This window comes from Gobius niger, assembly GCF_951799975.1.
Source record: "Gobius niger genome assembly, chromosome: 11".
NCBI classification, from domain to species: domain Eukaryota; kingdom Metazoa; phylum Chordata; class Actinopteri; order Gobiiformes; family Gobiidae; genus Gobius; species Gobius niger.
The window spans coordinates 26655817-26799995 of record NC_136862.1 but is presented as its reverse complement, the minus strand read 5'-3'; the positions used below and the strand labels follow the sequence as shown (position 1 = coordinate 26799995).

Here is a 144179-nt window from a genome sequence, read left to right as displayed (position 1 = left end):
GTTTGTTTTATCCATTGGTAAGATCAAAGCTCAATAGGGAAGCATAGTTTTGCTTTAAAAAGCCCTGTCCGCACACTTTAAGCCCCTTTTGCCACCTTAGCCTGATGATACGATGGCTCATAATAGGCACAAAATCCAACCTCTTACAAAGTTGTGGGTTCCTGTCAGCCGAACACAAGCAATTGTTTTTTACACACTCTTTGCTGCACTACCACAAATCGACCCTTGAGCGGACAGGAGCGTCCAGATAGTACATCCACGGTATAGATGAACAAATAACCAAAGGAAACAGTGGCACACAGATTGTTGGGTTGGTGAGAAGCCTCCTTAAAGGAACAGGCCACCGTTTTTCCATACAGAGATACGTATGTTCTTACCTGAGCTTAGACGAGTTGATGCATAACTGTCTGGTCTTTGGTTGTTTTGTGTGACTGAGGGCACACACAAAGGTGTTGTAAGCATTTGGCCTCTCCCAGCATATTCCTATAGCTCCAAACGGGGGTGAAGTTGGAAGCTACCACAGTCTTCCACGAGCACAAAGACCAGACAGGTACATATCAAGTCGTCTAAGCTCAGGCAAGAACATATCACAGTATGGAAAAAAGGTGGTCTGTTCCTTTAAAGGAATAGGCCACAGTTTTTACATACCGAGATATGCTCTTACCTCACTTTAGCCGAGTTAATATATCCCCGTCTGGTCTTTGTCCGTGCGCTCTGTCACGCAAACGGAGCACAAACGCAGCCTCTCCCACATGTCACATAGCTCCAAAAAAGCTCACGATAGAAGCTACCAAGCTCTTCCACGTGTTCCCTATTTAAATAAAGTTACGTGAAGTGTTTTCATGCGAAGTATATTTACACAGAAATGTAACGTGTCGATTTTATAAGCAAATAAAAAGGGGGACTATATTGTGAGGCGTAATGATACGAGGAGCACAGCGTCCGCGCAGTAACTCCTAAAGGTTATTGACGGAAGTGAGCGGGGGAAGTCTTTAGGAGTTACCGCGCGGACGTTTTACTCCTCGTATCATTACGCCTCACAATATAGTCCCCCTTTTTATCTGCTTATAAAATCGACATGTTACATTTCTGTGTAAATATACTTCGCATGAAAACACTTCACGTAACTTTATTTAAATAGGGAACACGTGGAAGAGCTTGGTAGCTTCTATCATGAGCTTTTTTGGAGCTATATGACATGTGGGAGAGGCTGCGTATGTGCTCCGTTTGCGTGACAGAGCGCACGGACAAAGACCAGACGGGGATATATTAACTCGGCTAAAGTGAGGTAAGAACATATCTCGGTATGTAAAAACGGTGGCCTATTCCTTTAACACTGGTTTAATCATGAACGCACTCAAATATGGAACTAGAACAACATGCATTTTGTGATTGTGTACCTCAAGTGGCCTTTCCCCCCGCCTAATCTTGACATATTTGTAGTCCTTCTAACAACTGAGCAAATCTAAATTAAGATTGTGATTTGAAAGTCCTCTGAGGAGCGCTGACATCGCCCTCTGCGGTGTACAGTGGATGCTCCGGTCGATAGCGTTGGCCTTGTCTTTGCCGGGTTTGAAAGGCGGAGGAGAATGCCAGCGGCGGTCCCATTAAAAGCCTTGAGCCTCCATCTCCTCACAGCGGACGGAGGACACCTTGTTTGGTCTCCGCGCCGCGCATTGGTTTATCGATCCTGTCCTCTTCCACACAGCGGCGGCGCTCATTAACCCTCCCACGGAATGAACAAAGTCCAATACATCCTCCGCTCGCATCGGCGGACGTCTCCAGACAAAATGGGAGATCAAAAGGGACGTGAAAAAAAAAAAAGGGCCAAGGAAACATGCAGATTGTGGAAATGGGTGAAAGGTGTGGCAAAAATATAAGCTTGTTCTGTCTTGTTCTTCTCTTCTGCGGCTTCTGGGTGCACACGATTACACCCTGGCCACCCAATCGCCCCGATGACAGTGTGACCTTTTTCAGTATCTATCATCTCAAGTAAAAGAAAGTGCCCCACTGAGAGTTGTCTGTTGATCTGAAACCTGTGTCCTGTTCCTTCTTTTTTTGTGACCTTTCGAGCCGGGATTGCAACAGCCATTGACCTGGACTATCAGACTCATTCTGTGCAGTCCAGTGCTTGTATTGTCTTCACTCTAACATAAATCTGTCGGTGTCATGTTATCGCCAGATTGGTCGTTGGTGGTTATTGTGGTTTTTAATTTTCAACCAAAACAGTGTCAGAGTCCAAAAACGGCATCCACACCTGACCGCATACACATACATTGTCAAGTACATTAATTGTTCAAATCTCGTCTGCACAGCACATATTTGGTTGCTGTATAAACACGGCTCCCAACTGTATACCAACATATACCTTGACAAACAAAATGCATTTTGCTATCTTTTTTATTCTTCCGTCAGATAAAGAGTACAGAGTGTGAGCAACTTTCTTGATCAGACTGACTGGTGATCACATGACAGTAGACTATCCTTGCATGGGAGGACCGTGACATTCCTCTGCGATCTTGGCCCGTCTGCTGAGGGATCCTTCGGCCCTGGGTCTCTATAGCCTGTCCGTCCATGGGAGTGGATCTCTCCTTCTGTGGTTCTCCCCAAGGTTTCTCTTTTCTCCTGCCGGGTTTTTGAGTTTTTCCTTGCCGTGCTGGAGAGTCTAAGGACGGGGGACACCCGCGCTGCTCGTCACTACCTCCTATTGGACATTATATTTGCCTGGATTCACCTGAACTTTTAATTGTCATATTTATTGCTCTGTTTTATTGCCTTAATGTTTGGTGCAGCCCTGTGAGGCGACTTCTGTTGTGATATTGGGCTATACAAAACCATTAAACTTGAAACTTGAAACTCTTGCCATTTCCTCCGGGAGGACGACTTCATCTCAAAGTTCTCCCAGTAGGGACAGAAACCTCCAGTTTGATGTGGATGACAGGCCAAATCGTAGGAAAATATCTTCGTTATGAAGCTTAGGCGTTAATTCAACCTGGGAGACTAATTTCAGCATCACCTACCTCCAGCCAATGACCACTTCCGAGAGGGCCACACCTCCACCTCAGCCATCAGCGTAAGAGCCGCACCTCCGTAGCAGCCAATCATCGCCCTCGGTCCCGCTTTTAAGCCCCAGTAATCATGGTTCGTTCGCTTCCCAGCTGTGCTGCGACCCACCTCCGCCCCATCTCCGCCTCTTCTGTCCACAGCTTCTACCTGCTGCATCTTCACGGGTCTTCCATACCACCACCAGTGTCCAGGCTCCGGGGGAAGACGTTCCTAGCTCCAACCTGTTCATCCATACAGACTTTCATACATCGATGTTACCGCCGGGGTCTGATCGCCAAAACTAATATACATTTCAATAAATCTTCTCAATCGCTGCTTTTGTCTGTTTGAGTCGATCCCGGTTAAATTGTGAGACACCTTTCTATATGTGGACAAGGCCTCATTTTTAGAACAGAAACAATTTTTTCACTTTTATTTGATATTTTGAAGCATTTATTTTCCGTAGATGTGTTCCTTGCTGCACCCTCTTAGGTTTGCCATCCCTGACAGAAATCCCTTTGAAAACACTAACGTGAAGTGTTTGGCCTCCCTCTAAACAGCGTGTAAACAGTCGCGGTGGTATCAGCCCTGTCCTCACGGCTGCAGTAATAACCGTGCGTTTGAAGCTAAACGCTCTCCTCCCAATAAGGAGCGCCGGGCTGACGGGAGCCGCGGGGAGAAGCCGCCGTGTGTGAACGCCGCATTATTACCTGCCTTCTGCTTTTGTAGTTAACAGCATCACCAACCAACACAGCTCCAGGAAAACAACACGTAAGAGAGAGGAGAGCGGGGGGATAAAGTGTAGAAGAATTCAGACGGTGCAGAGAGACTCACCTTATCTGAAGCCCATGCTGAACGGTGAGATTTTTAGCAACAGGAGGCACCCAGCTTTAACTGAAATATCAAAACGCAGCAAAAATATGTTTAATGCGATACTGAGGACGATATTGATTTTGTTGTATTTTCTGTTTGTAAAGCATTTTACCTGAAAACCGCTACATAAATACAGCTTTACTTATTGATTACCTCCCGTGTCTTGTTTTTGTGGTGAAAATGAATAGAAGAAGTTTGCCAAAGTGTATCAAAAACAAAAAGATTAAAGAATACATCAGCTTAGGAATCAGACAATAACTCGCGGAGTGGGTTTAGGTAGTCATCCTCTCCCTCCATTGACAGTGTTGAAATTACACTTATTATTTTTCTGAATCAGAGCAACGTTATTGATTTTTGTTAACAGACCAAAATCTCAACCAAGAAAGAAGAAAATGTGACTAACACAGCTTGGGAAATGAACTGGAATGTATAGGTTCTGAACTACTTACGCTACTGTGACTTTATTGTACTTTTAGATTTCCATTTCTAATGTAATGTATAGGCAGTGACTCAAAATGTCGTCTCGCCCTCTTGGGGGTCCTCAGAGGCTCTGCAGAGGAACTTTCAAAGGTTATACACATCAAACACTTGCATTGATTTTGAAATAAAGTCTGTATATTATGTGTTAATATACTTCTTTGAGTTAATATTACAGTGATACCGGTCTACCCCATCCTGGAGCCGCCACCTTAACGTGGGGGAGGAGTTTGAGCACCCGAATGATCCTGGGAGCTCTGTTGTCGGGGGCTTGGTGCTCCCGGAAGGGTCTCCCATGGCAAACAGGTCCTAGGTGACGGGTCAGACAAAGAGAAGCTCAGTTCAGAAGCCCCTTGGATGGATGGATGGATGGATGGATGGATGGATGGATGGATGGATGGATGGATGGATGGATGGATGGATGGATGGATGGATGGATGGATGGATAATAAATAAATATATATAATTGGTGGATATATTTAGGGCCCTAGATATGAAAGCGATAACTTGGGACATGAGCTTGGAAAGGGAATATTGTAGGGTAATTAGTGAAATATTATAAATAGAAAAGAAATGTATCCCATTTAGTATCCGATTGCTACATAATGGAATAAAAACATGGAATTTAACCTCTTAACCCCCATCTGAACCAAGCACACAGATCTAAAAGCTTCTAGGGGGGAAAAAAAGCATCAAAATAGCAACAAAAGCCAGTATGAAAACGCAACAAAGAAAGCAGCAAAGGAGTGACAGAAACGTGCCAGAAAAGCAACAATAACGCCAAAAAAAAGCGCCAAAAACACGAGAAAGGAGTGATGAAAAAGCAACATAAAAGAGATGAACACAAAAAGTGACGAAAACACGACAAAAAAGCAACATGACAAAAATGTGATCAAAAGACGCTACGATCAGTTTTGTAGGCCTTGGCTTTCAAATGAGGCTTCACACTGGCCAAGCTCTCCGGTCGAGAAGCTTTTAGATGTGGGCAAAGCCGAACCGGAGAAAACGCGCTCTTTTAAAGAGGCCTGAAAACTCTCTGAAGCCGCCTGTAAACGTTAGCGGCAAAGCTAGCGGAACTCTTTCCTGATGAGGCTGATTGACGGGAATAAAGCACCTTGAAACAGCTCGTCTCTTCAGCAGCGACTTGTGAGAGCGCGGTGTTGAATAAATGAGGTCTCGGGACGAAGCGCGGATTCCAAAGGTGCTAATTGGCTTCGCCGCTGCCGGTTTTATCCGGGATTCGCGCAACTGGTGTTGGACATCAAGGGGCCGGTTACAGCACAGACAGAATAGAATAGAAACGAGGAGTGAGGAGGCCGTTCGGGCTGTTGCGCGACGATGAAAGGACTCATATACAATTCAGATTCGGTGAATGTCCAAGCTCAACCCTTGACTTAACAAAATTAGCATGTCTCCTAGCTTTTTGACAACCCTTTAGCTGTTACTTTCAACTTTTAAAGCGATAATCCTTAGGCAGCGGGCGATGTGTGTATGCAAGTACAAGCTTGAGCTGCCGTCCAAACTCATTACGGCTGATTGCGCACGTGGAAAGTGGAAACACCCAGTCAGCAGCAGAGTGACAAGATGCAAATGGAAAATCAGGTCAAACGCTCTGCAAGCGGCCTACATTTAGGTTTTTACAAATGATATTCACTGCATTAGTTTAAAAGCAAATTCAACCTGGATAGACTCAGACAAAAGCAGTGATTAGGAAGATTTATTGACATGTATATTAGTTTTGGTGATCAGACCCCGGCGGTAACATCGATGTATGAAAGTCAGTATGGATGAACAGCTTGGAGTTAGGGATGCCTTCCCCCGGAGCCTGGACACTGGTGGTGGTATGGAAGACCCGTGAAGATGCAGCAGGAAGAGGCCGTGGACGGAAGAGGCGGAGATGGGGTGGAGGTGGGTCGCAGCACAGCTGGGAAGCAAACGAACCATGATTGCTGGGGCTTAAAAGCGGGACCGAGGGCGATGATTGGCTGCTACGAAGGTGCGGCTCTTACGCTGATGGCTGAGGTGGAGGTGTGGCCCTCATTGGCTGGAGGTATGTGATGCTGAAATTAGTCTCCCAGGTTGAATTAACAAAAAAAGGCCTTGGTTTCATGAGCTTCACATGACTATATAGACGGATAATGGATGCGACAAAAAGAACAGCTTTTGCTCTTTTCAATAACAAGCCCCAGCCAAGACAACACAAAAGCACTCACAAGCCAAAAAAAATCACCTTCAAGTACAGTAGATCCTGAGTATCTGGAAAAGCAGTCACTGTGTGTATGCTTGTTCTGTAGAAACATGGCAGCCTTCATGTATTGTATAACACCAGCCTTAAGAAAAAAACACAATGGCAAGGTAGGCTATGTCTTTTCATTTACCACCAGATGTCGCTTAAATCTCCACACTTTAACACAATGAATACTCTTCTTTTTATAACGCATAAGCCGTGACCCATTTCCCATAAATATCGGTCTATCCTGGTCTAACTGAAGCCGGATTATATAGCCACATGGGGGAACCAAAGCCGCATTTATTTATTTTTTACTTTTTTGTGGCGAGTTTGTCAGCATCAAAAGTCCAATGTGTGCTTTTTTGTTAGACCGCACTGCTACTTGCCATCAGAGTGACTAAACCAGCAAGGACTTCAGAAGAACAGTATATTCAACGAATATTCCGTTCTATCGGTGAAGTGCTTTATGCCAAAGCAAAAAAGCACAGAATCTGGAAAAAACGGGTCCTCACATGACATTGTGTATTCAATGTGCAGTGTCTTCAAGTTGAACTGAGATTGGGGCAGAAAAAAAAAGAAGACAATTCTCCAAAACAACAAGTCCAAATGAGTACTTTTGGAAAAGAATTTCCAAATAAAAATAAAACATATGTCGTCTTAAAGGTGTTCAAACAGTAAAGTGGGTTATGGGCTATATGCACAGTGACCCCACGTGAGTTCCACCTGGACAACAACACCGGCGACAGAAACATCGGTGCTGGTCTTTCTGGGGCCCTAAGCAAAAATCCACTCGGGGACCCTACAGTTCGCATTCCAAGGCTATTTGACAAAGAGCGAACCCATTTACAGCCACAAACAGTCAACAGGGCAGAAGTGGAACATAATGACCTCAATTTGGGCCCCTCCCCATTGTGTGAGCACCACTAAGAAGTCCTAAGAACACTTTAGGACACTAGTCTATTTCCCCCACTTTTTAAAATGGTAAATGGTCACATTGACCCACAGTTTAGGTCCGGCACCTCCCGTTTTTTTTTCTGTCTTACAACTGAGAATAAGCCTGACAGTAATTTGTTTTAGACTGTGCACATTCAGAGAACTAGAGTTACTGAAAGTAACTGCGCTTAAAAAAAAACATCTCTACCCTATCTTTTACATTCACTGGACTGGCGCCGTGACTGGACCAGGTTAAAAACATTAGCGAGTTTATAACCGTGGGGTTTTTTTGTCTTGAGGCTAACACAAAATAAAAGTTACAACTAGCGCAAAGTTTTGAACGAGCCTGCATGAAAAAAAAAGGCCTGTATTGAGTTGTTACATGTTATATTGTCATTATTTGAGAAGATAGAAGCAACGCACACCAGAAGTAGTCTCAGAGGTGCAGGTGTTGAGGAAAATCTCAGTGTATGTGTGTATTGATCTATGTCTTCATTTGTTTGGGACCCTAACTGTGAATGTAAAAAGATTGGAGAGAGGAAGGACAGCACTGATCTCATTGTCCAGCCAGAAATCACGTGGGCGTACTGTGCACGGAGCCCACTGTGTCTCTCAAGAAACTACAACTGTTTCCGGAGTTCACAAAACACTTTCTCACTCTCATCAAATCCCGGTCCAATTTGAGTTTATCTGTAAGGCACTACCCGCCCGTCTGAAATGTTCCAGATAATGTGTTTTTAAAAGTTCTTTGTGCACATTATAACTTTGATAATGCACCCAAACTACTTTACGGCAGCTCACTACCACCCCGACTGCTTTCTCTCCGCCGAGCAACCGTCTCCCCATTAAAGCCCCATTATGTGTCCCCTCCAGCTGACTTACCGCTGTTTAAGTCTCTCTTTACAAAACGCTACCGTCTCCACTGGTGGCACTTTCACAGCTGCCCTGCTCCTACTGACATTACGGTAACTTATTGCCTGTAATTCATCATCATCGCAGGCAGCCCATTGTTTTTGGCTGTGAAGCGCTGATGTAAGCAGCTTCGCTAAATAATGTATAACGACTTGTCATAGTTCTTTATTGAGTTGTGTGCGACGCACCGTTCGGGATCATTACTCATTGAGATGTAATGAAAACTTGCAGGAAAAACTGACAGAATTTACGCGAGGAAATGCCACGGCGCCGGATGAAACGGAGAGGTTTTTTGCAAGTTGTTTACACGCTGTGATCACCCACTCACAGTATGCTACAGCGCTGTCTCGCCCTGTTATGCAGAGCCGTAATGTGCTAGGGAGAAATATATAACGTGCTTATTTAAGTCTGAGGTACCCAAGTGGTACAATTTGGAAAGTTAGAAAGCACTTTCCTTTGGTCCTCACGGTGGGGTGCCGACATCGCTGTGATACCACCTCCTTGTGGCCAGGGGGCGACACCAGAAGGAACTGAGTTGAAGCAGAACTAAGTAACTCATGCCCCTAGAGAGTAAATACTAGGCTGAAAGAAAAGACAAAGGGAGAGAGGGATGTTGTACTTTGTGCCACAACCCAACAACACAGTGGAGTTTTTTTTTTTCCTGCTCAAACTACTGAAGTGGCACTAGCCCACAGCTAGCTTTGCTCGTTAGCCTGTTAGCTTCCTCTGATCGTGATGAACCAAACAACGTTTTGCAAAATGTTCATCAACAAACTGAAAGCTGTAGACAGAATACAGTCAGGACTTACCATGTCTGCCATGTCATAAACCTCAGAAATGCTAGCTTAAAGTGATTTTGTAGACGACTGAGAACAGCGAGGGAGATGTTTTCCATTAGTATGTATTGGTGCTGCCGGGTCGGTGCAGGGAAGGTTGCAATTGTGGTTTTCTGACCAGAGACACCAGGGGGAGATGAAAGGCCCCCCCAATCAACCCATTAACACTTGTATTACCCCCAGAGGAACTATGAAAAGGATTTATTAAGGTAAAAAAAAAGTTTCTTAGCTCTGCTTTAAGACTACTGTTCATGATGGGCTCAGTCACATGACCACGTTCACTTCAGTATCCATATCACAGTCAATTTTAAAGGGGGGGTATTATGCAAAATCGACTTTTTCAAGCTTTACATCATGTTATTATGTCATTCCCTCATTAAAAACATGCCTGAAGTGTTGCCTTGGCACATTCACGTATTTTTGAGTAATCTGTAAAAACTCTGATGGCGGCCATTTTAGGGACAGGTTTGCCTGAGTCCTCCTAGGAACGCCCCCACCTCCTGGAGACGCCTCCGAGCTTTCGTCACCAGCCGAGTAACCAACCACTGCTCCTCAGCAGAACCCCCTCCCCACTGATGCCACAGACAGCGTGTGGAGGGGGCGTGTCTGAAAGGGTCAGAGGTTCTTAAAGAGACAGAGGCCTATTTCAAGACATTCACTACAGCCATTTTGAGAGAGACATTTTATACAAGGCAGTTATTCTAATTTACTGCATTTACAGACCAACAGAAGGTTTCGTCATCATTGTAGTGTGATATAGACTGGTGCTATGTGATTGAAAAAAGCATAATACCCCCTCTTTAAAACATCCAGGTCTACAACAGAAAAAAGAGGTTAATCCTGGCTGTGCAGTACTGATCCTGCCAAGAAGGGGAGGTGCTTAGCACTGACAGGACCCTGAGAATGGGAAATCTACATTAGTAAATGCTAAAAACACAATAGTGTCGTTGCATAAGGGCTAGTGAGCCTGATCACCTGCATTAATTTACAACTGGTCAACACGCTTACCAGCGATACAGTGGTGTGTATAGTTACTGGCTTGATGCCTCCTAAACGACAATAAGAACTCACAACTTCACCAACTTTCTACAGCAGCAGCGTGTGACGTCAGAGGGACGAGAGTTGATGCAAGGTGCATAACCCATAACGTATGTATACTAGAGCGCACATGTGATCTGATTGGTTCAGTGTAAGGGAGATATAGGCTACCCCACCACATATATCGCTGATAACTAACCTCAATGATATCAATACAATAAAAGTCTCATCCTTTTCTCGTGCATTATTTTTAAAGCCATTTATTTTGATTCACTCATTTCATATGTGTGCTTGTTTGTGCTAAGAACAAACAGAAAAGGAACACAATATACAGTCTCCATTGAACGATTTTAACAGAGAAAACCAATGTTCTGTCGCCCATTCAGCCGTCAGCGGGAAAGAGAAGAATGGGATATGTTGTTCAAAAATAATTTCATGGATTAAAATGCCACAGTGATTTCCATCAGGCTTCTGGAATAAAAGACCTGTACATATAGCTCTTTCAAAGCAAGTGGCTAAAGTGTATTGCTCAAGGACATAATGCAAACCCTGGCCTGAGTGGGAATCACCCTGCCAGTGCTTTACCTTCTGCAGACACTATTTGAGCTTCCTCTCAGCGCATTGTATCTGTACGTCACTTCTTTGGCGAGTTGATAATGTTGTGCGAAGTAAAGCAGCGCAGCGTGAATGAAGCCCGTGCGGCGCCGCGTCTGGAGACCGAACTTCTGCTGAATGAATGAATAATAAGCTCCGCTCTGAAATGAACCATGAATTATGAATGAGCCAAAGAACAGTCTTAACAACAACACGCAACAGCGGCAGAGCAAAACACGGCTGCGTTTAAGTTTGGGAGAGAAACACAAACTGAAGAGAGTCGGTCTTATCTGAATACACAATTAGCAGAGGAAGTGAGCAGAGGCTTAGTTATCCTGCCCCTATAGTAGATTGCATTTCAGTACATTACATCAAAAGGTTGCGTACATGGAAAAAGGGTTAATTTTCAGTACCTTCCTTTAGAATTACTATTTTCCTAACACGGTCTGCTTGTAACAGCATCCATGTCGTAAAGCAAAATGCCGCACGGTCAGTAGCACACTCACAGATTAGCGCTTTTATCTGAACTGATGTGGACTCTTACATTTTCACTTTTTTGTCGGTTGAAATTACTATCCATTTTCTATTATTACCACTTCATCATTACAGTTCGTCCTTCCACTTCAGTCAGTTTTCTGAATCCATTATGTCACATCCAGGTTTGATTTGCTTTCACACTGATCTTAAAAGCCTATAATTTGTGTTCATTCATCTTTCTAAAGCTCTTTTGTTCTAAGCACCTTTCCACCGGTGTCCTGGAGAGAAGCGATAAGCATCCGGCTCTGTGACGGGCTTCCAGTGGTTGTGGAGATTCGATTCAAATAAATCAAAACAAGCCATTTGAATAGTCGAGTCATCAATAATCATTGTATTGTTTACGGGACTAAAACCTGGACCACAAAAAGCCTGGAAAGACATGGACGTGCATCACTATTAGCTGTCGTAAGCCTAGTAGGATATGGGGGCAGTTCGTTGCATTTTTAACACCTCTGCATGTTTGACTCACTATTTTTATTTTTGCTTTATTCTAAATAGGAAGTGGCTCCAAAAACCCAGCCAAATTGCTAGCATAAATGAGTGTCCGTTAGTCCGTGCTAAACCTTACCAGGGAAACCACCCTCACTTAGTCCAGCGCTATTCTACAGTCTATGTTTTCACCATATGTTTGCCACATTCAGGTGGCGTTTTGAGTGGAGGGGTGAACCATTTTTTCATTTTTTTCTTCATGGCGTTCCTTTGGAGAGGGGTCAGTGCAATCATGCTAAGATTTGTCTGTTTTTTGTGCCGTCTTTAGAAATCCCTTCAATCCAAATGACAAATTTCCCTTCTTGGACAATAAAGTAGACCTTAACCATATACATTTTCATCTGGGTTTGTTTACAGAGATAAAGGTTGATGCAGGGTCTGGTCCCTGGTCTCACAGCTGCTAAAAAGATGATAGCATGTCGATGGAAACTTGCCTGAGTGTGGAGCAATGGCTCTCATCATTTAAAGACATTGTCCAGTTGGAGCTCTCAGCAGCTCAGATCCACGGCGCCAAAAGCAAAAATATCTCATGTTGGTCAAACCTGTTACACAAAATGCAGCTACTGTATGAAACTTGATTGCAAATGCTTTGATTGTATGTAATAACTATGAATGTACAGTACATAATTATATGTATTCCAAATACAGTATAAATGTTACATAACTATATGTATCCAAAGCTATTTCTGTAGATGTCACTGACGGAGGAAATTAGCAAATATGTTTGTTCTGTCTATCACTCTTGTCTACCAGTGTTGTTTGATCAATTCTTTTTTTTTTTTTCTTTTTTTTCTTTTTTTTACCATGCCTGGACAGTAGGGGTGGGACATGGGGGGTGTGAGTGAATGTGTGAGCGTGTAGTATGTGTGGTGTTGTCTTACTGTATCTTTATTTCCTTAAATTATACATGAACATGTATTGTGCATAACTGCCCATACTAAAAGACCCATTATCACAAAGGGTGAGGGGGGGGGGGAATATAAAAAATCTGTGCTGCATATGGAATTGTTATGTAAACCTGATAACCCGCACAACTCAATAAAAACTTGATCACAAAAAAAAAAGGTTGATGCAGGGAACTTGTCATCCAACAGCTATCCCAATAAAAAGGCTCTGACTCGGGGTCCAGGAAACAAAAAACGTACTACCCATATCTGTTCCCCCTCTTCTTCTATAATAGAACAACCAGTCACCAAATGGAGGAAAGTCTTGTTATAAAGTTGCTTCTTCATTGCCGTTTTCATTTTTTGATATAACACGCTCGTTCTTATATATATAACACAGTACAGTCTGCGTTGTTTGTTGAGCTTAACTTCTCTCCCACTCGGAGAGGTTGGCTGTCAGCTCGGCTCTCGTCAGTTTCTCCAGGTCACTGTGTTGGCGTAGTTAAATTAGCGCCGTAGCAGCTGCTTGTCTGCGAACAGGGACTAAATTAAAAACAGTTTTGGCTCCGCGTCACGTCGAGTTAAATCAACACGACAGTCCTGTGTACGTCCCATTAAAACTACATCCACACATCTGCTTACCCTCACCTCACTTTCACAAGGACAGCTTTCACGTGACTTCAGATTGACCCAATCACGAACTTGTGTTACTTTTATTAGTATTTAGAAGAGTTTAGAAATGAATCCTCCTTGAGTTGCCCCATTTGACAGTGGAATGGATTAAATGCAATGAACAACTTTTCCTTCCAAATCCGTCCCCCCAGGAGGCTCTTAGTCACAAGGTTTGGTCCCTGCCATTGATGAACGTGCTTGGAACGGTTTTACATCCTTACAAGTGTTTAATCTAAACAGATTATATCTATGAAAATGAAGCTTAAGGGTAGGCAAAAAATAGATCTGTAAAATAATAATCTACTGTGTTATTTTTTCATTTCGTGAAAGCTGATGAGAAAAATGTGGACCTTTGGGCATGTACTTGGTGACCCCTGCTGAACAGGATCAGTGAAGCCGATGGGCTGTGCACACGGGCGACACGTGACTTCCAAGTGAACTCTCTGGAGGCCACTGGTCTTCCTCTTCCAATATGTATATATGAGGGATTAGCAAATGGATAAAAGCTCAAGAGTACATGGCAGCCAGTGAGCTATGGATGGAGAGTCAATAACAACATGTGAAGATGTCAGGTTGGATGTAAAGACTTCACTGGAGGATAGTTCAGTGTTTGTGATGGTGTTTTTGTCTTAAAGGAACAGGCCACCGTTTTTCCATACTGTGATATGTTCTTACCTGAGCTTAGACGAGTTGATACATACCTGTCTGGTCTTTGTGCCCGTGGAAGAGCGTGGTCGCTTCTAACCTCACCCCTGTTTGGAGCTATAGGAATATGTTGGGAGAGGCCAAATGCTAACAACATCTTTGTGTCTTTTAGCGTGACTGAGGGCACACAGTTCTTTCATACTGAGATATGTTCTTACCTGAGCTTAGACGAGTCGCTACATACCTGTCTGGTCTTTGTGTGTGCCCATGGAAGAGCGTGGTAGCTTCCAACTTCACCCCCATTTGGAGCTATAGGAATATGTTGGGAGAGGCTAAATGCTAACAACATCTTTGGTCGTTTTGCCTGACTGAGGGCACGCACAACAACCAGACAGGTACGTATCAACTTGTCTAAGCTCAGGTAAGAACATATCACAGTATGGAAAAACGGTGGCCTGTTTCTTTAAAGCTAACGGCTAAAACAAGCCCAACAAGCCATAGAAAGTAAAACATTCTTCCTGTATATAAAAGCCATTTGCTCCGGGATAAACACTCCTCCCTTGTTAAACACAGATGTTTCCAATAGTGAAGTCTTTACATCCAACATGATATTCCTAGCATGTATCAGTAACTCACTGTCCGTCATGTAATCTGAACTGACACAGTACAAATGCACTCGGAAACTGCTATTTTACAAAAACATATAATCCCTCCATAGTGACATAATTCTTACCGATCCAATTACTTATGTTTTCTCTCTTGTATTCAGATCCATAACCCTCGCCTTATCACCAGGAGACATCTGCTCGCTTTCCCGTTAGATTTCCAGCCTCTTCTATTGTGAGTCTGAGCCCAGCACGACTGCGCGCTAATTACAGCCTTCTACCAACTCCGATATTTCTGAAGCCACAACTACAAAGCAGTAAATCAAATGTATAAATAATGAAACTGGGCATTCAGCGTGATTAAAGTGGAAAATCAGACGAGTGCCGCTGCTAATAATGACTCTTGTTTCTCTTCCTGAAGCAGAGAAGAGCTCAGTTATCTCGGCTTTCATGTTCGCGTCAGGTTTTTGGAGATAGCACAATCTGCTGAATTGCTGCCATGTTGGAACCTCAAAGTCTCCGACGTTAGGATGCCACGCAAAGTCTTTACGAATGCCCCGGACTGTCCTCTGCTGCACATCGATCCCTGATTGGTCCCTGCCAGGTGAAGATAAGTACGTTAGCGACATCTGCTGAGCCGCGCTTATTAGTTTAAACTTGATGAAGACATTAAGGAGCCGCCTGCAGCAGGAGTCACACTGCGCCTGGTTTGACTCTGAACAGATTCGATTTAGTGCAAATAAACTCCGGATCATCAGCGGTGAACACAGTGGGCTATGAAGGACCCTCCTACTGGGGCAATATATAGGCCTGCGTGGACGCACTTCAGCAACAACTACATCTACCCTCGATCTGTGTCTATTCAATTAAAAACTTTTTTCTAGTTAAAGGAACAGGCCACCGTTTTTTCCATACTGAGATATGTTCTTACCTGAGCTTAGACAAGTTGATACGTACCTGTCTGGTCTTTGTGCGTGCGCTCAGTCACGCAAAAAGACGTTGTTAGCATTGTTAGCATTTAGCCTCCTCTCCTCTATGGGGCCAAACAGGGGTGAAGTTAGAATCGACCAAGCTCTTCCATGCTTTTCCCTATTTAAATACAATTATGTCAATACTCTACGACATCTGTGCAGTAATATCTTCACTTCACTGCGCGGACGTGGAAGAGCTTGGTCGCTTCTAGCTTCACCCCCATTTGGCCCCATAGAAGAGAGGAGGAGAGGCTAAATGCTAACAATGCTAACGGTCTTTTTGCGTGACTGAGCGCACGCACAAAGACCAGACAGGTACGCATCCACACGGGAAGCTCAGGTAGGAACATATCTCAGGATAGAAAAACCTATTCATTTAAGATTTAGTTATGTGTTGGCTTTGTGCACGGAATGATTTCATGCAAACTTCCTGTGGGCCAGTGTAGAGTAAAGACTACTTCCTGTCCACATTTTAACATGAATCAAAAGTAAAATAAAATTTAAACAAACGTTAAATATACGTCGAGTGTGTTTCATACAGGCAAGTTCAGATGGTGGTGCTATTTTGCCACTTGTTAGCGTCAAATTAACGTTAGCCTTTAGCTTCAAGGCGAAAACACTTACAGTCATGAACTGCAGGAGTCATGAAGCATTTTCATCCTGAGAATAGTTTCCAACAGTGGTCAGAGAGTAAATAACTTTTGTGTTTGCGAGTTACTTCCCAAATACGAGCAATGCTAAATAGCTTGAATCTAGCTTGAATCTAGCTCTCAATGAAATGTCCTGACAGAGGGAGCAGCAGAACTTTGATAAGGGAGACCGAGGCTATTTATTCCTTTTCCCAAACTTTAATGTTTGGGTTATTTCTTAAATGAGAGCTTTCCTTTAGTTAGCGCCATTAACAAAAGACACTGATCTGAAAGACACAGATGTTAGCTTCGATTTGAGCCGTTTTAGAGCTAGCATGCTAAAGCTGTTTGCTAGCTAGCTTACACTGTTGTTAAAGTGGACACTCGGGGGTTATTTGTCACAAAAACTGAGGGGTCATTTGTCACATGGGGCATTACATGGTGGGACTTTTTTCTTTTGTGTCTAATATGTTTTTCTGACTAGCTTTTTTTATTAGCTTTTTTTCGGATTATCTTTTTCTGATTAGCCCGTATGTTTGGGTCATTTTAGTGAATTTGTATATTTTACACCTCAGAGCATTTTGCATTTTGCGGTTGATAACTATTTATTGCAATATGATAGAAAAAAGAGAGCGAGGTCTCCTGCAAGTCTGACTCTTGTGGGATTTTGTGTTGATAAGCAGCAAACTCTTGGAAAAAAAAGTGTGACAAATACCCCCGGTCTCCCCTAATGCAAAAATGGCGACAACTTCCAGTTTTGCGCCTGTCTGTGTGTTCTCCAGTCTTTACGCTTTGACTACAAGAGCGAGAAGAAGAATATGAAGAATGAAGAGAAACATCCTCAACTCAACCAACCCGACCCAGTACTTGCAATCACTACGATGATGGATGATAGCTGGACGACTGAAAGCCCGCACAAACATAAGGTGGGGGATGTACATAACAACATAACATGACTAAGAGCTCAAAAAAGTCCACTTTACACATCGGACCTTCAGCTCGCATTGTTTTACACAACATACTGAAAATCCAGCCACACGTTCACACTCTCCGGCCTCTCCTCTGCTCCGCTCACTTTGCATTAGCCTCACACAGTGGTCAGCTGTGGTCTGCATGTCTCTGTAGTGACCTAATTAGTCCTGAAGTGACAGCGCTGCTATATAGATGTGTGCGTGTGCTAGACAGGAGACAGCGTGTTCACTATGCAGGGGCATAAGCACCGCTCGACTGGAGTGAAATACACGGCAAAATACGCCTACAGCTCAGGCAGCCAGGTTTTGACTGTGCGTTATATTCAAGCATGAAAACAGCTTGGAAGATGCTCTGACCTTTTCAACTTTCTTTTCAATCATTTTGTTGATTTTACTTTATTGCTTCATGTGCAAAAACATCCTGAAAAACTGTCTGATGATATGTTTCCTGTATTACTGTCGAGTCTGTCAGCAACTCTGATGTAGAGCTGGTGTGTCTAAGCCTGAGAGTCTATCCTGTAAATTTGGGAATATATTGATTTTAATCACTGCAAACGTGACTCTGCCTTGACAGAATTTAATGCCAGAATATGTGCCTGGCAGTATCAGAGAGAAGAATGTACTGGATTAATGTTATGGGAATTTAAAAAAAAATGCATACACAGCTAGAATTAAACCTCCTCTGATGATCCATCAGATCACAACGCTGTGGAAGTAAATCTCACCTACAAGTCCTTATTGAAAAGTAGCAGACCCAGGTTATAAAGGTTTTTATCTGGGACAGTGAGGGTATTGAAACCTTGAGAGGATGTTTCTCCTGCACTGAATGGAGTCTCTTGCATGACCTGTAGAGGAGGCCACTAACACAACAACAGAACATATTGAATTCTGTAAAGGCAATGTGCTAACTCAAAGAGCTATTACTGTGTATCCACATAACAAGTTGCACATTTCCAAGGACATAAAGAGGTGCATTGTACAGAAAAGGCAGACGTAAAAAAAAATGGGGACCTATGAAAAGCGAAGGTTTTTCAGAAATCACTCAAAAGGGAACTTAGTGCAGCTAGACTGAAAACAAAAGAAAGGTCTATTTGCTTAGCAATGGGTACTAGGGAACTATGGGACTCTATCAAAACAATGACAAACATGGCTCCAACTTAAAGGGGAATTAACGTGATAAATGAAAATCTGCTGATATGAGACCAGAGACTTTTCATAGGAGCAACTCGAAGTTTTGGATTGCTTGCCTGCACTAGGCCCCGGGAATACTATATACTGGACTGGATGGGATTTCCGGTCGTTTGTTGAAAGCTTGTAGTGGTGAAATTGCAGAGCCTTGGAATCCTGCCTTTCAAAAATCGCTGGATACTCGTGGACTTGAGCACTGGTAACCCTCGGGGGAACGAGCGCTAAGCCAGAAGCAGGGGATGCAGGAAGATGGTCGTTTGGCAAACTCTGATCATTAGGCCAACGGTAACAGAGCCGAGATGAGAATCGGCACGCATAGCTATGTTTTGGGACATGCTCTTTTCAAAAGTGACAAAAGCCTCCCTGATTGGGCTGAGTGAGTAGTTAGTCCATGGACCAGACAAGTACAGAAAAGAGCTGTGGAACAACTGTGTTCACCAAGTTGCTCCTCAGTCCTGACACTACTGTGCATCTAACACATAGTATTCATATGCTTTTATATGGACAATGCCACCAGTATTTTACATTATCTCCATTTGTTTTAGTACAGTGGAATGCATCAGGAATCCTAACAATTTTGTAGTTCTGACTCTTATCAATCAAAAATAGCATTACAGTCGATCAAGGTGAGACTGCAGACTTCCATAAAACGTCAAAACATACTAGGTTATTAGCAGGGATAGCTGGTATCAATGGTCCCTTCATCTTGGTTGTGCATGGCCCCAGCCCCAACATAGTATACACACACTGGATGCATGCAAAGCACGCTGAAGTGAGTCAGAGGCTCCTCATTGGTCACGTTCACTCGCAAGCGGCTTCTCAAATCACTGGAGAAACTAGCAAAAACTGGTGGATTATACAGATATTCATTGTTTTGTTTTTATGATGACTCTTTGCAACTGGACAGTTTACTGTGGAGTTCGTGAAGTTTCTTTTATATATTTATTTTTGGTTAAATACTTATTTTTGACAAGCAGCAGTATATGTGTGAAGTATCTGATTGTAACACATGAATACCTAACATTAGCCCCACCTAGACTTTACATCACCAGCCGCCACTGGTAACACAAAGGACGAGTGGATTAACTATTTCGATTCATTGTGAAATTAATTGACAAATCAAATTTAATTTAATGTTGAGTTTTATGCTATCCAATGTCAGGCAGTGTGCAGGAATCCTCTTATTTTTGACACAACGTCTGTTAACTGATTGCATAAAAGATGAGCAATAACTCCCTTGTCACAACTTGAGTCCTACTGTCTAAAGATGGTCACTATGACCAGTCTAGATTTCTATTCGCTCTGTAAACGTCTGATGACCTGATTCGTGACTTTTCCTCCCACGAATGCGTGATATGACCTGACAGTGAATCTGAGAGAATTGAGGAGATGTGGGCTATTATTCATAGTTTTCTGTGACACTTCATTTGAAGGGAAGTAACCAAGGCCCGAAACAAGTCCTGAAACCGCAAAGAGCACCATGGTTGGTGACCGCTGATATAAATGCTTCTTTTCGCCCTTGTAACTTCCTGCCTTTCAGCTATAGATGCCACAGCTTCCCTTTTGACCCACATCTCCACCTCAGCAGCAGAATTATCAGCCTCTGCATGTCCTCCTCATCGAAACTTCTATCATTTTGTTGGAGTTTAAACTTTAGATTTTATTTTCTCAATAAAGTATTACTACTGATTTGTGGTGTGCTGAGAATGAGGACTGAATCTTTTACTGCAAAATATAGTTAAGGTAAACATTCCTCTGAAAATCATATTGAAATACTGCTCAGTTTCATCTTTTTAAATCCAGAAAAAATCCAAATACCTTCTGCTTAATGCCAGCACATCCCCAGGAGTCCCCGAACCCCTGGTTGGGAATAACAGATATAGATTACATCAAGGGTTTTTGATGATGACGCTTATTTAGATGGAGATTATTTTCTTTCAATCCTCACTTTTTATATTAAAGCTTATATTTTTGCCATTAAACATAAAACTTTTCTTACCCTTCGTACCAGATTTACCTATTGCTCATTTCAATCTGCGCTCCCATTGACATGCTGCACCAGGATCATGTATATGTTACATCATTTCCTGGACCCCATACTGGTCTTGTGACTTTGCTTCAAGTGGAAGTTTAAAATAGGGCCTCCAAACTCTTAAGAACAACTTTACCAAAATAAAAAATACTTCTACTTCTGTCATCACTACTACTTCTACTACCACAGAAAATATTTGAGTATCTTACAAACCTAAACAAATTTCACCTACACAGTTTCCAGGCAAGATCACATTTCAACGAAAGGAGATTTCCTCTTAGTGCCGTGCTATGTATATTTGCAGATTGTGCAAGATCATAACTCACACATTAAGTAGAAACATGGAAGGAGTCTGACATGGCATATTTGAGTTGCATTTCCAGTACAGCAATTGACTCACCCAAGCTGATGCAGGAACTCTTTGTAAAACTACAGGAAAGGGGAGTAGAGCTGCCAGTAGCTGCCTCGCTCCAGGTTGGAGACCATACTTTTGAAATCTAATGCATGGGCTCTATATAGCGTGAAGAGGACCTCGCGTTTTTTGTCTCTTACAAGAGCCTAAGGACAGGTTTCTGATTGAGTTGGATTTTATTTGGGAGAGTTCAACAACCCCGTAAGGTCTGTATAATCTTATGATCACATTTTCCTCTTTTTTACTTGAATAATTTGTTATAGAATTATGGAATCTGTTGCAAAGACAGTACTTTGAAATAGTAATAACTGAGGGAAAAAAGGAAGGAAATCGGCGCTCATCATAGTCAGAGAATGAACAGAAATGTGAGGATGTGAGCTGAAACAAGCATTGCATTTGTTTTATTGGCTTTATGATTTGCGCATCACTTTGGAAACGATTTTGTTGTTGAAACTCGCTAAACGAAGTGGCTTGGACTGGATGATGGATGACCCCTCATTTGTTAACGTGGTCTCAGATGCTCTGTGTTCGTGCGCTTTTATCTTTGGAAAGCGTGGCTTTTTACACCACCAAAAGACCCGCTCTCTTCACAAGCTGTTGCTTCCCATGCACACATTCATAATGAAGCACGGCCGCTGACATTTTTGACTGAAGTTGCTGCACGAACAGTGAGAGCTGGTTTCACTTCTCTGTTCTTTATATAGAGTGTGCATTAAAAAAAGAAAAAGAAGGAGCGTTTGATCCTATAGTTAGCAAGCCGGCTGGTCCTTTTCAGTGTCCATTAGCCTGCTCAGTGTATTGTTCCTATAGCTGTTAGAATTAGCCATCAATCATCGCATGTTATGACTGATCCAGATGTTTTAAAGTGTTGGCAACCCATCAAGCACATTTAGGTGAGGTCAGAGCCTAGTTAGAAATGTTTAGTGAATGTATGAATTATCGTATAAAAGTGAGTCTGAGCGAAATACTGAGCCATGTTCAGTAATGCAAAAGACGGAAATTATATATAAATGCCATGAAACTGACATGTCATACCTGGCCACCTCGCCTGGCTTCACCGTTCATCTGAATGGGGATAAATAGAAAGCTGTTGGCTAATAAAATGTACGCATTTGTAGGAACAGGCTCAGACAGCTAAAGGCATTTCTATGATTTCTATGAGCATTGTGCCTTTGCTTTCCATCACAGACGCCTCTATCACGCTCCTGGATCAATTGCTTTCTGGGGTTTAGTAGGTTTTTTTCTGCTGATGAAACCATCGTACGGGTAACCATGGAGACGGACCCATCACCAGAGAATACCTTTGTTAAGTGGCGACGCCCTAGCTCTACTTTCGGGTTCGCAAAGAGAAACTACAAAAAAAGCTCCTCAATACCACAATCAATATTTCTGAAACTCAACAGAGAGTTACTGGACATACTTATTTATCAGGCTCATCAGCCAAAAATGCTGTACCTACTGCTATAAAAGTAATATTTACCAAAAACGCTACGGTTTAGCGGGGGAAAATGCTAAAGTCCGAGTCGGCGCAGCAGCTATGCTAACCCCGGAAGTAGTAACTTTAGTAAGTAATACTTTTTTAGCATTTTTGGCTAATGAGTCTGAGAAATAAGTAGGTTCAGTAACTCTTTGTTGAGTTTCAGAAATATTGATGGTTGTTTTTTATGTTTTTTTCTCACATATTAGCCGGACCCAGAAGCGGAAGTCGTGACGTCACACTTAAACAAACATATAGATACAGACGGCATCTCTGGAATCGCCCATATATGGTCATGTTTGAAGTAGTTCAGGGGGAAAACAAAAAAAGGAGAAAAATCTAAACTTTCTATAATTATAATTACTTTCTATAATTATTATAAAAAACTACTTGTAATTCTACAAATGCAGAATTATGAATTTAGTTTTTTACCCAATTAAGATATAAAGATATGGAGAGGAGCAATAAGGTTCAACAGCCCTTTATTACGAAAATAATGTGTCAACATGTAATCATGCTGCATGTTGACACTAGCTATGACAGCTTTTTTTTTTTTTCACTTCTACTGAACAATCTGCTGTGAAAAAACATCCAAATAGACCCGATCTAGACTTGACTTTATTGGTGTGTGGTAAGTAAGTTTATGTTCTGCCAGAAAACAATGAAAAACTGTGTTTCCCAAAAAATACTTCCTTCCCCCTCGGCAAGGCCACGCCCCCTTGTGTGACGCATTGCTCCAAGCCTATACTAAAAGGTCAAATATCAAGAGTTTCTTTTCCTCGTACAAAGTTCCATAATGCACTTTTCAGTATTTCACACAAGGAAAACAAACTATAGATAGTGACTTTTAATTAGAATGACAGAACCTGAAGCCTCTTATGTTTTTGTAGATGGAGCGCAGAGCTCGGCTGAAGTCCACAGATGATGAGCGTCCCCTTATCACTGATGAAGAGACTCCGCAGCTCACAGAGGAGCCGCTCACTGAGATAGAGATCATAGACAGTGATCAGCTCGTACAGGAGCAGACTCCACAACACACAGAGCCTCCGCTGCTCATTGAGGGAGAGCTGTACCACGTGTTCCTGAGCTACAGCAGCACAGACTCTGAGTGGACAGAGTCTCTGATGGAGGAGCTGGAGTCCCGGGGGCTGAAGGTGTGCTGCCATCTCAGGGACTTCACCGCAGGTCGGTCTATCCTGGAAAACATGTCCGAGTGCATCACTCAGAGCCAGAAGGTGCTGATGGTGCTGAGTCCAGACTTCGTGAACAGCCGCTGGTGTCTGATGGAGGCCAACATGTCCCTGTTCAGAGACTGCCTGCAGATGAAAACCATAGTGCCTGTGCTGCTGCGGCCTGTGTCTATCCCTCCGTACCTGGCCCACATCACTTACCTGGAGCCCCAGCACCCAGACTTCACCCCGCAGCTGCTCCGAGTGCTGTGCAAGCCCAACAAACAGCAACAGGACTCCTCTGGGGTGCCCTACCAGCCGCAATCCCTCTACAACGGCAAGAGCCTGCAGCCGCTCATTGCCGTCAACGAAGAGACGCTGAACATGTACAACTGCGGGCTGTGGAGCGCAGAAGTACCTGACCAGCTGCGCCAGATCATCCAAGAGCCACAGCGCTACCTACAGGCCATAGGCTGCATCAACAAGGTCAAGGACAAGGCTTGGTTCAGCTCTCTCTGGGTGCGCAATCTGTTTGTCGTCATTGCTTCATTTGTTGGTCTTATGATCGTAATATTTTATCTTTATGCCTCTGGAGTTCTTCTCAGTAATTGGAATATTCCCAAGGCAGTGGGGGGTATCCTGTTCGTAGTATTAACTTGTCTTACATCTTGGCTCCTCTGGAAGCTCTGCATCTTCAAGAAAACCGAGGCGGCGCGTATCGTTCGCGAGCTGCAGAGCGCTGTGGGCCGGGCCAACAGCCTCCTGTGGGAGGAGAACATCCTGATGGGCTGTGTGACCAACTCCAAACTCTACCTGGTTTATGTGTGTCTGGACGACTGCAGGAGTGAACTGTCTCCGTCTCTTCCATTTCACAAGGCTCTGCTGAGATACTCCTGCGCTTACACCTGCTGCCTCGCCAGGCGGCACTTCCCCTTCGACCCGCCCCCCAAGTCTGCTCACCTGGCGGGAGGCATCTGCTTCTGTCAGTATGTCTTATATATTCTCAATCAGAAAAAGGACTGCGGCTTCACGCGCCTCTGGGAAATATGTAGTGAATAACTTAAGCAGTGACCCAGACGAGACACAGCGTAGACCTCGAGAGCAGTGGTTCCCAAAGACAGGTCGGGAAAGCACTGAGCTTAAAGGAACAGGCCACCGTTGTTCCTTACAAAGACATGTTCTTACCTTAGACGAGTTTATACGTACCTGTCTGGTCTTTGTACGTGCCTGCGGAAGAGCTTGGTCGCTTCCAACTTTGGAGCTATAGGAATATGTTGGGAGAGGCTAAATGCTAACAACATCTTTGGTCGTTTTGTGTGGCTGAGCGCTCGCACAAAGACCAGACAGGTACGCATCAACTCGTCTAAGCTCAGGTAAGAACATATCTCAGCATGTAAAAACCGTGGCCTGTTCCTTTAAGATGATTTAAATATACAAAAACATAGGCTAGAACAGGGGTCTCCAACCTTTTCCCCCTGTCAGTTACTTTTACTTGAATAAAAATAGTTGTATGGCCCATTGGACAACAGCGGACGACGGCAAGATAATTTCACACACCCACACAAAACAGAGGTATTGCGCAAAACGGACTTTCCCGGAGCTATTAGGAAGTAAGGCTATGGGGATTTTTTTAATAAGTCATTAACACAGAAACATAGAGAGATTTTTACTAATATCAGCAAACAGCTTAATACCTCCTCTTTAAGATTCCCCTAAACACACACTTACCCAAATGTTGTGTTCAATCAACAGACGATGAGCTAAATGCTGTTAATCAGGCGACAGAAGTTTGCCCGGAATAACACATGGACTTTTGAAGCGTCTCGTGAGTTGCGCTGCAGAAAGCGTCCCGTGATTGGTTTGACATCAAAGCCGCGGTAGAAGTGATTTCCGAGAGCAGCCTCCGAATGGAACAATAACACACGTGCTGGTAGTTTTGTTCATTCTATTTCTTTGTGTTTGTGCACATTGTTGCAAGATAACATTGACGTCATTTCTGTTACTGCATATTCTACAAATCAAGTATCACCTCAGACAGCGGCTGCTTTCATGTTTGTGTTGGGTTTGAGTGCTTAAATGACACACTACTGGTACCTGGAAGATTCGTTATCTCGAAGATAGAACAATCAAAAGATTATGCTCATGAATTATTTAAAAGCCTATTTCTTTGAACAAAACCATTCCCCCCACCAATTCGTTTGAGCTGGGAGAGCCAAAATGTGAAAAAAGCACAAAGATTATTTTTGGAACCAGTAGAATCCTAATAAACCTGTTTACCATATTCATAGTTTTTAACTTCTCAATTCCCACCAAAACCAAGCACATTTTCTCAAGTTTGACTTTAAAGCAGTACTAAGTAACTTGTTTACCTTAATCAATCCTTTTCGTAGTCCCTCTGGGGGTAATACAAGTGTTAATGGGATGATTTGGGGGTCTTCCATCTCCCCCGGTGTCTCTGGTCAGAAAACCACAATTGTAACTTCGCCTCCTCTGGGTCGGAGCCACACTAATGGAATCATGACGAAGAAGCTAACAGGCTAACGGGCAAGGCCAACTGCGGGCTAGCACCACTTAAACAGTATTTACAGCCAAGTTTGAGTGAAAATGATGTTCTCCATTGTGTAATTGGATGTACAATCTCCCTCTCTCCCTTTGTCTTTTTCTGTCAGTGTAGTATTTACTCTCACGGACAATGAATAAAAAAAACGCAACATGCTACGACACCTACAGTGGCGCTTATGGCCTCTAGGGGCATGAGTTACTTAGTACTGCTTTAAGCTTCTTGAAAAAAAGTGTAAACGATGATGAAAACGCATCGTACAAAAACGCGACAACAACACAACAAAACAGGCGACGGAAAAAGCGCCAAAAACACAACAAAAACGTGACCAAAATAAGCCGAAAAAGTGACGTCAACGCGGCAAAAAATCCGAGATCAGGCCTTAGCTTAAAACTGCTAAGGCCTCAGTTTTGTCGGCGTGAGGCGTTACGCTGGCCTATAGGCTGCAAGCTCCCGTCGAGAAGCTTTTAGATTTGGGTAAAGCTGAACTGAAGGAAATGTGCTTGGTTAACAGGTTAACAAAACCCGGCTCTATTCCTCACACAAACATGTTCCTTCCTCCGAATTCGGGACTGGCAGACTCAAACTGCTCTACATTTTGGTCTTCTAATGCTTGTAGCACACAGTATTCAGCACACCCAACCATCTATTCTCCATAAACAAGTTGTTATTGTTAAAAAAGATATTCAAACCAAAAAAAAGAAACACATTTTCCGTATTTATCTCTTTAATGTCTTCTTAGATTGTGGGCCTTTAAACTTCAACTCATTCCTGACTGTATCAACTTCACCTGACCTTCATCTCAATTCTAAACAATGAGGCCCGTTACAACATGCTGCCCGTCATGACTAACGATGCCTTTTATTCAAATCGATGAAGTGCCTCGGAGTAGCTTGTAATAATTCGGGGGTAATGATGAATGCTGTTGTCATTTTGCTGAGACTATAAGAGGGATCGATTTGAATGATCTCCAAACTGTCCCGCTCCCTTTCTGCCGCTCCACGTTCATCAATCACAGAATGAGGAAAACGGAGGGGGTTGAAAAAGAAAAGAAAAAAAAAAAAAAAAAAATCCATCCACATCGGCATCTGCTCGGCTAAGGGGCTAAAAATAAACGGCGCGACCTTTGTTTAATCAATGCGGCGACATGAAGTTCGCTCTGTTTTCACCTTGGAGTGGCTCGCCGCTTGGATAATCAGAGGAGGCCCTTTTTTTACGGAGCGGACTGCAGCTCCAGGCGGAAGAATGGGCCAAATATATGATGAGAACTGTGCAGTCACCTCTTGACTCAACTGTTAGCTTAATTTTGTTTTTAAGTGGAAGCACAAGTCTCTTTTTCTCTCATTGATCTCCTTAACCTATGTGCTTTCACCTCTTGATGGTCGTGTTTCATTATATTTCATATTTATTGTGGGAGAATTTACATGAAGTGGTTTTCAAATAAAGCTTCACTGCCATGTTTAAGCTTCAGAGTCGCTTTCTGTGGCATTAAAAGGTGCAGATGGCGCTAAGTTGTGGCGTTAGGACCCACAATGTCTTTAAGGCTTTAAAGCTGCATTATGCAACTTTTTATGTGGAAAAAAAAAGGTTGATATTTGTGCGTATTTGATAAGAGGCTGTGACTGGTCAGCATGTCGCCTTTACTTTCCATCACAGTGGACTCTCTATTGAAAGCTGCAGGATCAATAGTTTGGATGGTTTTCAACACGGATGGAGGCTCTACCCAGAAAAGCTACGAAACAGCTGATCCTGGAGTATTATAGAGACCTCTGTGATGGACAGTAAAGGTGCCATGCTGACCCCTCATACAGTGCCTCTCGAAAGTATTCATACACCTTGAACTTTTGCACATTTTGTCATGTTTACAACCCTAAACATTAAGATTTTATTTTGATTTTTTTACTGAACATTCACACACAAGTAACAGACAACTGTGAAGTGAAAGCAAAATGATACATGATTCTGTTATTTAAAAAAAAATAGAAAAGTGAAAAGTGGGGCTTGCATAAGTATTCATACAGCATGAATGAATACTTTGTGAACCCCCTTTTGCTGCAATAACAGCACAAGTCTTTTGGGGTTTGACTCTACAAGATTTGCACATGTAGAGACTGACATTTTAGCCCATTCCTCTTTACAAAACAACTCAAGCTCTGTCAGATTAGAAGGAGAGCGTTTGTGAACAGCAGTTTTTTCCACAGATTTTCAATAGGATTTAGGTCAGGACTTTGACTGGGCCATTCTAACACATTAATACGTTTGTTTTAAACCATTCCATTGAAGATTTATTTTTGTGTTTAGGGTCATTGTCCTGCTGGAAGGTGAATCTCTGCCCCAGCCTCAGTTCTCTTTCTGACTCCAGCAGGTTTTCCTCCAAAATGTCCCCGTATTTGGCTCCATCCATCTTCACAACTATTCTTACAATCTCCCCAGTCCCCGCTGAGGAAAAGCAGCCCCACATCATGATGCTCCCCCCCGTATATTTGACACTGGGGATGGTGCACACAGGACGATGAGCAGAGTTAGGTTTGTTCCATACTTAACGTTTTGCATTTGGGCCAAAAAGTTACATTTGCAATTTAATGCACTCAGAAAATGCTGTATGAATACTTATGCACGCCCCACTTTTCACTTTTCCATTTTTTGAAAAATAACAGAATCATGTATCAATTTGCTTTCACTTCACAGTTGTCGGTTACTTGTGTGTGAACGTTCAGTAAAAAAATCTAAATAAAATTGTTATGTTTAGGGTTGTAAACATGACAAAATGTGCAAAAGTTCAAGGTGTATGAATACTTTCGAGAGGCACTGTACAGCCGTCGGGTCACTACAAGGTCAAATCTGCTCAAATATCAACTTTTTTTATGCTTTGAAAGTTGCATAATGCAGCTTTAAGGTTATTTTCAATAGAGATTTACATTCAAATCAGGATTCTGACAAATGTGTATAAATTAAAAGTGAGTAGGCACTATTTAAAGAGCGCCCCTCAGCATTAAAACAAACGCCACGATTGTCAGTCATTTATCAAATACAGTACATGCCGTACATACAGTACATACAGTACATATAGTCAGGGACCCAAACTCTCAAAACTGGGTTGAACCTGACACCGTCTGATATATGCTTTATTTGTGTTTTTTCTGTTAACTTTGACCCTAAGGACCAATAATTGGAGGGTCTGCTCTGCTGGAAATATTGCGAACAAAAATTGTGGCCATTTTAGTGCATGCACCCTGTATTTTTATCAGAAAAATGTGAAAAACGACTTTTTTCCCTCAAATCCTCAGTGGGTTGAGTAGGCTGTCAATAAATGCATTCCAGATACACAGAACACATGTGCTGAGAACATCCACTGAAAAAATCGCTCTTAAAACACATTTCTACACATTTTTGCATCAATTTAATGCAAAAAAATGTGGCGTTTTCTCACTTTTTTCCAATATTTGTATCTTTACTTCATTGGCAATCAACTATTCCACCCAGTTATGGCATCAGTCAATATGCCATTATCTTAAACAGACTGTAGACACATTCCACAGAAAAAATGATCAAAATCCAACCAACATTATTGGATCTGTGATGATTTAAAGACCAATAAGTGACCGACAGGCTCAGAACCTCGGAACTGTCAAAAGTCACTTTTGACACTGGTCCATATTTTGGTTGAGGCCATTTCCAGCCCATTAGATAATGATTTACACCAATGTATTTGGCATCATTGGAAAGAAGACATTGTCATGTTTCATTTGAGCCCAAAGGTACTACTCTGTAACAATTACCGTGGTAACCATAGCTCCTCAAACTCAAATGTGAGAACATTTTTTCACAATTTTCACAAAAAAATGTTTTACTACGTTTAACGCTGTTTCTTCCAAGAACATCACAGAGACAAATGTTTGATACTGGGCAACTCTCTAGACTCTGAGGGTTCAGGAAATGTATAACATGTCAGAACTTTCTCAGCTTAAGGCCTCACTGTGAGCCATGAAGTAAAAGAATGTCCACCTCATATGAGCCTCTCCCATAGAAATAAGCCTATGTCTGCCAGGTTGGAACAGCTGGTGGGACTTTCTGTTCAGGACAGGCCCAACGTAACTTGAAATTACATTTATGGAGAACAACAATTCTGTATTTTTACATAAAGTTGTTCATGTATTTTTTATATTATGTAACTCTTTATCTATCCTTTACTATGCCATATACACAATATACATCTGTTGATTTCACTCCAATATACATCCCTTTAAATCTGTAAAAAAAAATCCTCAAGAATCCAAGATAATTCCAACAGTGTGTCTTTGTAGACACCACATGGTTATGCCTAAAATACTACATATTTGTTGTACATTAGATAGTAATGTGGTTGGTAATGTATTTGCTGAGGAAAACTGCTCTGAAGCTGGATTTTCCATAAACCACATGTTTACGATGAACAACAGCCTTTTTACTGTTTAGTAAATTAATAAAGTAAATCATTTGATGTAGTCCGTTCACTAAAGTTGGTTTATTACATTACTAATGCACGACGAGTCACCACAAAACTAAAGCTTAGGGCTCGTCCAGGACTAAATCACAGTGTCGTCTGAACAAAACAGTCCATACTGGATTAAACCATTTCTCTTCGCTTTTCTGAAGTTGTTTAAGTTCTTTGTACATGTTAAAATTGTCACACTTTAAAAAATATATATATATTCATGTATTTCAGTTTTGGTTATAAAGGACCTGCATCATGCTATTTTACTCATTCCATATTGTATCTCTATTTGTGAGAAATATAAGTATTTTCTGAGGTTATAATTCCAACCCGGAAGACAAGACACTTGGACTCAATTAACTCCGCCCCCTCTCTGCGCTCATGCAACATTAGCAGTAAAATAAATCTAAATATCGCAGCAATAAGTGGAGTTACTTCATAATGCAGTTATAAGGAGTTGACATCTGCCTGACATTATCGTTAGGTAAGAAAAAAGAACAGGCGTGTCCAGAGTAGGTTAGAAAGAGTTCCTTTTTCACATCTTTCAGTGCAAGCATGACGTCTGTTCAGACGCTCAGGGGGTGCGTTTGTTTTCTCCGCAGGGGCAGCGCGGACGTGTCAGGCACTTCCTTTTCTTTCTTTTTTAAAAATTAATTAACTTTTTTTTACAAATTAAAATCGGGTTTTCCAGCAGAGGGCGGAGCTGCTCAGAGCAGGATTCAGGAGGATTGCTGAGAACTGTGAGAATGAAGCCAAAAAACACTCTGGGGGTGTTTTTGATTAGGAAATAGCACAACAAAGTCGATTTTGCATGATATAGCCCCTTTAATGTTGTGTAATTTCTTTATTTTATTCGCTGGCACATTGAATCTGTACTACCCTCAAGAAATGTGCTTTATGAATGATTAAATAAAAAGTAACTTTTATGACCAGAGTTTCTAGGCGCAGCCAGGGACCGGAGGGTTGCTGGTTTGGGAACCTCAGGATCTCATCTCTGCTGTTTGCAGATGATGTTGTTCTGTTGGACCTTCAGCTGCTCTGGTTTGAAGCCGAGTGTGAAGCGGACGAAATTAGTTACCTTCACAAGATGGCTTGGGGTAAGGCAGTTACTTGGGAGGAGCTCAGAGTAGAACCACTGCTCCTTCCTGTCAGGAGCGGCCAGATGAGGTGGCTTGGGGACACATTGGATGGATTATATCTCTCTGTGGGCAGGGAATGCCTCGGGATTCCTTCAGAAGGGCTGGAGTTAGTGTTTGTGAAGAGTGATATCTGGGAATCTCTGCTTTGACTGCGGCATCCATGACCAGACCGTGGGTTAATTGTAAGAAAATGGATGGATGGGTGCAAACCTGGGTCAAAGGGCTTTGCACAGACGAGAATCCAGTAGAATCCAGTTCCAGTACTCTAAAACACCTCAGTACTTCTAACCTAGCTTCTGGCTCAAAATCTAGAGATAGCTCCACAGGCAGCGTGATGGCTCTGCTCCTGCAGGTTTCTCTGAAGCTTGAAGGATGAGTCAAATGCAGAGGGTAAATTTGGGAGTCTATGAAAACATTAAATACTATACTGGACTCCAAAGAGCATTGAAAATATTATTATAAAATATTATTAATATAAAGACAAATGCCATCAAGAACATTTCAGACATTGTAAAAAGTTGTGGATCAAGTGAGGCTGAAAAGTGAACCACACAAGGCAGGACTTGATCACCTCGACTGGGTCGTCTGGATATGAGAGTATGATGTAGAAAGACCCAAAGTACACAATGATCCCAGGAAGGTCACTATGGATGTTTCTGAGTTGCACCAAGTTTGTTAGCACTGGCCTGAATATATTAATACAGGAGGAAGAGGAGCTGACCAGTGCAGGACACCATGCTCTGACACAGGGACAAACCCAGGAGGCGCTGCACTGTTTTCAGAACAGCACTGAGAGCAGGCAGCCAGGTTTCCTCTGGGTACTCCTGATCTCCAAAAACATGCTGGTCAGGCAGCACGATCAGTCGCAGCGACTCAGGGCTAACCCACAGAGCCGGTTCTTCCTATACGCAAACTACGCAAGGTGCGTAGGGCCCCCGCGGCTGCAAGGGCCCCGCATCTCAGTCAAACTACCGTGTTGTTTCACTGATTAATCAACGCGTTGTTACGGGACAGGCTCTGACAGCGCGCACTCACTCTCTGCCTACTTCGCCACATATAACATCAAAACGGAGCCGTCTGCAAGTGAATGAGCAGGAGAGACCGACCGCCTTCACCGGTCTCTTCCAAAGCGCGAGTGCTTCTCCGCTCGTGTCCCCGCTCGGCCGTCTGTCTCCCGGTGCTCGCTTCGCCTCATGCGCGGCTCCTCCGCGGCTGCATCACATCCCCGTGTCCCGGGCGCTGCTCTCATGTTTTCTCTGCGCGGACTCGGGGCATCGGCTAAAACACTCATTTAAACTCTTTTCTTGTTGTGTCTAGCGGAGAATCAGGACAGTAGTTTGATGGATAGACGAGAGTAAAGCCGTGTCTGTGGCCTTTTTGTATCAAAGAGGAGTTGAATCCACACGGTTCTCACGAGCACAGTAACTTACAGTAACTCTGGTTCTCTGAATGTGCACAGTCTATAAGGCCTGCTACTTTTTTCGGATGAAAGCAACTTTTGCATGTCATTCGGAAATCAAGGTGCCAGAGTCTGGAGGAAGACTGGGGAGAAGGAAATGCCAAAATGCCTGAAGTCCAGTGTCAAGTACCCACAGTCAGTGATGGTCTGGGGTGCCATGTCAGCTGCTGGTGCTGGTCCACTGTGTTTTTATCAATGCAGCTAACTATCAGGAGATTTTGGAGCACTTCATGCTTCCATCTGCTGAAAAGCTTTATGGAGATGAAGATTTCATTTTTCAGCACGACCTGGCACCTGCTCACAGTGCCAAACACACTGGTCAATGGTTTACTGACCATTGTATTACTGTGCTCAATTGGCCTGCCAACTCTCCTGACCTGAACCCCATAGAGAATCTGTGGGATATTGCGAAGAGAAAGTTGAGAGACGCAAGACCCAACACTCTGGATGAGCTTAAGGCCGCTATCGAAGCATCCTGGGCCTCCAGAACACCTCAGCAGTGCCACAGGCTGATTGCCTCCATGCCACGCCTCATTGAAGCAGTTATTTCTGCAAAAGGATTCCCGACCAAGTATTGAGTGCATAACTGAACATAATTATTTGAAGGTTGACTTTTTTTGTATTAAAAACACTTTTCTTTTATTGGTCGGATGAATTATGCACATTTTTTGAGATAGGAATTTTTGGGTTTTCATGAGCTGTATGCCAAGATCATCAGTTTTAAAACAATAACAGACCAGAAATATTTCAGTTGGTGTGCAATGAATCTAAAATATATGAAAGTTTAACTTTTATCATTACATTATGGAAAAGAATGAACTTTATCACAATATGCTAATTTTTTTAGAAGGACCTGTAGACCAGTAGTCGTCCTAAATACCAGTTGGACAATGGCTTAGTGGTTAGTGATTCTGATTGATTGAATTGCGGTCATTATTTTCCACTTCTGCCCTGCTTTACTGTACAGTGGAACTGTTTTTGGCCGTAAAATAGGTCCGCCCTTTGCCGAATAACCATGGGATGCTACTGTAGGGCCCCCATGTGGATTTTTGCTTAGGGCCCTAGAAGGGCCAGCACCTGCTCTGCTAACCCAACACCTGAACACAATATCAGTGTACAATTGTACACTGACAAAGCACTTACTTATACATATATCCTGTGGAGTGTAGCTTCTTTTAGAACATCGTTAAAAAGTGCATTCATTTCTGTTATTCAACTTACTGTATTTTTCGCACTACAAGGCGCACATGAAAGCCTTTAATTTTAACAGTGCGCCTTATGTCCTGGTGCGCTCTTTGTATCAACTTCTGGCTGTGTTTACACACCTACAGGTTTACAGGTAAACCAGCATTAAGTAGTGCGCCTTGTATTCCGGTGCGCCTTATTTATGAAAATAACCATTATCAGTGATAACGCGCCTTATAATCAGGTGCGCCTAATGGGGCGAAACACACGGTAAACTGTGAAACTAATATATGATAGACTCATTACATGCAAAGTGAGACATGTATGGCCTTCATTCATTATACTTTGGATGATTATGGCCCAGCTTGTAAAAAACACAAATTAAAAATCCTAAAATTAGAATATTTTGAAAATGCCATAATCATGATAACAAACAAAAGCTTGACATATGCAACTTTGTCATGAGTCTATATCATATATTAGTTTCACATTTTAACTTGAATTACAGAAATAAATGAACTTTTGAACGATATTCTAATTTTCCGAGTTTCACCTGTACTGTTAAAGGCTACATATATTACATATATTTTTTCTTTTACAATTTAAGATACAGCTTATATGATACAGAATAATTATAATTTTTATAAATGTAATTTCAAGTTACGTCGGGCCTGTCCTGGTCAGAAAGTCCCACCAGCTGTTCCAACCTGGCAGACATAGGCTTATTTCTATGGGAGAGGCTCATATGAGGTGGACATTCTTTTACTTCATGGCTCACAGTGAGGCCTTAAGCTGAGAAAGTTCTGACATGTTATACATTTCCTGAACCCTCGGAGTCTAGAGAGTTGCCCAGTATCAGAGATTTGTGTCTGTGATGTTTCTGGAAGAAACAGCGTTAAACGTAGTAAAACATTTTTTTGTGAAAATTGTGAAAAAATGTTCTCACATTTGAGTTTGAGGAGCTATGGTTACCACGGTAATTGTTACAGAGTAGCACCTTTGGGCTCAAATGAAACATGACAATGTCTTCTTTCCAATGATGCCAAATACATTGGTGTAAATCATTATCTAATGGGCTGGAAATGGCCTCAACCAAAATATGGACCAGTGTCAAAAGTGACTTTTGACAGTTCTGAGGTTCTGAGTCTGTTGATCACTTATTGGTCTTTAAATCATCACAGATCCAATGATTTTGGTTGGATTTTGATCATTTTTTCTGTGGAATGTGTCTACAGTCTGTTTAAGATAATGGCATATTGACTGATGCCATAACTGGGTGGAATAGTTGATTGCCAATGAAGTAAAGATACAAATATTGGAAAAAAGTGAGAAAACGCCACATTTTTTAGTATTAAATTGATGCAAAAATGTGTAGAAATGTGTTTTAAGAGCGATTTTTTCAGTGGATGTTCTCAGCACATGTGTTCTGTGTATCTGGAATGCATTTATTGACAGCCTACTCAACCCACTGAGGATTTGAGGGAAAAAAGTCGTTTTTCACATTTTTCTGATAAAAATACAGGGTGCATGCACTAAAATGGCCACAATTTTTTTTCGCGATATTTCCAGCAGAGCAGACCCTCCAATTATTGGTCCTTAGGGTCAAAGTTAACAGAAAAAACACAAATAAAGCATATATCAGACGGTGTCAGGTTCAACCCAATTTAAAGAGCTTTTGTGAGTTTGGGTCCCTGACTAATACTACCATTCCAAAGTTTGGGGTCACCCAGGCCAGTTCTATAGCTTCTCTAATCAGCAGAGTTTTCACAGTTTTCAAGGAGCGCTAGCATAATTGCACAAGGGTTTTCTAATCATCAATGACCCTTGAACACAATGTACCATTAGACACTGGAGCGATGGTTGCTATATGTGCATCTGAACACCTATGTAGGTATTCCATTAAAAATCACCCATTTCCAGCCATAAAAGACATTCACAACGTTAACAATGTCTAGACTGTGTTTCTGATTAATTGAATGCTATGCTCATTGCTTTTCTTTCAAAAATAAGGACCCCAAACTTTTAAGTGGTAGTGTACATATATATTTTTTATACATATTGTGAACTGGTTTGTTTATTTAATGTATATTAGCATAACCTGATCATTATTTGTTGTTGGCTGAGTTCTGATATGAAAAACCTTTAAATATTTCAGTGTTTTCTGTTTTTATAATGTTGAAATAAAGTATACTATACTGTGCCAATGTTTGACACAAATTAAAAATACTTAAGATATGACGCATTGTGCTGTAAAAACATAACTTGCACTTCATATTAACTATGTAAAAAAAAATCATAATGGCATCCACTGTATACCCTTTTTCCATAATAATATTCATATAATAATATTATATTTAAGTAAAAGTGAATTCTAGACTTGTGGATTAGTGCTATTTTATTTATTTATTGACCTTTATTTAACCAGGATAGTCCCACTGAGATTAATAATCTCTTTTTCAGGAGAGTCCTGGCCCCAGAGGAGAATCTATTGTACATGTTTTTAGTGGTAGGTGAAACCGGAGAACCCGGCGGAAACCCACGCAAACACGGGGAGAACATGCAAACTCCACACAGAAAGGCCCTGTTCAGATGGGAATCGAACCCGGGACCTTCTTGCTGTAAGGCGTGAGCGCTAACCACTGCGCCACCGTGCCGCCGTGCCAAAGACTCAAAAGCAGTGACTAGGAAGATTTATTGACATGTATATTAGTTTTGGCGATCAGACCCCGGCGGTAGACATCGATGGATGTAAGTCAGTATAGACAACTTGGAGTTAGGGATGTCTTCCCCCGGAGCTTGGACAGAGATGGGGCGGAGGTGGGTCCCAGCGCACCTGGGAAGCGAACGAACCATGATTGCTGGGGCTTAAAAGCGGGACCGAGGGCGATGATCGGCTGCTACGGAGGTGCGGCCCTCACGAAAGCGACCACTGGCTGGAGGTAGGTGAGGCTGAGATTAGTTAGCTACCAGGTTGAATTCACGCCTTGGCTTCATCTCTGAGGCTGGTGGTGGTGACACACAGGGGTGTGTCAAGGGGGTGGCCAAGGGTCGCACAGGTCCCCCCTCTGACACTGTATTTAAATCTCCAACACCAGCCTCAGAGATACCGCTAATCCACCCATTTAATCAGATTTATCAAGCATAAAGCGCAACTTCTCAAAGAACAATTTCACGTGTCCAAATTGCTATTATCACGAGGTAATTTGTTTTTCTATTCACTTTATTCCCTGTTAATTTGCGGATAATTAGGACACACTATTGCATTAGCTGCAGACACATTTGTTTTCTCCATAGGGCTTAGCGGCTAATCCAATTGTGAGCCATAATTCAGCACAGCCCCCTCGCTTCACTGTCTACGGCCAAAAAACAAAAGAGCGATGCTTTACAATGCTTCGAAGGCTACACAATTAGACTTTCAGAACTCCGTACGTTTGCCTCTCAAAGTGAGAGTCAGACCACAAAGCCATGAAGACACAGCCCAAGGCGTTGCCCCAATCTCGCAATGGCTCCAAAGAAAGAACCACAATCAAAGTTTTATGTCCAAATATAGAATTTTTTTTTAATTGTACAATCTCAGCAAAAATATGATACATTTCCATTTCTGAATTCTTCCATTTGTTAAATATCTAAATACAGCATTACAGTTGCTATGTCAGTAGAAAAAAATATCGGTTTCTGCATGAGATACAAAACGGTCCCCCCCCTTACGAGAGAATTGCACACAGTTTAAAAACCTCTGCCCTTAAAAACGCAAAACCTAAGACGTCGAATTGAAACGGAAAACAATGAGAAAAACAGATGATGTCTAATCCCAGTTTGTAAATCACTTTGAATCAGTTCAGATTGATCTTTATGCTCAGAATGGATGCTGTTGACAGTGGTTCTCGACAGCCTTTTCCGTAAGACTTTAAATGTTGTATGTCTGAGATTTTAACACAAATCAAATACAAAAAAAAACATGAAACAGCATCATGACATCGACCCGAAAAGACAAAAACACAACATTCAACAGTGATGCAGTCAGGAATGAATGAAACCTAAAGGATTCAGATCCGATGTATCTACAATGCTTTCACTTTTGGTCCAAACATTTCCATTCCCCCCCCCAGTATTGTGCTTTATGTCCATGAGTTAGCGCATAGTTTACATTCCATCGTTTTTATATTTATTTTATTATTTTTTCTGGGAATTTGGAAGTTCCAAAGCAGTTCCATTTGTCCTCGGGGGTCAGAACTTGGAGCTGGGAAAGTCTTTTTTCAGTGTTTCAATGTTACAGGAATTTTAATGACAGTCTAAAATATACAAATAATTCAAGCTACGAAGCTGGTAGAAATCTGACACAATGAATATAATTAAATAATTTTACATTTTTATACTTAAGTTTCAAATCATTTACCTAGCGCAGTTAGCCCGAAGTGGACATTAGCAATATTAGCACTACAATCGAACTATTGCCCTCAGGAAGGGGATATCGGGGCGCCAAGTCTAAAAACCAAGCAAACCTTTCCCCGACAGCCAGTTAAATAGTAATTTGGCCCAAAGACAATCCAACTTTTTTATTACTGTACTTTCTATTTTTCACCATGTGTTCTGTGTTTTTAATGCACCTACTTCGAGCCTCAAATCAAATGTTGTTGTGTAGTAACGCAATGACGATAAAGTTGATTCTGATTCTGAAAGCAAACAGTCAATTTTATAAGCACAGAGGCTTGACTCCTTCGCAGGAGCTCAGTGACCGACAGCAAGTGGCCACTGGAGCCACTGGAGATCAACTAAAGGGTTGAGAACACGAGAAAATAAAAAATACAGCAGCTGGGTGTTTTCATTTACTGCTAGCACATGCGTCGCCATGTTGCTTGTGAGGATCGTCCGACTTCGGGGGAGCATTAGAAATTCCGACTTCTGGGTACAAATGGAACGCACCAATAGACTCACTCATTTCCCACAGACATAACATGGTCGGCACGGCAACAGTTAAAAATCGTTTGCCTCTATCTATGTCACTTCCTGTCAGTGTCCAATAAGGAAGTGAAACTAAAAACACCACATAAATGGTAAAACTAAAGAAAATTGGGTAATATGTGTCATATGCACTTTAAACCTTCCAAATTGACTTAGTTTCTCTGTGATATCTCTGCAAATATTGACAGACCGGATGTTTATCTTGAACACTCAATAACGTGATAATAAGGTAAATAATGACTATACATATAGAAAATCCCCAAAGATTCCAGCTACAGGCGGCGCATGATATCGACCTGCAGGTACAGCTTGGTACTTGTTAAAGGACGGGTCAAATGCTGTGGCTCTTCCCATTCAGAAGAAGTTACCAACATATAGTTTAGTGTTTGAAGACTATTCTGTAGTTTGGTTATTGTATATATTATTGTCCCCATTCTCACATTGATTTGCAGATATATCACATCAGGAAAACTTAAAGATACTTGAAAACTTGGTGAAAAAAAAAGCCAAAAAACAACAACAGTATGTCTTATTTCAAGTGCACAAGTTAAAGTAAATCAACGTTTGTTCCATCTTATTATCTTATTATTAACTTCCACACAGTCCAAACCTCATCAGAACTGATCTCAATTCAATCACATTTTAAGCCAATTATCTAAGACCTTCTTTCAGTTCATTGTCGACAATTACTAAACAAATTAACCTGCGTCGTACTGTATGACTGCCTCTACACTGCATTGTTATGAACAGACTCACACTTTGTACAAATAAATTAAATGAAAATAACATTAGGAAACACCCCACTGACACCGAACATAATACAAAACGACATTCACAACGCGAAAGGACACATTTGTTAAGGTCGACAGTGTTAAGTCCCTTTGGATGGAACAAAAGTGGACGATAAAAAAAAAACTGAAAAATAACAGAATATAAGATCAGGGCAGATTGAGTTTTGAAGGCAAAGAGAAAACACAGAGGAAAAGTCTCACAGCTCTATTCACAGCAAGTACATGTTGCATTCAAATCAAATACAAGAAAAAAAAACCTCTTCTCCCTGATTGGTCCTTTGCCAAGTCACTCACCGAAACAGATAAGAATGGGTTGTAATGGTACAAGAGGCCAGTTATCCTCGACTGAATCGACCCGGTCCAGTCGACGGTGTTTTGTTTGGGTTGTGACTTGGCAAAGGCCTCCCAATCCCCCCGCTCTTTTGGACCCTGTTTGTTTAACTCACCTCCCTCACAAGGCACTAAAAAAATGTCATTCAAGTTTATCGATACGCAAGTGCTTTATGCATTTTTTCCGAAACACCTCCACGTTCCCCCCCCCCCCCCGCGGCTCGTTGGGAAGTCGGCTGACCTGAGTTTCAGCCGGATGGAATTCAGCCGCAATTTTTGTATTATTTTGTTATTTTTGAAGCAGAAAACCCCCAGGGAACGAAAAAATATGGCCTCATGACGCGGCTTTCGACCGGGGCGGACGAATTTGGTCCATTTTAAAGCAGTCCTAAGTAACTCTTCCCCCTAGAGGCCATAAGCGCAACTGCAGGTGTCGTAGCAAGTTACGATTTTTTAACGTATTAATTGTCTTGGAGAGTAAATACTACGCTCACAGGAAAGGCGAAGGGAGAGAGGGTTACTGTACATCCAATTATACAATGGAAATATTTTTTTTCACTCAAACTTGGCTGTAAATACTGTTTAAAGTGACGTTAGCCTGCAGTTAGCTTTGCCCGTTAGCATGCTAGCTTCTTCTTCGTGATTCCATTAGTGTGTATTGCTTTCTCCGGACCAGTGGCAGTCAAGTTGCAAACATGGTTTTCTGGCCAGACACACCAGGGGGAGATGAAAGACCCTCCAATCATCCCATAAACACTTGTATTACCCCCACAGGGACTACGGGAAGGATTTATTAAGGTAAACACGTTACTTAGTACTGCTTTAAGCGTCAAAAACATAAGAGTTCCAGGAGTTACAGTGGGTTTAGGGTTCACCGCAGACCTAAACTGGTGTTAAAAGAAGCGATGGCACATTTTCAAATTGACAAAACAAGCTTTCACTTTCAGCTAACGGCACACCGGCGAATCAACGGCGCTGTGATGAACACACTCCGAGCGCAGAACTTGTCCTGCCATGGATTCTGGGCATCGCAATAGCGGAGGACAGTTTGGCATTTTATCTACACGACAGAATGCAGACAATGGCAGATCAGAGCGTTTTGGCAGCAGAAGGAGAAACGACCAAAGCGAACAGGCCAACTCAGAGCTGTTTGAGTAAATGCTGCTCCAGGGATGTTTTTGGACGAGGTCATAAAGAAGTTACGCCGGGTCATTCAGTTAAAGCAGTACTAAGTAACTCTTCCCCCTAGAGGCCATAAGCGCAACTGCAGGTGTCGTAGCAAGGTACGATTTTTTAACTTATTAATTGTCTTGGAGAGTAAATACTACGCTGACAGGAAAGGCGAAGGGAGAGAGGGTTACTGTGCATCCAATTATACAATGGAAATATTTTTTTTTCACTCAAACTTGGCTGTAAATACTGTTTAAAGTGACGTTAGCCCGCAGTTAGCTTTGCCCGTTAGCATGTTAGCATCTTCTCCGTGATTCCATTAGTGTGTATTGCTTTCTCCGGACCGGTGGCAGTCAAGTTGCAAACATGGTTTTCTGGCCAGAGACACCAGGGAGAGATGAAAGACCCTCCAATCATCCCATAAACAGCTTGTATTACCCCCACAGGGACCACGGAAAGGATTTATTAAGGTAAACACGTTACTTAGTACTGCTTTAAATGAGCACGGATTCATTTCCACATTTTAGTTAAAGCTGCCGCTGGCCGAAAGAAATTGTTCAATCTGAATTTCGAAGCTGGATGCATTACATTGTCGGTGTTGTTTTAATACCTTTGTCAAATCCAAAGAAACAAGTTATGCTCAATTTGCACGGTTCGACTGCGCTGACACAAGTTTTAGATCACCATCGGCGTCTATATTTTGGCTGAAAGTAGTGGCGAGTAGAAACGCCTAAACCCAGTAATAAAAGAGCAAGGAGCGAGAAAGGCGATTGCTACAGCGCCCCGGCCGACTCATCTTCACAACCGCACGCCGCCACCGCCGCCCCCTTGAGGAAGTTGAGGTGTGAGTTCAATCTTAGCAGCTCGTCTCCTTCGCGCGTTTCAGTTATTTCTAATGTCGTCGGCAGGTCCTCAGTTGTGGTCCTCTCTGTTGAAGTGGTCCAGGACAGTGGCGTTAGTCCGTTCGAAGATCCACTGCTGGCTCTGAGAGGAGGGGTCGCACGTGTTCATGAAGACTCGCCGCTCGGTGGAGCTGCTGTCGATGCAGCTGTTGCTGATCGGGTGGTACAGGCTCCGGTCCTGAGGAGGGAGCATCAGGGGAATTAGCTTTGTAATAAAGTAGGGCAGCCCAGTATCATCACTTTATTGTTATTAGTTTATGCAATATCCGTATAGAAAGTGACATCTGACATTTTACCAACAATCTAGTAACAATTTAGTTGGAGCTTGTTTTGTTCTTGACATAGAAAACAAATTGCTTTAGGCCTTTGCTTCAAGTTGATGAAAAATACTGCGTCAAAATGGACAAGTAAAGGATCAAAAACACACTGCCAGACCCTAAAAAAGAAGGTGACCTGCCTTTAGCTTTGATTATAGCACACATTCACTGTGGCATCGTTTCAATAAGCTTCTACACTGTCAAAAGATCCAGTGTTGCGATAATGTTTCACTAAGATCTTGCATTGCTGATGGGAGAGTGTGACCACAGCGCAAAGCCTCCTCCAGCACAATGGGGTTAAGATCTGGACTCTGTGGCGGCCAATCCGTGATGCCTCATGCTCCCTGAACCACTCTTTCACAATGTCAGCCCAATGCATCCTGGCATTGTCATCTTCGAATACGCCCAAATCATCAGGAAGAAGAAATCCATTGATGGAATAACCTGGTCAGCTGATCTCATTCTTTGGGCAGATAGTGTTGCTGAACAGAGACTTGATGAACTGCAGTGACCTCAGATCATAGTGTAGTGTTTTCAAAACGGTTATACTGCAATTTCTTTCTAATATTGCGCAGAATTGCGCAGAATAAAATGTTAATGGGCATCTTTGCCTTGATGCACTAATGAATTTCACTTCTATAAATGCTAACAGCACTCATGCCATTTGTCTAAAGATGAGAAAAACATTTTCGCACTTTCGACCGAAAAGCCAATTCGCATTACAGAATACAATTTGAATTTTTTAAGTCTAAAGACTTATAGAAGTGATTTCTAGGTAGGTATTTTTTAAATTAAAAAAGCGCAAATGTATTAAAATACAAAAAGAAGTAGACTCTAAAGTAGATGACTTTGTTGAGACTTTGCAGAGGTTGACCGATAAATCGGCCAGCCAATATATCAGGCTGAATCGGGTGGATTTTATAATATTGGCTATCAGCCGATCTAGCACGCATATCAGGATTGAAAGTCATTTTTTTGCATTGGAAAGCGCTCTGTCAGTGCTTTAGAACGAGTCCTCCCACAACTTCCTCGGCCTCAGGGGAACAGAGAAACATTGCAATGAAAATTGGTGAGCTACAAGTTTGTTAAACACAAGTTTCACTAAACCTGTCAATATGGACATTGGACATGCTGCATGTCATTTTGAAGCACAGAACGTGGAGAATTCAATAACTGAGTTAGTTTGAACCTCTGCAATTGTATTTTGGATCGGCGCTGCAAAAATGCTGCAGCTAGCAACAGCATGCTAATGCTAACGGCAACTAATCAAAGCTGGGACAGAAAGTATGATTGAATCACCTTAAAGGGGCTAGATGCAAGCTAGCCATTTTATACTCACTACTGCCACCTCGGGTCATACGTGTAACTGCACCTTCTATATTAAGCTCGTGCATGATGGCAATTCGGACCCGAAGTAACACCTTTTTGAGTGACAGTGCAGGATTTTAGCGGCAGTTGTGGTGAATAAGTTTGGGCTCATTCTACACCTTAGGACATTGCTGGAAAATGTACAGGGAGGAAAATACTTAATTTTAAGATTATTAAACTCTGTATAGTCCCTTTAAATAATAGAAAATCAGCCACTGCTGGAGCGGCCAAGTATTTATGTTACTTATGTTAAGTTCCAGGATTATATAGACCAGACATTTGGAAAAGTCGGCCAAAATGTTGCCCAAAAAATATCATATGGGCATCGGCCTTAGAAAAACCTCTGGTTGTTGCGAAGAGTGCGGGCACATACCTTCCTGTATCTCCAGAGCTGGTTGCCCTTCATCCCGTGGCAGTCGTACAGCGTCACTGGGCTGTTGTGAGAAATGGCATCAAAGCAGACCTTCTTCGTGTGCATGGGGTCTCCTACGCGGACGTCCTCCCTCCAGCCGAATGTGAACACCTGTTTGGGCACAAGTAAGTCAGTAAGTAACTGTTTCACAATCAACAAGAGGGAAGTTCAACCCGTTCACAGTATTTTAAGATTATAGAAGAACAAAAACCTGTCAACCTGTTTTCCAAACCCCACTGTAGGTCATATAAGCTACTCTCTCACGGCCTCCATCCCTCACATCTCCACCTACCAGGTTTTAAACAGTTTATTCAATCAATAAATCAAGCCCCACATCTCGCTCATTTTCCAGTGCCACCTTTTTCCAACGTCGCCCATTTGTGTATCCATCCCCCGGCACGGCGTTTGTTTAAATAAGCGATCCGTCCTATTATCCCAGTTGCAATAAACCTCACAGTGATCTTTGCGTGAAAAAGTGTGGCTCCCTTTGGCTCCGGGCCTCGCATCACATTACCGAACAATGCGTCTCCAGATTAAAGAAATTAAAGTGTCATCCGCGCTGCAGCCCCTCAGAAACAAAACAGGGGCATACAATCCATTTAGACCGAGTTACGCTCCAAACAAGCAGACAGCCACGGCAGAACAAAGCTGCTATAATGAAGCCGTAACGGGCAGGGACGGGGACTTATCAAGCCGTAGTCCTGGCATTCCCGACTATCGACGGCAGAGGCCACCGATAAGATACTGTATTTGACTTCGACTTAGCCCCGAGGCTGCCTGTTAGCGATCACGGATCTTACAGCCTGCTATCTTTGCGTCTCAACCAGGGCTGCATGATTTCAGAAACGTTTGTTTTTGAGTCTCTGACCTGTCCGTGGCTCCACCCAGTCTCTCCTCTCCCCTTCACGCAGGTGTCCAGACGAATCGGACTTCCAGATACAAAGTGCTTACTCTCCAAGCACATCCCACTGCCCGCGTTTCGGATCTGCAACAGAAATTACAAGAAGTCATGAAGACACAATCTCATCCATTACAATTGCATAGGTTACCACAGCTTTAAAGAGTGACTAACCCCCAATCTACTAATCTAATAGTGTTGTCTACATGTCTCTGTCCCTATTTGGACAGTTTGGTGCATATTTGTCTAAATCCTGTCTTAGTGCCCAAAAACCACCTGTGTGGCGCCCTCATCAGCATTTTTTATTTTGTGTGGTTTGCTCTAAAGATGCTGTATTGTCGCAAAGAAATGTGAAATGGCCCTGCCCCCAGTGAGGGAGGAGAGGCTGTACTTAAAGCCAATACTCGTGAGAGTATTGAGAGTATCGTGAGAGTGTTAGCATCATTTATCCACTGGGTCTCCAATAACTTTTGTTTGATACAGAACAGACACTGGCTGGAGTTTGGGCTCTTTACATCAGAAATGTGTTTTATTGGGGAGAACTGGCTCTTGGGCAGAGACAGTAATGTTCCTGAAGAATAATGTGAATTTTGAAGACACTGCTTTGTGACATGTGACATGTTTTGTGCACTTTACTGTAAAAATAAATAAATAAAGCTTTGTTATACTTATAATCATGAGTCACTGAGGACACCGAGACAGTCAGGACACAGTTACGCTCAGTCCCTCAGCTGCGACGCTAACACTGCTCTAGCTCAATGCTTAGCAGCTAGCTTTGCAAAATGACCTTAATAAAACAACCCAGCCCCTCAAAGCAGTCTGAGACACACATGGCCGCTGTGCCACAATGCCCTTCTCCTGCAGAGAGAGCTGTAGAGCTGTCCCAGTGGAATATGTCGCTAAACAAGTTAGCTCGCTGTCCGAACTCCGATGATGTTTACAAGTAGCGGGCGCAGCATGGTGGATGCATTCAGGTCAGGTGTCCGGCCTGTCAATCACAGACCCCCTCACCCCTCACCCACTCACACTTTTTCTGACTCTGTAAGCTCTGCCTCTTTTTCGGGCATTTTTCAAATCAGGCTTGAGGCTCTGAAAGGTGGGGTTAGTTGTCCTGTAAAGCCAGGGTGTGTGAGAAACATTTCAAAAATGGCGTCTGCACCTCTCCCCAGGCGGCAGCAGGGGGCTCCACTGGGGGGTAGTGCTTGGGCAGGTCCCAGGCCACTTCCTTCATGAACCATTTGAAGCTCTTGCAACCGAGTTTGGCCCGGAGCTCCTTCTGCGCCGCCATGTCGCCGGCCGAGAGGTGACGGTACTCGGGGCGGCGCTGGTAAATGTACTCGGCATATTCATCCATCCACACCTCGGCCACGCGCTTCAGATTCTGGGGAAAAAAGTAATACATAACTGTTAACAAGATTCAGAACATGCAACTGGTCTGAAACGAAAGCACTGTCTCTATTATTCCTCCATATTAACTTAAGTCTTTACATCTTACGTTGTGTTTGTTACAAATTGCGACACTGATGCTATAAACATAAACAATGGCTTATTCAGAGTTTCACTTGGTTTTGCTTCCATTTACACACAGCCCTGTGAATAGTTGGGGATTGAAATATCACTCAAACGTGAATGAATGACTCAGCTTCAGGTCTGTTTTGGATGAGGGAACAACATTGTAACCATGGAAGACATTTCTAAAGAAGTCGAGTACCACAGATTCAATTTTGTTAAAATTTATTCGGCCAGAATTGTGCAGATTTCTCTTACTCGTCACTTCTTTTATTTGGAAATATCAAAAGGGATTGAACGCCATCTTGGAAGTAAACAAATCCAGTCGCTGGACAATTACATCAAAGCTAACATTTCGGAACCACAGCAATAAACGCGAATAATAGTTTTCCAGCACAGTGTGATCCTTGTGTGGCTGTGGTGCTGAATCCTGCATTAAACAGCGGTGAGGGTTGGAGGGACTGAATTGGAAAGTGCAGAGTGAGGCAGTGACGGATGCGACGGAAGGTTAGAGCTCTGTCTTTTGGCCTGAAGCGAAAGTCTGGCTCAGTGCAGCGAGTTCAGTGGCTCAGAGCTCCAGGGAATCCCGCTTTATCTCCAAGAAAAGTGCAGAGAAATATCGCTGTTTAAAAAAAAAAAAAAAAAAAAACATTGCTGGCTGGCGGTTTCTGTGACACTGTCACACTCACTCAAAGTTATTCTTTTAAAAGGCCTATGCGTTTGTGCTGTAGTGGGTAAAACATTTAGCTGGAAACAGAAGGGCTTCAAATCCCATCAAAGCACATACTGTTGCAGAGTCCTGGGTAAAAGTGATAGTCTGTAAGTTTGCAAAGGGAGGAGAGATAGAGTGAGATTTTAAAGTAAACAATCAAAATCCTCCCCTCTTTAACTAGAAAGCCCATTTTTGCCTTGTAACCATGGAAACATTTTGTAACTGAAGACACTTCCATGCTTACAAGGCTAAAGTGGAAAGTTCTTGCATCTTGTGAAGCATGAATGAGCTTTTATTTTGCCATATGAGGTGAGCAGGAACAGAATTTCCAAAACTAAACGATCATGCTCCTCCCCCTCCCCCCTGATTGGACCTGACAGGCTGCTTCACAGGAAAAGCTCGTCTCATTGGTCAACGCGGGAGGATACTCGACTCTGATTAGTTGCCGAAATCCGGGTAGGAGGGACTTTAGAAATAAAATATATACAGTATATATTTTTACTTACTTTAAATCAAAATGCAAGACATTTTATAAAAATGTGTAAAACATTTAGACTTCCAGACTATCACTTTAACGCATCACTGTGGCTGGTTGTGACAGGAAGGGCATCTGGCATACAAATGAGTCCTACATGAGACTCTTAATTAATCCATAAAAACCTGTCAAAATAGAAGGTAACCGAAAAGTCATTATATTTAGATGAGTTTAGATCAGTTTACAGGTCGCATAAACACTTACATTTTGAGCTCAGACTCCATCAGGTCTAAAACAAAGCTAAAGGAAAAACCATGATTAAAATTACCAACACATTTCCCCCAAATGATTAAGATCTCTGTCTCGTAAAGCTGCACAACCTGAAATCTCTCAGCTGTTGCCTAAATGTGTTTCGGGCTCTCACAGACTCTCCGCACGTCCCGATTGTTCACTTGAGTTTATTAGAAGCACGTCTCAGCCGAAGTGGAAGAAAATGTGCAATATTGAGAAACACAACAGCGCACGTTCTGTGTTTTCCTTTCGCAAATGTCACATTGTTGATCTATGGTGCCAAAAAAAAGTCTACTCTCCCACAAAAGAATTACCACAGCTTTACAAACAAGAACACTCATGTGGTAAATCTCACCCGGGCCAGACTGACTCCTCCTGGGACCTTATACGGGACGTACTTCCTGTAAATGTGCCCCACTCTGGAGCAGGGGATGTCCTCCATCCTGCCCCCGCACATCCAAACCTGCAACGGGACAGAGAGCAAATTCCCGTCAACTACAAATCACACAGTTCCACATTTTTTCATTGATACTTTATGTTTTCGAGATAATCCGCCTAAAACAGATCACAATTTATTCACATTTTGAGATAACGTCAAGCCAGAAAACGCATCATTCCAATATCCATGTTGATAATGTTCAAAAAGGCTGGCATAAAAGGGACATTATTATGATCAATCAATACATGTTGATATTGGCAAATCCTTATTGAAACATAAATGGTGAAATAAAAATACAGATTTTCTTCCTAATAAGCAGGTCATTTTTCAGGGTTTATACAGGTAGCGGCAAGTCAAATGCAATGCTTTTATTACCATTTTAATGCTCAAATGCTATATTTTTTTAAGCCCAAAATATTCTGTGCATGCTTAACTTCTTAGAATATTTCAAACAGATGAATGGGAACTTTTTATATTCAAAATGAAATAAGATTGAAACAGGCAACATTTGAGCAAGACAGTTTTGGCAAAACAACTGCAGCTCAATGCAGTAAAAATAGATGAACAATGTCTTTGTTTTCCAAGAAATTTAGATGCAATGTCAGTTTGAATCCAACTGAATGTTTTTTTTAATTACATTTTTAGGCGCAATTGTGGCAAATTAGCCTGGTTTTACCATAGCCTCGTACTCATTGCGTTTCATACAAGGGTCTGGATCTTCACAATTGAGCTCCGTTATCAGGTGGGAGGGATGAACGCGCCCGAGTGAGTGAAGCGAGCCATCATAACTCTATCATAACTCTATCACAACTCTATCACAACTCTATCACAACTCTATCACAACTCTATCACAACTCTATCACAACTCTATCACAACTCTTGGGAGCATTCCTTGTACAGTTCAATGCTTCAGTTTTAATTTCTGGATATTTGGGAGCCGAGTTAGCTCGTATCCGCCGCCATTGCCAAACTACAACCAGCAAATGCGGCACACATGCTTGACGACACCTACAACACCCGCCTCCCCGCTCGCTGAATGGTAGGTTGAAATTCAACCGATGTAACGAGGCCACTGAGATCAGACCCAGGCGTACATGTAGGGAAATTATAATTGACCCGAGTTTACGGACGGCTAAGGCCAGGCTTGTGGCAAATGGGTGAGGAAAGCACTTCTCTTTCATGTCCTCATGGCGGGGGTGCCGACATTGCTGCGATACCACCCCCTAGTGGCGAGGAACGCCACTTTACACATGCCCAAAACAACTTAAAGGCTTATAGCACCAAACACTTTTATTTCCTCCGGTAACAACTCTGAGGGGAGAATCATATTTTTAACTTTGTTCTGTGTATGTTTTATTTATTATTTTTTTTTTTTTAAGTTTTAGCTCTCGGGATTGAGCGGTCATGGAGAACTGTGGGATCTGCTGCCGCCTTTCTGTGTCGTAACATGCTCTGTAGAGGAAGGCGGAGCAGCCATCTTGTGTAAATGGTGAGGAGTGAGGGATGATGTTCTACTAATAATATGTCTCTGATTGCGGCATAATTCATGTACCAACTATCAATGCCCGAGCCTTTTAGAGTTGAGTTTGCTTGTTCTCCCTGTCAACACAGAACATGCACAATAGGGTAAAGGTCAGCACACACTACACAATTTTGGGGGGGTCCACAGTACACGACTGGATTTAGTGCGATTATAGAATGTCTGGGGGTTCACACAAAACGACTGAGAATCGTAAGAGCAAGACTGTAGTCATTCGGACATTAACAATGGCGCTCCAGCCACACGGAGTTCAGTAAATGACTTCTGTCGTTTATGTCAGAAAAACTTCAGAATACAAGCAAACCGGAGCATTACGTGAAGTGGTTGCTTGTGTTGAAAAACTACAAAACAAAGGCGCAACAACGTGACGCCCGTTCAGGGAGCTGCTCTGATTGGTCGGTAGGCTCCATATCGCTGCGTCACTTCCTTTGAAAGCGCTCAATGGAGTGTTGCCAGACCCTCTTCTATAAAGAAGCGGAGTCTGGTTGGCGAGACTAATATATTATATAAACACATAATAATAAAAAAAAGACTGTATATGATCAGTATCGGATCGGATCAGTGTCAAAATATCGGATCGGATCAGGAGCTCAAAAAAGTGGATCACATCCCTTGTCCCCCCACACTACGAGACGCGACTACCTTCGACTACCCATGGCTCGAGAAGACTCGGTGCGACTGAAAATGAGAGCAAAACCGGGGATAAAAGTCTTGTAGTGTGTGCTGACCTTAAGCCGACAGTTAGGTAAAGTAAAGTAATCCTCCTCACCCCAGATTGTAGCTTTGGTCTTGTGGCTGCGCGCCCCGGGGCTCGGTTACAGAATGTTGACAATAGACGCTCCCAACAGACCGGCTGCACTCTGGCTACTTATTTACTCCTTAATTAAATAATACTCCCAACTCTCCCTTTCCACCAGCAGCAGTGGGTTTTTTATCCCGCCAGTTAATTTAATGCAACGCGCTGTAAACGCGTTTATTCTTCTTGTCGACAATTTATTTGCAAACGTTGGAGCTTGGCCTGTCTCTGGAGAGGAGCCGTAAACCCCGCGGACGCAGCGGAGGGGAAAACAACTGCCACTAAATTAGATCGAGCCGTGAATTTTTTATTAATAGGAAGCGGCTCAAATCACGGGGCCTAGTCCCAGCGCGTCCAATCAAAAATACTCTCCTGGCTTTTTATTCACTCAAAGCGGGATTCAATTATAACAACAGCCCTTGAGCGCGTTGTTAGCATGCGGCCCGCGTCCTTAGCGTTTACGGCCGCTCTATAGAATAATTCAAGAAGGAGGGGGGGGGGGGACAACAGACAAGAGCCTAATCTAATAAGGTTTCTGGTTGCGGGATGATGAATGTGGACGCGGCGAGGCGTGCCGCGGATCAAGCGGGAGCGGAAAGCGGTATTGACATCAACAAGTGCCCGAGCATGAGGGGAACAGGGAGAACCCGAGGCGCAGCTTTAAACGCATGAGTGGGCTGAATGAATGAAACATGCTGGAGATCGACTGCTGCCGAGTGACGGAAGGATAGAAACCAGGCGCGTTTCTATGATATCATTTAAAACTGAAAAAAATCTGGAGGATTTTATTATAATCTAATTTGCCAATGCTACTGTAGAACTGTACTATCGTATCCTTAAAATGAAGCACTTACAAATAAAATGAACTGATTTGAAAATGGCTGATTTTTAACAATTAGTCTGTATATTGATTGAGTGTATTGTGGCCATAAAATGTTACTGATTTCAATGGATTGCATTGACATATAAATCATAAATCATCCACTTCCTGTTGGTTTTACCTTGAATGAGATCTCGTACTGTTCCCCTCCCCAGATCTCCAGACCCGTGTCGTATCCGCCCAGCTCCCAGAACCACATCCTGTCCACAGCAAACAGCCCTCCCGCCATGACCGGAGACCTGCACACAGACATCACATACACACAGGTTAAACCACAGCGTCACATGGTTTCTGTAGACAGTTCACGGACAGTTGCAAAGACTCGATAGCGGTACTGTAGGTCTTTGATTTTATCGACTGCTCCAGGGATGAGGGGACACATGAAGGAAAAAAAGCATAACAGGGCCTGTTAACTTTCACTTGGAAACCAATCATTTTTGAAACAAATGATTTTTTTGTCCAATAAGAAATTGTACATTCAAATTCAAAAGCCCATTTATCTCTTCTTAAAAGTAACACATACTGCATTTGTTAGGGATCATTTCTATCCATCATTTTGACGGACAGGGTCATATAAAAATCCAACATAAGCTATTTTTAATCCGTCATGAATTAATCTCCCATTATAAGCTTTTCTAAAAGAAATATATATATATGGTATGGACAATTTATGTTTGGAAAAAAATGTTAGATTACAGGATAAATGGAGCTAAACCAAACATGATCTGAACAGAATTATGGAACACATTTTAGTTTTTTTGAAGAAATGTGTTTAAACTCGTGCATAAAAGTCTCAAAGGAGGAAGACTTCATCAGAGCTTCATCTGCTCCTCAATATGAAGGCTCATATTACACTAATACAAATGTAAATTGGAGCTTATTATTTGCATCTTCTCAATTTTAATGTATTGCTTAAGAAACAGTGGGTGAACGGGACAATATTTAGCAGTTCACAACATGCGTCTTCATAGCCTGAACTTCACGCGCCGACAGAGCCGTCTGCTCGTACTGCCTGCACCGCGCCTCTTCTCTCACTGTCCTTCGTGTGTTCATCCAAATCCATGCGCTCTAACAAAGCGAAACCACGCGGGGTTCCACAGTGAGGTGCGCAGAGAGAGCCCTGTGCGGTCAGAAAAAGAGCAACGCTGCATCTTTCATTACGGCTTGATTTTCAATCCGTTAAGATGACGGATGGCCTTCAAAATGTTCCATCAAAGCGAAAAATATTCCGTAAATGAAGTTTCATTTTTGGTTAATGTAACCTTTGCCACATTCAGACACCAACGATTTTTTGATAGAATTTTCCATATCTAATTCTTAGCCGGATTTGTTAAACTTTGAAGGCCAAAATAGGAAAAAGTATACATTTCTAGTCCTTTTTGATCACATTTATGTATCAAATGCCTTATGCCCTTCATGATGAAAGACCAGCAAGTCCGGTTATGTTGCCTGGATTGACAGCGTCTTTGCCTGGCCAGCCAGACAACACAATTTTTCCAATTCTTTACAAAAACATGTAGACTGCTGGTCGGCGTTATTTCCGTGAGTTCTGAAGGCCGAGATTGACAAGTGGATAAAACAATCAGAGAAACGCATGGTCCTCCAAACATGACGACCTTCCGTGCGCGAAAACATTAGATTAGATTCAACAGGAAATATCGCACTGATTCTGCCAAATCAACAGGCGAACTACCAAACTATTTTGATCACAGGTGAGAAAGTTTTAAAGTTCGTGTTGAATAATCCGCCATTTGAAAGTCTTCTACATCATCTGTGATTGGACTGATACAAAGCGCACAAGAAAGCAGTTTTGGTATAGGCTGCGGGCAAATCACCAGACTCTCCTTTGGAACAGAGAGCCAGAGTGAGGCAGGCTAACATATGACCATGAAAGAAACAGAAAGATCAAATAGTCTGGCTTTTGTTTCTTTCACGTCTCCCTCTGCCCCCAACGCCGGTGGGGTTAGCGGCCCGGTATCCCTGTTCTTCGACGAAGTCCGGTCAACCGTGAGACTCCTGCTCACGATTTGGATTCAATTAGAGACACTGAGGGTGATACCTACCATTTCGCCGCATTGACCTCCACCAGAGTAACCAGTCAGAAGATCAATAGGATGAAGCAATGTAGATGCTTTGAACCTCCAGGTCTGACATCAGATGATCGACTGGCTTAAATGAATGTGAGCTTGTCACAGCGGCTCAGACGATGACGAAAGTATTCTGGATTCAAATCATTTTTACTGTAGGCATTTCTTCTTTTTTTTTTGCGGTGTCCTCCACGCCTTTCCCAGCATCCCTCACTCCCTCCCTCCCTCTGAGCCAGTGTCAGTCAGACAGAGAATGGAAATCTTTGGGTCTAAATTGGATTTGGGCTGATGAAGGTCGTTTGGTTGGGGCAGAAGGAGCGGCCTAATTCACTGAAGGAGCATTGATTCGGATCGCTCGCCACTTCGTTTCTTCTTTGTTAGCGTCTGATCTCGCGGCGGGCCGTGCGCTTACTGTATCTCAAACGCTTCAGCGGTCCCTCGCGTCTGCCCATTCATTTTTATAATCTGGAACAAGACCGTGTCCGCAGAACGCCTTTCACTCGCCCAATAGAATATAATCACAGCAACCGTGTTCACTTCGAGATAACATTTGGATTGAGCATTTTTCTCACCACTTTGAATTCGATGCTTTTCAGTTTTACTTTTGCATATGTTTTAAAACATATTGAACACAGCATAACTTTATTTTCATGCGGCAGTAGCTGGTTGACTCGGTACATGATGCCCAAGATGGTAGTTTCTTCTGTGAGTTTAATAATTCTATATAATTATAGCATTTTTGTGTGAAAGAGCACAAAAATATTAGCAATTTTAGCAATATTAGGGACCTAGATTGCAGCCAACTTTCATGCTGTACACTTCAATATGTGTCCCACAATGAAAAAACGTTTGGACCCTCCTGGCCTGAGATGATGTCTGAGGGGAAAACAAGAAATTCTACCTGGATTTCTTTGCACAAATAACATTGCTGCACTCAAGAGGAGAAAAAAAAACATTCTGCCAAACTTCTTCTATGGAGGTTATTATCAAGTGCCGCTTTGTGGTGAACACAATAAGCATTGAACGCATCGATTTTGTTAAAGTTTGTGGGCTTCAAAAATATAAGAGGCGTTCACAAGATGATATTACATAACATGTTTTTCTTCCAATAGCAGTTTTTATATTCTATTGAAGTGTATGTGAAACTAAAAGGGGTGTCCTCTGTCCACACCGGGAACCTTGTCACGGTCTACAGCCCTGTCCACGGAGGATCGGAGGAACCCCGCCAACAAGGATTGGACAAGAAGGACTGGACGTTCTGTGATCTTGGTCCGTCTGCTGAGGGACTCTCATTGGCCCCTGGGTCGCTATAGCCTGTCCTTGTGGATCTCTCCTTCTGTGGCTCTCTCAAAGTTTTTTTTTTTTACTCTCACTTTTTGAGTTTTTCCTCGCCGTGCTGGAGAGTCTAAGGACGGGGGACGCCCCATGCGGCTCGTTACCACCTGCAGCCGACGTTTATTTGGACTTTGTTTGTCCTGTGAAGCAACTCCCGCTATACAAAACAACTGATTGATTGATTGACCTTTCTTACATGTCCATTGCATATATGCCTAGATGAGACTGATGAACTAGGGTTGTACTGATCCGATATTCAGCATCGGTAGCTGATCCGGGCATTTTGAGAGTCTCGGATCGGATTTGATGACTGGATCGGGTCCGATACAAAAGACGGCCATGAATCTGCAGTCCTGGAGGTTTACCGGACCAACGTGACTGTATTGGATCAGTATCGGATCAGCATCAGAAGAGAAAACACACACTTTCAACAATAATCAAAGCCACACGGTGTAATATTTCACCCAATAAATAGAAAATAATACAGATATTTTTTGCTGCTGAGATCTGATTGTAACTTGTAACTGGGAGCGGGACGTCTCCAGCTCGTTTCCATGGAGATGTGGACTAGAGGCAGCCAAATACGAGATTTAAAAAAGTTAGGTCCTCATCCATTCTTTGATTACAGTACAATCCAAAATGTTACGCAGTGTGCCTTTAACGTGATTTTATGAATCACAGTCAATCCGACTTTTTCACTTCATTGCCCAGCCCTAATATAACATTGCCCTGAAAACAAAATAAACGGTAAATGGAACAACATTATAACACGGCTAAAAATTAGAAAAGTATGGCCTAGATCTAATAAAAAAAATAAAAATAAAGACAAAAGCCTAATAGAGAAGTTCTTCTAAAACTCACTCAAAGGGTTCACTGTGGTCGTCCTGCTGCAGCTCGGACGGTATGGGTATCCGCTTGTAGTACATCTCCCAGTCGAACGCTCCCCTCATGGCGTCTCCCGCCTGAGTCTCGTAGCCAAAGTTATCGTGGTCGATGACGTCGATCATGGGGCACACGATGGTTTTTCTGTTCTTGGCGATCCGGTCTGAAAGATATGGAAAAAAGATCAAAACAGAGTGCTTCATACATACTTTGTGGAGACGGTTTTGTAAAAGGCATTATCTGCAGCCGCACTAAACTGTATGTTTAAAATGGCAGCCTCTGAGATAAGCTCTCTGCGACAAATGGTATACAGTTTTCCGCCCTAAACCATAATCCTGGGCAGATGTAGCTTAACGGATGATCACTTGGGGAAGCGTAACGCCAAACATGTCATTTCCAAGGTGTGAACAACGCCTCAAAATAACATAATATTGCATAAGAAGGTATTGCATTCGACCAATAATGAAAGACAGGCGTTCACATTGTGGTTATTGCATTGTTCTGTACCTGTAACATTAGTTAATCTCTCCAGTCTGTCTTCTTGTACGTGGTGGAGACATGGTATGTTGACTAATACAGTGATTAAACCATTGCCGTAATAATTATAGCCTTGCTGTTGTTAACACCTCCCATCTTCTGTGTAACCCTCAGACGGGGGTAAACATGCAGTGCACTCTGGTATTTCAGCATCACCGTTGTCATATTTCAACATCATCTCCAGTGTTTGGCCACACACCTCCGACTCAAGGACCACTTCTTTCAGAGGGTCCTTCAAAAACACTTTGAGCTGCTAGTGCCTTTTCTCCCACTTCAAAACTTGGCCCACAGTTTCAGTTTGAGTAACAATTTAAATGCAAAGCCGCACGTGTAATGCTCAAGTTTTGGAAGTTATAAATGTTGAATTTTTTTTTAACAAATGGCAGAAATCCTCTTTTTGTCGAGGTGGGTGTTCCTCTCAATCCCCGGACCCTGTTAACAACTAGGAAAAAGAAGTGTATTCGAAGTATTATTTTTTTAAATTCTGCATTAACAATATTATTGTGCTATTGTGATCCATTTTGACACAGTGAGTTCCAGTCAATGGGCGAAGAAAAGCACTTCTCTTTGGTCCTCGATTCAATAATAGACTTTAAAAGTGTCAAAAACGACCTAAAAGCCTGGCTCCAACAACGCTGGGAAGAGAATCATATTTCAACCATACTTTTTTTGTTATATTTATTTTTAAAGTCTTAAAGCAGTACTAAGTAACTTGTTTACCTTAATAAATTCTTTCCGTAGTCCCTCTGGGGGCAATACAAGTGTTAATGGGATGTTAGGGGGTCTTTCATCTCCCCTTGGTGTCTCTGGCCAGAAAACCACACTTGCAACTTCGCTGCCACCGGGTCAGGGGTGCAATACGCACTAATGTAATCACGAAGAAGAAGCTAACAGGCTAAAGGGCAAAGCTAGTTGCGGGCTAGCGTCACTTAAACAGTATTGTTTGAGTGAAAAAAATGATCGCCATGTGTAATTGGATGTACAATATCCCTCTCTCCCTTGGTCTTTTCTGTCAGCGTAGTATTTACTCTCACGGACAATTAATGAGTAAAAAAACACAACATGTTTCAACACCTGCAGTGGCGTTTATGGCCTCTAGGGGCATGAGTAACTCAGTTATGCTTTAACTGTGAGCTTTGATTAGAGGCTTGTTGCTGCTCAGCTGCCTCACGGGGGCGTAATTTACCACCTTTTGCCCTTTTTTGAAACATGCTCTGTCGGAGGAGATTGAGCTGCCATCATGGATTCTCTCTCGAATGGAGAATGTAAATGTGAAGGAGTGAGCAATGACAGTCAATAAATATTATGTCTATGGTTCTAACAAAATACTGTCTGTCTGTCTGTCCGCCTGTCTGTCCATCCATCTAAGGCAAAACTATTATTTTTCAAGTCAAACTGTGTCTAAATCAAAACAGTCTTAATTCAGATTCAAATAGTCAGAAGGTCAGATCAGATTTAATCCTCCAAATGTATTTATCTTTGACCTACCAGTGCGTTGAATAAGGACTTAACATATTGTGCCGCCCCACTATGCCAATGTTATTAAGTTTCTATTATTGTCACGATGAGTTGCAGTTCTCTCACCGAGCAGTGGGGGGAGCCAGTTGACGTTGGCCTCGCAGTGCGAGTCGAGGAAGGTGATCACGTCTCCTCTGGCGGCGCCGGCGCCGAGCAGCCGAGTCCTGATCAGACCCTCCCTCTTCTTCGTCCTCAGGATACGCACTTTAGGGAAACGCACCATGTACTCCTCCAGCGCCCCCTTCAGGTGCTCTGAGGGGAGACAGAAAGACAAATGATTAAAATGACCCTCCTGGAAAACACGGCATTGTTCGTTCCCCGATATTTTAGCCAATTTTGTCTCAAACAAGGAGTATTTCAGTTCAGGAGGCTGCAGTAGTTGCTGATGATTACAAGTTGTTATCTTGTTAACTGAAGAAACAAAAAAACAACCATGTGGTGAAAACAACTGGCTGCTTTTAAATTGTAAACTAAAGGAAGTAGTTGAAATTGTAAGCATTTGATTCAAATTGTTTCAAAACAAGGCACAAATAAAACAAATAAGGACCAAAACTAGGTTAAAATGTGACAAAATTAGCAAAATCCGGACTAAAACTGAGCTTGTACACATTCGGACGACCTCATTGATTTGAACCTTACATCTCAGCTTCTTGCAATATGGAGACTGTGTCACCTAAGATTGGGATAATGATAAAATGACAAGCCCTTTAACTAACTAAACTCAGTCAAACATTCACAATGATTTGCTAATTAACGACTCAAAGCAGTGGATTCTATCTCGACGAAACACCCCAGGCTGAGAAAATGAAATGTCATCTTAAAACACAGCTACTATGATATTATTCTAATGCACTAGAGAGGGATGAAGTAAATGCAGAATCACAGGCCTCTAAATCCCTTCTCACTTCTCAAAATGCAACCACCAGTGTTCAGTGTTGAACACGCAGCATTTCAGACATACTTTTTGGAAGGGAGAAAATAGGAACTTTGCGAAGGCTTTTTATCTGAAGCAAAAGAAAAAGCATAAAGCATAACGTTTAAATTGTGCGAACACGCCAGCATCGCGTCTCAACTGCTGTGTTATTTCTGCTCAGAATTTCTGCTCCATTGGTGGTATTAAAAATAATTGTCGTTTCTCTGTGATCTCTTCGAACAAGGTTTCAGAATATGGGGGCATTGTGCACTGTGAGAAATAAGGCTTTGAAAGCTTGCAAAGAAAGGCTGCGGCTCTTCTGAAACATTCGGCAAATTAAGCAACATAAAGAGCACCAGTAACAAAAAGCGATAATAAAAAAAAAGTGGATTCTTTTGTTCTTCCTCCAAGGATGAAATGTAAAATAAAGTTGGTTTAACGCGTCGCTGATACAAGGGACATCTGTCGCTGCCATGTGGCTCCCAGTAAAGCCTCGCCGATGGCTGTAAACTTAACTGAGCTTTTCGGGCTTTTTTTTACGGGACACTCTGAAAACATCTGCACCCAAGATTGCCCCCCTGAGATAAAGACGCCAATTGCGCACAAAGACAAAGATATAAAACCAAAGTGTTTGGATGGAGTTGAGGAGCTAGCAGATGCAAGCAACAAAAGACTAACTTTGCTCTCACGTTCAATTTGCAAACAGGAAATAAAGTAAAGTAAGTGCTTTGTTTGTCATTGTACAACCGTACATACAAATAGCGTTCAGGTGTTAGTCCTGAGCCGCTGCGACTGAGCCACGCCGCCACTGTGGGCCAACCCTGACCAGCATGTTTTTGGAGGTCGGGGGAAATACAAACTTCTTTGAAAACAGCTGATGGTGCTGATAAAGCAATCTTTCACATACTGTATAACTGTGTGTGATGATTTTGTGTTAAATGTAGAGTCAAGGGCGTCCATTTGTTGTTAGAGTTGAGTAAGCATTCAGAAATTGTTGCTTCTTCTCACTCCTGTTGGCAAAATGTAGACAATTATTTAAACTCTGTGTCTACACAATGATCAGGTTTAATTAGACACATCATTGTTACCATTTAAGTATAATTCTAGAACCTAATCAGTTACAAAAGAAAGGGAAAAAAGGCAGCACAAAAATATATAATCCTCTCTTTAAAAATAAAACACAATCCAAACAATAGGTTGCGTTAGCATCACATCACAACATTCTAAAAACCCTATTCACCTTAGGCCTTTTTGCCACAGTTCGGCACTTCCTTTGTCATGACTCTCCAGGTAGAGTGCGAAGTCTGTTCACTAAGCTGAGAATGAGGGAAAATGTTCACCACCGACAAGTCGCCACTGCACTGTTTCTCTGGGCGGCCTGAAAGCGGCTTTGTGTCCGTGTAGCAACTGATTTTCTCTCGACATCTGCAGTCCTATGTAAACTAATACGAGAGAAGGGGTGGCCACAATGGATGGCGGCGCCCACGGGAACTTCCGGAAGACGGTGAATACAGACGATTGAAAAAATTGGGATCTCCACAACAGCAGACTTCCTTTCCCCCGCTAGTGCACAGATACACGCCGCTGTCTGTATCAATAATGAAAAATTGAGTCGGTGCAGCGAAGAATTGCATGGTGGTAACTATGGTAACAAAAAGCTGACTCGTGGACTTGTTTTTTGGTTTATATCTCTGCAACGGCTGGAGCATCCACAACGTGAAACAAAAATGTTCAAGTTCAGCGTCTTCTCTCTCAGCACATACAAACTGAGATCAAATGGTAAATGGTTTCAACTTATATATAGCGCTTTTCTAACTTTAAAAGGCCCAAAGCGCTTTACAGCAAGGATCCAGTCACCCATTCACGCTCTCATTCATACACCAATGTACACAGACACGATGAATGTGGCACATTTGTGAAACCAATCACTTCCAAAGAACCATCAGTTAAATGCTTGTTGATTTTCCTTTCCAATACTGCCTTTCCCATTCAGTTGTTCAACAGATTTTAAGACACGACTTTCTAGAATGTCGTGAACGCAACCTATACTTTAAAACTCCTTCAACCGCCAAAGCCTGTTCAGAACAATGCCTCCACTCAAGAGTCGGAGGAGTGTCCATTCTGACGGTAAGTTTCCCGGAATGGCAGACAGTGACGGACAGAAAAAGACACGTGTCAATCATCCCGAGGACTTCCAGCTCTTCGGAACGGCCTTGGACACAAATCAATCCTGCTCCAAATGAAGCGGTAAATCTCCGAAACGCGTCGCTCGCAGCGGTTCAATAAAAACCTGGATGCGACTCCTCGATCCGTCTTCAGACAGACAGAGCGTTTAAGGTCAGTGACATGGCACGGGAACGCGAGTACAGCCGACTGTACCGTGAGGCTTCAGGGCTGTGTGTGGGATAAGAAAGGACTCGAGCTCCTGTACCTAAAGTTCATCCTTGAAATGGGTTTTGATCGACAATCCTGTGCGGAAAGTTGCGTGGGAGCTAGGAACAAGTTGGGAGCATGGCTAGCTGTTGAAATTCAAACACAATTTTTGTTAAAACATACACAATTATATTTAAGATTTAAACTTTCTTTAGTTTGACCGTTTTTGTGAGGTTTATAGATTCACTTCCTCATTTGACACTGACAGGAAGTGACATAGGTAGAGGTGAACAATTCTAAACTTATGTCAGAGGGAAATGAGGGGGTCAAACTGCTATGGAACTTTACCTCTATCTATGTCACTTCCTGTCAGCAGCTTAAAAATTCAAATAAAAATACATTTCTTCCCAACATTACTTCATTAGTCATATTTTCAAAACCTGCCATATGCTCTTTAAAGCAGAACTAAGTAACTCATGCCCCTAGAGGCCAAAAGCGCCACTGCAGGTGTCGTAGCAAGTTGCGTTTTTTTACTCATTAATTGTCCGTGACAGTAAATACTACGCTGACAGAAAAGACAAAGGGAGAGACGGATATTGTACATCCAATTACACAATGTAGATCATTTTTTTCACTCAAACTTGGCTGTAAATACTGCTTGAGTAGCGCTAGCCCGCAGTTAGCTTTGCCCGCTAGCCTGTTAGCTTCTTCTTCGTGATTCCATGAGTGTGTATTGAAGCCTCCGACCCGGTGCAGGAAAGCTGAAATTGTGGTCACTACGAAAAGGGTTTATTAAGGTAAAGTTACTTAGTGCTGCTTTAAAGCTACAATAAATGCATTCTGTTCCATTCTAACAATACAACTAAAAATGTATAACCAAGTAAGAGCATTTCATTCATTCATTTCCACCGTTGGTTGAGAAAGGTGGTCGTTCTTCTCCTATAACCTCGACAAACACAAGCCAAAGTGTCTTGCCCAAGGACACAACATCAGCACGCGCTTCCAGACTTGCAGACTCTTCCCAGCCGCACCACTGCGATTATCTGAGGAAAACGTCTCAACTTCATCCCCCCCCATGTTTGACAGCTCCTTCTAATTAGCAGGCACCTTTCTGATTTTGGATTTAGACGCAGAGCTTTATTTTTTGACTGGGATCTGAAATCGTTCTGCCGCGGCTGGGTAAATATCAACATCAAAATCTGTACTTTAAACAGGCTTCATTTAAATAGAGAAATCTCTCGAACAGCATGGGCAGGCAATTAGCAAGAGCTGGCCATCAACGTGACATTTTCTTTGTCAATGGGCAAAATCAAGGTCCTGCACATCATCTTACATGGAAATACATAACAGTCCTGTGTATAATGCATTATTCATGAACTCCTTTGAACACATGGTGATTGTACTGTGTGTAGAATCTTATGCTAATGTTGGTAAAGATCAGACCTGCTGGCGCCAGTACACCGCAAAGGACAAAGGACTTAGGAAACTAAACACAACACGCATTTTTCGATAATAAACCTTCCAAACGACCTATTTAACGATCATTTCTCTACCAAAGTTTATGAATTTGCATCACGGCCTGTCTAGGTGGAGCTCTCCGCGCGCGGCTCTCCCCTGGTTTGGGTTAATGGGGTCCGGGCCTCCACGTGTCCTGGATTCACTCTCTAATAAAGACTAATGTGTTTGCCCACGTCGGCGCCCGCTCATTACGGAGATTTATGGCCGGTAAACCTAGAAGAAGCCTCGTTCCCCCATTTACCGGAGCAGATTAAACGCTGGTAATGAGGCGCTGTGACCCCGTGCTCCCGTCTCCAAACGCAGACGGGGGGAAGTGTCTAATGCCCGAGGACCAGCGTGATCTCGGGGAAAAAAGTGATTAATAGCTGTATTATTGTGGGGGGGGGATATGTCCCTCGGGTTGATTGTGACAGGGACCTCATGTTGGAGAGAAAATGAAAATGGAATCCCATGTTTCAGAATGACAAGTTAGGAGCTAGATTGGAGGGTCTGAGGGATGGAAGCGGATATGGAAAGTTTCTACAGTAAGATGGTTTTATTCAGTGGGCAATGGCCTTTCTTTTGTCGTCTGATGGCATAGGCTTGCAATTAATCGAAATTCGATTACGATTTCGATTACAACAGTAAACGATTACAAAATTAGCATAATCGCAAAAAATCGATTATAATTTTTTTTCTCATTTTTTTTTTCTTCAAATATATATATTTTTTTCAATATTTTTTTTCACATTTTTTTTTCTAATTTTTAATTTTGGGATTTTTGTCTTTTTTTTGATGGATTTTTGTCACTTTTTAATGGATTTTTGTCACTTTTTTGATGGATTTTTGTCTTTTTTTTGATGGATTTTTGTCACTTTTTAATGGATTTTTGTCACTTTTTTGATGGATTTTTGACACTTTTTTGATGGATTTTTGTCACTTTTTTGATGGATTTTTGTCACTTTTTTGATGAATTTTTGTCACTTTTTTGATGGATTTTTTTAAAGGCAACAAATAATCGTTTGAATAATCGTGATTTCAATTATGACAAAAAATAATCGTGATTATTATTTTTTCAATAATCGAGCAGCCCTAGGCTTTGGTACTGTCACTGAATGCGTTGGCCGTTTCTCAATGGAATCTGCATGACCTTCTAAGTAAGAATGGGTCTTTCGAAGTACAAATCGTTTTCTCATCAATCTTTTGGTTAGTTGATAAGCTCTCCCAGCGGAATTGAATGGGTCGATCTTTGATTCAAAGCAACAAGGGTAGTGGTGGGTAATGTGCCCCCAAAAAATAATGGTTTCTAAAGTCAAGATCGTGCTGCCGCTTGTATTACAATTTATGAGCGCTTAGTTTCTTCATATTGCATTTGAGAGGTTTAAAGCTATCTTCTTCTTCTTCTTCTTCAGAAACTTGATCGGTTATCAGTGTGTCACTCACTCAAAGCATGACAAGACTGGCAAAACAGAGGCGTGGGTGGGAAAAAGTCTGTAAGTATAAAACTGAACTGAACAGAAAAAAAACTTGACGATCTCTCAAATGCCTTTTTATTCATTTTGTGTTTACTCATTACAAGATGTTGGTGGCATACGCAAAAGTGTCAAGAGATCCCCTGGCAAGACTCAGACATGCAAAGGCTGCCAAATATCCCAGCCTATATTACTGAGACACCTGATATCAGAAACTGAACCGCTGGAAAACAGTTGGAAAACATACAGCGAGTTCTCGTCTGTACATACTTTGTTGCTTCCTCTCGGCGTCTGGACAGCAGCAGGTGCTAATGAAGCCTCAACCCCCGGAGAGCGATTCTCATTTCCAAAGCCAGCGCCAATTAAAAAGGAACAGAAAATAAACGCTAAAGCTGAACTCAGTGAGCCTTCTCTGGCGCGACGCGTCTGGTCCCGAGTCTCAGTACAAACAACATAAACACTGTTTGATCTAGTGGGGAGAAAAAACGTATTCAATTGCTTCAGTACAACAAGGGCAAGACAAAGCATCTTGTCCATTTACGCCGTTGATTAATCTTTTCAAGCAGAGATTCCCAACCTTTTCGACAAAGGATGACTGAAATAAACACCAACTAATGTAAAGGGAAGTGATTGTTATCCAAAATACGTACACAAATGCCAAAACACGCCATAATTTTGACTATACCAAGCAGCAACTCTTTAGCTTAATGTAAAATAATAACAGTCTGTCCAGGATTTCACGATACTGCAATCTATAACGCAAAATCGAGCAAACTTTCAAAGCAAACTTTCAATTCTTTTTTTTTTTTTCATTTGTCAAACCATTTGTGAATGATTTGAAACTATATTCCTCTCATCCTTGATTGTGGAGCGGGGGGTGGGGGGGAGAGGGGTGGGAACACAGGGGGGGGGCAAGGAGTTCAGCTTCCTGATGGCCTTGTGTAATAAACTGTTCTTCAGCCGACTGGAACTGACCTGTGGATTCCGCAATCTCCTCCCTCAAGGCATTACCTTGAAGAGACTGTGTGATGGATGTGTAGGGTGAGGTCCCCTTTGCGGGTGAATAATAATAATAATAAGTTGCTAAAAACATCACGACCACCACCAACCACTCACTCACTACATTCGCCGGGGTTCCTGGTGTTCCCAAACGGTCTCCCATCCAAGTCCTGCCAGGCCCTTCCCTGCTTAGCTTCCGTGGGCTGACGGCATCGGGCATACCAAAGGCGGTGTGGCGTGTGGCTGTGTGCACCACATGCTCAGACTGCTAACCTCACTCCTGTAGTTTGACTCATCTCTGTTGCTGATGAGACACACCACTGTTGTGCCGTCTGCAAACTTGATGAAGAGGTTTGAGTCGTACTAGGGAGTGCAGTCATGGGTCGCAACTATTCCAATAATCCGCAATTTCCTTCGCAACTAAACAAATCCCTTACTTTGCAACGTTCCCCACAACTAAAATGAGTTTCTGATCAGTTAAATACATTTCACTTGTTATATTTGTGCTTAGGAAATGGTGGGGTTTAAATCATTCAGACTGAAGCTCAGAGGGCTGTTGCATCTGTTCCCCGTCCTCCTGTCACTCACCTCGGTCTGACTTTACAGCGATCTACGCCCTTTGCTCCTTCAACCCTGGGTCCAAGTCTCATTTCTCTGCTACTGGATCCTTATTTGGAGATAGGCTTTTTTTTATGGCAGTTAAACGCTGCGTGTGCGTTTAGCTCGCCTCTACTGTGGTGTGAGGTGCTTTAAAGCAAACATTAAGAGTCACTGCTGTCGAACTGGAGCCAAAGTTCACTGTTAATGAATGAACAGATACTCGTCATCTGCTCTGCTCTGCTCGGTGCCTTGCTCTGTGAGGGCTCAGAGTTTTCTCAGAGTCCGTGTCAGTTGCCTGTTTTTTCTCCCATTATTCACATGGATGTGCTCTGTTTCATAGATGATCCAACAATTTAAAACAACGGTTATTTTAAGTCTTTTCTTTTCTCTTTGGTTGGATGGAGTACATTGGCTTAAGCAGAAATAAAATCACAACTTTTGGAAAAAATAGCAAAATTGGCATTTCAGCTCGCAACAATCACACAAATTGCCAACGAAATTCTGGAGGGACTGAGCAATCCAATCATTAGCTGCAGCCCTACAATAAAGATAATGTTCTCGAGCAGCCCACCAAACAAAATGATGGCTACAGAATTGAGACGCTACTAATCTGAAGGGAAAGCTTTTGTAAATAAATCGTTGAGGAGTTCTAAATGAGATTACCTTTTTTGTTGGTTGATAAAAAAGATAAACAAGTAAGAAAGTATTACACAAGGCTCTTATTAAACCATAGCGGCAACAAATGACAGCAGTGAATATCACTAGAAAACAAACATTTGGTATCGCTTAGCAGTAGTTCTGTTTAGAAACATGACCAGCTTAAAAAAAAAAATCAATAGCCTGCCGCTAATAGCACTCGCATACGTTGATGAATTATTGTCCACCCCAGTGCCCATCGGCTGTCAGTGTGCCCGATAACACAGCGAAGGCGCCGAGTTAAAAACGTCTTTATTTGTTTTGGAGGCTGATAAGACTGGATCTGGAGGCGCTCCTCAGAGACGAGTTGAATTATATTCCTGTGTTTTGGGGGTTTGCAGCGGGGAGGAATGAGATTGGGGCTGGGACAGCGAAAGTCCAGAAGAATCCATCAAAGTTAAGGAGCGGCGTGACACCAGCCCTCGCTCGCTGACGGAAGTGTGCCAAAGGGATCACGCCATCAGTCACTCACTGTCGGTGACGCGGGCAAACGGCATTATTTAAAACTGGTTATGGTCCATACAATAAACTGGGTACCTGAGGTCATGACACAACATTACAGTGGCAAATGAATCGGCTAAAGGCTCTGTGTACGGAACTAACTTCCTGTTTGCCTGTGTAGAGGAAAGTCTACTTCCTGTCTACATTTCAACGTAAATTAAAAAGCTTTAAAAAAAACAGAAAACAAAAAGTGTGTGTTTCTTAAAAATGTGTTACTATTTAACCATTTTTTAACGTTAAAATTAGCGTTAGCCTTTAGATCGACGCTAAAATACTATAAACTAAAAACACAAAAGTATTTACATCCTAAGTAAAGTGAACATGTTGATTGATTATTCAACAACTGTTTGATTTCTGCCACGCACCGTTTAAATGTTTTTATTTCTGCAAGTCATTAAGCCTAGGCTTCAACCAGCATCACCTACCTCCAGCCAATGATCGCTTCTGAGAGGGGTCACACCTCCACCTCAGCCCATCAACATAACAGCCGCACCTCCATAACAGCCGATCATCGCCCTCGGTCCCTCTTTTAAGCCCCAGCAATCACGGTTCGTTCGCTTCCCAGCTGTGCTGCGACCCGCCTCCACCCCATCTCCACCTCTTTTGCCCACAGCTTCTCCCTGCTGCATCTTCACGGGTTTCCTAGTCCAGCACCAGTGTCCAGGCTCCGGGGGAAGACATCCCTAACTCCAACCTGTTCATCCATACTGACTTTCATATGTTAATGTCTACCGCCGGGGTCTGATCGCCAAAACTAATATACATGTCAATAAATCTTCCTAATCCCTGCTTTTGTCTGTTTGAGTCTATCCAGGTTGAAATGGCTAACTCCCCATAGGAGTAAAACACAGACAGGAAACAGTTGCTACCCAAGAGATTTATGGCATATGGTGGACTGGGGTGCTTGTTTTTCCAGAGGTGGAACGTTTTTGTCCAAGTTAGTTTGTGTTTTTGTCTTTTCTCACACGAGCTAACACGAGCTCTCTCAGTGGCAGACTGAGACACCCTCAGTGCAAGAAGGAGCGCTACCGCAAAGCCTTCATCCCCACTGCTGTCAGACTGTACAATAAGACAGTGAAGTAACATGTGCAATAATCTCTGTATCAGCTGCACTTTATTCCCTGTACCAGCATCACTTATTGACATCCTGCACTAGGACTGTAACTTTACACCCCGATATTTTACTTATGTGACCTGTTCTAGTTTTTATCCTATTTTTATTGTTGTTGTTCACCTATTGTTGTATTTCTGCTGCTTGTTGTACATGGGATACCTCGTGTTTATTCTATTTAACTGGTTGCACATTGTCCTGTCTGTTTTTGCACAACTCTGAGTGATCTTCTTGAACGCCGACTGTAACAAGTGAATTTCTCCATTGTGAGATCAATAAAGGATTATCTTATCTTATTTACATTTGGCATTATTAGCTCAGAGGCTAAACTTGGGTTTGTTCATTTCATTAAAAAAAAACATGTTACTTCACCTTGTGCTTGCATCAGTGTAGGACATTCCTCTTGTAATTATGTGACTCAAAGACAGCTCACACTAAAGTCAAGAAAGTAGCACTGTTGAACTAAAAACCTGTCATTGGTCGTGGCTGAAAAGCCCATTGGCGCAGATTGGCACCCATTATTTCATCAACACCAAGTGAATGAAAAATGACAGACTGGGTTTTTAGAAAACAGCTAAAATGAATTATTAAAGTCATTAAATATCTTCCGAATTATCAGGAAGTGTACAACAGTAGGCAATTAAAAGTGAAAGTATTTTCATATGAAGGTGCACTTTTACAGAAAGAACAATTATCTTCTAACAAGAAATGTTCTTTCTCTTCTCTTTGGCGCCACTCAAAACAGCTCTTTTATTGCGCTTTAGTCTGTACAGCACTTTGTCTGTTTTAAATGCATGCTTTACAAATAAAATGCATTTCATTTGCTAAAATATCAGAGGTTTCAGAAGCTGTCTCAAATCCCTTATTCTCGAACAATTTAAAAAGTTCCTGTCAGCGCGTGGCTCAGGCGGCGGGTGCTTTCTTTCATCGTACTTGAGATCCGTTGCAGCAAAACAGATCACCCCCCCACACACACACACACACACACACACACCCTCTCCAGCTGCCACTGCCCTGTATTATTTTCCGCTGAAGTCGCTGCGGCGCTTAGAAAAGATCTGTGCTTTTATTACTGTGGGGAGTTGGTGGACAAAAGCGGAGCCGGTGACAGAGGCAGAGACCAGGCATTTACTGAAGGGACGCAGACGACAGGAGTGACGGGGACACACCAGGGAGACAGGCAACAAAATAGCACCAGCAGCTTCTGAACACTGGGTTTCTCTTCAGCTTCACTTTACTTTTAAGCAACATGGGTTTGCTTTTTAAGATGGCTATTTTTTCCATATACTGTTGTGCTCAAAAGTTTGCATAACCAAGCAGAATTTTTGCTCACTCATCGTTAGTGGTTGTGTAAAGCCATTTATGGTCAAACAACTGAATTTACCCTTTTTAAATTAGAATGAAAAACGAAACCAAAAAGACCTTGATCTAAAGTTTATATACCCTGGTGATCTTGGCCTGTAATACAAACACAAGTGGACACACACAGGTTTGAATGGATGGATACTAAAGGTAAGCATGTGTTTGTAATTCTGGGCTATCTGACAGACCCTTGCATCTTTCATCCAGTGCAGCACTGGCGTTTCTGGTTTCTGAGTCATGAGGAAAGCAAAAGAATTGTCAGAGGATCTGCGAGAAAAGACCGTTGAACTCTATAGTATGGGAAAGGATAACAAAAAAAAGATATCCAAGGTATCAATCATCAGTGTGCAAACTCTAAGTGGAAAATGCAGATTCTGTTGAAACCAAACCACGGTCAGGTCGACCGACAAAAATGACAGTAACAACTGGCAGGAAAATTGTGGTTGAAAAGAAAAACTGAGAGATAACTTCATTTGAAAAACACAACTCTTGGAAAAAAAAAAAAACTGTTTCGAGATGCACAATAAGGAGGCACTTGAAACATGGTCTGCATGGCCAAGTCGCCAGAAAAAACACATTACTTCGCAAATGCCACAAAGTATCTGCTTACAATATGCCAAACAGCACAGAGACAAGCCTCAACTTTTCTGAATCACTGTCATTTGGAATGATGAAACCAAAGTGGGAATTTTTGGCCACAACAGTAAACGTTACATTTGGAGGAGTCAACAAGGCCTGTGATGAACGGAGCACCAATCTTACAGTGAAACATGGAGGTGGATCACTCATGTTTTGGGTGGGTGTGAGCTACTTTTGGGGCCCACTGACCGCATATTGGGACTGGCTGTTTCAAAACACCATCAATATCAATTCACTTGCGCAATGCATAATCAATGCCTCGAGATCTTAAAGTTGTAATTGGAATATCAAGTTTTGGGCCTCAATAAAGCCAACCAACAACAAGACGGACTCTCCAGTTTTCATGGCGACGAGAAGCAACCTCCCACTCTCTTGGTACAGAGAGAGGCAGTTTTTCTGCGAACTGCATTTGAAGAGTTCATTTGCAAAAGCAGATATCTCTGTTTTTTATTTTTTTCAAAATTGTTTGGGTAAATGGTTATTGTACGCAACAGATGCCACTTCTGAAGCTAAAGTTGTGTGAATTTAATTAAGAACAAGTGACTTAATATTTTTATGGCACTGAAACAAATCTGGTAATGAAAAACACTGCTATGTAAAGAGAAATGTTGAAGCATACGTTGAGTTTTTTCAATGGCACTTATCTGTTTTTGCAAATGAACTCTTCATTTGTAATTTTTGTGTTCCACATTGCTTTCCTGGTTACTTTTGTACGTCTTTGCTGTGTTAGTGTGGGGTTTAGTGGATCTTTTACTGCAAAGAGTCCGTACTAGTCATGTAAGATCCAGCTTGTTTTAAAAGTAAACAAACAAGCTAGCTTATGAGGTAAAGACATTAGAGATACAAATTTCTTCTTCTAATACATTGAAGAGGCACCAAGAGCCCCCCACACCTGCACCAGCACAGTGGAGGCGACGCAACAGGAGCTACAGGAAACAAAAAAGCGACAAACGAGGAGAAGATGGTGAAAGACTTCTGTGGAGCGGAAGGAGCTGCGCAGGAGGATGAACTTCGGTTTCCCCGGCCTCCAAAAACATGCCGGTCAGGTTGGTCCACAATGGCGGCACGGCTCAGTCGCAGTGGCTCAGGACTAACCCAGCACCTGAATGCAATTTCATTGTACAATTGCGCAATGACAAATATAACACTTACTTACTTATTTATTTTTTAATGCAGGTGTTTTTTGCAGCCCGTCATTAAAGAGTGGAACAAGAAAATTCCTCTCGAATGGCAACATACCATTCTGATTAACAGCTTTAGTGCTTCGCCAGTAGCATTGGCATAAGATGGCGGTTTCTTCCTCAACCCTCTGTGATGCAAGCCGCCATGTTTGTTTGGATAGGAACAGACCATGCGTTTCTCTGACTGGTTTATCACTCGGTCAATCCCGCGCTTTCGAACTTGAGCAGTTGAGACGAGATTCCAGACGAGTTGCATAGAATAGCTTTGTACAAAACGAAGTAGAATATAAGGGAGCCAAAATAGCACCTTTGTCGCTGAAGTCGTCGACCAGGATGAGCTCGTGGATGAGCGCTGGGGGTGAACGGTTCAGGACGCTGTGAACCGTTCTGAGCAGAGACGACCAGCCCTCGTTATGGAACGGGATGATGACGCTGGTGTTGGGGAGCTTCTCCGAATACAACTTCTTCGCACAGCTGAAACCACAAAGAAAAGACTGAGTCAGACTTGTGAGGACATCAGAGCAGACATTCCGCTTTCTTTTCATCTAGACATCTTAGAAATCTTGAAAATGTCGGAGTGGGCTTTTGAGGCGCTCTTAGCCTTGGCATGAAAGTGTTTTTTTTTGTGCTTGTTGTTGATTGTCTGTCTGGTTTCAAAATATACTACATTTAAATTCATGGCAGTGTCGTCCTTTCAGCAGACATTATCAAAACAGTAATATTTTCAATAGCAGACCCACCACAATTAGTCAGGATGTGAGAATATTCACTGCTTCACGGAGCTTCATCCACATGAACATAATGCAGACCTGTTCATTGGGTTCACTGCAGTGAATGCCAATGATGTGAGGCTCGTTCAAACTGTGTCCTTAAAGTTCAGATGTTTTTAGTATCCTTAACAGTACAGTGTTTTTTGGAGGGTTGAATAAACTACCTTTTCTACATACTGTATTCTGGACAGGGCTGTGGAGAAGCACTTCTAAATGAATTGAGCGATTTTGATGTTCTGGTTGTCTTTACCAAAGTCTATACCTGACTATTGCTTCCCTCACTCTGAACACGGTTTGTCTCTTGTTGCACACTGACCTGCTGCAGCTCTGAGTCATTATCCACAACAGTGAAAATAACCAGCAGCTTTTTACACTAAAAATACCCCACACTCTCCATCGTCTGAACTCACTCTCCAACCTGACAGCACTGGCTTTCTGACCCCACATCGAGCTACAAGGAAAGACCTAATACACACGTGGTTATGAAAAGATCGTCGTGACCTTATGGCAGACTTCAGCTTGTGAAGTAGACTGAAGATCATTATTCCAATCGCCGAATAATTGTCATTGCACTATTAGGAGACACAATATAAAGCCGCTAATGTCGCTAATATGACTGAGATTTACACGTTTTTGTAGAACTAGTCTGCACGTAAGTCTTGCTTAGACACAATTTGAACATGTATTCCAACCATGAAAGCAAGATTGACAACTTTGCATCAACAGAAGAAGTATTTTGGCATCCGCACAGTAAAGGGAAGATTACTGCGCGGATTTCGAACTACTCCAGGTATTATTACGCCTTATTATACGGCTCTTCACAACGTAAGTAGAAGCTCCGTTGATTTGAATGGGATTTCCCAACGTTCTACCGGTCATTATTTTCTGATAAAGGACCTCTGAAAAAAATAATGACCGCTGCCCATGGCAACGGAGTTCGTGCTTTCATATCACTCCGCGCGTACGTAGTAGCGACACTATCTCTGTCCCCGTCACTGAGAGAGAAGTTGGGGGAATTGCTCGTGAAGTTAGCGTGAGTCTGACTTTCAATTTACCCAAAGATTCACCACCATTCCTCCAACTGCGCCTTCAACTAAGCAGCTAGGCTAGCTGCTAGCCTTGCTGCTTCTAGCCTAGCCAAACGCTGCAGCGCAACGCGCAAACTTTTGGGAACTATTTGTCGCGGATGTCATTAAATAAACCTTTCGGCCTTCATAAAAGCGTACGAAGTTTATGTTGTGTGTGTTCAGTTGGCAAATGGCCGTATAATAAGCGGGATAATGTATAGAACGCTGGTCATTATCGGGAAAATAAGTACCTTCAGGGCGAAACAAGACCCCTCCGCTTCGCGTCGGGGTCCGGTTCGCCCTGTCGGTACTTATTTTCCCGATAATGACCAGCGTTCTATACATTATCCCTTACTTACAATATAGTTCCCCCTTTTATCCGCTTACAAAACCCACATTGTTTAATTTTGTGTATTATACTTTCTGGTGGAACACTTCACGTAACCATATTTAAATAGGGAAAACGTGGGAGAGCTTGGTAGCTTCTATCTTGACCAGTTTTGGAGCTATAGAGGAGAGAGGGAGAGGCTAAATGCTAACGCCGTCTGCGCTGTGTTTACGTGACTGAAGGCACGGGTGAAGATCAGACAGGTCCTAAAGAACTCATCAAAGCTAAGGTAAGAACATATCTCAGTATGTAAAAACGGTGGCCTATTCCTTTAAGAAATTGAATCTGATGTGTTCTAATTCTCGACACACCTACCATCGAAAAAAATATTGGATTTTCAAGCATTATCGGGACAATACTAAGACTGAACTAGACGAAACTTGGCCTAAAAGACGACTAATATATGGATAAAGCAAGTCAGAACCGGGAAAAGCGGCAACTTAGCAAATTAAATCCTAGAGCAGCGGTTCCCAGCCGGCACCTGGGGTCGCAGGGGGGGTCCCAGAGTTTTCGAATGACCCCTGCAAAAGACAAAACCCGAAACAAAACCGAAGACCTTGAGCACCACCAGACAAAGCCACAAGGACAAGACATACCGGTAGAGTTAATGAGCCACTGCCTTTACCAAAGACCTGGTATGTATTATGTATCGGCCCGATACATAATACATACGAGGTGCATGGGGGGTTTGCGGAAGCACGATGGGTGGAAAAAAAAAAAATCCTCATTTGCAATGAAGTGCAATTGTGATTTCTTGATGAGCTTTGAGTGGCTGTAGGTGGAAATGCGCCATGGAAATTGATTCCGTTCTCAGTGAACCTTTGAACATGTACAGGAGCACTCAAACCTGACAGAAGACTAATGAATGCACAGCTAAACTAACACAATGATCACGTGTGATTGGGAACCTGCTTGGTCTAAACTTCAGGGTTAGCAGGTTTGAACCATAATCATACCCCGCGGAGACTTGACATTCTTGCAAAGGTGACTGCACTACCTAAATTACTGCGGCCCTTACGATTTTAATTGTGGGTATATCAGGCCACTTTCTGCTAATATATTTAGATGTGTGGGTTGACTAATGTGTCAAGATGCAAATGAGTGAGTAAACAACTCCAATTGAAGCTAAAGGTTAAGCAAAAGTCAAGTTTTCCTCCGTTTTAGACATCTGTTTCTGTCTGTCCTCATTTACTCTCGATCTCGCCGGCGAGCGCCCACGTCGTGCTTCAGCAAAACTCTTGCAAAAAGATTGTTAGAGATTCATTATAGAACTACATTTCTATTTGTCACGCTGTCAAGTGGCTTTCCCCCGTTTGGCTCGGTTCGAAATTTGCACAAACAAAAGGGGTATTTTTGCAAGAAATCAACTCCACGTCATGATGCCATCCGAGTATGAAACACTGGATGGATCAAAAAGCATATAATCGTCTCCCTGAAGAGCACTTTATGGAATTATGCTAATGCAGAGAGTGCTGTTGTAAATGTGAAGTGACTTGTAGTGCACTCAAGTATCCCACAATGCATCATAAAAGCTTGATGGCCTCTCACCGGGTTTTATATATGTGAGGGATAAAAACATTACGACACGGGTTTTCATGTAAAGTAGTGTTTCGGCCAAAACAAAGTGCCCATGGTGAGTTTTAGCTTGTATCAGGGAGATAATTTGTTTTTCTGTAGGAATGGCGGGGCAATTTGACAGATCCTTATCATACTTCTATGACCTTTAACGGAAGTGTCTTACCCGGGGACACAAGGACAGCCACCTGCTAATGTTATCAACGCTAACCTGGTGCAGAGAGCGCACAAATGTTTTTCATAGACAACTTATTGCTAAAACAGAATCTTGTCATTTGATCCCTATCGAATCCACATGCTTCGATCATTGGTTTTGGTGGTTGGTTACTTTGATTGGGATCGGCAAGTGGGTTTTCCAGATGGACATTCCCTTCTCAAAAGTCAACAACAGCTGATGAAAAAAGAAATATGAAAAATGATTTGATTCACTCTGTTCGATTTGGACTGGAAACGGAATAACCAATGATGTTGTGATGAAGTTTGTCTTGCAAAAATCCAACGCTGAACTGTCGATGTGGAATGCTTCCTTTGGGAAAAATTAAATTAAATTTGAATCTTAGATGTTGCTTTATGTGTAACTTTAGCAGTAAAATGATAACAAATTCCTTTCAATAGACTCAACTATTATTAAAATAGGGGAGACGCGAGATAATTTTGTATCGATAATAATATCAAATTATAAGGTCCTGTGAAGTGAAGTGGGGAGGCACAGTGCTCTTCTCTGTTCCACTCCTGACATCCTAGAGGAGTCAGTCCTCTTACGCACATGTCTGTGCCCAAAGCGCACGTACGACCGCTGTGTTCAGATCATCAGTGCCACCAAAGAAACGTCCAAACAGGGCACACTGGAGTGGAGCAGTGCGTGCCTCGATGAGAAATCCCGTCGATATGCTATAGAACTGGTCAAGGTCTGAAAACTGTCTCGATTTGACTTTGTTTACGCAGAAATGGATGTGCTCTTGTGCTAGACCTGAGGCGCAGGGTCATAGTGAGTGGGTGGCTGTTTAAGTGACAGACAAAAGGCAAGACACCGCCGATCCACTGACTGTTATTATCCTTTTAAATGCTGCGATGTGCCAGCGCGCATCAGAGGAGGCGGCGGGAAAGGCCGTGTCCGAAGTTGCAAAGCTTCTGCGGGAGTGGGGAACGAATCACTCCGTTACACTCGCATGTTTTAACATGAAAGTAACAGACTAAATCAAGTAAGCTTTCTTAGTAAAATATGATAGTAAGTGATAGTATGTGATCATGCCATCATATTTTGAAGTGTATATGTCATATTAAAAAACAAAACATAGTCAACACAATTATACTTTACATTTTGCTTAAAATTTCCCGTTTTTACATATTTATGGACATGGGCAGGAAGTGACATAGTAAAGGTAAACATTTTTAATAGTTGCCAACTATATTATAGCATTGAGTGAGTGTGAATTCTATGCAACTATCCCACTGTCTATGTTACGAAGAAAAGCTTATCACTAACATACATTTTTATGCTAGCATCCATCCATTATATTTTCGAATAAAACGCACACGGCTTGACGTTCAAGTACATTTTTTAAATATAATCGTTATTTTATGATTTTTGTATGTACAGAAAGTAGTCTTTACCCTATGCTAGCCAAAAGGAAGTTGGGCAAAAACAATCCTCGCACAGAGCTTATTACCTCTGCACTGAAACAAAATCTTGATAAATATAATAATTACTTCAGATAGTATCCATCAAACTGAGTCATAATTACAAAAGGATTCAAACCTGTCATATGCATTTTAACTAGACAGTTATCTCATTACAATATGACGTACTGTAATATAAAACCCTGTCAAAGCGTTTTTTCTACAGTTCAAGTTCAGCATTTTCTTACACGTGAAGTTGTGTTGTACTTAAAGCAAGAGCTACAGTCTCTTGCTTGTGTCAAAGAAGGCGACGTGCGCCATATGCTGGTTTTCAAGCATCATCATATACAATACAAGCAACTTAAGCATGTTGCTAATTAGTGTCAGTCTTTGAAATAAAACCCATATGTTCAACGAGGGATACGAAGATATGATGGACACAACCACAGACAAAAGGCGCCTAAAGACTTCACTAAGTGGAATAAGATACCGTAACTCCATCCAAGTTTCTGTCCATTTATAAAGGAAGTGCACCACTGTTGTCACCCACTGCTGCTGACTGAGCGCTGTCGTAGGTGACAGCAGTGGGGTCAATTTCAAAACAAACATCCTGTAACTAGGACGTCTCTCTGAAACAACAAAACTATCTGCCACGCCTGGGATTTGTGTCATGTACAAACGTTCAAACCTGAAATGACAGAGTTTCAAATTCAGTGTGTGTGCCACCATGAGCGTCGGAAGAGTTCTGTTTGAAAAGTGGTAGTTTGGTCCTCTCCACTTTCACAACGTGGATTTTCAATGACTGTACATTACTTAAAGTTCAGACCCTCTGCCAGCTGGAGCAGCTCTGGCCCAAAACCGAAATCGTGTCGAGCTGAGCATTAGTCTGGGACGGCCTATTCATGTTGGAGTTGTGTCGTGCACCGCAGTGCGCCGGCAGCCCGCAGCACAACTTCAGCTGTAGCCCATAAACTGTGTCCCAAATGACTATGCACATTGTATTTCAGAGTCATAAAGGTTTTCAATGAAACTCATGGATGGTTTTGTGTCTCAGGGCTCTTTGAATCACTGACATCAATCTCAGACGCCTGGGATGATTAGTTTTCAGGTTAAGCCCAGTTAAGGGTAAAAACTACTGAAAAAGGACGTTCCACATCATTAAGAAGACCACCATTTTCAAGCAATATGGGAAAGAAAAAGGATCTCTCTGCTGATGAAAAGCGAGAAATAGTTGAATGCCTTGAACTAGGTATGAAAACCTTTAATATTTCATGAAAGATTAAGCATATCATCGTACTGTTAAGAGATTTGTAGCTGATTCAGAGCACACACAGGTTTGTGCAGATTAAGGCACAGTGAGGACGGTTTCTGCCGGACAAATACATCAGATTAAGAGAACAGCTGCTACAAAGTGGGGACTGAACGTGAGCTGATCACGTTAGGTTGGAATATTCATTCACTTAAGTCCACTCCAGCCTGTTAATGGGCTATCATCCTACTTCAAAATGCATGATTTGACATCACGCCATGGCACATCTTCTCACCAATAAGCGAGGAAAAACTTCTTCAAATGTGCCCCCACCCCCTTCAAAATGCTTCTGACGCCCACGTTATACATAATACAAGCATTGTGTAAAGTGTTGAAAGAAGATAAGAGGGAGTGTTGAAATCTTCTGCAGAATCTGTCGTTTTTCAAGGTAACTAGATTAAGTTAAGTGTTACGCAATATGACATTGCAATCATTTTGTGGTTGAAAAAGCAAAATGCTGAACAGAGTCTCAAATTCTAATGTTTAAAGCTCATCAGCAAAATCTTAATTAAAAACACATTTATTAACAATTTCATGACGTACATATTGGCTGCCAAATACTGTCCTAACCTTCTTTATTTCGACATTTATTTATTGGATTCTTTATTACTTCAAATCAAATACCGATCCAATATCTCCAATATCTTTCCGTCGAAGCAAGAGTAAACATTCCTTCTCAGCTCCAAAGATGAGATCTGTGTCTTCCAAAAACCCAATTTCGCTCCCTCCCTCTCGGTCTCTCTCTTCTCAGAAACACCCGGAGAGGTTAGGGAGCGCGCCTGTTCAATCGGCCGCGCTGGCGCTGATTCGTTTTTGCCGTGCGCTTGATGGAGTGCCGATGTGAAGAAATAACCTGCTGCACTGTTTGTTTGAATGAGAGGCTCTTGGCCCCGGGTGGCCCCAGCTTCACACCACACCGTTCTCTGTGTCTGAACCCAGCCGGAGGAGAGAGGCGAGGGGAGGGGAGTTCAGACAGGATTTAACATTGTTTCTGGGATAGAATGGAGGTTGTGGATGATCGACAGACAGATTCTTTTCACCGTTTTTTTTTCTTTTTGTCAAATAGGGAACTAAATTCAGGGAGGGGGGAAAAGTCTTTGTGGAATAAATTTGACATTTTTGTGTATGGTGTCTTACTCACATACTATCAAAATTTTTTGTTAAATTAAAGCATTTTAAGCACTCCCTTGTGCCGCTCACATTTATTGAAGTGCTGAGATTTTACAATGTTTGATCCAAATACCCTTTTGGTTGGTTTAAGAGCCACCAGCTATTTCTGTTATACAAAAAGAAAGTTTAATCTTCACACAAACAAAAGTTCAGCAGTTTTGTCACTTATTTTAAATCTAATTCTTATTTTGAGCAACACATTATCCCCAGACCGTTCCATGCATATTATAAGATTATACATGCCTTTGAGTCGTGTGACTTTGCTATTATGGCCGCCATATTGGAGACCTCTGGCTGGTGCAGATCACATCTCCACTCACTAAAAGTAGCGGACCCCATGCAGAGGAGCAAAAACGTAGGATTGGATCCTTATAAACTGCCAGGAGAGTTACTGACACCACTTAAAGCAAAGCCTGCCATGGATAACATTTGCGGACATGAGCTACAGCAGCTGAGCTACAGATTGTAGAAACGTCTCCAAAAGAAATCCCTGAACCACACTCTAAACATCTAGCTTTGGATACATGTGCCAGAGGTGAGAGCTGAGCAGTGTAGTTTTCAGAGATTTCATGCACATGAACCACATGTGTTTATTGTGCTGAGGCGACAAACTAACCGCAGTAGGATGCTCATGTCTTGAGCAGCTTAAACACCGACTCAGACTAAGGCTCTGTTGAGATGACAAACTGTAAAATTCCCAGAGAAAGGTTTTCTGTTTCATCTCTGATGTGTACATTGAGGAGTGGAAGCAGATCTTTGGTAAATCCTGCTGTAGCTGGACTGACAGCGCCGCTACGTCTTTGCCTTATAAAGAGAACCACATACTGGTTTGTTTACATAAACATGCGCTCTCTGGGGTTATCTTCTTGAGCAATGATTACAATCACATACAAAATGCTACTGTCAATCAGTTGTCCTTCATTTTCATCCTGTGTAGCATAGTTCATGCGTGTCTTGCAGGGATGCAGAGATGGTAGGGTTGGGGCTGTCTGACTTAAGGGTTATTCAAAATTGTGATGAGTCATTTCTACTCTGTGACAAATCCATATGATCAAGTCTTTAGCAACTAATAACCCCACAAAAGCTAAGTTGAAGAGCTTTAGTTGAAGCGCAGTACTCACTTTTGGTGGCGGATGTCGGGCAGGGACCTGTTGAGGGAGATGCGGTCGCTGACGTAGATGTTGAAGCCGTTTTCTCTGTAGGCCTGGTCCACTCTGTCGGCGTCGCTCAGAGGGAACGGTTTACCCTGCTCCCCGTTACCTGCAGACAACACACAATACACGCATGAGCAATCACCGATCGATCAACTTTGACTACACTTGTAAAACTGTGGCTACCGTCATCATTTTGGTATATGGAGAATCAAGGGACGGGGACAGAAAAACAGTACATGAATAATATTTTAATAATAATACCTATTTAATATAATAGCTTTTGCAAATTAAACTAAATACATTTCCTTTTAAATAATTAAGCAGCTTTGAAATATGCATGAATTCAAAATAATCTCCATATTTTTGGGCTGCACAACATCTTCAGGCACGCCGTGATGCAATGCTGTTAAAACATGTAAACAAACCCAATCTGGCAGCGTCCCGTTTGATGGCCTCGAAGTCGTGCCAGTCTATTCTCCGCACGCCATCTCTGCCGACGGGAGCATCTTTAACAACACGGTTCACCCCCTGAAACACACAGAAAAGGTGATCATGTTCAAATTGTCTGTATATAATATATACTTTAGCCCCATTCATGGTGTTGAGCTCTTGTTTTTTGTTACACAATTTCCCTTCTCTTCGAGGAATCGACCATAAATCCAGCTTGGCCTTGCATGCTGATTAGGAGATGGGCGATACCACACTTTTTCAAATTGATGTAAAAACGATTACTTTTGGGGTCATTTTAGTCAATAGTACCAATACCAGTCATTTTAGATGGGTCAATCACTCACTCATATTTTATACTATTAATGTGTAAATCAATGTTTTGCAAGTTGCACTTAGTATAGAATAGATACAGATGGCATCTTTGCAAATACCCATAAATGATCATGTTCGAAGCAGCCACAGGGGGAAAACAAAGAAGAGAAAAAAAAACTTTCTCCCAGTTCTCCACCATTACTTTAACAAATGTTGAATTATGAATGCATTTCTCTACTAAATAAAGATACAAGAGACAAGGAGATGAGCAAAGTGGTTCAAACAGCCCATAAATACTAAAAAAAAATGGACGATGCTAACCAGGAGGCATGCTAGCTTCATGCTGTGTATGCTAACGTTAGCAAAACGATGCTAACGAGTGCCGTTTTTTCCGTTTCTACTGAACACTTTGCTGTGAAAAAACATCCACATGGACCCGATTTTTTGGCTTGACTTTATTCATCCAATCCAATCCACTTTATTTATATAGCACATTTAAACAACAAAACGTTTCCAAAGTGCTGCACATGCAACAAAATCAATAAAACCAAAACAATGCAAATGAGCTCTACAGCTATATGAGTGTAAAACAATAGATATGAATAAAACCGTTTAAAAGAATAAATATAAATAAAAACACATTAAAAACTATAAATAAGAATAAAACTCAATAAAAAAATAAAATATAAAAATAAATAAAAAGACACAGAGGACCACACAACTTACACGGTGCTAAAAGCCAGAGAATAAAAGTGAGTCTTAAGACGAGATTTAAAACACTCCAGGGTGGGGGCCGTACGGACATGAAGGGGCAGAGCGTTCCACAGCTTAGGGCCGACAACGGCGAACGCTCTGTCCCCTCTGGTTTTACGGTTCGTCTTCGGAACCACGAGCTGGAGCTGGCCCTCAGACCTCAAAGCGCGTGGGGGGCGGTAAATTTGGATGAGGTCTGTGATATACTGCGGGGCCAGTCCATTTAGAGCTTTAAAAACAAACAACAAAATTTTAAAATCAATTCTAAAATTAACAGGGAGCCAGTGCAAAGACGCATATTTATCATGCGTGATAAATATGTGTATACTCTGCCAGAAAACGGCTAAAAAGAGTGAAAAATTGTGATTCCCATGAGTTTTTTTTCCCCCCTCGGCTAGGCCACGCCCCCTTGTATGACGCACTGCTGTCTGTATCTATGGCAGTGTTTTTCAACCTTTTTGAGCCAAGGCACATGTTTTTCATTGAAAAAATCACTTGGCACACCACCAGCAGAAAATGTTTAAAAAATGTAACTCTGTAGCCTATATTCAGTCGTTCTCATCAAAGTGTCTTGAATAGGAACACCGTCTCGCCACAATGCCTCAATGCATCACTAATTCTCTTGAAAGAAATTAACTACCTGATATGGAAGAGTATTATATGGTTACTCTGCCGATCACTAGACAGCACAGACACTTGAAAACGGTACATTATTTGCGGATAATAGAGCACAATGGTTGAAAAACACTGATCTATGGTCCATAAATTCTGCCTTGGCCTTTTATTTCACATACCATTCATTCGTATCAAGAACCACATCAGTGCTCTGTTGGTACTAACATACGCATTAATAGTGTGCAATATAAATACTGTAATTCACACGGAGAAAAAAGTAAAACAAAGAAAAGAAACAGGAGGTTAATGGTGTTGACGCTTGTTGTACCATCCACTAAATTTGACCGTGAACATTCTCAATGGAAATTAATTGCATTTAGTCCAGGCACTAAAGACAACGCTTGGATTGCACTTTGGGTTTATTAAACAAAACTAAATTGAATACTGTTTTGAAATTCAGCGTCTACACCAAACGCCTGAAGGCTGTGTTTTGTGTGCGCGACCACTTAAAAAAAAAAAAAAAAAAAAAAAAAAACGTGGAAGAAATCTCTGCACATTGACATTCTTGTGCCTTGACAGCGGTGCTCCTTTTGTGCCTCTCCGTCTCCATCATCGTCACACCACATTTTTCACGCCGAGTTTATTCTGCACGTGCTCCTCTCTCCGTGCACGCTCTCGCGACGCTCCCGGCCCTCGCCTCGTCTGGGCCTCGTCTGGGCCGCGAGCTGAATACTGATGCGGCGGATTCAGACGGGACAGGCGCGTTTTTTCCCCCCGTTAAGTCATTCCGAACACACGGTGGCTCCGTTACGGGATCACAGCGCGGACGCTTAAGCAGAGACCAAACGCGGCAATTAGTCGATCAGTTCGAATGCTGGAATGATCAATCACACTCAACGCTGCGAAACTTCATCATTTTATACGCTGACGTGTAATTGATTGACCAAAAAAACTTCAAACTTGAAAATACGGCTGATGTTTAAGCTACGTATTTATGTTTTCGGTCTTCAAGTTTTAAAGAGGGGTATTACGCTTTTTTCAGCCACATAGCACCAGTCTATATCACACTACAATGATGACGAAACCTTCTGTTGGTCTGTAAATGCAGTAAATTAGAATAACTGCCTTGTATAAAATTGCTCTCTCAAAATGGCTGCACTACAAAAAGTAAATATCAAGCATTGGCTTAAATGACTTGAATAGAGGAAATGTATCTTGTTTTGAGCGGTTTTCACTCGTTTAGACACTTTTCCTGATCGGACCAAGTTTACTTTGGTAGTTTGAGATAAGACCAATTTTCTTACCCCATTGGCAAAGAAAATTACCTGAAATAAGGACGAAATGTATCGAAACGAGTCAGAAACTCAGAACAAGTGAAATAATCAACAAATGCCCAAGAACTTCTTAACTAGTCAAAACAACTAAAATTTGGATTATTGTGCTCAAATTGAGATGTGTATACTGATCTAGTTAAATACTTTTGCAGTGTGTAGTGAATGTCTTGAAATAGGCCTCTGTCTCTTTAAGAACCTCTGACTCTTTCCGACACGCCCCCTCCACACGCTGTCTGTGGCATCAGTGGGGAGGGGGCTCTGCTGAGGAGCAGTGGTTGGTTACTCGGCTGGTGACGAAAGCTCGGAGGCGTCTCCAGGAGGTGGGGGCGTTCCTAGGAGGACTCAGGCAAACCTATCCCTAAAATGGCCGCCATCAGAGTTTTTACAGATTACTCAAAAATACGTGAATGTGCCAAGGCAACACTTCAGGCATGTTTTTAATGTTTTTAAACATGATATAAAGCTTGAAAAAGTCGATTTTGCATAATACCCCCCCTTTAAAAGGCAAAGGAAAGCAAAATGATCCCAGGCCACCTACACAGACCTAGCCATAGCTCATTATTACTATATTCTGAGAAATCTGAATATTACAATGTGCTTGTAGTGTGTTCATCATGGTGTCATCCATTTGCTATATGCCATTAGCTGAACGTGAAAGCTTGTTTTTCTCCCATTACAGCAGAGGGCGCTTGAGGCTCATTCAAAAATCTCTACCAGCCAAGTAACTTAATCCAAATTTTGACATTTCAATGTGGAGGAAAAACAGAAGAATGCTTTTAAGCTTCAATTATGCATGATATGTCTACTTAACGTACTGAGTGTTATTTTGCCCTTATTTAAATCCATGCATTTTAATAAATGTTAATAACCCCGACACAATCGAAGCAAAAAACAAATCTGAGGCACAAAATCACACCTTGGTTTGTTACATTTCCATAGTTATGACTTGCATGAGGAATATTTTATGTAAATGATAAAAACGGGCATAAAGTTGGCAAGAAAAGAAGTGCTCGTTGTACGACCCTTGAAGCATTAAAAACACAACAACAGGTGTGAACCACCTCCAATCTGTGCTATGCATAAAACATTAACATTAAGTAAACCAACTTTGGATTGTCGTCTGCAGAACTAACTTGGAGACAATTGTCCTCTTGTGTAAAGTGAAACTTATTTGTATTGTACTTTTTGTGTGATTAAAGTGCATATGACATATTATACACAATTATGTTAAAGTTTTTGCCGAAGATTGTAAGTAAGTAATCGCTTTATTTGTCATTGTACGACCGTAAAACTTCTGAGCCGCTGTGGGCCGACCAGCATGTTTTTGGAGGTTGAGGAAACCGTGGCATCCAGAGAAAACCCGGCTGCCTTCAGTCTCCTCTGATCCTCTGAAACGGTGCACCGCCTCCTGGGTCTGTCCCTGTTTCAGAGCATGGTGTCCTGCACTGGTCAGCTCCACCTCCTCCTTTCTCTTCCTCCTGCGCAGCTCCCTCCTCTCCACAACAGTCTTTATTCTCCAGTTTCATTCTCCATTAGCCAGAGCAATAGTGAAGATTGACGGCATGTGCGGCTTAGCTTTGAGTCTTGCCCGGATACCTCCTCGTTTGTCCCTTTTGTGTTTCCTGTAGCGCCTCCTGTGGCACCTCCACTGTGCTGCCGGTGAGGGGGGCTGTTGGTGCCTCTTCGGTGTTTCAGAAGAAGACATTTGTTGGTCTCAAATGTCTTCAGCGCTTTAAGCTAGCTGCTTGTTTACTCACTTCCTTATTGGACACTGACAGGAAGTGACATAGACGAAGGCAAACAATTTCAAACTGTTGCCGCGCCGATCACGTTAAGTCAATGGGAAATGAGTCAAACTAACTTTCCTGCCCAACATTTCTTCATTACAATTGCTGCTTCACTGAGATAAAATGATAATTATGCAACTGATGAACTTGCAAATGATGTTTTCCTTTTAATAAGTTACATTTTCAAAAAGCATTCAAATCTGTCATGTGCACTTTAAGGTCATCTAACTCTGGAGGTCAGCTTAGCCTGTCTAACCACAACCGTCACCACAATAAGCTGCAATCAGTTTTCTTCTATCTGTGGTCCTTGATACATCCAGTGACACATGTCAGACCGTACATATTCAGCCCCCACCCCCAAAAAAAACAACTAAAAACACCTCCTTTACTTTCGCCCCAATTCTCTGATTAAAATTTCAGCTCGCGTCGCACTCGCGCTATTCCGCTGGGGCTTATTCTCACAACGAGACCTTGAGAAAGAGACAAGGAGAGCCGGCAGAAGTTTCGCAAACCCGACGCGTGTTTGGGTTTTCAGGAAGAGTGCGTCGTGGGCGGACTTTGTGGAGACAGACACGGGAAAGGATGATAAAATGCTCGGAACAGATGGTGGAAGTACTGAGAAAGTAATTTGGTTGGGTTTTTTTTTTGATGAAAGTGATTGAGATTGCAGCAGTTTAATTAATTAAAAACTGTCAAACTAGAACTAGCACATGTTTACGCTGCTAAATCCAAGTTGCTAAATCAGTGGGAAATATTGACTTTGAGAATTTGCTTGAGTCTGTTTCTCAAACATTATATTTAACTGTAAAAAACATTGGTCTAATAATGCTTTGGACTTTCAGCCGTATGAGTGGTTAGCGTGGCACCATGTTTTCTATTATGATGACCTCTAGCAGGCTCAAAAGAGTTTCTGGTCTCCTAACCATCTCCATGGTTACGCACATGTTCCATCCAATAAAGCTACCAGAAATTAGGGCTGGGATGATACACTTCTGTCACAATCCGACACGATCCGATACGTGTTGTGATACAGTAATTATGACAAGTAATATCATTGCCTTAAAATGTGCAAAAGGAAAACATGTCACAGTCACTGGAAAACAAAGAAGTGCAGGATAAAAATGCCTCCAAGTAAAACACAAGTATTGAAGTAGTGTGATACTTGATGAAGTATCGGCACTTGGTATTGTGATACGATACAATAGGTTGCGTTCACATGACATCACAACATTCTAAAAGAGCCTATAGTTTAAAATTAAAAATTATATTGCAGTAACCATGGTAACGCTCAAAATGCAGATTACTAGTCTTATTTTATTGCTAATTTCTCAGTAATTCCTGCACCAAATCACATGAAACAATAACTGCCACAAAGTTCCAGCTCATATGAACTATGGTCTAATTATTTCCTCATGAAGTGGAGACAAAATTCAAAAACATGAGTGTGATGTTGATCCGTGGAAAGGACTTGCAGCCATGAAAATAATGTGGCAGGTTTGTGAATCCAATCACTATCAAATAATGATCAGGGAAAACATTTGGATGTTATAGTTTCGGAAATTTCTTTCAAAAACTGTTTCTCTCCCATAGAGTTGTATTAGCATCAGCCCTCCACCTGAAATATAATTCTGAATCGTGAACGCCACCTATTTCTGGGTTGCAGGTTCTAGAATGTGATGATGTCACAGGACCCTGTTTTTCCTATTAATCACAAGTCGTATCTAAAAAGAAAATGTATGAACTACAAAAATGATCATTAACATGAGTCACTGAGTCCATGATCTCTCTGCACAAGACCAAACATTTCCTCAAAAACATAATAATTTTACCTCTATATAATATTATAGGCCTTTAGACCACCGTGACGTCACCTGCAACCCAGCAATACAATCTTTTGTCCCAGCCCTATCAGAAATCTTCAAAAAATAATTGCTCCTAGAGCATCATAAAGGCCACCATGATGGAAAATAAAGCTGCTATGCTCACCACCCACATAGCCATCCATAAAAGGTCATATACGCATTAATATCAACTTTATTTCCACATTAAAAGTTACATAATGCAATGAGGAAAAAAACGTACCCCAAAAACGCTTTTTCTGTGCACATTTCCTATATATTAATAGTGCCTGCAGTTCACAAACTATCCACCAGGGGGTGCTACAGCGCCCTCAGCACCCTGGGTTCCCATGGCCTTGAGGATTTATGATGGTTTTCAGAATAGAACATAGTACGCAACCATGGATACAGTTCAATCAGCAGTGAAAACCCAAAAAACATTTCACAGTAGTCTACACATGCAGCGGCAGTAGTGGAGAGAAAACTGAAACAATGTCACCTGTGCTTCTGCCTAACCCGTTTAATCCTCAAAACAAATCTATCTAAGGACAAACTAATAATAAAACCAATTGTGCAGAAGTTTGTAGAGGTCAGGAATTGTCCCTAAATAACTGCACTCTGTGATTTGATGCTGGCGAACATTCAAAATGCTATTTCGATTCGAACGCTGTTAATCTCGCCATGCTGACCTTCATTTTCGCGTTCTTATTTCAATCATCGAAATAAAAAAAAAGATAAGCATAAGCACTCTACCTTTCTCAAACCTGTCCAGAATGAAATGCCAGAAAGCACAAAGAAACGATATTTGACCTCTGCGCCAGTGGGACCCTCTTCGGTTCTGCTCACTCCCATCTTCCCCCTCTCCTCTCGTCGACCTCAGCGTGGGATTTTCGGATTAGGCCGTTGCTGAAGGATAACCTCATTCCCTGCATCTGTTAATCTCGGAGCGGCAGATTACAGATGTGTTCACTGGACCAGGATTTAGGAGGTCAGCCAGAAGAGACTCGGGACACTCGGCGCATGATGCATTTTCCCATTCCAGGTCAGACTGATGTCCCTATGATCAGATTTCAGTGGACAGGGCCGCCTTAGTAGGTCACCAAACGAAGTGAAAGGTGTATTTTATTGCATTTCAGGGGAGAAGTGGAAATGCCTAGAAGCTCCTGAACCTGATTTCTCTTGTTCTCAAAGAGTGACAGGGAGAAAGTCCTATTTGCGCATGTACAATGTGCAACGCTCCCACACAAATTATATTGTGTTGCACTAAATTGCGCTGACATTCAAAGTTTGTTTCCTCATTCACTGTGACAGAAATGTTGCACAGGATTAATATCGCAACAACAGATCATCCATCAGTGTAAAACCGAACCTCAGGCAACACAACCTTTTTGCTACCCCACAAGTGAGATTAATAACATACTTTTCTGACAACTATAGAGATAGATAATATTTGATAACTGTCTTGAATATTAGGGATGCACCGATACCGTTACCAGTATGAGGAGAAAAGAAGCAACAAACTGGAGAATTCTTTAGTGGAAATACAATAATCCACATAGAGCTGACTTTATTACAGACTGCGCTCTCTAAACCAGAGTCTGTGCTGGATTTAACCAGAGCTAAATGTTGTTAGTGCTGCAGCGTCTGCAGTGTTTACAACATACAGGCTAACGTTGCTAACTCGCGGCTAGCAGTTTAGGCCATTCTGACGCCGTTTTATGCCCAGGGGTTTATTTATCTGAAAAACTAACCCAGCAACTAAAAAGTCCTCAGAAAATCCAACTTAAAGACATACAGCATGTTTATATTGAGCGAAAATGAGCTGCAACAGAACAATGAAAACGCTGTTGCTACTCGCTAAGTTACTACAAACAATTAATTTACTAATTACAAACCAATCTGCTGTGAAAAAAGTAAGAATGTTGAAGAAAATGCCTTGTACTCGTATCGGTATTCGGTATCGGCGAGTACTTAAATCAAAGTACTCGTACTCGTATCGGTTTTAGAAAAAGTGGTATCGGTGCATCCCTATTGAATATTGCAATAACTTTTTGTGATCATTTACTGAACCATTTCAGCACAGTACAATACAAAAAGGCACATACTAAGTCACTACATTGAGCGGACGATGCTAAAGGCGTGATTCACTGGGCTTCGTGTTCCCGACAGGTCACGCCTAAACGAAGAACAATGCATTTCTGTTGAACAAGACTTTCCGAGTAGAAATCTATGACTCTCAATCAGGGCTGGGCTGCGCGTCCTTTCTTTTGGAGGACAGCTCGTGCCGCAGGTGAAAGAGTTCAAGTATCTCTCATCTTGTTTACAGTGGGAAGGGAGATTGACAGAGTACCGACACTGGGGAGACAGGGAGCGGGAGCCACAAGGCGAAGCTCTTCATTTATCAGTTAAGAGAAGGCGCAGACTATTTAAACATTTTCTAAAGAGCTGCTGTGACAATTGAATGTCTCCACCGTAATCTCAATAAGTGCCTCTATTAGAAACTTAAACAATTTAGTGACAGAAAGGGTCAACACCTGAACATCTGAATATTCATCTCAAACATTTAATTCAATTCTATGACTTCTCCTTTGAATTCTTGCCACACAGAAATGTCAACGTCATATAAAACTTGCAGCACATATAGACAACTTGACAGAATGAAAACAAAAGTGCTGTCGTGGCGCAGCAAAAATAAAAGACAACCAGCCTTGACATCAAAGTAACAGCATTAAGTTGAAGTTTGAGCGTGTCCTTTAACCGAGAAACACGTTTGGGTGAGGAGCAACATTTTCACGCAATACGGACCAGAAGTGCTAGAGAATGTTTCATATGGAAGCTTCATTTTCATTTCACTTTTTTATTTATTTCATTCATTTAAAAATGCAACAACAGCATTTAGCATGAATGAAAAGGAGCAGAAAGAAGTAAAAACGTATGTCTGCCCCTTATCAACACAAAATCATTTACAGTTCCTGTTCATTGAAATGTTAAACTGTCTCATGCAGCCGTCTTTCTTTCTTTTTCTTTTTTTTTTCCCATGACATCAGAACACAAAATATATAAAGTTGATCTGCTACTCCGCAGTGTCATATTTTTGTAACATTGATAATTTTACACATTTCTTAAACACATCAATGGAATTAGATTTTTTCACTTTACAAACCTGGGTTTTGTAAAAATCTCAGTACCTTTTCGTTCATATCTGCTTTTTCTCTTGTTGAATCTGCTTTGTAAATTGTTTGGTAAACTTTCCACATGAGCTCTATACATGGTTTTTAAAAGGTTAAACTCTACTAATTCACAGAATTTCAGTGTTTTTAGTTGTATGAATAAACAATTGGTCTGGTCTCTGTATCCACTCCCACTGGCGACTCTAATCGCTCTTTTCTGTAACAAAAAAATTGGATTAATGTATGTTTTGCAGGCACTTCAATGCAATAGGTCAGATATGGAACAATCAATGAGTTATACAACAAAAACAATGCATTCTTATTGAGAGAATCCTTGACTTTATACAACACAGCTATTATTTGGGATACCTTTACTTTGACATTATCAATATGCGATTTCCGTGTCAAGTGTTCATCAATCATGATACCTAGAAACTTAATCTCATGTGCCCTTTCAATTTCTAATCCGTTGATGCTGGATGTGTGTCTTGATTATAAGGAGTAAGACGCCAGCCTCTTGTTTACACCAGGACTTTCTAAGTTGGTCTTTTGGAAGTGGAGAGGCTCTGAGTCTGGAAGCTAGCAATTCTACTGCTGCAGTCAAGATGGAGGCTCCTCACTAAGGACGGTGCAGCTTCAGCCTGGTCATACAGTGTGGAGGAGCTTTACCTCGGAGCCACTGGTGCTGCATAACTTGTCAGTCTGCCTTTCAAGTTTCAACACACTCAAGCATATTGACCCGTGAGACCAGATTCCTCGCTAAGCCGTCTCATCTTATTCAGTTATTTGTGGATATTCAGAGTGGAGTCCCTTCAAATCAAATACACAAGGCTTACGTTCCATTCATTAACAAGCATTAACAGCAAGCATCAAGAGTTGAGAGGAGAATGCATATTGTTTTAGTGTCTTATATCTAATAAGATCCAATAGGGCTGCTCGATTATTGAAAAAATAATAATCACGATTATTTTTGTCATAATTGAAATCACGATTATTCAAACGATTATTTGTTGCCTTTAAAAAAAAGTCTATCTTTATTTTATTTATATATTAATCAAAACACTATGATGATATTTTATGTTTTCTGAACAGTCATAAAAGTGCAAATGATTTCAAGTTTGCCTTGATTAAAGAGAGGTCCCTGTTTCACGCCTGCCCCCTGCTGGCCGGCCCGCACACCTGCGCAAGTAAACTGAGCGGCGCGGCCTGATGACATCATCACACAGCGCCGTTTGTTTTTATGTCAGACAAAAGCATGAGCCGTGGCACGTGAAAAGCGAAGGGAAAATAATCCCAGCGGCCTGAAATAACGCAAGTCTTCTTTGCAAATTTTTTTTTTTTAAAAATGGAACAAAAATTTTTTGTAATCGTTTACTGTTGTAATCGAAATCGTAATCGAATTTCGATTAATTGCACAGCCCTAAGATCCAATGGAAACTGTATTCTGATATTGGGATTTTCATAGCGATTCATTTGGCAGGTGCAGTTAAGGGATGCGCCAACAACAACAACAACAACGAAAACTCGTAGCCTTCACAATTCAGTCGCTGCATCAATTTTACAGAGTGAAGATTTTTCAGTTTTTATCTTTTCAGATCACTGCGCACTACACACCAATTTCCTGACAAGGACAACAAATTGCCTCCTTAGGAAAGTCAGCAGATGCTCACTCAAACAACCAAATATTGATCAAAGAAAAGCTGGAACGGCGCATCTCTCGTTATAACCCATCTACCCTGAGTTTCCTTGGAAAACTTTTAGTTTGCCCACTCGAGTGACACTGTAATGTGTTTGGCGGCGCAAAGAAAGCAATTAATTCGCCAAGAGAAACATTTTGGTAGCGTGTAAATTTAATTACTTCTTCAATTACTGCTTCCCCCCCCCCCCCCCCCGTTCCTCGTATCTTTCAGGATGTTGGTTGAGGACATTTTTAAGTACAGCAATTAGCGATCTGAAATTTTATGAAACGGCAAGCAACAAAAGTGCGTCCTTATCGGAGAGCACACATAATTAAAATCGCTCGTTACTCTGAATAGAGCTGTGTGGAAGAGAAATGGTCAGGAATTAAATTGAATCACCTGAGGAGGCTTTCCTGTGAATGGATGTGAGTAATTAGTGGATGCCTGAAGAAATCAGGAAAAAAAACAGCGAGTGCAGCCACCAATGCGCGGACGATTGATGAGGTCAGCAGTGCAGCGTTTTGCAGGCTTTTGAAGGTGGTTTTAAAAAGCATTGGACAGTATGAAAGGGTGTGTAGGAATTTTGTCGTGTATTACTTATCTGCACCTCCAAATATGAGGTCAACATGGATTTCATCCAATCAGAAAGCAGAATGACTCCCATCTTGGGTTGCCAGACTCAGTCATCCAGGAAAGTGTCTCTCTCCGATCTAAACACTGCCAAAATCTAAGCACATTTCCTCAAACAAGCCCTAAATATTCCATGAGTTAGTAAAAACAACATGTACATCAACTGACAAAACAATTGTTCGAAAAGGAGTGACTCGGAGTGCAAGCATTTCTAGTCAGAATCCCTTCTGATTTTATGGACTATTAATTTGACAGTATCTACTTATTGACCAATGTTCACCTTTAACGCAACATTTGTTTACCTTAATAAATCCTTGCCGTAGTCCCTACAAGTGTTAATGGGATGATTGGAGGGCCTTTCATCTCCCCCTGGTGTCTCTGGCCAGAAAACCACAATTGTAACTTGACTGCCACCGGACCAGAGTAACCAATACGCACTAATGGAATCACGAAGAAGACGCTAACAGGCTAACGGGCAAAGCTAACTGCGAGCTAGCGCCACTTAAACAGTATTTACAGCCAAGTTTGTGTGAAAAAAAACATTCTCCATTGTGTAACTGGATGTAAAATATCCCTCTCTCCCTTTGTCTTTTCTGTCAGGGTAGTATTTACTTTCACGGACAATTAATGAGTAAAAAAATCGCAACTACGACACCTGCTTAGTTGCGCTTATGGCCTCTAGGGACAAGAGCGACTTAGTACTGCTTTAATGGTGAACATTGGTCAATAAGTAAATAATTTAGAGGCCAATATTTTTTTTTCTTTACAATATCGGCTATCAGCCAATCTAGCCGATATCTCCGGGAACAGTTTTTTGAAGTCAGGGCTTTAAAACTCCCGCGGCCTCAGGAAGTTTGTTAAACATAAGTTACACTAAACCTCAGTCAATATGGACATGCTGTATGTCATTTTGAAGCACAGAACCTGGAGAACTCAATCGCTGAGTTAGTTTTAACCTCCGCAATTGTACAGTATTTTGATCGCCACTATGCTAATGCTAACGGCAGCATGCTAATGCTAAGGGCAACTAATCGAATCACCTAAAGTAATACAATAAAATCGGCCACTGCTGTTTTTTCAGACAAAGATATCGACTGAGCACATCGGCATCGGCCAATAAAAATCCCCAAAAATTGGCATTGGCCTTAGAAAAATTCAGTCGACCTCAAGTAAATAATTCTTAACTTTCTCTCAGACAGTATTAATTGATTTGATTGCCAATAGCACATTGGCTTTGTTTTTGCATGTTGGAGGGTGTAGGATCTAGAGTTATTTTTAACCCTCAGAGCCCCAACAGCCATTTTAGGTGATTTTTGCCAGGAGTAGTTGCCTTTCATGCCATTAAGAACATCCCCCCCCCCCCCCCTTTTTTTTTTCAGGACAACCTGGATTTCTGGACATTTCAAATATGTTTTCAGGGCCCCTGTGGACCAAGGAGAACAATTATTTCACCCAGCTTTAGCACAATATTTTGATATTTTTACGGTAAAAAGTGCATCATGAAATAGCGTTTACTTACAAACTCGTTAACCAAACAAATGCGCCTCAAGATGAATCATTTCCACTACACGGGAAGTTGTATGTGATGGCTTTTTCCGGTTGCTTCACTGCGTAGGAGTGACGTGCAGGGATATCATCGTGTAGCTATGACATTCGTCTTTCCGAAGAAAAAAACAGCTTGTTTCTATCATTTATGGATCGGAAGATATCCGCGGGTAAGTAAAACTTTATCTCTGGCGTTGTTCACGACGCCACGGGGCTCTGACGGTTAAGTAAGTAGCATTTCAACAGTATCTCCACTGCCAAAGGCTTGAGAGGACATTTTTGCCGATCAAATATGGTATTTGAATGTTGAACTGCCCTCGAGGGTGTAGCCAGATGAAGAGAGGCTCCTTGCGAACAAACATTTGTTAATGATGGTGAACTTGAACTGGCCAAGAGAGAAGCGTAAATATGGGACACTATGAAGATAATATTGCAAATAATGGATTTGGTTGCATAAGCATCTGTTTATACAGTAGCTTGGTTATACAGGTCTTAATTAGCTGCAAGTTCAGTGTTGAGGTGAGGCAGGGTGCAGTGGGGTGTTGATATAATAGCGATAATAGCGGCTACAAATGGTAAAACACTAGCCAGAACACAAACATCTCAGCTTCAACTTGTCACAACATTATGACCAAGCCTCACTTAGTTTTGCCTTCAAATGTGTCCGAAATTTAGCAGTCTATGCGGCCAGTTCTCTTTTTAAAGCAAGTGAACGTCTCTGTCTACCACGGCCGTCTGCCACTGAATTAAAAACCAAAAATAATAATAATTCAAATATGAATCTTAAATCAATCAGTCTGTCGAGCACTAAAGGGTTCTGACCTTGAAAGCAGCTAAACTATTCACAAAGCCAGACACGTTTGGTATCTTTACCCTTTTCCATTACTTTTTAGAGGTTGCGACTCCCATCACTTTCTGAATGGCATTTTATCCACTTCAGAATGACATTCGCTCCCTCACCTCACTTTTTGAAAAATACAGGCTTTCACCAAACATGCGCTGCCACCGTTTGATATCAAAAATCTTGTTTATCTGCGAAAAGTGTTGTTAGAGTTTCGGTAATGAATTAAGGAGATTGATAGTTCAAGGAAAGGTGCCTGGAAGCCTCCTTTTACTCAGACTGATTTTCTTCCAGAAGAGGTTGAACTTTCCCTCCTTTAGCTGAGTGACTTCTTTTTACCCAATTTGAAGTAAAAATATCGGATGTGATGAGCGGTAAGCCACACTGACAGCGGTGACCTTTACTTCAGGCACAGACACCAAGTTGATTCAACCGGACAAAGACACCACTGTTTACTCCAAACTGCATCTATCACCATTTGAGTCCACGTGGGAGCATTACCGTGGACAGAGCACGAAGACGTCGGCTAAGGTACAGGATAACGGCATTTAAACGGGGCTAAAGTGCAAAATCGACTTTTAGAGCCTTTTACCATGGTCCAAAGCTGTTTTCTCATAAAAAAAACAGACCTGGAGTTGGATTTTGAGCCACTAGCGCATCATTGAGTAATCTTTGGATCTTCACCGGAAGCTATTCTTAGCTTATGGGGGACATTGGAAATCAGGAAGTGAAACCACAGGGTATATTTTGATTCAGCAGTTGTCGATCAATTTTGCATTTTTCTATCAAAGTGTAAGACAGTGACAATGATGTGTTCGAAATTATTATCTTCCAAAAGCACGGTGCAAATGTTTCATTTTCAAGAACAATGAAATGTAATGTATCAAATTGGCTTCTCTAAAGATATAACTTTGTTTTTGCTGCTTTCGATACTTTTAGTTTTTGATGTCTTGACATTGGCATAGCAGTATCGTTTAAGAGTACCCAGCTCTACTTCTGGTCAACATGTTGGCATATGGGTTTTTCTAAGGCCGATGCCGATTTTTGGGGATTTTCATTGGCCGATGTCGATTTGCTCGGACGATATTTTCAACAAACATATTTTGATAATTTGCCAATAATTAGATTAGCATGGTGCCGCTAGCATTAGCATACACGTGCTAGCCGCGGCATTTTACATTGGCAATCAATCAATTGCAGAGGTTAAAACTAACTCAGCGAGAGGCCTGTCCCGACAACAAATTTGAAGTTCGATATACTGAGGCAGGAAAGTATTGCGATAAACGGTGTTATTGACTATAACGATACTAGATACAGTCAACTCTCAGGCATAAAAATGACAGTAACCATTTGTTCTAAAAGTGCATAATATCCTAAAATACCGCACAAGCTGCAATAAACATGAAATATAATGCAACTCAATTTGCTTCTGTTAGAAATCAAAGTTTTACAAGAAAACACAAGGGGAAAATGCTAATAAATACACAGACAATAAATATTGAGTCCAAAAATGTATCGTTTATCTGTTATTTATACCTTGGTCTGGGTGAATACTCGATTCTGATTGGCTGGTGGGCGCTAACAAGCGTGCATTATTTTGGTATAACCGCACACGTAGTCCGGTAGTTAAATCACTGGGATATCACTCCGCTGTGGCATCGCCATAGCAACGCATGACACAGCTGAATCAGATAAACGTGTAATTAGTGACTGACAGGAACGTATGAGATGGATTTTGTGTTAATTTCAATGTTTTTGGCCAAAACAAAACGTTTGATAAATGGGAAGTAGAGGAGAGTGAGCAGCTAGGTTAGCCAACTGTTAATAAAATATGAGCTTTACATTTCTATTGAAAACGGTTAAGGCACTATTCATGATTTTCAGGCGAACATAAAATGATCTTGCATTTAAGCATATTTGTCTGGATTAGTAAAGTCAAACATAAAGTTTCAGTTCGTGGGGCCCAGGTGTGAGCGACTCCACCGCAGCTGTTTCCATAAACAGTTGAGCTGGTTGAGCTAGCTAGCTAGCTTCAGGTTAAACAGCGTAAAAGTGAAATAACTCCTGCCCACGAGTGCCGCATATCGGTGTTTACTTCCACGGAAAAGTGCCGGGTTAGTCCTGTTGTGATTCTGTGCTTATGTTGTGTCGTTGAGCCTGACTGAGATCCTCGTAATAGCTGCGGAGAATGACTCGCTCTGAGACGAGCCTTCAGTGACCGGCTAATAACCCACATAAAATAGTCCCGGTGGTCTGGCATATTTAGTGAGTTTAGTAAATGAAAAAAACATTTATTATAAATGTTACGTTTGTGGGACCCTGGTGTAAGCGGATTAAACAACGAGGAGCCGCATTAGACGGTTATAATGCACTTCACGGAGTAACTTCTTGACTCCGCGTCGTGCATTATAACCGTCTAATGCGGCTCCTCGTTGTTTAATCCTTACTTATTGAATGATAAGTCGATATAGTAACTATCGTGACTGGCCCACTCAGCGATTGAATTCTCCAGGTTCTGTGCTTCAAAATGAAGCGTGTCAGCAGACAGCATGTCCTGAGGATTAGTGAAATTTAACAAACTTGTAGCAAACCAATTTTCATTGTGATGTTTCTCTGTTCCCCTGAGGCCTAGGAAGTTTTGGGAGGACTCGTTTTAAAGCCCTCACTTCGCTCTTTCCAATGCAAAAAAATGGAACTAACTTAATAACTTTCGGTCCAGGAGATATCGGCTTTAATCGGCGCTAGATCAGCCAATGGATAATCCTCAAATATCGGCCGTCCTCTAAAACTGATTATGTGCTTTAGTAAGACTCTTCACCTCTACTGCTTTAACAGTAACGTGGTGATAAAATGGGATTCAGGTGCGACAACAAAGACGGCCAGCTGGAGCAGCCCAAAAGTAAATAGCAACATTTAATTTTCACGCACTTTTAAATTGCCCCACACAGATATTCTTTCATCAGAAAACAGCTTTCAGCGAACAGACCCAGAATACTTTTGAAGGTGCCGGTCTCTATCCAGCAGGGATATTTTTGCACGATGGCTCCTTTTGAAGTGGGACAAAAGAGTCAAAAAGCTAATCTCGCCTCCCTTCGCTCTCATTTCATCCGAACTGAACCCAAACTTCATGGCCACTCTCTGATATTTCCCAACACAAAGCCCTGAAGACTGGAGAGAGAGAGAGAAAGCCGCTTCCTTGTTGCATCAGTTCAATCCCATTTGGAGAAAATCCCAGTTTTTTTCCGGCAGATTTATTCACCGTTACCCGGAGCCACAGCTTGTCTTTTCACGCACCACTCTCCACGCCCAATCAGTGCCAATGAGCCGGCTTTAAGAGACAAAGGCAGGACAGGAGTGTGGAGACGTGCGTGTTGTGATCAAAGATTCGTGAATGCCACCAGCGACCTCACCTGCTGGGGCTCTGTGAGGATGGGACGCGCTCTAACGAACCAAAAAATGCGCCAATTTCTTCCACAGATGGGGCGTTCAAACGTTCAAAGAGGCGGCTCAGAAAAAAGACAGGCACTTAAAAGACAAGACAGGCGAGAAATCTGGATTCTCACTCAGGAGATTAATCTAATGTCACTCAGGAAACTGCGAACTGAAACCACTTTAGAAGTTAGATTGAGTCAATGATGTGACCTTAAACCACTAGAACAATACTTGCTCAAATGTATTTAAAGTAGTGGTGACGTCAGGCCTGTGGCGCGAATGTGGTTCCCCTCTGGCCCCACAACCGAGTTTGAGTTTCAGGTTGTGGAAAACTCAAACTGGTTTCTCACTAAACCAAAACAGGACTTAATGAAGCAAACTTGCCCATGCCTGGTGTGCCTGTGAGAACTTTGAACCAAAGCCATGATCTTGATCCAGAACCAGGAAGAAACCCTGCTCCAACATAGGGAGAACAGTCCCACATAGAAAGATTCAGCACCGTAGAACAAACACCGAAGTGTGGTTGTTTTAGGTCATATTTTGATCACATTGTGATTATGTCTCCAGCAGATTGCACTTTATAGCATGGTGCTTAGTACTGTTGGGCCATCAATCAAATTTGATCAAAATAGCAATCTCTCTTGTAGGTTAATCTCAATAATCGTGAGTCTTTATAATTGTCAGCTTTACAGCCAATTCTTCATTTGCTTTACAGAACCTTGGATCAGACAATGGAAGACTTTTGAAAGCATTTGCTTCGCTGAGGTTTGGATAAAAGATGTGTCTAAGTTCATGAATTAGCTTAAAGGCACATGTTAGAGTAAACAAATTTAAAATTATGTATTTTCCTCCCCCTATATGTTCCAGCCATGTCCTAATGTGTAGAAAGATCTCAGACCTGTTTACCACCACTGCCTCCAAAAACCTGCCACTCAAAAAGGTGTTACTTCGGGGCCGAAGTGCCGAAGCTGCAGTTACACATAAGACCTGAGGTGGCAGTAGTGGGTACAAAATGACGAACTCGCACCTAGCCCCTTTAATGCATTGATCTTATTAAGAAAATATAAAATCAAATTGATTTTTTTTTTAAATCGATATGAGAATAGGGCTGCAACTAACGTTTATTTTGTCATCGATTAATCGATTAATGGCTTGGCTGTGAATGTTTTTTCAAACATTTTTATCACATAAAGCTAAAGTGGCGCCGCTTGAGGACATGTTGATGGAGTAAACTTAAAGTAACTGTTTGTTAGAGGCTCTTGGCATTAATTCTGCTTCTGAGTGGATGAGACACAGACAGATATTCATGAAATTTACAATATACAAAACACTACATACATTTACTATGAAAAGCAAAGTTGGTTTTCATCAAAATTACTACATTTTCATGTCATTTTTGCTCTATTTGAGTCTGTGTGAACCAGAAAACAATTAATCGATTACTAAAATAGTTGTCGACTATTTCAATAATCGATTAGTCGTCCATTAATCGGTTAGTCGTTACAGCCCTATATGAGAAAAAATATGATACGTTTTTGGGGGGCATGCTAGTACAAACCTCCTGTGTCAGACAGTTTGGAGAGGAGCAGTGTTGCCACAGCTGAGACCTGGCAAAAACCCAAGGACATACGTACAATATGTATTTGACTTACAGAGCCTATGTGCTCCTCCAACAATGTGAAAACTGCCACTTTCTCCCGCTCTCACTAAAAACCTTGGATTTGAGATTTTGTCATTCTAAATAGAGATTTTTATCAATTAATAAGCTAAATGGAGCCTTTTTACATAGAGATGTGCAAGGCCAAAACCCACAGACAGGTTTTTTCAAGGCTTAAAAAAGTTTGGAGTTTGGACGTAAAATTGAAATGTAAAATGGTCCTAAATGGAATCTATTTGTTATTTAAGCTGTTTTGAAATGTCTGTCTCATTAATTAAAAGCCACATTTCTGTTTATTAATAAAATTAAAATGTAATTGAAAATTATAATGGAGGGGGGGGGCCAAATCACCCAGGGTTGTCGTGGCAAAACATATGTACCACATTCTCTCGACTCCTACAGCTGTGAAACAACAGAGCCACCTAAATTAGCAGCACTTCGCTTCAACCTCACATTGAGACCAAAGCTTTAACGACTTTAAGATGAAAAAGTTATTAGCATCCAACTGCTTTTTAAGCTTTCATCGGCTCCTTCGGTCCTTTCACACAGACAGACAGACACCATGTTTACTGCACTGCGTTGTGTCGCCGGTAACAACCACACAGAGCTTTTCATGTTTGAGAAAACCCCAAAGCTCTGGTCTTTAAACCGCTGTGAAGTCCAATAGAAAGACACACTTCACGCATCAAAGACCTCTGCGGGAGGAACACACAATAACCCCTGAGGAGGGAGCATCCGGGCAAGGGCGAAATAAACTCATCACAAACAGACACTGAGAAGTACAGGTGAGCACAGCCTTTGGATTTTACACATCAGTGCCTTTGAATAAAAGTTTCCAGGTGTTTTCTGTAATGAAGATCCTCTTTACAACTGCCTGGACAACAGGTACATGGACATGTGACGAGGGCTGCATGGAATCGAAGTAAGCTGCGAAATGCGATACGGCTGTGTGGAATTGCGATAACGATATTATCGCGATGTTTAACTAAACCATTACAACACAATATGGTCCATTCTAATCGGAAGTGACTAGTTTTTCATCAAATTGTGTCAAAAGAAGAAAAAAACTGTACATCAGAGTTTGCAAAAAAAAATGTGTCTCAGTCTCTCGAAATGTATCTCAGTCCAACGAACACTTTAGTGATGTTGCAATATATTGTGGCTTTTTGCAATACAGATATTCCATTTTGCGATATCTATTAGGGCTGTACGATATGGCAAAATTTCATATCTCGATATTCATGCCAGATATCTCGATATCGACATCGTACGATGTAACTATGGGTTAGGTGAAAACCAAGTATTATCCAGAAAAATAAAAACATAATAATAAAGAGTGCAGTTTTATTGATGAAAATCTATATCGCTTATATCTTGCTTTTTTCAATTTTAATGTTTTGAATGTTCGAATCTCGATATCGATACAATAACGATATATCGTTGCTTGTTCGATATTAATACCTTGAATGTTTGTCTTTCAGTTCTAATATATTTGCGCAGCCCTACATTAAAAACATGTTAGATGACTTCCGCAGTTTTATTAGTTGTTTAGATAGAAATGTCTTAATCTTAGTCCGTTTAAGGTCATTAGGTTTTCTCATAGTTTTCAGCTATGTTAGGAAAAGGTACATTGGAAATACAGTATAATCATCTTAGATGAAATGACTACAAGTGCTCAAATTCAGAGAACATCTGCTTATTTTGGCTTTTTGCTCATGGACCAAGCATGTTTTTTCTTGTTTTAAAGTGAGGTGTTTCTTTTTTAGCCAAATAATTCTTGTTCCATCAGCAATCACAAGATAGTCCAAAACTAATAAACAGTTTTATAAAAATCCAATCAAAAGCATGAGCTCACATAATTCACGCTCTTCCAAATCCTTTTATCTTATTACATATGAGCATTTTTCCCAGAATAATCTTTAGGGATTAAAACGTCTATGCCCTCTAGGATTCTAGTTTTCACCTTTCGCCATTGTTCGATGCATCAAGGTGCCTCACTAACCTAACAATAAACACATTTGTCTCAGGTCTGGCGCACATTGTTCTGGTCTTTTCCTTAAAATAAAGGCTTCAAGATCTTAAGTGAACGATAAACCTCCCATATACATTCACATAAAACCACCATCTTCAAAGCAGCTAACCTCCACCAGTTTGTCTCCACTGGTCTTACACTATTTCCACTTATCTCTTCTCATTTATCATTGCCTGATTTTAAACCTATCTGATCCCCTATAGCAGGCTTGGTAACGGCTTTCCTCGCAATCTCCACTGTGGCAAATAGCTTTTAATCAAGTGCTGATAATGAGAGTTCAAGGGTCGCGGACGATTAAACCGCGCGTGTAGCTAACGACAGAGGGAGATAGCAGAAGAACAAAGAACACATTGATTTACATTGAGCTCTGTAAGTTGCAGCATTGACCTCACCGCGGCACGTTGCGCATCCGCTGGCTCGCCTCCAAAGCCCGGCATTGATTGGAAAATTGCTGCTTTGATACAGAGCGCACGATGAACTATAGTTGTGATGATGAGACTATTTATAACGTCCAGATGGCGCAGACGCTTCGGTTAGACATATGGTAATGAAGTCGGCTCATGTGAATAAGCAGGTCAGAGGTGAGAGAGAAGCATTCACTGATTATAGTGCGCAAACCTGACATTCAGGTACATACTATGTAGGGCTGCATAGCTTGCAGGGAAAAAAATATTGAATTGTGGTTTTGAGCTTTGCTGTTGAATAGATTATTGTGTTAACTTGAAGAATTGGATCATCGCGTACTTTAAAAATGTCAAAGAGCATATTTCAGAGAAAAGTGGCATGAACTGATGAACTAATATAACAACTACAATATGAGAATTACACATATCTACATTTATTAAAATACTATGAGTTTTAAAGACACACTGCATAATAGGGATGCACCGATACCAGCATTGGGTATCGGGCCGATACCACATGCTTGCACTCATACTCGTACTCATTCATGAGGTCCCGATACCAGAAACCGATACCATTTGACGTGCGGCCAGCGCACCTACGAGGCGCAGCTCTCAGCTGAGGAGAGAAGAAGCAACAAACTAGAGAATTCTTTAGTGGAAATACAATGTTCCACATAGAGCTGACTTTATTACAGACTGCGCTCTCTAAATCAGAGTCTGTGCTGGATTTAACCAGAGCTACATGTTATTAGTGCTGCAGCGTCTGCAGTGTTTACAACATACAGGCTAACGTTGCTAACTCGCGGCTAGTGCAGTTTTGGCCATTCTGATGCCGTTTTATGCCCAGGGGTTTATTTATCTGAAAAACTAACCCACGACTAGAAAGTCCTCAGAAAATCCAAATTGAACACATACAGCATGTTTATATTGAGCCAAAATGAGCTGCAGCAGAACAATGAAAACGCTGTAGCTACTCGTTAAGTTGCTACAAATACACGAGAAAATCTATACGGAGCTGAAGACGAAAAGAGACCATTTAAGTAACATCTCAATACTATTGTTAAGTAAAAACACATAAATGAATAAAGCACAGGCATTGGGGAGCTTTTGGACATGGGCTTTTCTGTCTATGATGGACAGTGCAATAAAAATGAAAAATTATATTGAATGAAAAAAAAAATAAAAAAAAATGGCATCAGCACAATTCTAATATAGCTGCTATAAATGCCTTGTACTCGTATCGGTATCGGCAAGTACTTAAATCAAAGCACTCGTAGTATCGGTTTTAGAAAAAGTGGTATCGGTGCATCCCTACTGCATTACATTTGGGATTGCACTGTTGCTAACAATACAAAACATGCTCCGAATGACCATCTATACATAGAAAATGCCATTTTTTCAATAGGTAATCAAAGAATGGATTTGAATGAGGACCATCCCTATTTAAAACTCGTTTGGCTGTTTAGAGTCAACATTGCCATGGAGACGAGCTGGAGAAGTCCCCATCCATCCATCCATCGATTTATCCGGGGCCGGGTCGCGGGGGCATCAGTCTCAGCAGAGATGCCCAGACTTCCCGATCCACACACACCTCCTCCAGCTGTTCTGGGGGGACCCCGAGGCGACACCAGACCAGCTCGGAGACATAGTCCCACCACCGTGACCTGGGCCTTCCATGAGGCCTTGTCCCAATAGGACACGCCTGGAGCACCTACCGCGGGAGGCGACCAGGAGGCATCCGAAATAGATGCCCGAGCCACCTCAGCTGGTTCCTTTCGACGTGAAGGAGCAGCAACTCTACCCCAAGCTCCTTCCATGGAACTGAGCTCCTCACCCAATCTCGAAGGGTGCACCCAGCCACCCTGTGAAGGAAACTCATTTTAGCTGCTGATGTCCCCGTTCCCAGTAAAGTTAGGTCAGGTCTGAGGAGCGTAAACACATATTTGTTTGTTTTTTAGGTGTTTTAAAAAGTATAAACAAATCTGCAACACAATTTATGTTATTCTGTTTATTGGGCGAAATGCTACGTGGTGTAGCGCTAAATTATATTCCAAGATTATAAATCTACACCTTTGCCTTTATTAATAAAGTATAATGTACTGTAGGATAGTGGTTCTCAAACTTTTCACTCAAAGTGACGACCTCAAAGTCTTTGACATTCCAACCACTTCATAAAAGATTGGACGTAAGCAGGGCAGTTGACAGACTTGGCGGGGCCCAGGACATGCTCCCACCCCTTCCACTGGCAACTGTGTGCCACACCATAGTAATCATTTTCAGCAGTGGACCGTGGACCAATAATGTGGATCATGTCTCTGGTGGCGAGTTTGGCGGAGGGAGAGTAGTCGAGACTGAGTGAGAGGAAGAGAGAAACAGGGAGCGCGTTACTCGGACTACGTTTGTCGCCGTGTGCTTTGATTGACAGACAGACAACTGTGATGTGGGGCCGTAAAATGTGTGTGAAGTGGGGGGTGTGCAATAAAGGACAAAAATGAATCACCACGAGTTACTGAGATGAGCATCTTACGCAAGAAAATGCATGTCAAAGCAATTCATGATAGTCAAAATAAATGAGTTTAGTTTTATTTGAGCAATTCCAAGTTCCAAGTTGTTAGAAAAAAAGAAAAGAAACACAATAATGCCCAAAAGGGAGTCGGCTGAAGCAAACAATGCTTATTTATGCCGACCCCTTGAAACGTATTTGCAAACTTTACAACTGCCGTTCTTTTACATTTAGGTTTGTTCTCTGAGACCAGCTCATTTTATACATAACCATAATCAACACATGGTTTAGGACAGGGGTAGGCAACGTCAGGCCCGTCGGCCAAATCCGGCCCTCCAGCACAGAACCTCTGGCCCTCAAGATGATTTTGAGAAACATTATTATGCACATAAGAGATCAAATTCCTTTTACAGTACTCTAAAAATGCAAGAAATAGTGTCAGTATTTAAAAAAATGCCCTGGCAGAATATCCCACTTGGTCCTACAGTAAAACAGTGAATCTCAACTGGTGGGTCGGGACCCAAAAGTGGGTCCTGGAACCTTTTTCAGTGGGTCGTGAGTCTATAGGAAACTTTTTTTCAATATGTTCCATCTGAAACTGCATGAATTTCAAAATTAAAGGCATATCTACTGCTTGTTCAATAAAAACTTGTGTGGGAAAACACAACATTTTGTACGATATATGACAAATGAAGGTTTTATGTGGGTTATTTGGGCCTGCCATCCGAGGGTAACGTTGGGGCCCGACTTGGGAACCACTGGTGTAAAACATTGGCATTTGCAGAAAAATGTTCTTTACTTTAGGCTACAATGTTGAGGTTCGGCCCTTGGTGTTTTGGCGATGATGAAGATCGGCCCTCCTCAACGCAAACTTGCCTACCCCTGGTTTAGGATATAGATACATAACCATAATCAAACATAGGAAATAAGTTTACATAGTCTTCTGATGTATAGAATCAGGTTTAGAATATTGTCTTACATTGTACTGTGCATTCTTAAATATGGAATGGTAACGGTTATTGCTGCCATCTGATGCTGCCCCGTATAGTACTATCCTTGCCATATTTATACATGCCTGTACATGGACAGTACGTTCATATATAAACATATAGTTTCCTTCTTGTGTGTCTTAACTGTTTTGTACATTTCAATGTGTCCTTGTCTATGCGTTAAAAGAAGCAAGATTTGGGAAGCCGTTGCCAAAAGGGGGCGCCCTTCGAGCACCAGCCCACCTCCTGCTCAACCTATTCTTCATTGTACATTTGGAGGAGTGCCTTTGAGTGTCCTGGTCTGTGCATTAAAAGGGCAAGATTTTTGGCGACCTGGTACCAGGGTGGTGGTCCCACTCGAGCACCGGTTACCTCTTGCTCGCCCTAGTATTTTTCTGTATGTATTTGATATATTTATTTGAGTAGGAGTGTGGAAGGTAACAAGGACGGTCCCATGGAAAAGCAGACAAGAGGCGACAACAACTGCAGCACAGACACTTTCAAAGCTTATTGTATTCTTGAACTTGAAATTATACTCATATAGTGAAAAGGAAAATATAAAGTGGGTCCAGGCCTTGCTCAACATCAAATCTGACCAAGCTGGGTCAACAAAGGGTGCAAATTAGATCTAAACTGGACTACATACTGTTTAAGCTGGGTGTATGCCATGTCTAAAACAGACTGGTACTTTATTAATGAAGTCTCTGTAATTAAAAGGATTAAAGTCTACAACTCATCACCCAGAGCACCGACTGAAGTTGCCAAAATACCACCAGAGGAACAAAAAACACAGTTGAGAAACAGTGATATCACACATTTGAAACCGTAATACAAAGGATTCAAATGCAGAAGTGGTATTATTGGCTAGATTTGTACAATTCCCTTCAAAAATTGCATTTGGTGGAAGTTGGCGGTATCACTTGTGTCCCTAAGGTCCAATTATTTTCACTTTCAAACTACTTCCACTGCAGTCCCCATTTACACCATTTGCATGAGATCTGTTTTGCGGATTCAGTCACACAAACACCATCTCATGCTCATTTCATGTCAAGTTTTGGGCAGCTCCAATACCTGTTTTTTTTGTTGACAATCCAGTACTTAGCGTTACTACTATGGGTCTTTACTTACCGCACACTATCGGAATGTGGTAAACTGGTATAAGGGGACTCGCAGATACCGCAATACCAAAAAAAAAAATGTGATGTGAGATCATAGACCATACTTTCCCTTGCCTCTAGTCAACAGGAGGGTTTGAGCTAAACTCACAAAAAGAAGGAAAGACAAATCAATAAACAGTGAAATAGCTGCCAACAGTTCCAGCAGTATCATTCAATTGGTTTCATTTAAGCATGACTGAGAAATTGCAACCAGATGGTACCAGTAATATTTCAAGGATTTATAAACTTTGACTGCACTGCCAGGCTGCGCCGCGTGCCAAAACAACAAGCCGCTGCCAAAATCTATCGCAACCCATAGTATAGGTTTCTCAAGGATGAGAAAAAAAAAAAACCTCTTCATTTTAACCTTCCCCTCCTGTACAGCTCGAGCGTTCGCCCCACGCGGAGCTAAACGACCGTCCGGGGACGAGGCTAATCATGAAAAGCCAGTCTTTTTGCTTCGCGAGGCGGTAATTAAAAGCCGTTTCTGTCTGCGGCACCTGTCCCTGGGCTGGACTGTGGCGGTGAATACAGAGCAGCTCGCAGAACAGACCGGCCTCTCTTCTGCTGCTCTTCCTCTGCGCGCTGGGAGGCCCGACTGTGTACGGATGAACTGCGCTTGACTCGGCCCCTGGCTACGAGCTCGGAGACTTCACGTTTCTCGTCGAGACATTATGAATTCCGACCAGGTGTTTTAAAAAATGCAACATTTATATTAGCGCCGTGCACGTCTTCTGGATGTGCCTCAATCTGCACGGCAAACTAAAGCAGCCAGGATTGTTGACAATTCAAACAGAATCACAACGAGTAAATCGCGACGGGTTCAAGTTTTGACTAAATATGGTCTGAGTGGGGTCATATTTTGGGGGCACAAGAGTGATTAATTATTTTTTATGATCGTAACAATATGTCTATATAAGGCCATACCGCCTTTGCTCTGCCCAATCCCGTCAGACCTTGGAAGCTAAGCAGGGAAGGGCCTGGTCGGTACTTGGATGGGAGACCGTTTGGTAACACCAGGAAGCCTAGCGAATGTAGTGAGTGAGTGAGTGGTTGGTGGTGGTCAGAGGGGCCGATGGCGCAGACTGGTTGCCTCGCTTCCGTCAGTCTACCCCAGGGCAGCTGTGGCTACAATAGTAGCTTACCACCACCAAGTATGGAGTGAATGAATAATGCAATGTGAAGCGTCTTTGAGTGTCCAGAAAAGTGCTACATAAAAACCGATGCTTTATTATAAAAAGCAGAGGTGGGAGTAAGTCACTAAAAGACCAACTTAGACTTCAACAATCAGAAATTATGTTATGTATCCACGATCAACTTCTTTTCTAATGGTCTTCATTCAAGTGTTCTAATACTTCTCTATCATGTTTAACTTATACATTTTCTTAAATGCTTTAATAGTTTTGGAGCCCTTAAGTTGAATAGATCAACCGTTCCATAGATCAACGCCTTTAACTGATAAACACTTAGTATTACTGTGCGCCAGAGGTTTTTGTAGCAGATCAGTTCCTCTAAGGTTCTATATAGATTCCCTAGTTTGAAACATCTCCTGTAAAGTAGCAAGTAAGTCCAAGTCGATTAGTCACGGGGTCAAGTCAAGTCACACTTTAGATACAGACGGCATTGCGCCATAGAAGGGGGCGTGGCTTCGCCAAGAGGAAAAACAGAACCTTTTTGAGCCATTGAGTGGCGAAATATCAACATATCACATAAAAATCTAAATCAGGTTCATATGGATGTTTATTCACAGCAAATTGTTCAGTAGAAGCGAAAAAATGGCAGTCGTAGACATTGATGAACTGTCAACGGTCGTAGCTAGCTTTAGCATTAGCACGTTGTTAACATGAGGTCTCACGTTAGCATTCTCCGTTATTTATGTATTTATGGGATGTTGAACCACTTTGCTCCTCTCCATTTCTTTGCATCTTTATTTAGTAGAAAACTATATTCATAATTCAGCATTTGTTAAAGTAGTTTTGGAATAATTACAGAAAGTTTAGATTTTTCTCCAAATTGTTTTCGCCCTTAACAATATGGGCGATTCCAGAGATGCCGTCTGTATCTATTGGAGTCGGCAGGAAACCTCAAGTCGCATACGTCAGGCGTTTTTTCCTTATTCTGACAGTTTCTGTGTCAGGGGTTCCCCTAAAATGCCTCAGCCCGTGTATGCTTGGGAGACACCCCTGCTCCAAATTCTAAACAGCCTTTAGTCCTGCTGTCACTCTGCAAAGTCTAAGTTTACGAATCTTCACCTCCTCAATCACTGCTTATTGTTGACACCAACTAATAAGATCAAGTAAGTTTCAAGTCCCAAAAACTGCGTCATGTAATTCGACTCTTCCACCTCTGATAAAAAGTCATAATGAACAAACAATGGTATACTTGAGTGAATTGCCCATGTAAGTAAGTCGTGAGCTGTAAAGGAAACTGCAGAAAAAAGGATGCTAACCTACCGTGAATCAATTATTATGACCACGTGGAATATTTCAAAGTGCTTATATACATTTTACAGCACAAATGAAATGAGATACAACGTCTTCCCAATATCCAAGTCTTATCTGCCTCGCGGTTCTTGAACATTACTCAAAGGACGGCGTCTGTAATTTGACATTTCATTTGACACGCTCTTTTCAAAGCATTGGAAGTGTGCACTCTCTCTAGCCGTTCCTCTAAACAATGAAAAACAAATCGCGACGGACGACGACCTTGCTCAGTTTCATTACAGCAGCAGCGCAAAGTTCAAGCTCAGATTCCACTCGTCGTCCTTGGCGTCCAACGTGCAGAGTGAATAGAATCTTAAATTTGACATCAATCGCGAGCATCGAAATCCCAATTGCAATACCTCGAGTGGCTCTCCAACCACGGTACACACGCCCCCCTCAGGGACCCGGGACCTCAGGGCTCTTGGAAAAGCCAAAGGGAGACTGTGAGTGGGGGTGAAGGTTGCATTTTAATTTAAGTGAATACTCTCTGTTTTCCTTTACAGGTAAGCGGAGCTGAATTCTAGGAACTGAGCCAAACAAACAGTTGCGAAAGATAGTTTTTCCCTCTCTTCTCTGTGTGCTTTTGCTATGAACCGCTCTGACACCGAGTTTAGCCCCTGGATCTGTGGAAAAGCTGCTGTTCTGCCTTTGTTGACATCGTGTGGGAGAGGACGAGCTGTTTGGGGCCCACACCTTCTGTAGGAGCAAAAAAAAGAAAAGAAAAAAAAGCGTCGAAACAAGACGTTAAATTTAAACACTCCAGTGGGCGCCGCGGTAAATCCATCCAGAGAGACAGAACAGAGGCGAGGCGGCGGCAATTAGGCAAATTACATCAGCTCCATACATATTCAGAGCAGAGGGGGATTGAGACATTTATGAGAGCAAAACTGGCGTTTCATTGCTGCCTTATGGGGGAAAAGCGGCTTCGTGACCTTGTTTTTTTTTTTTGACACTAATAGCTGCTAAAATATACGTAGCATTTCTTATTATTTATTCATGGGTATCTTTAAGTTCACGTTTACTCTCGCCTTTTCTCATTCGTCGCTTTGGATTAGCATTGCACCGACATTCGGAGTGGATTTTTCAACAATTTATCAAACTTCAGATGGGGCCAATAAACACTGAATGACGAGTGCCATTTCAATTTGCCTCAAAAAAGCCCAGGCTTCCAGAGATCGTGATATTTCAGCGCTGCGATCCCCACGCCAGCTGCTGTTTTCCTCCGCGTGTACAAAAAAAGATGAATAAGTCATGCAGGCTGTTTATTTCCCCTCAAAGAGGACAGGTGTCTGACGCGCAGTGTTTAGAGGACCTTCGGGAGCAGAGAGGGCGCAGGGGTCAGGAAAATATCGGATTTGCATCGAGCCGGTGTGGGAGCGGACCGGCAGAGGACAGCGCGGGAATCTGCGATGAAGGGGGACTTCACTGCATTTTACGTAGAGGGAGTGTTGACATTTCGCAGATGAAAGTGAGTGACATGGTTGACTGCAGTGTTTAAGTCAAGGCAACACGTGAGTAGAGAAAACAAAATGTTGAGAAACACATTTTCAGTCATTTTGTTTTCATATGAGGCTTTTTATGCATGAAATATGGTCAAAATTGCAACATTTTCAGCCACGAAATGTAAATGGATGGAGCCTTTTTTTTTTTTAAGTCAATTTCACCTTGCTTTTTTGTGGTTTAAAGCTTTAAATTAGGCTAGGAATTAGATATGAAAATACCACTCCGAAAAAACAACCTTGAAAATATTGTAAAAGGTGCATTACTTTCTATGTGAAAAAGTTGAAAAGTTGATTTTCCATCACAGTTGCCTCTGATGCTCCGGGAGCAAGTGTTTTTACAGTTCCTACAAGGATTTCACTGCTCATCAGAAAACATACAAAACAACTGATCCTGAAGAAGCCACCGCAGTGTTAATTTCGTCGACTAAAATATTGAGTCTTAATTTTAGTGATATTTTTGATGACTAAAATTGGACTAAAACTAAATTAAACATTCCTCATGAGACTAAAATGTCCAGGTATTTTAGTCGACGAAAATAAGACTAAATAAAAATGAAAAGGAGAGACTAAAATCATCCAAACCTTTATTGACCGTCTGAAAGAGCCTCAGATCATTCAAATTCACTGCCAAATTAACAGCTCTGAGCTTTATTCATGTGGGAGCAGCTCCATGAAGTCGAGGACCTGGATTTAATATGATTATAATGAATATTATCAATGCAAAGTCAATTAAATTAGTCTTAAATTCAGTCGACTAAATTGACATGCAATTTTAGTCGACTATATCTCGACTAAAATTAAATTACATTTTAGTCAAAAGACTAAGACTAAAACTAAAATAAAATGTGTTGTCAAAATTAACACTGAGCCACCGTGATGAAAAGTAAAGGCACTCTCTTAACCACTCAGTGACCATGGATCACTAAAAGGTCAATTGCACACAAATATCAATTTTATTTTGGGGGGGTGCATAAAAATTGCATAAGGCACCATTAAAGGCCCTACCTCATTTTTTGATTGTAAACAATGAAAGGGAAAGCCACTAAATTAAAATGTTAGTTGTGGTCCCAACTCATTCATAACTTTCCTAATATACAGTGGGGAAAAAAAGTATTTGGTCAGTTTCACATAGACAATCTATTGGATTTTGGCCACATACTTTTTTTCCCCACTGTATTTGTAGCATCCAAATTCTTTACAGGGACAGGTTCAGGCACATTTCACACCTTGCAGGGTCACTCTTCAGGGTCACTTTCACAAAAATGCTAGACAAATAGCCTGAAAGTTCATAAAATTGGTACAAATGTTTCATAATTTGATGCACGCTGATTTCCCCACAAATGTTTGAGTTTACAATACACAAAAGGAGGACATTTCTATAAGTAAAATCAGGAATAGCTCCTTTAAGTACAAGACTGGGAAGTTTGGAGTGCAATGGTCGCTGGTTGCACTGCTGTATGACCACGACGCTAAGAGCCAACATTGCCCGGCATTGCTGCAGCACCTCCATCTAGGGGTGGCAAAACAAGCTACTTTTCCATTAGAAAGCATTGCACTTTAGTTTTGGCTCTCGACACCTTAGAAACACAACTCTTACCACCTAAATCCAAGTGAATATGGGCATGCTGTATATCGTTGTAAAGCTAAGAACCCGGAGAGAGTTAGTTTCAACCTTCGCAAAAGTATCTTTGATCGCCGCGCAAAATTCTGCAGTTAGCAATAGCATGCTAAAGCTAGCGGCTTTCAGAGAATCAGAAATATATGGGATATCGGCAGATTCAAACCCCAGTATCGTGTCGGTAGCAAAAAATCTGAATCGGTGCATCTCTAGTAAACGGGGGGGAGTGAGCAGATGTTGTCTATTGTTTTATTTTTTTACAGTCTATGGGAGTTTATGCTACTAAAGTGGAGATACTGTTGTAAAGGAAACCTCATTGTGAGAAAACGGCTCTAAACTTTTGTAACGTTTGCGCCTGTGCCTGTATATTTCTCCGGTCTTTTATATCCGCTAATGTCTCAAAGAAGGAAAATGAACATATTTGGATTGCAGCACCATCTCGATCGCTTTTTGTGTTGCACGTACAAAATATGTAAATATTTGTGAATGATTATGCGTGGGAAACCGGCTGGTGCACCACAATTCTGTAGTGATTACCTGGAAATGTCTGGCTCGCTGTAGCGGACAAAACATCATAAAACAAGCATCGCAAAGGACGAGTTTTGGCTTATCTTTTTTACTCTGACATTGAAACTATGATGTTAATCGAGCAAACTAGCTAACTAGCTGACATTGACCAGTGGGTGAAAAATGTATGTTTTCACCTGCCGTGTAAAATTGTGAAGACACTGGTTCCTCTATTCTACTCCGAGGACTGATTCAGGTGCACTCATTGTGCCTTCTCTGCAGTTCAAGATTTTGTTTAGATTTTATTTATGCTTCTTTCCTCCAGTGGGTTGGTCCATGCAGAACTGCTTTAATAATGGTTTAGTCCTATTTCAGACGTAAACTTGCAGATATGCTTTCTCCTCAAATAATAAATCACGGTCCACTTATCTTTCTTGGCCAAACTCCCAGCACAACCCATTTTGTTAGCGTTGTTGCCGCGTGTGACCTCAATAATCTCGCTCGGTGTTGGTGTTTCTTGTTCGCTGCGCTTGTTTTACCTGGCTGTGCTCACAAGTATCTCCCCTCTGTGTCCCGATGTTCCACATAGATGTCCTTGTTTACCGCTCTCATTATTTAGAGCGGACTGCGGCTCCCTGACCTTCCCCACACTCTAAAAGCACGGTGCGTCCGAGGCTCCACAAGTGATGGATGTGGAGTTAAACTCAGCGCCGCAGCCGATCCGAGTGTGGCCATGGTCTTCCCGCTCACAGAACAATACTCCGTGGACCACCGCGCCAAAGTCACCGCTCTGTAACTAGGACTGCGAGATTAATCACGGCGAAATCACATCGCGCTTTGAAGAGTCGCAATTAGCAAATCGCAAATGCTGCTATTTAGCGTGATACATCTGGCAAACAACAAAATACCTCTCAACGTATTGACCTAAAGCGACATTTGTTGAAGCTGGACATAATTTTGTGCTGAAAGTAGTGGTTGTTGCCGGCGAAACTTCTGTAAATGAACTCGCTTCACATTGTAAATGCGTGGTTTGTTGTTTGTTTTGCAGACTTCTGGCTAACACACGCTTTATTACGTCGCAGACAGCAATAGCGCGGCTTTTGCTGTAGTGCATAGTTCTGCTGCAAAAGACGTATAGCCAGAGCCTCCGCGGGCCCCGCTTTGCTCGTCTCCAGGTGCGGGGCATCAAAAAGCGGCCTGTATTAATCCTTGTTTGAAAATATCTGTGGGAATCCCTCGGGCGGTCAGACAAAGAGAGGCACTCGGGACTGGGCAGGACCTGGACTGAAAAAGTCTCGTGTTGAGTTTCTACTAGTTCATATTCCATCTTCCAGAAGGGGTGTGACAGGCTTCCACTCTCACATTCACATTCGATGAAAACAGTTCTTTTTATAGTGAACTGAAATCACCCTTTGCTTTTATTGTTAATGGGGGATTGTTTATGTGTTATGATTGATTTGATCTGCCTTCTTGTCGCACTCTGAATTGCCTCGAGTGCGCCTTACAAAAGGAACTTGCCTCATAGACCGCTCTCTCAAATGTCTCTTAGCGTGTGTTTAAAATGTACACTGAATATAGAGTTAATGATACATCAATTAGGGATAGGACGGTAAACAATAATATCGCTAATCGATTAATCGATCGCCGCATTTTAGCTTATCGTGATTATCGCTAAATCCATCAGACAACCAGTGCCGGTAACTTTACCAGGAATGGGTACGTCTCCATGGAGATGTGACTGAAGTTACCAGTATCTAAGATTTCAGTAGATTAGATCCTCATCCAAATCCATTCTCTGATTACCCACTGCAGAGATAGCATTTTCTGTGTCCAGATGCTCATTAGCTGCATGTTTTGTATTGATGACAACAGTATAGTCCAAAATGTTACACAGTGTGCCTTTAAATACTAACTAAATATGACATTTACAGCAGAGAATGAAGAGGAATATTTAATAATTGCCCGATCCCCATCATTTCTGCCGTTTCAGGGATTTTGTAAACCATAAGCAAATATCGTGAGGATGTCGTTAATTGCAATTATTTTGGTCAAGACAATCGTCAGCCCCAGACTTCATTATCGTCCCCTCCCTAATATCAATCATCCGCAAGAGGAATAAAAAACTTGAACACATGGTCAGAACAAGGCATGTGAAGGTATAAAACACAGAGGAGCTTTACATGCTGGCATCAAAAGATATCGTAGATAACCGCTTTGAGCACCGGGGACGGGATTGGAGTAAACACTGAATCGTGTGAGAAGATGAAAAAGAACAAAGAAAAGTGTATTTTGCAAAAGACATTTCCTAGAGTGCAATACAGTCACTACAAAAGATTCCTCCTGACTCATCCGAGTGACTAATGCGCGTCTAGACAATGATGCAAGATAAAGACCTACCAACTTAACACAGTTCACAACTCGCATTAAACCGAGATAGCGCAGCGCTGGTTGGGCGGCTAATTTCCTAATTGTCCATGAAGATGAAAAAGAGCAACGAGTAAATAAATCATGAAGCGTTTGGCTAAATGTTGTAAATAATCATTGAACTGATGATGATCATGTGACTACGCATGTAAATACACGCCGCAAGAGTCTCTTTCGTTTCATTTCCGATACCAGTGTCGGGTATCGGCTCGAAACCGATACGACTTGATGTGCGGCGCCTCAGCTCAAAGACCAAAACTGGAGAATTCTTTATTTGGAAATACAATATTCCACATAGAGCTAACTTTACTACAGACTAAACTCCTTAAATCAGAGTCTAAAGTGCTAAAAGTTTCAGTGTCAGTGTTTACAAGAAGTCAGGCTAATGTTGCTAACTAGCAGCTAATGAGTCTTGCAATTCTGAGCCGCTTCTATGCGAAACGCACATGGAAAACTAAAAAGCAACTAAAAAGTACTCTGAAAACACAAAATAAAGAGATGTCCATATTGAGGGAAATTTGGCTGTAGCAAAAATAATCAAAGTGCTGTATGCTACTAGCTAAGTTGCTACACACAAACACACGGGAAAATCCACATGGAGTTGCAGTAAGCCTGCAAATGCTAAAAGAAGCCAATCTAGTTGTGGTAGTAGTAGTTATAATAAGCAACAATCTCAAAACTATTATTAAATTAAAAAGACATGAATAAGCACTGGCAGTGAGTAACTTTTGGACATGATGCGTCTCTGATGTAACTGTGGACTTGATCATCTCCATTTAACACCTTTATAAATCAACAACGTGAGACCCAAGAAATAAATCACAAGCCTTGGAAAACAAAGATAATGAAATGGTATGCAATCAAAATTAAAAAATCATATTGAATGAAAGATAAATACAATAAAATAGCATCAATCCAATCTGATGCGCAAAAGTCTGTTAAAAAAGAAACTGTGTACACTTATAAAAGTATGTTGAAAAAATTGCCCTATACTTGTATCAGTATTCAGAATGAGCAAGTACTCCGATCAAAGTACTCATACTCGTATCGGTTTTAGAAAAAGTGATATTGGTGCATCCCCAGAATGTAAATGTAAGAAGAGTTAAACAAAACAATCTCGGAGCTTGGTCTGGCTATATGATGGAGAATGGAGTACAGGTGCGTGAATATATGCTCAAGATTGTTATTATTTGTGAAATAAATTGGTTCTGTGGTTTCAGGGACTCTTCAGGGAGAGATAGATTGGGAACCACTGCGCTATCACATTGAAAAAAAAAAAAGAAATTCCAGTAGGGTTTAATTATCACCTGAATTACCAAATCTGCAGTTTGCATCCGAAATGTAAAATAGCTTTGTTCCAAAAATAGCACTCCTCCCCAACCCCTTTTTAAAAAGCCCAATTAGATTTCAAACCACTGTGAGTCACTTTTGCAGGTTGCCTCCTGATGCGGCAGTCATCCCTTCTCCTCTGCCCTGACCTGCGTTTAACCCGAGCAGTCGACTTCTGAAATGTGCAAATGAGCCGCGCGTCTCATGTGGCGCTGTGATACAGTCAGGAAAACACCAGGGCCGTGGGAGGATCCACTCCAGGTCCAAGGTTAATTGAGTTAAATTATAGGGCTGAACACTGGGATTTGTTTAATACTGTACTGAAGAAACTGGTGATGCGGCTGGCAAAATATGTAAATTTGGTGAGCAAATTGACATATGTGCTAGCCGAATTTAACCCTTAGCTCTGAAGGTCTAAGGGTTGAATCCCTGCTCTGAGTGGTTCATGCTATATGAACCACAGACACGCCATTAGCCATCTGAGCCTGTTCCTACAAATGCATACTCCTGCTCGCAAACAGCTCCCCGGATCGGTTTGAATTTAGACTAGGGATAGGCGGATCGATACCAAAGTATTGATATATCGATACCAAACGGCTATTTTTAAAGTATCGATATTGGGCAAAAAGTATCAATACTAATTTGCATATTCTAAAAGAAGGCGGGGCAGCAATTATCAACACAAAAGGATGATTTATTTCTTTGTTCTGAGCCAAAACAGTCCACAACAGCAGAGGTTCTGAGCCAGGCATATCATTCTGTTTTAGGTTCTGTTTGTCATTTAAGTATTAACTTAAAATTGTATTTATGTATTCAATTTCATATTAGTATTGTTTAATTAACCAGTTAAAGTAATATAATTTTAATTGACCAGTTAATTGTATAAAATAACTAGTTTTAAAGATGTATATTGATTGAAATACATGCACCCATATGAAATGACCAGTATCGGTATCGGTATCGACAAGTATTGGTATAGTATCGATTCCAAAAAATGTGGTATCGCCCATCCCTAATTTAGACGCAATATAAAAGTGTAGCGAGGTAGCTACATGCTCTTCTATTAGTGGTGGGACTCGATTACAGTTAATTACAGGTCTGCAATTAATGAATCGCAATTAATCACATTTTAATCCAAAACCAAAAACAACCATTTTTTGCAGCTAAATTATTCAATAATTAGATCAAAACATGGGTTCAACAACAAATGTATTTATTATTGTTAATCTGTATAGTTATTCAAGTAACAGAGGCTATTTAGCTTTCAAGTGTTTTAGGGACTCTAATCACTCATATAACTTAACAGTGATAATACTGCCACATGTATATAAAAGTAAAAAAATAAAATAAAGCAACAGGGTCATAAAACAGCTCCTTTAAGTGTTTAACAATTGCCATTTCTTATACTGACAAGGGTTAGGGTTATTTTGGCTGAGAGTGGGCTGGCTGGAGCGTTTGTTTGAGGCTGAACGCTGGATGCTAACATTAGCGTCGACTATTGTCCCATCAGGATGTTTTTAAAACAAAACTGAGATAAACGATTAATTGCGTTAAAAAAATTAACTTGTTAAAATCTTTCTAGTTAATTAATCGAAATTAACGTGTTCAAGTCCCACCCCTAATTTATATCATTTCAGTTTTTTTCTATTATTAACAAATAAAATAGTATTTTGGGGCCATTTGATGTGTATCTATCTGACCCCACAAATCGTAGAAACTTAACTTTATGATTTAGCATTTAGCTCAGAGCCACTTTTCTATGCTAATTTTTATCTCAAGTAAAATCTCAATCTCGATATTTATCCAAGATTTCAAACTAGGCTTTTGATATAACCTAAATGTAGTCGATGGGTTGACAAATGCAAACATCTGGATCTAATGCTAATGCTAACGGCTATAGGAGAAATACATTGAACAGGCTAGCGAAAGGCAAAAGGTTTCCCGGACTAGCTGGCTTGCTAACAGTCAGCATATGCTAGGATCGAACACTACTTCTCCTTTTCATTTCTATCACGAAATACAATTTAAAACTACACCAATTTAAATTCACATTCATTGTATGTACCTAACAATAACAAAAGTGTGAATACTTGAGCGGAAATCGTCATGAACAATTTGGTGCTCTACCACTGAAAATGACAAATGCTAGTTTCACAAAGATTTTAACTTTCTTGCGTTCGTTTTTCCTCCCATTTTCGTCAGAGAAGGTCCTTATCATAATGAGACCAACCTGTGTGTTTCTAAAAAATTCCCACAGTTATTTGTTGGATAAGTAGCCCCCCTTCTGACCCCTCTCTCTTCTCCTCAAGTCTCACAGCGTCGCATTCAAAAAGGGCCATTCAACTTTCTCGATCATTGAATCACAGTGAGAGCCTTTGTCCCTCCTCCGGCTGCATCTATGTAGGAATACCGTGAATAGACCACAATAGGAATGATTGCCTGCACTCGCTGCCTCAACGCACCGTTCAGGAAACATAAAGCGGCCGTTTTCAAATATCAAATCTCTATTTAAAAGCATAAACTGGCCAAAGAATGGATCATTTCGTGGAGATGAGATGGAGGCATCACAGGCATGAAGCGGACGCACGACTTTTGCTGATTCTCCATTATGCTATTGTTTGTGTAGACGCGAATCAAACAATGCCACAAAGATTGAACTAAAAGCAATCAGCAGCTTTGTCACAACACAATGTTTGATTCATAACCACAATACATGCACGGTTGGAAATACTAGATAAAATGCCAGGAATCAGGATACGAACATTATAGCCCGAAACAGTGGCCTTCCATTAAAGGCACACTGCGTAACATTTTGCACTGTACTGTTGCGGAAAAACAAAACATGCTCCTAATGACACAGAAAATGCTGTTCCTGCAGTGTGTAATAAAAGAATGGATTTGGATGAGAAACTAACCTGTTTAAATCCCATATTCTACAGCCTTTCGTCACATCTCCATGGAGACGAGCAGGAGACGTACCCACTCCCAGTAAAGTTTACAGTCATATCTTAGGAGGGGCGAGCCTCATAAATGTTTGTTTGTACATTTATCAGGTTTTTTTCAATGATGAAAATATCTGTCATCAAATAAATGCTTGCATTTAAATTTTATTTCTTGGGTTAAATTCTACGCGGTGTGGCTTTAAGGAATATTCTGTTGAACAACTTACAATATGAAGGGGATCCAGATCTAGACTCATAAACAAACAAACTTTACAGTCAACATCTCATAAAAAGGTCAAAGTGCATATTTGTACGTATGGCTGTGCATTTACCTTAATATCCAATTGCATTCATTGACGACAAAAAATACTGAAATGAGTTCAAGTCTATAGAGCTACAGTAAACTATTTGTTTTTCATTAATCATGGATATTTTCAATTGCCTTTTATTATTCCACCTTTTCTGAACCAGCGCATGTGTGCGTCCCTCCCCTCCGTTCAGCTGTAGTCAGGAGAGTGGGCGGGGCAGACAGCCACCCGTCGCTGTGAGGCCTCTGAGTCCACGCAACGTTGATAAAACACAGAATTTAACAAAGCTCGGAAGAAAATAACAAATGACGCTTGGATTGTTTCATTTATTGAGCTTCTGCCCCCGTTTCAACACTGCTTGAAGTTCGTGCAGCAACAAAAGCTCTTCACATGAACGAGCGCGTCATCGCCAAAAAGGATCCAGGAGTGGAGGAATAAGACTCGGACACAGGATGCAAAGAGCGCAGCACTAGTTCAAGTCAAAGTCGAGGAGTGGGCGAGAAGAGGCCAGGAGCAGGACCTGCAGTCACCACTTCATCCAGGAGCTATTTCATCAGTCAGTTACATTACACTGGCTTTCTCTTCACGTTTTTGGATTATTGTTTCAGCCTGTGATGTGAACGTTGATTGTAGAAGGAGCGACAAAACACAGCCAAGACTTTGTGGATGTAACACAATGGGTAGTACTGCGTAGCCTACTATCCTGTAGCTGCAGAAACGCCGTGATTTGTGTAAAGAAAGATAAAGATACAGTTGTACAAACCCCTGCAGTATTAAACTCATTAAAATAGAATTTGTAAAAAGGCGACAGTGTAAGTTATTTATTTAGTTTTACACTTGCGTCATGTTTGGAGGATCGGATTCTACAATTTATGAAACACTTGATATTCCAATTTAGCATATCGTCCAAACAACAATTTGGCTAAATAGCCAAATATTATCGTGTAAACCAGTGGTTCTCAACCTGGGGGTCGGAAACCCCAAGGGGGTCATGAGACAATTTTGGGGGGGGGGTCACCAGATCATGTAGATAAAACATACATATTTTTATTAGCGTATATTATAATGTATGTAATGTATGTGCTATTTTACCAGAGTGCCATTATATTTTCGTAATTTCTGGAATTTTTCTGGGGGATTTTTCTTTGTTTTTTAAGAATTATGTAGGCTATTGTTTCAATTTCTCACGGTGTGACCCGGGCGGGGGGTCACGAACCCCTTTAACTGTTTTAACGGGGGTCGCGGCTCCAAAAAGTTGAGAACCACTGGTGTAAACGATATATCGCTAAGACTCCCACCCCTGAAATCAAGGTGCTTGAACGTTAAAGAAGCACTCACCCATTCACACTCTCACACCAGTGGGTGCAGACATTGGAGGCAAGATGAAGTGTCTTGTCCAAGGACACAACAACAGTGTGGGCCTGCGTGAGCCGGGATTTGAACCGCTAACCTTTCGGTTTTATGGTGACCCGCTCAACCATCTGAGCCATCGCCACAATGTATGTGTATTATTATCAACACATCTATCAAATTGATACTGTAGACCAGGGGCAGGCAACGTCAGGCCCGAGGGCCAAATCCGGCCCTCCACACAGAACATCTGGCCCCAAAGATGATTTGGAGAAATATCATTATGCAAGTATGAGATCAAATACCTTAAGGTACTCAGTAAGGTAAATAGTGAAATATCCTAGCAGAGCACCCCACTTGGTCATATACATATAATGTAAAACAATGATTCTCAACTTGTGGGTTGGGACCAGAAAGTGGGTTTCAGAACCATTTTCTGGTCGCGAGCCTAAATTAACGTCATTGGGCTGTTTTTTTACAATTTTATTTGGGTCGCGGCTTGTTATCCTGGGGTGATGGTGGGTCCCGAAGCCGCACCACTTGAGAACCACTGATGTAAAACAGTGGCATTTGCAGAAAAATAAGTTATTTACTTTAGGATAAAATGGTGAGGTTCGGCCCTTGGTGTTTTGGCAATGATTCAAATCGGCCCTTCACAACCGCAAACTTGCCAACCCCTGCTGTAGACAGACAGACAGACAGACAGACAGACAGACAGATAGACAGACTCTTTCAGCTGGGAATGCGCCACTTAACTAACATCAATGTCTAAGATTTATGTTACAATTTACAAGCTCGACAAATTGCCATACTTGATTCTCTCCGAGCTTACAGGTGCCCTGGGGCTGACTGACAGACATGTGGCTTCGGATCACTGCTCACTTGACAAAGCGTCTTGCCAAAGGACACAACAGCAGCATTCCTATCAGCAGCAAAGAACCTAACTGTAACCCTTCAGACACAAAACTAGCATCAGCCTCTTTGGCCAAGCAAACCAAAAACACATGACTGGCGTTTGAATGCGCCTTATTAGCATAATCAAATTTACTGGTTTATCCATCTTCAACTCTAACACGTGAAACCATAGGCCATTTATTAAAATATTAGAGAAACAAGACGCCACATTATGTACAGTAGTCCTTGGTCTTCCCTCAGCCCGTCTCTCTCGCCCAGACCCACGTGATCAAGTACATTCAGGTTAGCATAATTCAGCGTCACGTCCTTTTCTGTCAGCCGTGTGGTCTGTCAGCGTGGCCCCCCGTGGGAATTACACCGCCCACCTCTGCCTCAAACCCGGGGAGACGTTGAGATGATGAGGCGGAGAGCTGCCCCGGAGCCTGTCAGACCCCGGCGAACGCCACACGGGCTGCTTTGCTATCACATCCTGACAACTTCCTGAAGTCAAGCGAGAACTTTACGACTGCAGCCGACGCACGTTCAGAGTCGCGCGAGCCCCGGCCCAGCTGGTTCTAGCTACGTGGACACATCCTGGTTTATGTCAACACGCACATTAACGTCATTTACCGAAAACACGCGGAAAAAAACAAGCACACGCTGCATAGGAATGTTCAAAGCGTCGCGTGGGGACCGAGCAGAGGCACGTTTTTTTGCTGCCCGAAACGCGCGGCGACAACATCGGGGGGAAACAGCGTGTCATACGTCAAAAGCGTGGCCGCGATTCGCTCACCTGGACCGGGGGAAGGGCGCCCGCGCCGTCCGCCGTGTTTTCCGGAGAGTTATCGAAGACTCGGTCCCTGTACAAAGCCCATAGTCCGACGTTTGGGAAGAAAAGCAAAGCTGCGATGAACAGCCCCGCGAACTGCAGCAGCCTCTTCTCCTTCCGCCTCATCGCGCCGTCTCTCTCTCCGGGGGGGAAGAACCAGGCTAACAGCGGCGGGGGGAGACCGGAGCTATTAATCCCGAAGACGCGCACTTCCAGGCGGGGACAACTTTCACTCAGACTGGGAGGACGGACAGACAGAGGCTGGCGCTGTGACGCTCTGCCGCGGCCAAGAGGCGAGCTATCTGCCGCTAGGGGGAGCGACCTGCCGGCTACAGCCCCAGCGGGTCAGGAGGGGCATTACTGCACACTAGTAAATGGTGTCGACTTGTGAACTTCATTCACTGGCTCAATTGTGTCATGTTTCCAGATAGGTAAAAGCAAGAACGTTGACTAAACCAGATGAAGTTGGAATTGTTGGATTTGTTTCATGAGTTCATACAGGTGCATGCAGGGGCGGACTGGCCATATGTCCATTCTGGAAGAGCACAGAGGGGCCACCGGCTCTAGGGCCACCAGTCCCGCCTCAGCCAAGCTTTACCCAAATCTAAAAGCTAAAGAGAAAAGCATCAAAATAGCGAGAAAAAGAGGATGAAAAGTCAACAAAAACATGAGAAAAACACAGACAAAAAAAATGATAGAAAAAATAATTTAAAAAACAACAAAAATATGACAAAAATGTGGCGACGTGACGAAAAGTTTCCATCACTTTTGTTGGTCTTAGCTTTCAAATGAGGCGTTACATTGTTGATCTCCAGTCGAGAAGCTTTTAGATTTGGGTAAAGACCAGTATAAAAAAACATGAATCTAAAAGGAATTCTGTGGAGTATGGTGTACCACAAGGTTCAGTTTTGGGACCGTTATTATTTATAATTTATATTAATGATTTTACTTCTGTTTCTACGACCACCTTTCCAGTTCTTTTTGCTGATGATACCAGTCAAAAAAACAATAATAAAAAGCCGAACTGGGGAAAATGCACTCGTTATTGTTAAGCGGGTGGTAAGAGGTTAAAATATGTATTTGTGGAAGTGTCACAATTACGCTTATTTGGGCCAGGCTGGTCAGAGTCCAGGGCTGTTTTTCAGTCCCAGTCCGCCCCTGGGTGCATGTTTGGGGCTGGAGCTACTATGCAACAGTGGTGTGGTGGCTGAGTGGTTAGCTCAATTGCCTCACAGGAAGAAGGTCAATGTGGACCTTTTTGTGTAGAATTTGCCATTCCTGCCTGTGTCTACAGATGTCTTCAGCAGCATTGAAGGATGGGAGGACAAAGTCAGGCCCCCAGCATAACCTATGTCCTTTGACCACTCACATGTATTAGTATTTTTATGAATTTGTCTGTTTTCAGGGACTGCAGGTGGGAATTAGCACAAGTGCTGCAACCCGGTACAATGCATCGCTCCCTTTTGAGGTTAATGTATATTGCACACTGTCCCTGTTCAAATAAATGAATAAATAAAATAAACTAGATGAGAGATGCGATTGCCCACAAAGGTCTGACCACAACCGCCTACTACAAACACACCGTAAATGTATATCAGTGTAGCTGCTCGTCATATAATTGTAGCTACTCGTCATATATATGTAGAATATCATGAAAAAGTGCATTTACTTGTGTTATTCAACTTAAACTGTGAAACTAATATATGATATAGACTCATATTCAATGCAAAGTGATATGTCAAGCCTTTGTTTGTTATAATTTTCATGATTATGGCGTGCAGTCCATTCTAATTTGGGGGGTTTTACAAGCTGAGCCATAATAATCAAAATGATAACAATAAAGGCTACATATCTCACTTTGCATGTAATGAGTCTATATCATATATTAGTTTCACAGTTTGAGTTGAATAACACAAGTAAATGCACTTTTTCATGATATTCTAATTATAAATAAGTAAGTGCTTTATTGTCATTGTACAAGCGTGCAACGAAACAGTGTTCAGGTGTTAGTCCTGGGCTGGCACTGTGTCATGATGAGCACCTGTACTTTCTTGAGGAGCAGTGGGCAACAGCATGCATATGTCGATCCAGGTTCAAGCATGATCCCATTGTACATGTTTTTAGTGGTGGGGGTTACCGGATAACCCTACACAAACACAGGGAGAACATGACGAATGCTTTGCCCCACCCAGCCCAGGATTGAACCCTGGAGAGCTAACCGCTGTGACACTGTGCTGCCCAACAGTCTCTGCCCGCCATCCGTTTACAAGAAAATAGCTTGCCCTTTCCACAGAACAATGAAATGCCACTGCCAACCTTAACTACTAACTAGCTCAAAGTACATTTACACTTCAGTCCCCTGTCAGAGACTGTGGTGTTGAGCACCTTCTACTGTTGTGACAATATGGTATAACACTGACATGTCATCTACTTGTTATACGTGATGAGTCTGAACTTCTGAACCCCCTCTAGGACAAGTTACCTGCACTACAATTACCCCCAGGTCTACAGAGCTCGCCTACAGGGACAGTAGGAGCCTACAATTATGCACAGGTGAGGATTGTGAGGTCTGAAAATTAATTTTAACAAGGAAGGACACAACATTATACAGACCCGATGGTTGTGTTGAAGTTCAATTGCATATTGACTGTTCTTTCATGGTTGCATCACTCTCCTGCTGCTGAACCTGTAACCACATGCACTCACTCTAAAAATCAATGAGAGAAAACAATGACTGCTGCAGATTTTTAGTGCACAGGCAAAATAATAGGGAGTGAATTAAGGTACTTTATGACTTCCAAAGACATTATTGTACTTATTTTTTAATATATTTCATAAGGCTCCTTTGAGACTTTGAATCTCATCTTGAGGAGAGCAACATTTTATTACATTTTTTGCCGTTAATATGTCTTATGTGCATAACTCTCAATATAATTAACTTAACTGTATTATCACTAGGCTGGGACAATGGCCCTCAAACGTTTCCTCCAAGGCTTGTTGCACAGTATGGCTATGCTAGTTCCTCTGACCTGAAGTTGTGAGCGCCAGTACTTCCTGTCTGTATTCTTTTCCTATAGAAATTAGCTCAGACCTGCTGGAATAATAATCATATTTTCTAAAGATTACGTGGTGGACAGTGAGTTTCCTGGTAGATGATCATTTACTGTGTGTTCAAATCTTGATGTAACGAGTTCAGAGGAGACACCTCTGATCATAAAGGATTGATAGTTTGTCTTGAAGCTAAAGGCTAACATGCTATAAAAGATGGAATAAAAATATATAGCAATAAAAAAATGTAAGTAGGACTAGATGGTTTATATGCAGATTAGTTTATATTTGACGCACTATTTCAAATTTTATAATAAAATAAAAATATAAATGAAATTAATGTTAGCCTTTAGCTTCAAGACAAACTCACTGATCCTTATAAACATAGACGTCTCCTCTACGGAAATATTTACACTGTACAGCAACTCATTAACCTGAAGTAAGTGATCATCTACCAGGAACTCACTGTCCACCACAGAATCTGTAGGAAATACGATGATTCGAACGAGTCTAAGCTAATCTTAATGGAATTTAATACGGACAGGAAGTACTAGCGCCCACAGCTTCAGCTCAGAGGAACTAGCGTAGCCACAATGTGCAACAAGCTAATTTGTTTGGCTTTGCACATATCTGTCGATCTGTCGGTCGATCAAACACAAGTGTATAAAGGGACAGACCTAACCGAAGTACAACTACAGCAGAACTGAACTATTACTTAAGTACTAAATCTTAAATTTGCTTTGATCATTGACTCAAACAGTGATTTGATTAGGAACGGGCTTCTCATGGCCGTGTGAATCACTGCAATGAGAATCACACCATCACTGAAAATACACTTGAAAACTGAAGCCTTGTACAACAATGTGGCTTTATTTACCAACTCAAGAGCCAGGGTCACTCAGAAACAGAAAGCCCACAACACAGAGTGCCTGCCGCCTGTGGTTTGTGGGTGCAAATGGGCTTTATAGGCCGAGTGCATTTTTATTGGTCTTGCTCTCAAAGAGAAACACGGGTCTATAAAGCACCTTTGGATACTTGGCATAAACTTGTTTCAGATCGTATGCATTTCCTAACGCATTGCTAGCTCAAACATGCTCATTTCTCAGGCTTTGTAGGGTCGGTAAAACAAACAATTACTCACTATATTGTACATTCCCGAATAGTTATAGTGGTTGGACCAGTAGTAAAAGTTTGGGGTCTGCATTTCAAAGGGAGCACTATCACTAAAGAAATATACTGACATAAATTAGAACAAAGCTTTCTTTCATTAAATGTTTTCACATAACGGCAATCATCACGACGTTTGGCTTCAATCGCCATCTTTACTTGTTGTTTATTTTTAGAGGGGCCTGACCATGAGACGGGTCACTGCAAATTGCTCCAATTTATTGGATTGGAGATTGGAACAGCATAATCGTAACAGAAAACGGAGACCATGGAGATTATTAAACAGGACGCAGACTCTCCCGACAGAGACAAAGCAGCTCTCGCGCTCCCACAGACGTTACATTGGATTTTTCCACCGTGCAGAGGACGTAGTGACAGATCTTATGACAGAGCTGTGGGAAGATATTTTAGCTAGGGGGTGCTGAGGGACAAAATGTACCCCCAAAACGCTTTTTCTGCGCGTATTTCCTATTTATTAACCTCTTAACTCCCGCCTGAACCGAGAGGATCTTTTTCCTCACGTCATCAGATTGTTTTTCCATCATTTTTTTGTTGGGTATTCTACTCATTTTTGTAACTTTTTTGTCATTTTTTGTCACATTTTTTGGTCCATTTTTTGTCACATTTTTGTATTTTTTTTGTCACATTTTGTCGCATTTTTGTCATTTTTTCGTACAGTTTTTATCAAATATTTGACATTTTTTGTCACATTTTTTTATCACATTTTTGTCATTTTTTGGTCACTTTTTTGTCGCATTTTTGTACTAATTTTTTTGTCTCATTTTGTCACATGTGTCATTTTTTTTGTCAAACTTTTGTCACATTTTTGTCATTTTTTCGTGAATTTTTTATCAAATATTTGTCATTTTTTGTCACATTTTTGTAGTAATTTTTTTGTCACATTTGTCATTTTTTTGGTCAATTTTTTTGTCATTTTTTGGGTCAATTTTTTTTGTCATTTTTTTCATCAATTTTTCGTCACTTTTTTGTCACATTTCCATCATTGATTTCGTCTCAGTTTTGTTGCTATTTCACAGCTTTTGTCCCAGAAGCTTTTGGACTGGGGTAAAGCCAAACTGAAGAAAACGTGCTCTGTTCTGGTGGGAGTTAAGGGGTTAATATTGCCTGCTGTTCCCAAACTATCCAACAGGGGGTTCAGCACCCTGACATTGTAGGGCCGGGGAGCCCAACCAGTCGATCGCGGTCTACTGGTAGATTCCGATGTGGCAATCGAAACTGCAAACGCAAAAATCAAGCGAAGTCGACGAAATCATTGTGTGAGGAATATGTCTGCGTGTGTTTGAGAGAGAAGGGCTTGTGATGGGACGTTTACTGGTTGTTTGACAATAAGAAAACTTGTTATAAGGTTAGTTACTGCAGGATGTAAATGATGTGTGCGGTAGATCTCGGGAGGTTACTTGAAAAGTAGATCTTCTTGTCCCACAATCCCCCGCGGCAGAATGGTCGTTTGCTCTTAGTTTAGTTTAGCCGATGGTCTTTAATTTGAAAAAAAGAGGGGAAAAGAAGATGGTTCAGTTTTCATGCTACTACCAAGAATATCCATGACCTAAAATCCAAACGATCAGTTAAGAGACCGCACAGGTATTTGGCATTTGAATTCTTCGTGGTGGAGAAATATTAGCTTTAATCTCACACTGAGTCCCATTTTAATGAGGGCCCGGTGCTTTGCTAATGCTTAGGCCGCTCTTCAACAAACGCTCGTCGGCTCTGCTAATAGGATGCGGCGCAGAGGTCGGGGGAGCTAACCTTTTCATTAAACCCTTTGTAATTCTCCCGTTTTGCATGGGGACCTTTCCGCTCCCTGCCTTTTGTTAGCCGCATGCACCTGACGAGATTATCCGCGCCACCAAAACATCTCTCACAAATCGATGGCTTTTATTCCTCCATTGTTTGCCTAAGTGGACTGATGTCTAGTAATTGTTTATCGGGGATGGCAGAGCGAGAGTGGTTAAATGGGATTTCTTTTTTTCTTTTTCTTTTTTGCACACAGCAGTCAATTCTGACACGGAGGGAATAGCGTTGGTAGTAATAGGCACGCTGCATTTTCTACCAGTAACATATGCTGATTCTGAATGGAACAGCCACTTTTTAAAATAATTTTTAAAGAAATGTGTCTGTAACATTAGGCGAACCTTAATATACTGTATATATCCTGAGAACAAAAAGGGAGAATAAATCCCATGTAGTATTTACTGTTCATCATTTGATTTTTATTAATTTTTTAAAAGACGTTTTGGTCTGTAATAGACTGGGGAGTTCAGAATGAATGGGGTGAAGAGGAGAGATGCATTCAGCAAATTGTCCGAGCCAGGTCTACTAGAACATCTGAAGCATTTATTAACATTATGACCTCTGCATTTTCTTAGTTAACTGTTCATATGAAAACTGGAAACCCACCCAGACACCTCCATAGCTACAAACCCGAGCAGGACCGATTTGAGTTGGAGAACACTTTTAAAAAATACTCACAGCTAAGCCACGCTGACTAATGTTCGTTCACTAGAGCATGAGATGGATTAGATTCATCTGCTCCGCTCTTCCCGGAAGATGCTGAAAGACTGTTGTGTTTTGATAGTCACTAAGCTCTGGCTCAACTGCAGGGCGGAGTTTCACGGGTGACTCAAAGGTGAAGAATTGCATCGGAGCCATGGGAGAAAGACAAAGATGAAGATGAGAAGGAGCGAGAGGAGGCAGCGTAGGAGGAAAGAGGAAGTAGGAGATGGAGGAGCTGACCAGTGCAGGACACCATGCTCTGAAACAGGGACAAACTCAGGAAGTGGTGCACCGTTTTGTGCTGAATAATAAATATACAAATTTAGCTCCAATTGTGTACATATATTTGACATTGCCGTATATAGTGTTAAAGGGACTAGATGCAATGTTGCCATTTTATACTCACTACTGCCACCTCAGGTCATACATGTAACTGCACCTTCTGTATTAAGCTCGTGCATGACGGCAATTCGGACCCGAAGTAACAGTGACAGTGCAGGATTTTAGAGGCAGTTGTGGTGAACAGGTCTGAGCTCATTCTACACATTAGGAAGAAAATAACATTTTTAAACTCCGTATAGTTCCTTTAACTTTTTCTTCTTTTTTGCACCAAGGGTTTGAGAACAACTGAATGTGACTGTGCTAAGACAGGCCATCATGTTTTTTTTTTTTTTTTTTTTCCTGTAATGTTCTGTTTCTCCCTCGAGAGGCATATACATATATACTTTTCCCCTCACCGTATATGTGCTTTGCGTGTGATATATGTATATCATTTCATAGATATATTTCTAAAATTGTTTTCTGTTTTTTCCTTTTGATTTCACAATTGGGTAAGTAAAATAAGTTGCACGCCCAAGTAATAATCCTGATGAAATACTGTATGTATGATTGGGTTGTTGTTTTTTTTGTTTGTTTTTTACCAATTAGTCTAATAATTACAGTTACTGTCCTACTTGGCTAAATATGAAGCAAAAGCAGATATAACCGTTTATATTTATTTCAGAATCATACATCACAGGCCACAGTAACAGCTCTAGCCACAAGGGGGCAGTGTGTCAGTGTTGGATGCATGTGCAGAAGTGGACCTTGAAATTAATGGCCAGGTTACAGCGGACTTTCGCTAAAGATTAATGAAGTATAACAGGCACACTCTGGATATGTTTATCACATCCGTGCTGTGTTGGTGCCGTTATAACTTTGTTGATGCAATTTTAGCAATACATAGGTCAAAAAAATAAATAACACTCTGCTTCACACACTCTTGCGCATGCACCAGGACTCGGGTCAAGTGCACCAAATGTGGACATGGCCCTCGATGTAGGCATTGATTGTAATGTCGTACCCACGAGGCTGCAGGGCTGCGTGCTGCTCCGTTGCAATGTCCACTTAACACTAATAGACAGCAAGTCTCAACCCCATAACATTACATGCTATCAGATTCCACTAATACCATGGAGAAAGCGGCATGGAGGCTTTGTGGTCCCCCGCGCTCCACTCCATCGCCCGGTGCATTAGGGAGCCATTTTTCCGACTTATTTGAAATCCTCTGGTTATGAAGCCGCCTCTCCATCAGGCGGATCCCTCCACGTCCCTCGCTCATCCATAATTCATGCACTTCGTCTCAGAGCAGATTGAATTGTCACAACACGGCGGCACGGCGGAGGATAGAGAAGTCCTGGATTAGTGTCTGAGGGAGCGTCCTGTCCAGCCGTAATGTGGCTAATCTGGCCACTCTGACCTCCACACACGGAGAGGGGGCGCCTATATGAGCCCAGAGCTGCGCGCAGAGAGATTAGGGAGAGAGCTTTACAGTTTAGAACGAGATTTGAATGAAAACCATAGAGAGTTTGAAAGATATTTGAGGAAAGGAAAATAGAGTATAGTGAAAGTATAGGCTAATCTTTCAGAAAGGTGTGAACAAGTTCCATTATGGAATAGCAGGAAATAAATGTTATAACTTTTTCATTTGATTGTGTTATAAAAACGCACGGTAACGCTTATATAAAAGTGTGCTCGTTAATAATAAAATAATAATAATGCAGTGGTTTTATATAGCGCTTTTCTGGACACTCAAAGACGCTTCACTTTGCACTATTCATTCACTCCATACCAGGTGGCGGCAAGCTACTATTGTAGCCACAGCTGCCCTGGGGTAGAGTGACGGAAGCGAGGCAACTAGTCTGCGCCATCGGCCCCTCCGACCACCACCAACCACTCACTCACTCACTACATTCGCTAGGCTTCCTGGTGTTACTAAACGGTCTCCCATCCAAGTACCGACCAGGCCCTTCCCTGCTTAGCTTCCAAGGTCTGACAGGATTGGGCAGAGCAAAGGCGGTATGGCCACAAGTTAAGTATTAATAAGGTATTAAAAAGTATTACAGGTGCACTATGCAACTTTTCAAGTGAAAAAAAATCTTAATATTTGTGTATATTTGACCTTGTAGTGACTCAGTGACTTTATGGGTGCTGCATGACACCTTTTCTTTCCCTTACAGTGGCCTTTATGATACTCCAGGATCAGTTGTTTTTGTGGATTCATACCAGAAACTGGCCAGAAACCCCAAAACAATTGACTCTGGAGCATCACAGACGCCACTGTCAGGGAAAGCAAAGATGCCACGCTGCACCTATAAAGTCACTTAGTCACTACCAGGTCAAATATACACAAATATTAAGATATTTTTTTTTCACTTCAAGTTGCATAGTGCACCTTTAATAATATGCTTCTAAAGTATTAACACCCTGCTTATTATACTTTTATCTGTTAACATACTTACTACATACTACATACCCGGACCTTAACCCTTACCCTAAATGATTACTAATGCTTGTTAATACTTAGTGAGCACACCTTAATCTAAAGCGATACCAAACACACTTACTAAAGGCATTTTGTAATACATTTAGTGACGCACTATCAAGCAGTTTGTGGTACATTGAAAAAAATACTCTCCATAACTTATAAAACATGTTGTTTACCGTTTTATTCATCAGTCCTAAGCACTTCACAAGGCGCACCAACCCCAATGTCCCGAGATTGTAGCAGGCACATACTGTAGACGTTACAGCATTGCATAATGTATTATTGCAAAATGAGAAAATTATTACAATGTGGTTTTGTTACACAACCAAAGAGGAATCTTTCATCAGAAAAGCGGCTCTACAAGCTCCAGAGAGCGGTCGTCATGCAGACACACACTCTTTGTGATACTGCATCGGAAAAGTCACTTTCATACTTTATATAATCTAACCGAATAAAGACGACTGATATGAAATCTTAATCATCCTTACCCGCACATATAAATGCAATAATCTACAATCTTATAGCACCAGCCATACTTACAGCACCCTCCACCTCTCCGCACCCACACGGGCACACACACACCCCACACTCCAGGCCATCACTCCTGGTCATTTAACATCTTCAGTGAGACAGAGAGAAAAGAATGTTTGTACCGGTTGTTCCCACACAGAGGCACTTTGTCCCTCCTCCCTGAGCTCAGCAGCTGGTGTTCAGGATACAGCTCGTGTGTGTGGCCAGAGAGGGTGCTCCTGTGCCTCCTCATGGCCTGCTCATATATACAGCTCCCATAATCCCCCCCCGCTGTAGATTGGATGTTTGTGTCGGGGAAGGAAGGACGTTGATTTTCCTCTCGTCGCACTAACAGTGTCTGCTGCACATCCCAGTCCTGACACAGAACCGTGATTTTCCTAGATTTTTACAGCTTTCACTCTACCACAAAAAAAGGGGGGGGGGGGGGGGGAAGTTAGATCCACGGGAGCTTTGAATGACATGTTTTTGAGGTTTATTCCATCTTGTTTATCGCAATGGACTCTCAGCAGAATCCTATGGGAAATACTGATTGCATCCATTCACACCAGCGATGTTACGCTCAAGCTTTCGACTAGACTCAGAAATCGATACTGGGATGCGGACGTTCTTGCAGAGACCGCCAACGGATATCGCTCGCGGGGAGTCGGTCTGAGGCAACCGTTTCAAAGTGGTTCAGCGCTTCATGAGCTCTCCAATTCCACGTTTCTTATTCGCGCTGGTCGCATCCAACAAAAGGTCTCCGTTAAACTTTTTTTGAGTATATACACATGTTCACACACATATTGCGTGAACCACATCTGCTTGCATCCGGTCATTTTTCGAGCCTCGCAAGGCCCGTATAATCTCTGTGGTGAAGCTTCATTGCTGGACTCCCAGATGCTGCAGCAGACTCGCACCTTTTCATTATCAGCCCAGCAGACTGAGACCTGCCGGCAATCGGTTTTCATCAAAGCTGTCTGGTTTGTTGAGCTAACGCCAAACCGACTCGTAAGATGAACTGAGCTTTTTTCTTGAAATGTGCGTGTGGCCTGCTTTGTGTGTCAGTCCAGCGTCTGAGTAAATGCAAATTTTAACCTCGAGGATGCTTATTTCTTTGCCTTCATTACCTCTTAAGCCCTTGATTAAAATGCACTCTCTCACCCCTTGCCATGGTTCAGCTGTAATGTCAAATATCCTCCCCTCTGCTGCACATATCTCTGTCTTTTTCAGGTGCATGCAGTATTATGTGAAAACACAATCACTGAGCATATTATTTTTTGTATTAGTTTGAACAGAAATCACATTTAACAAGATAAGTCACTTCTACCTGAGGAGGGGCGTCATGAATTTGGTTCTATTGAAAAGAAACAACTTTTGAAGAGCTGCAATCAACATGAATGTTTAATCTAGAGCACATGTGTCAAACACAAGGCCTGCGGGCCCCATGCGGCCTGCGAGGTGATTTAATGTGGCCTTTGTAGAGCATGAATTTCTGAGTTAAAAAAAAAGTAAGTCTCTTGCCCATTCCTGTACGGAGATATGGATTTTAAAAGAAATAATCAGAATATTCACTCCAGCCACTAGGGGGCAGCTTAAATTTATAAAAAGGAAAGAATTCCACACGTGTCCAGCAGAGGGCACTGACATAATAAGAGATCAGGATGTAAGCAGCATATTATAGCCAAATGGTAAATGGTCAGTCAGCCCCAGGGCGGCTGTGGCTACAATAGTAACTTACCAAATCGAGTGGAGTGAATGAATGATGACTATAGCACTTTGAGAAACGTGTGAAACAGGCTGATAAAGCGCAATAAGTACGCGCTTGTTATTTATTAGGCCGCAGTCCTTTACAATATAAGCGGCCCACGACCCGCCGTGGGGGCTGAATTTTGGCCCACGACCCAAAATGAGTTCGACATGCCTGGTCTAGACCCATATATGGGTGTTTTACAATATCGGCTATATCGGCCGTGAATGTCCTCAATAAATCAGCCCTATGGAACTGATACAGCGCCCAGTTCAACACTGACACATTTTACAATGTAGATGCATCATACACAGGATTATAAACAACACATTTGGCATCGGCCTTAGAAAAAACAGGAACAGTGTCCTGTCAAATGAAATAAAAGAAAAAGTGATTTTTTTGAATGTCATGTATCCCATGAGTTGCTATCAGGTTCTTATGGAACTGAAAACTACTATAATGTCATGGGCTGAAAATGACTAAAGCTTTGGCAAGAATCAAAGATCAGAATCAATCCTCTCACTGAAGAAAACAAAAGGCAAATCCTTAGAAGCCAGACACAAACTTGTAAACGGTCACGGAAGCCACTTGCCATTCGTAAGTGACAAGCTTGCGAGTGTTTTTTGAGTCACGCAACTCCCCCGTGAGCGACTGAATTAAAGTCGGTGAGAGTCGACCTCAGCAGATGTGCAGACACAGCTCCAGCCTGGTCTTTATTACATCGGGATAAGATCATTACGGTTAATGGACATATGGCTGCGCTGAGACGGGGACCTCCTATGGCTCGGAATAAGGAACAGAGAGAGTACAAGGTGAATCAGCGGGAAAACAAACTGCATACGAGATGGTTTCTTAGTCAGTTAGTCAGGTATGAAAAACGGGTCTGTTAGTCTAAAAAAGACAATGTGTTGGAGAACAAAGAAGTGGTTGATATACTTTAAACACTGTGGCCTTGGTGCTTTTTTTGTAGCATCACTTGAAATACCCGCCACCTCGAAGATTCTGTTTCTGTTTAGAAAAAGTGATCAAATGAACTCAGATGTATTTGTATTTAATGGTTTGTGGAAAATATGTTCAAATTCCAATCTCTCATTGCAAACACTTACCATTGAAAATAACGTTGCAATACTGTTCAATTTCACCATTCTTTTATGATCTGATTCAACTTCAACAACCCCCTGCTGAGTGCGTAGTTGAGAAACTCAGCGGAACATTATGGAAATCTCCACGTGACGTACTCCGGAGTGTGTCCACCCAAACCGTGCACAGTGGGCCACAACCAAAGCCAACCAAGATCTTGGCTAAGGAGGCGATTGTAATTTTACACTGCTGCGGGACACCTTCCTTTGCACCATATGATGAATGCACAAAGAGGTCCCTGTGCATTTGCAGAAATCGGAACTGAAGATAAATAGAAACAGACGGCATCTCGTCATAGAAGGGGGCGTGGCTTCGCCGAGGGGGAAAATAGAATCTTTAGAGAACACAATTTTCCAGTTTTTTGCCATTTTCTGGTGGAATAGGAACTTACTTATCACACATCAGTGAATTCAAGGGTAAATCGGGCCCATATGGATATTTTCTCACAGCAGATTGTTCTGTAGAAGTGAAAAAACGGCAGTTGTAGCTAATGCTAGCTAACTGTTAGCATTAGCCCGATGCTAACATGTAGCATGAAGTTAGCATTCTCCGTTATTCATGTATTTATGGGCTGTTGAACCACTTTGCTCCTCCCCATGTCTTTGTTTCTTTATTTGGTAGAAACTATAATCATAATTCAGCATTTGTTACAGTAGTTTTTGAATAATTAGACAAAGTTTAGATTTTTTCAAAATTGTTTTCCCCCTTAACTGTTTTCTAAAATGACCATATATGGGCGATTCCAGAGATGCCGCCTGTATCTATACACACATGGAATAGAGAGCCAAAAAGTAGTCATGGCAACTGAAGCATTTTCCTGAAATTGCCTCCAATCAAACACCACTGAGAAGGTTCAGTAAGTGACACGTTAATGAATAAAGCCCTAAGAATTATTATCCTTGATGTTCTGTAGTGATGAGCTCAGGCCAAATTGTTTTTTGTTTTTTTTTACACATCTGCCTTTTTTCTGGAGCCTTAACCCTGTCAGTTACACGCGCAAAACTCTGGCAACAACATGGCTGCCCTGCTGTGTTTAATTCGTGCTACAAAACCGACTGAGCTTGGCTTCTATTGTTCATGTTGTGAAAAACAAGTTGCGTAACCTTTTTAAAATTGGCATAGTCCATTTCTTTCTACTTTTATACATTTTTACACAAATGTGAACAAGCACAAAAAGCAACTTGACAAATAGAATTCATCTTGGCCTGCAGCGCCACTTACGAGGGTGACATCCGCAAACAGACGTTGCTGCTGCTTCGCCTTCGCTCTCCTCACCTTTACATTAACATCGTACTTCATTCAGCATGTAGGCAAACTTTATCCCACTGTGAGCTAAACACCGTCCGTGTCCCGAGAGGAGGAGAATATACCACCGGTCCCGCTCTGGCGCTGGTATTGAAGGGCAATGTCCACGCCGCAGAAACGCAATCAAAAAACACCAGCACTTAGATAGCAGTTAGATAAAACTAAGAATTCTTAACCATATCATACCAACTTTCTTTATAAAGAACTGGGCCAAAATGCCGTACACAAACAGAGACACAAGATTTACAGTCAAAGTGTAAGAAACAAGTAGAAACAACAACAGGCAACACAACAATGAAAAGCATGTCATTCTGTGTTAAACGTCTGCAAAAAGATGATTTAAAAACAGGTAGAGACTGGGACTGTCTGATGGCAGCTGCTTCCACAGCCGCGGGCCAGAGGAGAGAAGACCCGATCTCCCCGACGTTTGTGCTTGGTTTTCGGAACAACCAGCTGCAGCTGATCTGCTGACCTGATAGGAGAGGGAGCGTTGGGGTGAATCAGGCCAGACAGATAGGAGGGGGCAAGGCCATTCAGACATTTAAAAGTAAATAGAAGAACTTTGAAATCAACTCTAAATCTGATTGTGTATCTTCAAAGGCAGATAGATTTGACTGTCATTAGTAGAACAGTGAAAAGTAATGCCATGTTTCCTCAGAATGGATCTAAGCGGGAGCATGTACAAGGAAAACAATAAGGGGCCCAGTTTTGATCCTTGTGGCTCCCCCGCATGACCTGTGAGGAAACACATTCTCCTAAACTGACACAAAAACATCTGTCAGTCAAATAGGACGAATGAACAAAAGATGCACTGAAATTATTAAGTTATAATCAGAGTCAAGTGTTGATTCATTTTTACATGAAGCTTTGATCACTTAGAGATTTACTCACGGATGAAAGAGTAACCAAACGTTTTGCTCAAATAAAAGCACTGCTATTCCACAATATAGCCACTCAAGCAAAACTTTTTATAGAACTTCTCCCAAACGTACAGACACTTCAAATTATTCAAGCACATCTTTTGAGTTTGAGTATAGCTGGCTTTGAAGGAAAGGTCAACTGCAGAGGACTCATTTCTCTTCAAGTACTATACTGTTACAGTACTTGAACTTACCATAACAATTTAGTAAGTTAACGTTTATTTATCATATGCGTCAAGGACATGGCACCAATATCAATGAAAAGAGTTTGGCCCTGGCGCTCTCTCCACTGAACAAAAAAATAACATTGACTACAGTACATATAAAAACACATACACACAAAGCACTCCAGCAATACAATGAAAAACCTCAGCTCTCCTTTAGGCTAATGTTCATGAGACTCACCGTCTAAGGATAAAAACTGTCTTTTGAAACAAGATTTATGAGTTTTGAGGCTCCGCAGACTTCTCCCCGAAGGGAGGTGTGGGGGAAGAGGGAATGTGCAGGATCCAATAATCCCAGATGCAGTTTTAACTGTCCTCATCAGAAGGGCGTGGTCACATGATGCACCGTTACAAAACCACACTGTCCGAACACTTTCGATCGCACATCTGTAAAAACTGATGAGTGTTTCTTTCGACAAACCATACTTTTTGAGACACCTTACAAAATAAAGTGTCTACTGAGCTTTTTTAATTGCACAGCTGAAGAAACCAAGAGAGAGTATCACAAATATGAATGCCAAGAAACTTAAAATTCCTCAAAATTTCAACAGTGAAGTCTATAAAGAGCTCTTATGTTTTTTCCACATTCAGGGCCAGATTGTTTTGTTTGCACCATGTGATTAGGGAGCTCATCTCGTCCCGATAGTGCAGCTCAAACCAAACCTATAAACCTATAACAATAAGGGACTAAGACAGCATCCTTGTGGCAACCCCGGTGTTATAAAACTACAGAGGATGAAGAAGTGTTGCCCACCCTCACACTCTGTGGCCGTCTTGTCAGGGAATCTTGTATCCACGTGAAAATGGAATAGCGAAGGCCAGTATCACAATAAGAGACAGGGCAAGTATTCTCTTAACATCCACGCCCCCTGTGATCACACTCGCTCGGTGACTGGGCCATCATTACATCGCCATCCATCGCCAACTTTTAACAGGAAGTTTTGAGGGGTGAAGAAAAAAGACATGTGCTAATTGGTTGCGAGGGTCACAGCCTTTCAGCGCTCTATTGATCGCCATGACAACAGCGCGCGAGATGAAGGCGGCGTTAACAAGCAGCAACCTTCACCTGGACGGCTCGGGAAAGGGGGGGAAAAGACGCGTGTACATAAAGTAATCATATGGTGCGTCGTGATGGAAATAGATTTTCGCGAAGCTCGTGTAATGAGGTCTCCGGCTCTGCGGCGTTTTGGTAACTTGCAGTCAGATAGTTAAAGAGACAACATATTGAGCAAGTCTTTGACATTGAGCTGCTGAAAGGGCGGTCTGAAGGCGCTAAGGCAATTGAAGATGGTCTCTGAAAGCGTTTATTGTCAAATTGCGCGTGAAAGCGGAGAATGATTATGCTGGATGAATGTATCCCGAGTGTGTATGGGACTGTCAATGGAGGCATCTATTCAGCCTGTGAATGTCCTGTATTATGCATATTTAAAACCTTGTATCCCTTCACTACAGAAAGGAATAGAAATGACTAACATTTTCTTACAATAAGTATATTTTCTGCAGGTATTTTAAAGAGGGGTACTATGCTTTTTTCAGCCACATAGCACCAGTCTATATCACACTACAATGATGACCACACCTTCTGTTGGTCTGTGAATGCAATAAATTAGAAAAAATTGCCTTGTATAAAATGTCTCTCTCAAAATGGCTGTAGTGAATGTCTTGAAATAGGCCTCTGTCTCTTTAAGAACCTCTGAGCCTTTCCGACACGCCCCCTCCACACGCTGTCTGTGGCATCAGTGGGGAGGGGGTTCTGCTGAGGAGCAGTGGTTGGTTACTCGGCTGGTGACAAAAGCTCGGAGGCGTCTCCAGGAGGTGGGGGCGTTCCTAGGAGGACTCAGGCAAACCTATCCCTAAAATGGCTGCCATCAGAGTTTTTACAGATCACTCAAAAATATGTGAATGTGCCAAGGCAACACTTCAGGCATGTTTTTAATGAGGGAATGACATAATAACATGATGGAAAGCTTGAAAAAGTCGATTTTGCATAATACCCCCCCTTTAAGTATTTTTGCACTTAAAGGTGCATTATGCAAATTTTTATGTGATAAAAAAGTTGATATTAGAGCGTATGTGACCTTGTATTGACCCAGCGGTTGTAAGAGTGGTCAGCATAGCGCCTTTACTTTCCATCATGTGGTCTCTAGGAACGCTCCAGAATCAATTGTTTAGTTTTCTGGTGAGAGGCTCCATCAGTGGTGAAAACCTTCCACTGTCCGTCCACTGTGAGAGAAGGAAAGGCGCCATGCTGACCACTCGTACAGCCACAGTTCGAATCTCCTGCTGAAATAACAATAAATAAAAGGCCAAAAGCAGTTTTATACCTAATGCGAACAATAGAGCTCAAGATATTTGTATATAAATTAGCCTTCATTGTGTATGGGGAAAATAAAAAGATGATTAATACCAGAAAAGCATCACTAATGAAAATCCAGAGGAAATGTAATATTTCTGTGCGATCAGATATTTCAAAGGAGCTGTGTAGTCGGCAGCAGGTTAAAGTGAGAATAATCCCACTATAGTGAATGGGGCTAAAGCGCCGCTCGACCTGGAAGTGGAGTGATGACATCATCACTGAACAAACAAATACACTGCGCTCCAAATTATTATGCAAATTGGATTTTTGTGTCAAAAAGGGAAAAAAAAACAATAATAATGAAACTCATGGATGGTATCGTGTCTTGGGGCTCTATGAATCACTGACATTAATCTCAGAGACCTGGGATAATACGTTTTCAGGTTAAGTCCAGTTAAGGGAATAACTACTGAAAAAGGGTGTTCCACTTTATTATGCAAGAAAAAGGGTCTTTCTGCTGATGAAAAGTGTGAAATAGTTGAATGCCTTGGTCTATGTATGAAAACCTTCGATATTTCATGAAAGATTAAGTGTAATCGTCGTACTGATAAGAGATTTGTGAATGATTCAGAGCACACTCCGTTTTGTGCAGATAAAGGCACAATAATGACGGTTTCTGCCAGACAAACACATCAGATTAAGAGAACAGATGCTACAAAGCAGCATACAGGTATTTGAAGCTGCTGGTGCCTTTGGAGTCACCCGAACATCAAGGTGTAGGACCCTCCAGAGGCTGCAGTTGTGCATAAACCTTCTATCCGGGCCTCCCCTAAACGGTTAATTGAAGCTGATGAACAGAAACGGCTGCAGTGGCTCAGAAATACATGAGGACTCATTTTCAAACAGTCTTGTTCACTGATGAGGCCGTGTAACCGTGGATGGTCAAATCAATGGAGTAGTGGATAGTTGGTGAATGGCCTCAATGTCCCAACAAGGCTGTGACGTCAGTAAGGAGGTGGCGGAGTCATTTTTGGGGCCAGAATCATGAAGAGTGAGCTGGTCGGCCCCTTTAGGCCCTTTTAGGCTCCCTGAAGGTGTGAAAATGACCTTTGAAAAATATGTGGAGTTTCTGACTCACTGTCTTCTATGCTACAAAAAGAAGAGCCGTGCTTTCTCTAACAAAATCCTCTTCATGCATGACAACGCACCATGTCCTGCTGTAAAGAATCACTGGCTGCAATGGGCATAAAAGGAGAGAAACTTATGATGTGGACCCCCTCCTCCCCTGACCTCAACCCTATTGAGAACCTTTGGAGCCAAAAAAAAAAAAAACTTCTATGTGGGTGGGAGGCAGTTTTCATCCAAACGGCAGCTCTGGGAGGCTATTCTAACATCCTGCAAAGAAATCCAAGCAGAAACTGTCCAAAAACTTACAATTTTAATGGATTTAAGAATTTTGAAGCAGCAATCACACAAGGGCTCCTATGGTAAAATATAACTTGACCTGTTAATATTTTTTTGATTGAAATAGCTTCTGATTTCAGTAAGTATGACCTCCTAATGCTACAAATACAACAAATGACAATTTTCAGTTAATTACAAGCTTTAAAATGCATTGAAACGATGAGTTGCATAATAATTTGGAACAGTGGATTTTGAAGTTCTTACTATATTTATTTTTGAAAAAAATACTGTTATCACTAGGAAATTTTTTCCACCACATTTAAATGATCCTCTACCAGTTAAAGACCTGAAAATTATGCTGACTCTCATTTGAGTTGACAATTTAGAAAATCTTAGGAAAATGTCATTTGCATAATAATTTGGAACGCAGTGTATAGGTTAGGAACTCATCCAAAATCATTCTTTGAATACCTATTGCAAAATAGCATTTTCAGTGTCTAGATGGTCATTAGGAGCATGTTTTGTATTGTCGGCAACAGCAGAATCCAAAATGTTATTTAAGAAGAAAAAAAAAAGCACTTGAAATGAGAAAATTAATTCAAATTGAATAAAATGTGTCAGATTAAGGTCAATTATTTGTTCGCGGTGTTAGCCTTGGTAATATTTTGTAATAACATAACGTATGCACGTAGAAAACACTCTTAGGCCTGATGATATTATAAAATGTAGTTATACAAAACGCCAGCAGGTCAAAGCGTCTGGACCTTATTGAGCAAGGTCCAGACGCAGGGGAGCTTTAT

General features: G+C 41.8%; 1 protein-coding gene across 1 annotated transcript; it reads right to left on the bottom strand.

Annotated features, from left to right (window-relative positions):
• Positions 1 to 42203: 42203 nt before the first annotated feature.
• On the bottom strand, positions 42204 to 124750 carry LOC306970116 (polypeptide N-acetylgalactosaminyltransferase 10-like). The gene is made up of 12 exons (XM_079565976.1): positions 124263 to 124750; positions 81410 to 81512; positions 80952 to 81090; positions 72239 to 72405; positions 58654 to 58839; positions 56512 to 56695; positions 52350 to 52467; positions 48929 to 49036; positions 46746 to 46967; positions 45557 to 45673; positions 44650 to 44799; positions 42204 to 42769 (listed from the first exon to the last, which is right to left on the bottom strand). Exons 1-12 carry the CDS (start codon positions 124422 to 124424, stop codon positions 42602 to 42604), a joined length of 1824 nt encoding a protein of 607 aa, XP_079422102.1. The 5' UTR covers positions 124425 to 124750; the 3' UTR covers positions 42204 to 42601.
• Positions 124751 to 144179: the final 19429 nt, after the last annotated feature.

Excerpts from the sequence above, each read along its gene's own strand:
- LOC306970116 (XM_079565976.1), bottom strand. The coding sequence starts at position 124,424 with ATGAGGCGGAAGGAGAAGAGGCTGCTGCAGTTCGCGGGGCTGTTCATC. Across the intron at positions 81,091-81,409 it reads ACGGGACGCTGCCAGATTGG|GTAACGGGGAGCAGGGTAAA; the intron begins GTTTGTTTACAT and ends TGTTGTCTGCAG. Across the intron at positions 42,770-44,649 it reads AGCTCTGGAGATACAGGAAG|GACCGGAGCCTGTACCACCC; the intron begins GTATGTGCCCGC and ends CTCCCTCCTCAG.